Source organism: Peromyscus californicus, unplaced genomic scaffold, assembly GCF_007827085.1.
Source record: "Peromyscus californicus insignis strain IS unplaced genomic scaffold, ASM782708v3 Scaffold_1__1_contigs__length_55948999, whole genome shotgun sequence".
Lineage (NCBI taxonomy): Eukaryota > Metazoa > Chordata > Mammalia > Rodentia > Cricetidae > Peromyscus > Peromyscus californicus.
In genome coordinates this window covers 30766317-30890048 of record NW_026294492.1, presented here as the reverse complement: position 1 = coordinate 30890048, position 123732 = coordinate 30766317, and the positions used below count along the sequence as shown (strand labels likewise).

At 45.0% G+C, this 123732-nt stretch overlaps 1 protein-coding gene and 1 long non-coding RNA gene across 3 annotated transcripts; one reads left to right on the top strand and one right to left on the bottom strand.

The window, feature by feature from the left end:
* Nucleotides 1-22224: 22224 nt before the first annotated feature.
* Tmem178a (transmembrane protein 178A) lies at nt 22225-81634 on the bottom strand. Of its 2 annotated transcripts, none has more exons than XM_052746390.1 (4): nt 81134-81634; nt 38849-38962; nt 35001-35138; nt 22225-23225 (listed from the first exon to the last, which is right to left on the bottom strand). In XM_052746390.1, the coding sequence occupies exons 1-4, from the start codon at nt 81531-81533 to the stop codon at nt 22984-22986; spliced, it is 894 nt and encodes a 297-aa protein (XP_052602350.1). In that variant the 5' UTR covers nt 81534-81634; the 3' UTR covers nt 22225-22983. The 2 variants fall into 2 exon arrangements, with proteins under 2 accessions (XP_052602350.1, XP_052602351.1); XM_052746391.1 differs by lacking the exon at nt 81134-81634 and adding an exon at nt 60835-60973.
* Nucleotides 81635-81776: 142 nt separating this feature from the next.
* LOC128115562 (uncharacterized) lies at nt 81777-106277 on the top strand. Its single transcript, XR_008220202.1, has 3 exons — nt 81777-84236; nt 91738-91844; nt 104781-106277. It is a non-coding gene; the product is annotated as an uncharacterized LOC128115562 (long non-coding RNA).
* Nucleotides 106278-123732: the final 17455 nt, after the last annotated feature.

The following is a 123732-nucleotide window of genomic DNA, read 5'->3' as shown; positions in this document are numbered from 1 at the left end:
AATGGACCTCAAAGAAATGGCAATTTTCCCCAGGAACCTACTGGGAGAAGGAGAAGGTCCCAGCCAGAGGGAGAACTTGTCACATAGATTTCACAGTTGGAACAAACATATCAGACCACTTTACAGGAGAAATCTGAAGCCCAGATAAGGGGTCAGGGTGGGCAGGAGCACACATTGACCTTGACGACTTGGATGTGCGTATCTTCAGCTTTTCTCTTTAATCTCACTGCAGGACACTGAGATGTATGTAGGGGAGTTGCTGTATCTTTGTCCTTCTCACCATTGTGGCTGCATTAAATAAGTTTCTTTCTGATTTCCAACGTTGATGTGACTGTTAATTGACTTATTGAGAACAGGTGGCTTGGGGCACAGGTTGTAACCCCCCAAGTTCAACAACAAAGTCATTGTGGAGTAGGAAACTAGATTTTGCTTCTTTTATCCCCCTTTTTCTTCTTTTTATGCGTAATGTGTATGATGTGAGTGTGTGTGTGTGTGTGTGTGTGTGTGTGTGTGTGTGTGTGTATGCATGCTAGCGTATGTGGGGGCTCATGTATGTCCATGCATGTAGAGGCCCAAGGCTGATGTTCTAAATCACTCTCCATCTTTATTCATTTTGAGGCAAGGTCTTTCAATAAAGCCCAGATCTGAAGTTATGGCTAGTCTAGCCAGCCTGCTTGCTCCAGGGATCCCTGGTCTCTACCTTCCGAGGCTGGATTACTAGCTACCATACCCACACAGAATTTACGTGGGTGGTCGGTATCCAAACAGCAGCCTTCTTACCGTTGGGTCCAAAGTGGGCCCCAAAATGGCAATGTTGGTGACATGGTCCTAAAACAGGACTTTGGCTGGGTGAAGAAGGAGTGTTATCAGGTAAACAACCATAAAGATTTCTGTTTACTGGAAAAGCAGGTCTCTTTAAGGGGTTTCTTTTGTCAAAGACCAGTCTTAACCTTCCCCCAAAGGTCAATCACTTCCAGCAAGGGCACCCACAATGTTCCCTGTCAATCCCAACAACCAGTATCATCTCAAAACCATGTCGACTCATAAACTCTGCTTGCTTTTTGGTCCCCAATAAACCTTCCTTTCTACCCGTGGAGTGGTCTACTTCTGTGGCTTCGCTGCCCCCTCGCTTGCACGTGCTGGCCCTGTAAAGCCCTGAGCCACCTCCCAGCCCCTGTTTTCTGTTTTTAATTAGGACAGGTCTCACTGAGATTGTGAGACTGAAGCAAGTCTTGAAAGGTGATGGAGGAGTAGTCCAGAAAGAAGGAACAGGTCGGCGGTGGAGCCTCTGTAGGAGGCAGGAGAAGTACATCAGAGAAGAGCAAAGGTACCTGGAGCAGAGTGGAGAATGAAAGGCCAGGATGATGCAGGTCAGACAGGGCGCTGTGAGGCAAATTATAAAGGATGGCTTGAACACATGAGGGGGTATCCAACAGCTGACAGAATCATGAGTGGCAAACTGTCGGTAGGAAGGAAATGGTAGAAGAAGAAAATGGGTTGTGTAGTTGTTTGATTGCCCTCCTGCCTCTACCTCAAGAATGGGGAGCTTCCTCATAGGCTGCACACCTGGCTAGCTTGGAGGGTGGTGGTGGTGGTGGTGATGGTGGTGGTGGTGGTGATGGTGGTGGTGATGGTGGTGATGGTCGTGGTGGTGGTGGTGGTGGTGGTGGTGGTGATGGTGGTGATGGTCGTGGTGGTGATGGTGATGGTGGTGATGGTGGTGATGGTGATGGTGGTGGTGGTGATGGTGGTGGTGGTGATGGTGGTGATGGTGGTTGGTGGTGATGGTGGTGATGGTGGTGGTGGTGGTGGTGGTGGTGGTGGTGGTGGTGGTGGTGATGGTGGTGATGGTGGTGGTGGTGGTGGTGGTGGTGATGGTGGTGGTGGTGGTGGTGGTGGTGGTGATGGTGGTGGTGGTGGTGATGGTGGTGGTGGTGGTGGTGGTGGTGGTGGTGGTGGTGGTAGTGGTGTTTTCAGTAATACAGGCAAGAGAGATGGGAACAGTTGAGGCAGGAGGGGATAGCCTGTCTATACTCTAAAAGTAGAATAAACGGGATCTAGGGCATGTTTAATAGCCGTGTGATGGATGACAAGGTGACAGATGACTATAAGACCTTTGGGCATGCGCTTGAAGCAGGGAGTTCCTGTCAAATGAGGGGGTGGGGGCAAGGTTGCAGAGACAGTGGGGGAGGGATAGGTTTGGGGGTATCAGAAGTTCAGTTTTTAGACTTGCTAGTCTAGACAGCCTAATTCCAACTTGTCTAGCCGAGACAGCCTAAACTAACAAATCTAGTTGAGACTCGCTCGCTAGACAGTTTTAGACTTTCTAATTTTGAAACATGCATTAAGCAAAGTGGAGATGTCAAATAGGCAACCAAATATTGGAATCTGAAGTTTAAGAAGAAAGGTCTCCTCTGGAGGTACGCATTAGGATGATGTGGGCATGTGTTCAGAGTGGCGTGAAGTCGGGGGGGAGGGGGGGGTCACCAAAGAACTAAGCATAAGATACAAGGAAGTGAGTGTGAACTCCTGAATGGATACTGTGCCCACAGCGGTCACTGATTGACAGATTAGAACCCGGTACTGTGAAAGACTGGGATGTTACAGGTCCGGACACTTAACTACTTTATCTTGAGCTGGCTTTAGACCTGGAAGAGCCACTTTTTACCCACCTGTGTCAGAGCTCACATCCTGTGATTAATAGAGAAAAACCCTTGGAATCTCTTAACTTAGCAGACCCCACTGGCTTCTACCACCCCAAGGGCTAAGAATGTCATCAGATAGCGTCTTGGGCCTATAGAAAAGCTCCCCCATCTTCTGTTACCGTCTCTCTGGTATGCCCACCAGTGTGTTTTAAACTTGCCTTGACTTCTGACTTTCTTTGTTCTGTAAAACTATGAAACTGCCCCCATGTTACAGCATAGAATTTAGGGTAACTGGGGGGCAAATCTGTGTTCCTGAGCTGTGGTCACCCAAAGTGGCTCCAGAATCAGTTCTCTTATTTCTTTTAGGGTGAGAGCTGAGGGGTTTGCACAAACAGGGGCCAGGGCTGAACCCTGCGTTCCTCCAACACTAACAGAGGAGACAGAGATGGAGCCACCAGGGAGCAAATGCAAGAGCGTGGTTGGCTGGAAGCACATGGACACGGGTTAAGGAGGAGTAGGGAGTCACTCTGCCTATTCAGCTACCCGACCACATGGGGAAAGAAAGGAAATCAATCACTGAGTTTGCCAACAAGGTCATTGATGACTTTGGCACTAGAAGTTTTTATAAGAGGAGAGAAACAGGGGCTGGAGAGATGGCACAGCAGTTAAGGGCATTGACTGTTACTGTAGAGAACCTGAGTTCAGTTCCCAGGACCCACAGAGCGGCTACTAACATCTGTAACTCCAGTCTCAGGGCATCTGACGCCCTCTTCTGGCCTTCAAAGTCATTGCATGTACACAATGCCCATACAAACGTAGAGGCAACACTCTCATACACATAAAATTTTAAAAAACATTTTTAAAAGAAGAGGGGAGGAAAACCAGACTGCAGGGGGGTCAAGAGGAAATAGGAAAGGCAATCTTGTTCTACATTTTGAAAATGGAAGCAAAGAAATGAGGTTGCAATGGACGAGGAATCAGAAAATGGTTGTTTTGATTGGGGAAAACGGAAAGTGTGTATATACATATATGTGTACAAACGTATGTAGAGATATAAAACATAAGTAACATTTTATATTTTATAATTTTATGTGTGTATTAAACTCCTAGGAGAGTTGAGAAATTGATGGGGAAAAAAGGGGGAGGGAGGACATCCTGGGGCAGCATCCCTGAATAAGGGATGAAATGTTGTCTACAAGCAGAGAAATTAGCTTTAGGTAGCTGCATGAATAACTCACCCATGGTTATTGGGGGAAAAGAGTACTATACAGGCATTCCTGATGTAACACGGATGAATATGCTCCTAACATTTTTCTCACCCTCAAATTCATGCTCTAAAAACAACAGAATTTCTTTTTTAAAAAAATTAACAAATTAGGTTGGGCAGACCATCATCTTGACACTCTTACAACCTAGGCGCTAACGGAAACACCAGTCTTAATAAACATGCTAGTATAAAACTGGATGCAGTGGCAGGTGTCCATGGGTTGCTTGAACCCAACAGTTGAAATCCAGCTTGGACAACATAACAAGACATTCCTCCCCTAGCGTCCCTTTCAAAAAACAGTACAATCAAAAAGACATACCGGGCTCGAGAGAGGACTCCGTGGGCAAAGTGTTTGCTGTGCTCCCGTGAGGACCACGCTTCAGATCTCCAGAACCCATATAAAAACTGGGTGGGCGTGGCAGCCACCAGTAATCCCAGTGTGTGAGAGGCAGAGATAGAAACCCCTGAGCGAGCTAGCTAGCCAAACTAGGAAGCTCCAAATGAGACCCTGCCTCAGTATACAGAGAGATCAAGGAAGACACACAACATCAACCCCAGGCCTCCACACAGGCACACAGGTGCACCCACACACATATGAATATACGCATACGCATGCCTGCCCCCACCACACATATTCAAATAAAGATATATCACATTCCCAATAAATAATATATTAGTAAGTAAAGGACTCCAGTTTCCCAGGGAAAAGGACAAAGTCACTGTGACAAGTTGAGCATGAGGTAGTGTGGGAGCCACTGAGCAGCGCGTCATGGCCAAAGTGATAACTTAGTCTCTCCTAGCTTGCTCAGTCAGTCACCTCACTGAGTTCTTGCCTTTTTATATTCTGGTTGCTCATATTTAATGACACAAAATATTAGTATGCCACAGGAGGGGATAATAACTTACTAGTCAGCGTTATAATGACACCGTCCGGTCCTCGGTAGGAAAAGTTGACCCTGTGCCCTTCACAGAGACATGAAACAGAGTGAACTGCACTGTGCAGGAGGTGCTGGGTAGTGGGGGGACACGGCAATAGTTCAGCTCGCAAACTGCAAATTCCCTTCTGACTGCTTTGCTTTTCTCAGTAAAAGAAAAGAAACAAACAAACAAAAAACCTAAATGGCACCTTACCCAGTTCCGCAGCAATCACAAGACCTTCACAATGAAGGCTGTTGATTAATGAAAGGGCCAAGGTCACTTGCCTCATGCTCCATATTCCTGCCGAAATAGCTAACCAGAGGCACCGCCACGTGGTTTCAAAACTGCAGGCATCATCAGTACCACCAGAAAGCAAGGCGAAGCTGCTTGATGGAGCTCTTTGGCATCGGAAGGCAGCTCGGGACACCTCTGGGGTTGCCGATCTCATTTCCTGGAAGCCTCGTAAGAGAGACTCCAGCTGGTCCGGGCCTCACTGTCAGCAGCTCCACATTAATGTCCTTATGACCTGAGAGATCTAACGGTGCCCGGAGCATCTGGGGCGACGGGAGAGAACCCAGCTGCTGCCTCTTAACTTCTGGAGCAGCGCCAAGCTCTAGCCTGCGAGTAATTAGTCTGCTTTTGGAAACAACTACTGGTTTGCTACCGGGTCTTGACTTTTGGACGGTAGGTAACCATGTGACCAGCAATGTATATCTTGATCTGGGAGTGATTTGACCTCCCACACCAGGAGTCCTGAGGAACCAGCAAACAGCACTTCCTCATCAGGCAGGGGTGCGTGGCACAACTCCACGGTGACTGCTTAGGGGCTGCAGGGAAGGAAGTCCGCAGTCTGTCCTGCCAAAAGCCTCCCACCACATGGCCACCCCTTCCCTCACAGTCCCCTGAGGAATTAGCAGCAGGAGGCCTAAAGACATCAGGAAGGGAAATCTGGCTCACAGGTGACTCTGCAGGTTTTTCTGGTACCCGTGGGGGTGTTTCAGTACCACTCCCTGTGAGGAGGTGTGGGAAGAGAAGTCCTCTTCTGGAGGAGCTGAACTGGGTGGGAACTGTGTGCTATACGCACTCCCTCTCAAAGGAGAGATGACCGAAAAGGCACATTCTTGCCGTCTCGAGGGTAGGGACTAAGTGTGTAGATGGATAATCAAAGAAGAATGTGGGTGGGCCTCTTACAACAGGCCCCAGAGCAGAAGACTATGTGTACCCCACTGGGATGATCACAAAAGGCCCCTCTGGGGAGAGGGTTCTGTGTCAAGTAGAGACTCACCTCCCCTGGGCCCTCTAGATGTCAGTCTGTCCCTTCCCCAGCCACCTCGACTTCGTGGACAAATGGCGAGGATGGAGAGAATTCATTAGAACAACGATGCCTTCTCACCAGACCGAAGTGGCCACTGCTCCTACCAATTAAATTGTAGTAGTAGTGCCCAGCTGTGAGACGTGTTAGAACACAGTAAACAGAAAGGGGGTTACATGAGAGACCCTTGGGCAATACTTTGCTGGAACAACTCTTTCTTCCGATTATAGAGTTGGCGCAATCAACACGTTCTGTGTACACAGTGAATGGCCTTACTCACAGTTGTGTCAACTTTCCATACGCTATGATGCTTCTCACCAAACAGCTCATTTTGTAGGGATGTGATAAAGTGACAGACACTCCTGGGATTCCTTGTCTTAACCTTGTACCCTGTCATCTGAAGCAGAAGGTGTTATTTATCCAGTCCTTTCAAAAGCTCTACCAGGCAGAGACTATTCCAGGGATGCTGAGGATCAGAATGGGAACACTGTGTTGTTGTTTTTTTTTTTTTAAAAAAAATGATAAGCAGCACTGGTTACCGTGGGGAAAGGTCATGAGCCACGGGCCATGACAAAATTCAGTATCAGAGCTTTATTAGGGGGGAGGGGAACCAGGCCTGGGGAAGAAGCACGGAGAGAGAGAGAGAGAGAGAGAGAGAGAGAGAGAGAGAGAGAGAGAGAGAGAGAGAGAGAGAGAGAGAGAGAGAGACAGAGACAGAGAGAGAGACAGAGAGAGACAGAGAGAGACAGAGAGACAGATGAGATAGTGGGGACAAGAGAGAACAGAGAGGGGGAAGGAGTCTATGTCCGGCTTTGTAAAGAGTCCTGTGAACATGCGCAGGTGGGCTTACGGAGCTGCACCACGCATGCGCTGATTGCGTGACCACGCCCCACACATGTAATCACCAGCACGCACTGATGATGTAAGACGCAGCCCCCTTGCTTAGCTCCTGAACTGCTCGTGTGCAGTCGTGCAGCTGGAGTGGGGGCAGAATCCTAACACATTGGCTCCATTTTTTTTTCCTCTTGCTAAGCTCCTCCCACTGTGTTTCCTCATCTTCCGGTGGAGGGGTGGGCACTAACATCCAAGTTTTTCCTTTTAGCTCAACACCAGCCCCTATCTCACGCGTCGTGTACGATAAAGTTCTGTAAATAGGGGACGATGCCATATGTAGCGAGAATCCTAATTGGTCTTAATAATAAAAACCTAGAGCCAGATATCTGGGTGAAGGCTGAAAGAGCAGAGAGACAAGGGAGCAAGCCGCAGCCACCTCTTACCTTGCCAACTTCTCAGCCGAAAAGGGGCCAAGCTCCTGTCTCCGCCCACCTAATATTCCTTTCTCTGCCCAGCCGTATCACTTCCTGTTTCCTCCTCCCAAGTACTGGGATCAAAGGCATGATCCCAAGTGCTTGGATTAAAGGTGTGTGCCACCACTGCCTGGCCTCTATGGTTGACTAGTGGCTAGCTCCGCCCTCTGATCTCCAGGCCAGCTTTATTTGTTAGAGCACAAACAAAATATCTCCACAGCGGTATCTTGAATAAAAGGCTATTTCAGAGTTTAATTTCAGCGGTGGCACTTTTCTTTCCTTAAGGATTCGATTCGTCAGCTGAAGATACATCTCGGCTGGTAGAGCGCTTGCCTGGCGTGAGGAATAATACCAGGCAGATGGTGAGGGGATGGGGAGTTAACCATTACAGTGAAACTTACAAAGTAATTTGAAATGACATCTTCTGTCAAAAGAAAGCATGGTAATTGCTACAAAAGACAAATATAGAAACAAAAGAATGGGTTTCGTTATGACACTTCATGCAAACATATCATTGTACTTCGCTCCTATTCGTTCCTTCTGTCCCCCCAATCTCCCCTCCCCTCCTCTGCTGGTCCCCTTCACCCCTCTCCACAAGAAGCCCCCCGCCCCCGCTTCTGCTTTCAAGGCTTGGCCTGTTAAAAGTCAAGTTGTTGTTCCATCTGGAGAGCTGTGTAGTAACTCCTCAGAAGGGTGACATACTACCCGGTGGCACGCTGCACATGCTATGAACTAATGACCAACAGATGGCACTGTTTCCCCCATAGTCAGAATAAGGGGTCCGGAGCCGAACTCCGCCATAGCACTTACATTACCCTACTGACTTGTTTGTATCTCATCCCCGGAGTGTCTGGTCTTCCTGACTTTGTGGTCTGAACACCTCTTGTTCCCGGTGGAAATCTTCAGGGCTGTCACCCATTCCATGAAGAATCGGGGCATATTCCACACAGTCTCTTGATCTCATCATCTCATGGAAAGATCGGTCTCATTGCAGAAAATCACATGCCACCATCATCACTGACTCTGCCACCATCAACCCGGAGCTTTCTTTCTTATCTGACAGCTATGATAAAGGAGTCCTTCCTATGGAAAAATACACAAGCTTCTCAGTGCCGGGCAGTCTGAATGTAGTCTTCTAGCTCTTTCCAGAAACTGTCTTGTAAACCAGTTTTTCTGCATCTAGAATCTAGATCTACTGAGCTTGAGGTCACATGATGTGTTGCAGTCTCCTTCCAGATAGAGGTTAAGAGGCAGAAAGAAAGCCATTGGTTCTGTGGGAATCTGGGTTTAAATGAAGGCAGCCCCTCTTTCTGGAGAAAGCAGTACCCAACCCCCTCAAATTCCTAGCTATTCATAATTCACCGTGAGCAGCCAGGGCCATTCATGGAATAAGCCTGTTCTTTCTGTAACTGCCCCCCCTTTTTTTTCTTTAACTGCTCTTAAAGAGGATTTCACTGCCAAGACACACAGCAATGAAGTCACTGGATAAGGAGGCATTGATTATTTTGGATACATCATTCCATTGGACAGAAAAAAAACACACAGATGTAGGCTGTGAGGGTTGGAATGCTATCTCTGTGTGCTCAGTGACAGGTATGTATGTCAAGAACCCAAGTGTCAGCCTTAGTTCCCAGCAAGATCAGAGCTGAGACAAAGACTGCTTTGCAGGTCATTTATTTTGGGAGCAGAAGCCTAGGGATGGCGTTGGGACAGAGAGAAAGTTAATCCAAGGATGCGCTGTTGAGCAGAAGCATCTGTGAGGGGCCCTTCAGAAGAGCTGTGTAGAATGCACCGCAGAACTGTCTGCCCAACACCCAACAGAAGAGGGTGCCCACCCACCAGCTCCTACCCACCATCACTCAAACAGCACAGCCTCTCCCTCCTCCCACTATTTTAAGATTGAAACGTCATGGTCTAATCCATTCTCCATGGGCTGTCCTGTAGAGGGAAAATTGAAACTGTTCAGAAATCATGTTCTTGAAGTGGGAGTGTCCCTGACCCTTGTCACAGAAGGGAGGCTGGCTCGTGTTCTTTTTTGGAGGAAGAATAGCCATATTACATTACATTTTACATTACATGGGAAGACTGGAGGAATCTTAACTATGGAGTCAGAGTGGATGTTGATATTGGGTACCCAAAGAGCATACCGAATTAGTAAATTATCATGTTTTCAGGCTACCAAGGACTCATTAACACTTTTCCAGTACGGGGGGGGGGGGGGGATTTTCCACCATTTGAGTCCCAGCCCTCAAAGGCAGAAACCAGAATGCTAGCTTTTCCAAGCGCTCTTCTAGTGACACATTGGTCATCCCCTGGTATATGATCATTTGACCCAAATAGGAGCTGTATTGGGGAAGCAGGCATCACGGCAGATGCTGTCTAGGAGACCAGCAGCCACAGAAGAACGTGTTCATGGTGTCAGGGGTAGAAAGATGAGCGGCATGACAGGCTGCAGTGGATCTCTGTGACAACTCTCCTGTCGTGGCTTAGATGGTCCTCCCGCTTGAATAGCTCCCAAGACTGACCTCAGGCATCCGGTGTGGGTTTTTTGTTTGTTTATTTGTTTTTAATAAACTTGCTTGCTGCTAACTTAGAGTAGATTCTGTTGATTGCTTCTGGGAGTCCTGTCCCACCTGCAAAGTCACCGACCACACTGTAGCTCATCCTTAGAGGACTGTGTCTTGTCAGGTTTGTGTTGTCTTTTTTTTTTTTTCTTTCCTTTGGTTTTTTGAGACAGGGTTTCTCTGTGTAGCCCTGGCTGTCCTGGAACTCACTCTGTAGACCAGGCTGGCCTCGAACTCACAGAGATCCGCCTGCCTCTGCCTCCCGAGTGCTGGGATTAAAGACGTGCACCGCCGCCGCCGCCCGGGCATTGTTTTGTTTTCTAATAGCATACTCTCCTGATGTCATTCATGGTTGTTTGATGGCCTTTTCCCCGGTTTCAGGTGTGCAGAAGCCTTACTTGTATCTTTGGGGGGGGGGGGGAGAAACCATGTATGGGGTAGATATCTTCATGTATGTGTCTAAGACCCAGCCAATGACAGATTAAAAAAATGTTTTTCTTCACATTTCTTCACTGACTTGAGTGACAGTGATATTGATCAGGACGGGCAGCAATTTGGATAATCTCTGTGTATGTCACAGGATTAGATCATGGTTTTAGGCTCTGCTGATACAGATTTAATAGCAAATGCACACAACTCTAAAGTTTTCTGAATTCTCTCCCCCAAATGGATGATATCTTCTAGTTGTAGTATTTTATAGAGTTTCCCCCACTCCTCCAGCATATACCCCGCGGTTCGGCCCCCAAACACAAGGACATCTAATGTTTCATACGTTAAATTGAGCTAGCTCTTGTTTGAAGTAAATAAATGAATGCCTGGGGGTGTGGAGAAGGGTGAAGGAGACACGGAAAGCCACGCTGGGAACAGACAGATGTCGGGGGAGACACACGAACGGACTTCCTGTGTAACCGAAGCGCATTAAGGATTCCAAATAAACTGCCCTTCCGGAGCAACTGTTCTCATCAATATTAGATAAATGTGACTGCTCAGGGAGCTATGCACGAACACTTTCTTTGGACTACATGTGTAAGATGCAGTCTTAACAGAGAGACCCTGCTAATTAAGAAATAACAAGTGAGCCGGGCGGTGGTGGCGCATGCCTTTAATCCCAGCACTCGGGAGGCAGAGCCAGGCGGATCTCTGTGAGTTCGAGGCCAGCCTGGACTACCAAGTGAGTTCCAGGAAAGGCACAAAGCTACACAGAGAAACCCTGTCTCGAAAAACCAAAAAAAAAAAAAAAAAAAAAAAAAAAAGAAATCACAAGTGATCAGAGAGAGGCTTCACCCAGCAACTGATGGAAACAGGTGCAGACCCACAGCCACACATTAGGCGGAGCTTGGGGAGTCCTTCGGAAGAGGGGGAGGAAGAATGTAGGAGCCAGTGGGGTGGAGGGCACCACAAGAGAAACCACAGAACCAACTAACCTGGGCTCATGGGGGTTCATAGAGACTGAACCGACAACCAGGGAGCCTGCATGGGACCCACCTAGGCTCTCTGCATCTATGTTACAGTTGGGTGGGTAACTTGGTCTTGAGAGACTCCTTACGGTGAGAGCAGGGGCTGTCTCTGGCTCCATTGCCTGCTTTTTACCGGACTGTCTCATCCAGCCTTAATAGGAGAAGAAGTGCCTAGTCTCACTGCAACTTGATATGCTATGGCTGACTGGTCTATGGAAGGCTCACCCATGTCTGAGGAGAAATAGAGGAAGAGTGGATGGAGGAGGGGGAGGCAGCAGGAGGAAGTGGGAGGAGAGGCAGGAGGGGAAACTTTGGTTGGGATGTAAAAGCAAAAAAAAAAAAAAAAAAAAACCCACCTCAATTAGCTTTTCAAGTGTAACCCCTTAAAAGAAAGAAAGAAGCCGGGCGGTGGTGGCGCACGCCTTTAATCCCAGCACTCGGGAGGCAGAGCCAGGCGGATCTCTGTGAGTTCGAGGCCAGCCTGGACTACCAAGTGAGTCCCAGGAAAGGCGCAAAGCTACACAGAGAAACCCTGTCTCGAAAAACCAAAAAAAAAAAAAAAAAAAAAAAAAAGAAAGAAAGAAAAGAACAAAAGAAATACCAAGTGTTTTCATGCATCCTTATATTTTTGCTTTGTGAATGTGTATAGCCCTTTCAAATCTCCTGTCCATTCAGTCATTCATTTGCTCCTTCATTTATTCAGCTACCAAGCATTTACCATCTTGGCAACGGACCCTGGGGATGTTCCTGGGTAAACTCTCCTTAGTTGCTGCCATGATGGTTCTCTGAAAGACAGCCATGCCGAGGGCTGGTTTAGGATGAAGAGGAATATTCCTAGCCATGGGAAATGAAGGGCTGAAGCCACTCCATAAAATCTTGACACAGAGAGAAGGATGAAGAGTCCGGAAAAAAAACCCTGAAGGGACAGCGATAAAGTGACAGCCGGAAACATGCCAGCATACACGAAGAGCTCAGCTTTATCTTTTGGTTAAATTCTGTACATTTATTATGTTAAACGGCATGAAGGGACTTGAGTCTAGTCTTGCCCTCTGAATGCCACAGTTTTTGAATATTGTCAGTCTTCACCAAATCTCTTCCTTGGCCGCTCCCTTCTGAAGGATCCAGTAAATGAGAACAGTCACCCAGGCCAGTTTCCCCACCCCCCAGCCACTTACACACCCTTCTAGTTGCCTGTGACTCCCTCCCTCCCTCCCTCCCTCCCTCCCTCCCTCCCTCCCTCCCTCCCTCTCTCCCTCCACATGGGTTTCACCTTGAAGGAGTTTGCTTATTTACCATGGATTAAGCCCAGTACCGGTTTAGCAGGGATTGACATGGAAGCAAAAAGAATTTATTTACTGAGCCAAGAGGTTTTTGCCTTTGTTTTCTGTGAGTCGGATTATATTCTTCTTCTGCTCAGCATCTTCCGATGACTGCTTTTCACTAAGAATAAAGCCTTGCCGAGGTCTTGAACTGGGGCTCCTGCTTCACCCCAAACATTGTGCCTCTTCCTGGCCCTGGTCTCTGAACTTGCTTCCTCATCTCCTAGACATTTCTCCTGGACACCTACCTTGCTCGGGCTCTCTCCTTAAGTGTCTCCTTAGAGAGGCCGTCTGTAGCCTCCCTGTCCAAACTAACCGCCATGTTGCCTTTCCTCCGTGATGCTCCTAGGCCCCTTGTGTTCATAGCCCACATCTCCACTAGGTAAGACATGCCTGATTATGGTGTGCCTTTATGTTGTCGCAGACGCTGCTCCTTGGGACAAGAATGGCAGTTCTGGTTTGGTCATTGCTTGCCCCCCCACCAAGTCCATCTCTGGCACACGCTGCGCACTTAATATACATTTGACGTGTGAGTGATCCCACAAATGAATAAACACGTGCCTGGCCGGCACTGGTCTCTCATTCTATGACCGCATGCATCTTGGTCCCATAATGTGGAGAGGATCTTCTTCATACTCGGGCCCAGAGAAGTTACTTAGTTCCCACGCTCAACTGCCAGTAATGTGAATAGGGCCAGAAGGGCCCAAGATACTAAACCAAGTCCCCATTTGCTTTGACCAAATCCATGCGTTCTAATGACACCAAGGGCGGGGGAGGGGAGGGGATCTTTCCCCAAGGGAAGGCCTCTCTTTTCCTTTGTGACACTGAAATACAGGGTCTCATGTGGCAGAGAGGCGGGTGCACCAACACTGCCAGGGGAAAGCCGGGCATCATCTTCTGCGACACCCTTTATGATTATGGAGGTGAATCACACGCTCACGGCTGATTAAACACAGGTTCACCGTGTTTCCTCTTAGCCTATCACATTCTTCTCTGGCTCCCCGTGGTAACCGATTTGTGTTTTATCTGTTTTGCTTTGTTGTTACTTTTTTGGATGGGCTTGTGGAGAAAGAACTGTTCATCCGTCCCCTCTGCACACCCCATATGGTCCTCCCTCACGCCTTCTTCAGCTTCCCTTGAAATCCATTCCCCACTGCTGTGAACACTGCTTCAGCTGTCGCTTTATTTGGAGGATTCCTTATTTAAGAACTGGTTCATCCTCCGAGTCGATAGCGCATTAATCACTTGTGTTATCTCCTCAGATTACCTTTCACAGTTGGTTTAGTTTCAATTCCCAAGTTCATTTTATTTGAGAAACATGTTGGCATGATAGCGATTTACCGTAGCTCCAGCAGAGGCACATAGAGCAGAGGCCGATGCTTCGCCGATGCATCAGCAGGAAGAGAGATGTTTGCTAAAATTATGTCCACCTCACACACAGCCCAGCTCACTCCTCTGTGGGATTTTGGCTTGTGCTCTGGGTCTCGGTTTTTCCAATTGCCAACAAGGATGACAGCCATCACCTCTGTTGACTGCCAAGGCTACTTCGAGTTTTGATTTATCATGTTTGAGGTAGATTCTCCACCACCACCACCACTCAAGCACTGCACAGCACACCAATCTCAGACAGGAAATGTATAAAATGAACTGCCCTCCTTAATACGTAATTTAAAAAATTACTTGGAAGGTATCCTTGTGCCGACAACATCAGAGAGCTTTATTCTATTGCCGAGTAATTTAATATGTGATGCTTTGTAAATGAGTTCACATTCAATGTGGATAAAGAAAATAAAAACTTACACTCTCTTCCCAGTGCTGGGGGAGGGGCTCTCTTTAACGTGTGGCTACTACAGACATTTCTGGAAAGTACATCGGCTTGTGGATGCCTCCTGAGAGGATCAGCACAGATGATTGACTTCCAAGGCCACACAGCAAGACAGCCACGAAGCAAGGGCGGACTGAAATCCCTGAATCTCTGAGTTGCTAGCCTGTCCCTGACCACGAGGCTCTGCAGCCTCCTTTTGCAAATAATTGCTCTCATTAATGATTTTTTAAAAAAAAGCCATCAGGGATGTTTCCACGGGACAAAACAGGGAGGGTTTGCCCACTTAGATATTAATCTTCAGGCAGTCCTGGTGACATGAGAATTTCTCATCATGTGCTGGGGCGCGGGGGGGGGGGGGGGGGGGGGGGGGGGAGTGCCGAGAAGGTAATTAAAATTGCTGTCATACCTTTAGGCTACTACAGACTACAGGGTGCCCTGAAGGTCAGTCATGTAAAGCGAAGCCTGTGCTTATAAAAATAAACCCGGCATTCTTGAGAGTCACAGAGGGCAGTGTGTATTCTGGTTTAGAAACACAGCTGCTTGATGAGAGACTGTGGAACAATTACTTCCAAGGGGAACTGTCAAGATCGTGAGTGGATGAGAATCTATCTAGATGCATAAAATGCTGGCGATGTCTCATATATGGCTAGGGGTGGATTACTAGAGTGTGTGCGGGGTCTGGGGGCGTTAACGTGGATGCTGTGTAGGGAGACAGGGAGTCTGTAGGATGAGCAGACTGGAAAGCAAATCACAACCCAGCTTCCTGGTTTTTTTTTTTTTTTTTTTTTTTGGAGGTTGTGAGGCAGATCTTCAGTCCTTCAGTCGAAGACTTACTCTTATTAATGCCCAGAGCCGACAGTGGGAAGGACCCTGAGAACTAGAGCTTTCTTTTCTGCCTCTTGTGTACATCTCATCAGGATGGAGAAAAATCTAACCGTCAGTACAAAAGTGACTCTGGGATCCGTGTCTTAAAAGAAAAGTACTTTACCAAAGTGAGGTTTAGTGGTGGTTGTTTCTAGTTTGTTTTATTTTCTGAGCACCCCATGGAGAAATGAGAAAACCTCAACTGTGTCTTTGGGTACATTTTAAACACTTAACTTTAACGGACTGAAGCAGGTTGACAAGGTGAGGTGTAATGTGTTCAGCTTGTAGGGAATGCGTTTGAAACGCACTGAAGCTGAGCGAAACTCTGTTCAGGCATGGCCAAGCTTCTAAAGCAACTATTTATGCTCACCACAGTCAGCTTGACAGGTAGGTAAAGCCATAAAGGTCAAAACAGAAGATATTCTGTGATTTAAAAATGAACTGCCCTATGCTTCACATTTGGCTATGATGATGTGGTAGCTACTGTGTTTTAGGGACATGGTCAACAGAGAACCCCGGCTGACCTAGAAGGACCAGAGCCTAGTGGTACCTCTAGGAATCTTGGAAGGCTCTGTGCACTTTCTAGAGTCCCCAGAGGGTGTCACTCCACACGTACACATGAACAGAATGCACAGAGGTCCTATGTAGACCTAAAGATCGCTTTTGGAGAAGCCTGAAGCTACAGTTCATCTAGTCTCACAACACTCAAGGAGGTCAGAGTCTTGGATGTTTATTAAAGTAAAGGCATCATTTTCACAATGACCCATGCAGTTCATAAACGTCAGCCCTACGTCACTCAGGAGCTCAGTCTCACAATTTTAGTAAGCTCTTGGAGAAAGGAAACCCTTGACCAAAAACCCACAGCCTAGTAGGTGTACCTGAGGCTGGCGGTCACCACTGTGGGACATTTACCACTCCCACTCATGATCATTTACCCACAGTCATTAGAAGCGTCTTCCTGAGCCTAAACTGAAATTTTGCGGGTCCCACAAATTGAGCAATGATTTCCAGCGCTGTAGAGCCAGCTTCTAGAGAACGTCTAAGAATGCAAGGGGGTCAGCAGGAAGCTGGGGAAGTTCAAAAAGGAAGTCCTGGGGCCACTCAGCCACATGCTCAGCCACAATGTTCAGTCCCACGATTTATCAAGTTCGGGACATTCCATCCTGTGTGGTATAGACTTTACGACAAAACCTTACATGCTTTATTTATTTATTTATGCCTTTTTCTTCAATTTATTCCCCCACCCCATTTTTTTAAACAAGAACCACAAATTTTTAGGCTAGGAATGTAGCTCAGTTGATAGACTGCTTTCCTACCATAGTCAAAGCCCTGGGTTCAATCCCTTAGTACTTCCAAACCAGACATGATGACACATGCCAATAATCCTATCACTTGCGAGGTTGAGGCAGGAGGATCAGATATAAAACAAAAGAAAAAAAAAAGGCAGTTAATTTTTTTGTTGTGTTTACTTTTTTTTTTTTTCCTTTCTTGAGACAGGGTCTCAGCAACCCCGGCTGACCTTTCCAACGGGCCATGTAGCCGAATATGACCTTGATCTTCCCAATTGTCGGGATGGCAAGTGTGTGCCATCTGTCAATTACCCAGTTCTAAAATCTTCCAAAGGAATCATCCTTGGTCATCCTTCCTATCCCACCCCCCATGTCCAAGTTACCGGGCAGTCTGTCAGTGCCTTCTCCAAAACATATCCGCCCACCCCTCTCTGTTTGCTTTGCCATCTCCCCAGTCCAGGTCATTATCTCATCTCCTGTGACATCAGGGCTGGTCTCAGTCTCTTTGGATTCCCTTTCTACCCAGCTGCAGTACCAATACTCCTAAAATGGAAATGACAGCGAATCATTCTCCTTCACTAAACCCTTTCATTGCTTCCCACGGCCAGAATTAAGTGCTGTGTCCTACTAATGGCAGCCAGCAAGGCTCTGCCAGCCTCAGGACCCCACCTCTACCACCGCCCTTTTGTTTACTCCAGATTGGAGTAAACACATTCGCTTAGAGACCCAAAGGAGACCAATGTAGTCCAGGCCTGCGGGCACTGTTTTAACAATGAGTGCTGAAGGAGAGAAAGAAAACACACACCACACAGGCAATATAGATGGAAGGATCTGGGGGAAGGGCTCAGTGGGTAAGAGACCTTGCTGTACAGGGGGAGGACCTAAGGGTGAATCCTGAGTACCCACATACAACACAGGCATGGCCTCACACAACTGTAACCCAGCCTCAGAGGACTGAGACAAACAGATCCCAGGAGCTTGGATGTGAGGTTCAGGTTCAGGGAGAAACCTCGAGGGAACAGGAAGAGAGCAATAAAGGAAGTGTCCAATGTCGTCTTCTGTCCTTTTCTTGCATGCACATGGGTGCACGTGTCCACACCCAGGCATGTGATGTATGCGTATGCACACACAAACACAGATAGAAAGAATCTTCATTTATAGGTAACCAATTTGTTTTCCTCTTATGGGCGCTCCAGGCAGACACCCTCAGGTGGAACAGTTGAGAACAATTAAAAAGCTTGCTTTGAAGGTTTGTAAAAATATAGGTTGCATACCAAGAGGAGATATCTTGCATAGCCATATTCCCAGGATGCAGTTCGGTGCCCTAAGCATCTTCAAGCATCTGTGGTTGTTTTGCAGAACAGAGAACTTCCACTCCTTCTGGTCGAAGGACAAAGCCCCGGAGAAATACAAATGCAATTTAAAAGAGTTCTTGGTCAGTTTAGCCGTTTGCCTTCAAAAGAAATTATTTCTGAAGCATCCCTTTCAGAATTCCAATTAGAGATGTAAAATGCCCGCACGTAAATGGGAAGGTTTAAATTGAGGTGTAGATTCATATTGAGGTTACTAACTTAATAATGTTTGAGACATCAAATAAATGTTCCATAGTGCTTTGTTCGTAACACATGCAAGTTATATCTAGGTTAGTTTGGGTTAATAGTCCCTTTAATTATCCTAATGAGCCTTCCTTGCTCGCCAAGCTATATTCTCCTTCCATTTGGCCTCATACCACTGTCTATTTTTAACAGCCTCCCTAAAATGGGTGTCAAGGGAGTCAGTGGTGTCTGGGAGAGGAGAGTTTATGTCTGAGACTCTGAATTCATTCATTAATTCTACGGAGATTTAAGAGCACCTACTGTGCACCAGCCTCTGGGCAGTGGAGACAGAGCAGGAACAAGGCAGTTTGTGCCTTGCAAGAAGAGCCTTAAGTCTGGTTCATGCCAGTTAGCATGGGAACAGCGTGTGAAGAAGAACCGATAAGGAAAGGGGTTACGGCAGCCGTAGCCTGTCCAGGGATGGTGTCTAGGAGGGCTGTGATTTGGTGGGTGTAAAATTCAAATAAATCAGGCAGAGAGATGTGGGTGTCCCCAGCAGGGGAACCAGCTCGAGTGGACCTAGAGGCATCATCTAGGCACTGAGCACCCCTGACACTCAGCCCTTGTCAGACACACTGTCCCCTGGAGCACAGGGGCCTTCCCTTACCTGTCTTCAGGACCTCAGGTGCCCCTCCATCCCCCAGGTTAGTTCATCTGTTTCATACCCTGTTATCACTCTCTTATTCCAGTTTCAACTGGGAAATCCTCGAAAGGCACCTTCCCGCCTCCTAAAATTTCTTGTGAGTTATTAGAACAAGGTGAAGGGAAATGCACACGGCCCCACGCTGTGGTTGTCACTCAAAAGTGCCTTGTGGCAGCAACTGTCCGAATGACTTTAATTCCATATTTACGCAATTTGGGGTCAGAAAGGCTACATTTGCCTGTCTGTCTATCCCTTACTTCATTTTCCTGCAGCAAAAGCTTCTCACCAGCAAGAGCCTTTGTTCGGCTGTATTGTTTCCCAAGTGTCCAGCAGAGCTTTTGGCTCATGTTAGGCATTCCAGAAATATTTGTTGAAATATTTTTATTCGTTTTATGGGGGATAGGATGCTTTGACAATCTTGACTCCCAAGAGCTCCTGGGGGTCCAAAGAAACAGGCAGTGTTTCCTCAGAGTGAGTGGTCGAGGTTCTAACAATGCAGTAAACCACAGACAAGGCTGTTCAAAAGAGGGCAATATGAACCCTGGGGCTCTCTCCTCGGGGCTTTGGCTAAAGTCTGCTTTGCTAAATGTTATCTCTTTGTGGCAGCTAGATATGATTTTTTTTAAATTTTTTTTTTTAACCTGCACCCTCAGATGCTCTGTAAATCCACTCATCATTCAGAGCCTGGGGGCAGGGTTGGGGGGGTTGGGGGTGGGGAGACCTTTCTGGGTCACTACTGAAGAGACACAAGCACCGATGGACCAATGTCCCTAGACTTTCCGAGGTTAAGACCAGCCACTCCTGAGAAGTCCCTGACCATGGCTTGGTTCTTCCCAGCCTTTGAATCTGCTCTTGGGATAGGGGAGCTTTTATACCGAGAGCCCCAGTATCCCTGGACACCCTGTTACCGCAGGGTGGGTACAGCTAACCACGGGGCCACCCTCCTCTTCCTTTTGCTGTCTCTGAGCTGCCCTTGGGCCCTTTCCAGTCTCTGAAGTTCCTCCTGTGACTCCCCCACTCCAAGAGTGGTTGTCTCCTCACTTCAATGAGCACAGCTACCTCGACTCAGGGCCCGTCAAAATCCCCCGAGGCAAAGAAACAGTCTCGCCACCCGTGTGCCATGAAAAGCAGGACAGAGAACAAGCAGAGAATATCAAGACATTTCCATCCCACACACAGTCCCGCTCGACCATTTCAACTGGTCTTGTTCAGGTACCAGTTAAAGAAACACCCTTAGGAGGACCCCAAGATGGGGGTCAGATGCCCAATATTGACAACATTGTCTCATTCCCTGGACAGTAAAGAGAAATGGAGGACCCTTGGCCAGGCTCATTCCCCGTGTTCCCAGCATCGGAAGGCTCTTGCCAGCTCCTCTCTAAATTCTGTCAACTCCCCCAGCTTCCCAGGAACCTTTCTGGTACGTGCTCCTTTTCACCTTCTGCCACGGAGAAACTTTCTTCCACTCTCTCCTCAAACCGCTAGGAAGAGCCCCTGAAACTTCAAAAGTAACTCGCTCAGACACTGCTGTGGTGGGTAGAATATAAATGTTCGAGAGTCCTGACATCTTCTATGGGGGATCTTTCAAAAAAGACTTCAAAGAAAGTGCTCTCCTGCTTTGAGAATTTCCCACATAAGTAATAAATGAAAATAATTGCCCCTTTCTAGATGTATCTGATTTCGTCGAGAGAGACCGGGTTGTTAAATAGACTGGAGAGCCTGAGAATGTGCCTGGGGCCTCAGCAGTGCCTGGACCCTCAAGGGAGCATTTGAGGGGCCTCTGGTATCACTGCCTCCTCCCAACAGCCTCCAGGATGGTGTGTGGGCACTGGCATTTGGAAATAAACTCTATTCTCTCTTGGGGTAATTATTATTTTTCTTTTCTAAATACTGAATTCATTGAGTATTGTTGTTTGAGGCAGGATCTCAATGTAGCCCAGGCTGGCCTCAAACTCACTTTGTAGTAGTCAAATACGACCTTGAACTTCTGATCCTTTGGCCTCTCCCCAAGTTCTGGGATTACAGGCATGTGCCAGCAGGGCCAGTTTGTGAAGTGACAGATTGAAGCCAGGGCTTTGACATGCTAAGTAAGCACTCTCTACCAAATGAGGTACACCTTCAGCCACTAAATCGGGGGTTTTAATGAATGAAGTTGTTCCAGTGAAATTAAAACCTGAAACAATGTCTTCTTGAGGGTGTGGCATTTCCCCCTATTTCTAGAACCGTATGGTACCCGTCACGTGACAAAGGGGCTGGTGCTGAGCTAAAGGGAGAAGCTTAGGCGTTCGTGCCCACCCCTCCACTGGAAGAGGAGAAAACACAGTGGGAAGATTTTTAAGTGGAAAAAAAAAAATGAAGTAAATGTTCCCATTCTGGTCCTCAGTGTCCCTAGAATAGTCCCTGCCTCGTGGAGCTTTTGAGAAGACTGGATAAAGTTAACATCTGGAAAAATGCACAGCCCAACTGGGGTGCTCAGGGCCAGTGCTAAGGAAGTTAGCGGGCTTAGTTGGTAGCTTAGGAGATCAGTCACGTTCTGACTCACGGGGTCAGTCCTGGATGCCCATCAGAATTTGCTGGGTGTTTTTTCTTTCTTCCTTCCTCTTTTTTTCTCTTTTATTCAACTTTTCTTAAAATCCAAGCTTATGCTCATCTGTGGACCGTGAGTTACTGTCCTGCTGAAGAACTTTCCAGGTGTTTCTGATGTGCAACTAGGTGAAGCTGAAAAACCCATAAGGCCAAGGACCATGCCTATCACTGAATGAAAGCCGGACAGGTGGTAAAGGGACGGGGACTTCAATATCATATCGAAATTTCGAACTTGAAGTTTGAAAGTTTTGAAAATGCCATCTTATGTTATTAGCAAATATATAATTGCTACAAAAAGATAAATAACAACGACCAGCTTAATCGAAGTAAAGCAATTAGGCTTAGTATAATTTGAGCTCAGCACTCAGAAGGCCCAGGCAGAAAGGTCACTGCAAGTTGAAGGCCAGCCTGGGATACCCAGTGAGCCACCAGAAGCCAGACTACATAGTAAGACTTGGCCTCCAAAAAAACAAAAAACAAAACAAAACAAAAAACCAAAACCAAAACAACAACAACAAAAAAAGTCCAAATCAAATAAACAAAAAAATAATTGAAAACAAAACAGAGTTCCCCGGCTGTCCTCAGCCTAGGGAAGACTTGTTGACCCAGCTAAAAGCCAGAAAACAAAAGCACATCTAAATTAAAACAAGGGGGCAGTCATTTAATGCAGAAACCCAGTTAACATCAAGAGACACAAAGCCAAACAATAGGTCCGACTTCAGACGATACTGCATAGTGTTGCGCGGATCGGCTCTTACACAGTTGGTCTGCTGTTCTTATGCGTTTGAATCCAGTACAAAGACAGAGAGTTGACTTCACTTCATGAAAAGTAACAGTAAGGCAACAGAAGAATAATCCTCTGGTGACAAGGAACAGCCACCAATAACGCGACGAGCAGCAGGTGCTGACACAAGACACCGTTAAGGACCAGTTCTGAAGATGCTGCGTTAAAAAAAAATCGAACAAGCCTGATACACTGACAAGAAAATTATACTCGTTTTGTTATGAATCCTGTCGCAGATAGAAACAACTCTCCGGCGATCGTTATATACAAACTTTCTGAAAGAAATGGAGATCGTACAAATTTTTCCCATCTCTGTTCCTCTTCTCTGATGCCTATAAATGTCCCGTGGCACACTGTTCCTCATTTCGCACAGCCAAAGCATAAATAGTCATTAAAGCACTTGAACCCACAGTAGTCTCGTCCTTAGAAAGGTTGGGAGGTTCTGTGTGATTTTCCCATCAGTCATCCGGAAAGGGCTGCAGGCAACAGGTTGGAATGTAAAAGACCTCTTTGTGCTTGGAACCCTGGGGTGAACTCAGTTCCGCTCCCATTTTGGAGGGACCCCCACCCTGTAGCTGGGCCTTCGACGACGACGACGACGGTGCGGACAGTCATACCGTGGAGTCCCTGCCAGACTTGAGATGTGCAATCTTGGTCCGGCTAATAAACGGGTAGGCGATGCAGAGCCCTCCAGCTGCCACGATAAAACCCAGACTGCACCAGGCACAAAAGATGGACCAGCTGTAGCCGTGTTCCACATCGTGAGGCAGGCTGTAAAGGAGCTTCGGGACCCGGTTCAAATCATAGGAGACGCTGGCGGCGTACGTGCAGAGCGAGATGGTGCAAAATATCCCTGTAAGTGATACACAGAAAACAGAACAATCAGTTGTGCATTTGCTTGTGTCCAGGCAAAAACGCCAGACAAGCCCCAGTGAAAATCAGACCGCTCCAAATGCGGGAACACCTGGAATTCCGTTACTTGAACGGATTCACTCCGTAAAGCGTTGACAAATTGCAGGGACAATTCGCATCATTTGAGTCACTTAGGTTTGTTCTGCCTGGTGTAAATAATGTTGCATGTTTCAGTTCAGTTGTGTTCTTATGTCTTTCACAATTAATTAAAAAATCTGGAGCTGGGCGGTGGTGGCGCACGCCTTTAATCCTAGCACTCGGGAGGCAGAGGCAGGCAGATCTTTGTGAGTTCGAGGCCAGCCTGGTCTACAGAGCGAGATCCAGGAACGGCGCAAAGCTACACAGAGAAACCCTGTCTCAAAAAAAAAAAAAAAAAAATCTGGTCTTTCGCCCGGGTGGTGGTGGCGGCGGCGGCAGCGCACGCCTCTAATCCCAGCACTCAGGAGGCAGAGGCAGGTGGATCTCTGTGAGTTCGAGGCCAGCTTGGTCTACCAAGTTCCAGGATAGCCAGGACTGTTACACAGAGAAATTCTGTCTCAAAAAACCCCAAAACCAACCAACCAAACAAACAAACAAAAACTGGTCTTTGGTTTTGTGTGTGCATGCAGTTGTGTGTGTGTGTGTGTGTGTGTGTGTGTGTGTGTGTACATGTTTGAGTGCCTATGTGCTGGGGCATGTCCATGTGCAGGTATGCGTGGAGGCCACAGGATAATCTCAGGTGTCATTCTTGAGGTGCTCTCCACTAATTTTTTTTTTTTGAAACAGAGTCTCTCGTCTCTCCCAAGCCTGGAGCCCAACCAAGCAGACCAGGTTGGTTGGACTGTGAACCTCAGACATCATCTCTCTCTGTCTCCCTAGTCCTGGAGATCAAACCCCAGTTCTCATGAAAGCCCGCACTTTACCAATGGAACTATCATCTCCCAGGCTGTGTTTTTTGGTGCTGTTGTTGTTTGTTTTTCTGAGACGGGGTTTCATTTAGCCAAGGTTCTTCCTGGAAGTCACTGAGGACGACCCTTGCACGTTGGAGCCTCCCGTGGCCACCTCTGGAGCGCTGGGATCACCGGCATGCGTCACCACACCTGGTTTTTAGGTAATGCTGAAGAATGAGTCCTGTATACAAGGCACGCACTCTACCAACCGAGTGACACTCCCAGCCCTTAAAAATTGTTTTTAGGGAAAAAAACTCTAACAGTCTCTCAGATCTAACACTAAACAGCTGTCATTTCCTTTGCTCTGCCAGATCTACATTTTCATAGAGCTGCCGTCACTGTACAAAATCATCTTTCTTTTCTTTCTTTTTCTTTTCTGAACACATTGGTTTTATTATAGCAAAGCAACTTGGACACTTCAACATTTAAAATGAGCATCTCTTGATTATTATAGTCATCATGTTGCCTGTAAGAGTAAATGAATTATTAGAAGTAGCTATTTTTTTTTTTTTTTGGTGATACAGAATCTAACACACACTAGACCTTCATCAATTTTTTAAAAAAAAAATAACAAATACTTCCAAGTAATATAAATTGTGTCTAGGAATTTGGAATTGATGTAAAAATCTTAGTAAAGGTATTGTGTATTTTAATCGTGCAATTTGTAATTAATTTGAGTGATATATATGTGCCACATATATGTGTATATGTGCATATGATATATATGGCATATTATATATATAAAACAATATTTTACCTTATCATATCAATATGTGTATATATAGTTTTCCTTCAAGAACACTAAAATCAGGGCTGGGCAGGCAAAACGAGGGCTCATTTGGTAAAGTTCTTGCCTTGCAAGCATGAAGGTCTTGATTTGATAGCCACATAAAAAGCCAATCATAGTGGCACATATTTATAATCACAGTATTAAGAAGGAAGAGACAGGCAGATAAATTCTTAGGGGTTGCTAGTGAGCCAGCCTAGCTCATTGGGCCAGCAACACACACACACACACACACACACACACACACACACACACACACACACACACACCACTTATAAACATGTTTCTTAGTGCCCAAGGATATAGATGCTTCCTGCTCCCTAATGGACCCTCAGGAATGTTTTACAGGGGTGGATATAGGATGAGAATGGGGTGCTTGCAGAGTTCATGAAATAAAATGAACAAATGAAAACAGAAACTGGCATTTCAGTCAAGTGTCAGAATGTCCAAACCCCGCACGGTCTCTCGTCATGCCCTGGACTGTCACTGTGGACAGAGGAAGTGTCATCTGTTGGCTGGGAAATGGCTTTCACATCCTTGGGGATACACAAGGCACAGATTTTAAAACTGAAAAGACAGAGGCAAAAAGAAGCAAGAACTCTACCCCTGTCTTAATCTGCAGCTTTGGAGATCAAAGCCACTGGCAGAGAAACAAACTCGGAGCAAGCAGCAATTGGAAGGGAATGAAGATCACCCTACACCCTAATGCCATTTCACAAGCTCTAGACTGCTGCTTCCATTTGGATCATGCAAAAGCACATTACCTAAATCTTTTTCCAAATGTACACCCGGAAAATAAACATTCTAAAACAAAAGTACTCTGTCTGAGATAATTTGGTATTCCCTACTCTTTGTCTGGCTTTGTTTCTAAGCTCAAAAATAAATGACTTTGTTTCTCTGAAAAGGATAAAGTAATATGGCTTGACTTCTTTCTGCACAGGTTTGGTTTTTTTTTTTGTTTGTTTTGTTTTGTTTTGTTTTGTTTTAGAAACAGGCTTTCTCTGTGTAGCCCTGGCTGTCCTGGAACTCACTCTGTATGTAGACTAGGCTGGCCTCAAACTCAGAGATCTGCCTATCTCTGCCTCCACAGTGCTGGGACTAAAGGCGTGCTTCACCACCCAGCTCTGCACTGTTTTTGTTTCGTTTTTTGTTTGTTTGTTTGTTGTTTAGCAACAGACATATCATTCCAGTTGTCCAATAGGGAAGCAAGAATGAAAATCATTCTTTGATCAAGGCATAAACCATTTGAGAGTACCTCCCAGCTTTTCCCAAACCCCATGAAGAACAAATGTCCTTACATCTGTCCACATGACTGCACTGACAATAAGAACCATGTTTGCGAACAATAAGACCCTGAAGGGATGCTGGTACTAGAACAATAGAGCTGTTGGGGGGGAAATTGATCTCTGGCACATCAACAGGTAAACCGTAATGGTGCAACAATGACCTCTTCCCAGGGAAAACAGCTTCATCCTTCACTCAGATGTCTGCACACAGCTGACTGCCTAAAAGCACGCATTTTTACAAGCAGCATGATGTTAATGACCTCTGAAAGCTTGAGTTCAAGCTTGGATTTTCCAAGCATCCTTTGATGTAAAATGCACTGGGCTGGGCTGCAAGAAATATTCATTGTAGCCTCAGCTCTTTGTGACCCTGATATTGCCTCCCTCGCCTTCCCTGGGGCCTTCGTGTAGAACTGGGGCATGCCCACACAAGTCCCTTACAGTGTCAACCCTCCTATTCTTGCTAATCCCCAATAAGACACAGAATAAGTCTACTCCCTAAGACGTCTTCGTGTCTATAGTACTATTAGGAAACTTAGCTTTAAAAAAATGCAACAGCTTACATTGCTTTCTGAACGAACTCCCTTTGATTTTATCTCAAATGTTGATTTTTATGAGCACCCCTCCCTCCAAGAACTCCATGGAACAGCTTTTGCTGTGATGTATTTTATTATTATACCCTCGGTTCATGCTGAATTAGAAAGGACGCTAAGAACCCGTCTAATCTGAAGACATGACCAGGGCAAAGGTTTCTCTCGGCCTCGTGTCCTGAATGAGTCTGTGTTTTCCTGGGCATTTGGTAAGTGTAGATCTCATGGACTCTGTGTGGAGTGCATCTAACTGGATTTTTTTTGTCCAAGAGGCCAGGGCTGAAGCTCCCTAAAGCTAAATCTGTGCCCCGCCCCTCCCATGAGCAAAATAGAGACTATTTTGGCATGCTTTTTAGCTTCTACCCTCAGTCTTGGATCTAACTTGCATTGTGTTATGGTTTGGAGTTTAAATGTCCATCAACAGCCACGTGTTGAACTGTTGTTTATCAGCTTGTGAGTGTTAAATATAATAATAATAATAATAATAATAATAATAATAATAATAATAATAATTGTATGTCAGTGACGGGCCTGAGAAAGGAAGCTGACACATAATTACCCCGTGAGCCAGAAAGTCCGGAGGAAAGAGGAGACAGCAGTAGGGGAGGGGAATTAGTGTTAGCCTCTTTTTCCAGGTCACAGCACCGAATGTTAAATATAATAATAAATGGAGTGGCCAGTTGGGAAAGGCAGGTGATTATGTGTCAATCTCTTTCTGGAGCCGACCACTCTCTTATTATATTTAACAGTGGGCATGACTGGGAGACAGTGGAATCTTTGGCAGATGGGGAATGGCAGAAGAAAATTAGGTCACAGGGTCACAGCCCCCTCGAAGGGGCTATTGGAACTCCATGGGCTTATTCTGTCTATGGGCCCAAAACAACAGCTCTAAGAGACCCTGGACTGAAAAGTCTGAAACCATGGACCTAAAAAAAACAAACAAAACCTTTCTTCCTTTTCAATTGATTTACCCAGGCATTTTGTCACCGCTACGGAATGCTAACACATCTTACAAATTTGACTGTCCCTTTCTCTTACCTTTTTTTTTTCTTCCTTGCCTATATTTATTTTACCATGAAATACCACATGTGTCTCCCGGCCACTCAGGTCCTTTTGGCAAGAGGTACTCATCAAACTGATGAAATGCTATCTCCTTGCCTCACGGGCCATAGCATGAGGGAGAGCCAGGTCTACTGGCCCACTCAGGTGTCCTCTGTCTGCCCTACCCTCTTCTCACAATGTCCCCTCTGCCTCCAGTGGTGTCTTCTCTCCTTCTAGAAGCTCTTGGAGTTGTTCTAGATGAGACAAAACCCAAGGAGAGATGAACAGGAGGAGCTAGTCCATCCAGACCCTCATGTCCTGAGGAAGTCTACAAACACCTAATGGCTACTGCTGTTCTTAGTACAATGGAAAGGCTTATTCATGGTCAATACAAGGAAATGTAGTGAGAGAAGACAAACTTTTACAAGATCTTGTAAAGAGAAGTTTGTCCCATTCAAGATTTAAAAAAAAAAAAATCCAGCTGGGTGTATGGGTGTATCACCCCTTTCATTCCAGTACTTGGGAGGCAGACGTAGGCCGGTCTCTGTGAGTTTGAGGCCAGTCTGGTCTACATAGTGAGTTCCAAGACACCCAGAGCTACATAGTGAGACCTTGTCTCAAAGCAAACAAGTAATCCTAAATCCTAAATTTGATCACATCAGAGGAAAAAAAAAAACCTTGTTTTAAATAACAAAGGCATGCCTACTGACTGCAGCCAGATTTATAGTTTAGGCCAGTTTTGATATGAGCTTGATTTTAAATCCCTCACGCATCTTATAGTGTTCATGTGTATGAGCTTGATAAAGCTACCGTAGCAATGAACTACAGACAGAGAGGATTAAAAAAAGAAAGAAAGAAAGCTCTATTCTCAGCATTCCAGAGACTGTGAATCTAAGCTTGAGGCATCAGTATAATGGTTTGCTTCTGAAACCACCTGATCTTGGACATGGCTGCCTTTTCCTCACCACTTCATCTGTAACCATTCAAATCTCCCCTTCTCCAAGACCAACACCATCTACCCGGCTTATGACCCAACATGTTGCCCTAATTTGATGTGCGTTTCTCTTTAAAGTCCCTGTTTCCAAGTTAAGTCACACTTTGAGATCCTAGGGGCTGGGAATTCAACATATAAATTTTGGGAGATTCAACTTAACCCTTAGCATTGAGTGTGTTTGGGTCTGCTAACTGAATAGAGTATACTTCTATTTCTTTTACAGGTCTTAGCAAGATTGCACTGTCTTAATGTAGTATATTAGCACTTCTTTCTTATCTTCTATGTCCTGGACCTAGTTCTCGTTTGATGAGAGGTGGTTTTATGGGATTCCCTTAGATCTGGGACCCAAAGTGTTCTACCATTTCCCAACATGCATTGCAAGCAAAGACAGTAGGTACCTCTTGGATTACCTGTAATTTCTACACAGTGGCTACCAGGCATGCGCTCATAGAGTCAAGAAAGCCTGCTAAACAAAACTGAACTTTACAATTAACTGATTAAAACCCTCTTAAGAAGTAATTCATGGGGGGCTGGTAAGACGGCTCAGTGGTTAGAAGCGATTGTTGGTCTTAGAGGGTTAGGGTTTGAGTCCCAGCTCTCACATGTTGGCTCACAACATCTGTAACTCCAGTTCCAGGGATCCAACGCCCTCTTCTGGTCTCCTTGGGCACTCCATGCACATACATACTATACAAATACACAAGCAGGCAAAACCACTCAGACACACAATAAAAGTAAATCTTTTTTTAAAACTTAAAAAAAAAAAAGTAGTTCATACCAAATTGCCCCAAGAGGGAATGACCTGCTCATCAAGTTATTTCAGGTCATACTGCATTCTTATCAGTAGCAATCGAGTTCATACAAGGGACAGAGAGGAGTATGCAGGTATGTTTGCTTTTAAAAATTCAAAAAAGCCAAGGTCTATCTTGAGGACCCATAGGAAGAAAGGTTAGTTTTCCATTCTTCAATCCCGCTCTCCCTGCCCTCGCTCTTCTCCTCCAATAAGCTCAAACTTCCAGCCCAGCCAGTGACCCCAGTAGAGAGAGAGGTTTCCCTGTCCTGAGCTTGCTCCTGGCTCTAGCTGAGAGTATCTTCAAAGAGTGAATAATTACTGGTTTCCTGACAACCGTGTATGCGGCTACTTCTCCTATAAAATATTAAAGGGTTTTCTGCCGATATTCTTAATTAGAACACACCATGACATCATAGAAGGGCAGGACTGGAGGGGATATTTTTAGATCGGGACAGCAAATCAATCGGTGCCACCGTCCCAGATCATCAGCCCTATTTCCTGCCCTAAAACCTCGGAGGTGCCCATGGCCAGCTTGGAAGATGTAATTAGGCTAACCGAGGCCCGTTCTTTTTGACCTCCCTCCTTTGAAGTGCTTAAAAGGCTCAAGAGTAGAAGCTGCTTTCCTCGGCTCAGCCTGCTTGATAAACAACTGACTACAGCACCCAGAGGCATAAACATCGATTTTCTTTTCCCTGTGCCTTCAAAAGATAGCCTGCCCATCATTCCGGTCTTTTCACCCTTTCAGCAAAAAAGACTAGTTCCTTTTCACCTAGATGAACTCAAAAAGCCTCACCTCCGTCGTCTTAACTAAATGATGTGGCGGGCCTACTGGAAACAGACCAAACTTAAAAAACATACGTAAACAAACACAATGAAAAGATCCATGATCTGCAATTCCTTTTTTAAAAAAAAATCTAGTCTTTTTCTGCAATATGGCATCCATTTCCTTTAGAGACAAAGGCTGCCCTGCCCTGAGGTCCTCACTGGCCCTGCTTAGTGTGACTATTTCATACATTTTTGTTGCAGAAATGTTCATGTATTTGATTTTGCAACAATGCCCCAGACCTTGCCGACATGTTAGATAACACAGGCCACAGGTGCCCGCCATATGCTCTTACGAATATAAAATATTTAGGTCTTGAATTCCAAAGCACATTGAGTCCCCAGGGTTTCAGATAATGTATCAAGTGTCTGTGGCTTAGGGTTGTAGTTGATGGACAGCCTAGATCATTCTAGGATAAGACCTGTGACAGCAGACCCCTTCTACTTAGATGTACGGAAGCAAAGGAAGGGTCAGGCCAGGGTGGGGGCTGGCTGCTCCTGATGCTTTGGGGGGGCTGCCTGTACTCTGCTGTCAGTATGGGGGGTCACATGACATGCCACGTGTGCTCTTCCAGAAGGTGTCAGCCTTTGGAGGACCATAAGTACAGTTGGGAGTGAGACCGGCCAGCACCCAGGGAGGAAAATGGAATACAAGCTTTCTTCAAATAGGAAGACTTCCGGTGTATTAAAAAAATAGCTAAGGGCCAGGGAGAGGTTTCAGCAGATGAAGCTGCTTGTCCAGCCCTGAGTTCCATCCTGGGAAACCACATGGTGAAGGAGAAAACTGAATCCCGCAAGCTATTCTCTGACCCCCACATACACACGGTGGCACACCACATCACACACACACACACACACACACACACACACACACACACACACACCTTAAAATGCAATAAAAGACAGATTGAAATTCCATAACAGATAAAAATTATACTAAAATTGAAATATTGAACAAATTAACCCTTTAATGGTAACAATTACAGCTAAATTACTACTGTCATCTAACAGAATGCTTCGTTTACTCTTTTTTTTTTTTTTTGCATATGTCTACATGTATATGCTTGTGTGTGTGAGAGTGCACGTGTTTATGGAGGGCTCAGGACAACCCTGAGGAACTTTCTCTACCTTCCTTGAGACAGGGGCTCTCATTGGCTGGGAGCTCACCAAGTAGTTGTGGCTGGCTGGTCAACTATCCCTGGAAACTCTTCACCCTTTGCCTCCCGACCCCTGAGATTACAAGCACACACCACCACATTCAGAATTCTATTTTTATGTGGGTTCTGAGGATTAAATGGAGGCCCTCATGCTTTGCGGTGTGTGTGTGTGTGTGTGTGTGTGTGTGTCTTTGCTGAGTCAGCCATCTCCCCAACCCAGATGCTTCATTCACTCAATGTGGATAGAGTACTCATTCACACCACACTGAAAATAGTACATTCTAGCAACAGGCAGGGGCTTAAAGCCGGAAAAGGAGGGTCTCGCTGACTCAGTCCTCCGAGAATGCCACTGGGTTTGAGTGTGTAACCTCAGAGCATGTGATAATCACAGGTCTAATGTGATGCCCCAGGTCCTTCTCCAGGAACCCTGGCAAGGCGGGAGAGTAGGGGTCAGGCACATGGGGTTGCAGCCCAGCTCTCGGATGCAGACTGATGGTCCAGAAGGAATCATTCCACCTGCAAGTCTTCAAGGCTGGTCGATGGACAACGCAGTTGAAGGAGGAAGGCTGTTCTGTGCCTCTCATCTTAACAGCTCAGCTGTCACATCACTGGGGTTCCCATTGAAGGGCTAGCTAATCAGTTCAGGCAGAGAATGAAGACGCCAGCATATTAGAAGGGGCTAAGTTTAGCATCAAAAATCTGTGGGAGGGCTGCTGTCTAGAGCTGCTGAAGGCAGCCTGCTTAATTAAAATCAATTCTTTTAACCCTTCAGTGTTTCCACGGCCCAATACTGCCAGTGAAGGTGCTCCAGCCAAGCTATCTCATTGTTGGATTAACCACTATCTTGGTGTCCTAGGAGGAATTTGGAGGCATTATTTGTTGCAACAAAATCAAAAGGAACCTTCCTATATCCCACTTCAAGTGACAGAAGAACACAGGACCCTGAAAACTGTCAACTCTTCTGTGTGATGACAAGACACTGGATTTTCACTTTCCTTTCTGTAAATACCATCTCCTTGGCCTCCCCAGAACTGTTAGGCCTGGCTTGTGTGGCCTTGTGATTTATTTCAATACTAACGGCTGTTTCATATTCTGAACATCCTTAGTTACTCATGCATCACCTCTAGTTTAAAAAAAATGACCTTTAAAATAAAATAATCCTTCTGTGACTTTTGGTGTGGGGCCTTTCAAGAGTTTGGGGGAAGTGGTCAGGCATTACAATGTATAGCTGCAATCCCAAGATTCAGGGGACAGAGGCAGGACAGCCACAAGTTCAAAGTCAGCCTGGACTACATAGAAAGTTCCAGACTATCCAGGGCTACATAGCAAGACTCTATCTGAAAAACAAATAAACAACAAAAAAAAATGCTACAGGAAAGCAAACTACAACTCTTCCATGTATTTTGGGCTGGAAACCAAAAACTCATAAAGGGGAGAGAAAAGGAGGAGATTTTTACTGACTACGAAGCCCCAGCCAGGCGTAGAAGAATCTTTGAACAATTTGGCCACTTTGTCTGGGCTGCTCATAGACATGAACCCAGAGTCTGGCTTTAAGGGTTCAAATCCCTCTTCCAAACCTTGGGAACCAGCTTCAAGCCTTCCTGAACTACGTCCCTGGCTCTCCCGCTAAACTTGGAAGAACTGACTTGGCTTTCTGCTCCGAACAATGCAGAGTCTGTGGTCTGTCTGAATGTTTTGTCGGGGGTGCTTACGACAGTCCAGAGACAAGGCCCCAGCCCTGCATGGAGAAGGAGTTGAGTGGAGTAAAGAGGAAGGGGAAGCTGTTTGTCATGTCAAGGCTATGAGGTGAGACCCTAGAAATGAAGCACCACGTATCATTCATTGACTCTGAGAGAAATGTAGAGAAGATGGCGTGGACGTGGACGAGAAGACCACGCTGAAACCCATTCTTTCGTGCACTTAGTATATGCTAATAGAGCACAAAACCAGGTGGGGTCAGCCCTGGAGGCATGTTGCTGCCAAGACACAGGCTTGATAAATCCCCCATAATAGAGGGAAGTATTGGGGAAAAAAAAATCTTGTCACGGTCACTTGAGTACCAAAACCTCAGGGAAGTGGAAATGGCCACCTAGAGTTGTGTTGGTTTTTAAGCTGGGACAACTTTGTGAGACTTGATTTGGCATTCTCTTACTATTCACACCTTTACTTCCTGATAAAGGCTGAAAAGAAAATCATTTCTTCTCTGTGGCTACCTTCAACTAGTCATTGACCCAACTCCCACCTCCCTTTTAGACAGAAATATCCTTGTTAACCAAAAAAACCTAACCATGTCTCCACACCCCTTAGGTTTTAAGTAAAGTCATCCTTCGATGAAACCTCCTAGCAGTTTCCATCACCTTTACTTCAAATCCATGCTCTTCTCTTTATTAAGAGATCTCTAAGGATTTGGTCCCTGACCACGGCTCCCACCTTGTGTGGTTTCTTTCCTATTGCTCTTCCTTCTATTGGTCGGAACACGCTCACCTCACTCTTGCCCAGAAGTCCGGGGCTGGTGGCTTCCTCAGCCCACAGTTCTCTGCCAACTTCTGCCTGCCCACTTCTCATGATTTAACTCAGAAATGGTTGCGTCAGCATCACCCAGCCCGACTGTACACTGCTCACCTTCTTCACAGCTTTTATTGCTATCACAGATCATTTCTTATGTGTCTCCACGATAAAAATGGGCGGCGACATCGCACGCTAGAGAAGCTGTGTGGTGTCTAAGACCGAGAACAGCCGCTAACACAGTAAGTCCTCCAATAGTGATGCCAAGGACAGCACCCCCGGTACATGTACCAGGAGGGGACTTGCCGCTATTCAACTTCCTCTCTTTGAGCAACCCTGAGAAAAAGCGGCCCATCTTTGTCAAGAGTCCAAGCTAGAATTCAAGACACAGAATTAAACAATGAGACAAAAAATATCACCACTGGATGGCTCTTTTGCTGTTGTTGTTTCGAGACAGGGTTTCTCTGTGTAGTGTTGGTGCCTGTCCTGAATCTCGCTCTGTAGACCAGGCTGGCCTCGAACTCACAGAGATCTGCCTGGCTCTGCCTCCCGAGTGCTGGGATTAAAGGCAAGTGCCACCGCCACCCGGCACCAGCACTGGCTCTAATGGACACTTTCCTCTGACCTATTAATGCTACCGTAGGAAAATAGGCAATGCCCTTTAGACACTGTTCCCTTTGAATTCTGTATTTCCTAGGAGAGCTGGGTGAGCTGCTTCTGCTTGCTCTCTTCCCACCCATGGAAACAAAACGAATCATGTTACGACCGTGCTGAATGCTGGGCCACTGAGAGGAAGCCGATGGTGTGCAGTATACCTGTCATGAGGAACAGGAGTCCAGCCACGTGCTGGGTCAGGCTCTCCTCCCAGAAGAAGCTGACAGTGGCCACGATGCAGCCACACAGCAGGACAGCCACCGCCATGCCCAGGAAGCCAGCTGTTATTCTTCTTAGATCTAATCTCAAGACAGAAACAGAGAGTCAAAATCGGAGGGGGGGGGCAGGGAAGCGACTGAATTCCATGTGCCTTGTGAGAAGAAACAGGCAGGGCCTGGGGCCCGCAGGGTGGGGGATTGGGGGAATTCTCACTCTGGGATGAGTAACCGATGTCAGTGTACCCCCTCTGTATCCGTGAAGTCAGTTCAGAGGGGACAACCCAGGGTAAAGGTGAGTAACAAACCAGATACATAGTAAAGGGGGTGAGGAGGATTCAAGAGACACATTCTCAGCCTTCAAAGAGCAACCCAGATCAAGGTCGCCACACCACAGTGGCTGTTATTAACCCGGCTTCTCTCCCTCTTTGGAAGAAAGAGCCTAGAAGGCAAGCTTATACTACAAGAGGGTTTTGTCTGAGCATCCCAGATGCCAGTTAGTTTTGTATTTTTCATTCCTAGCTACTCCTGTCTACTTTCAACGGGTATTTAAGAAAAATGGGAGAAAGTGACGCCACCATGGAGAAGGAAGCAGGAGCCTACAGTGTGTGATTGAGACAGCTAGCTGCTCATAAACACCCTCCCACCACTAAATGTAAGACTCACAAGCTGAGTGCCTATTTACCCAGGCTAAAAAGGGACTATACCCATGGGACAAGTCTTACAAGCAGAGCACCAATTCACCTATTTACCCAGGCTAAAGAGACTATGCCCACGGGACAAGTCTCCACCGTATGCCTAACTGGCAACATCTATACAAGCTATTCTCAACCTGTTAGTCACGACCCATTTGAGGGTTACTTATCAGATATCCTGCATATCAGATATTTACATTACGGCTCATAACAGTAACAAAATTATAGCTATGAAGTAGCAATGGCAATGATTTTATGGTTGGGGGTCACCACACCATGAGGAACTGTATTAAAGGGCCACAGGATCAGGAAGGTTGAGGACCACTGGTCTCTATAGAAATGTGCCTTCCACTGGCAACACTCAGGTGGCCCGCCTTCTGGTTAGTTGACTTTTCCATTGTTTCCTTCTGTCCTTCCTGCTTCTGTTCCTCTCTTTGTTCGGAAGAAAGCCAACTGAAAAGAGCTCTGACCTAGATGCTTGGAGTCTACGATGCTTCTTAAAACAAGAGTTCCCAAACACACACCTGCTGCCCCGAAGGCCAGGCAACAAGTCTGAACAAAAGACACGTGCAGGCAGATCTCAGCAAACAGCTGGGTTTCTCTGCTGCTGTGGGATGAGCTTAAGGGCACTGCGTGGAAGGAAGATTGGCTACAGTAGCTTCCAATCTTGGCCATAGCATCTTAGCCATGTGCGGGTTTTCCTATTTCTTGGTTGGTTTTTTTTTTTTTTTTTTTTTTTTTTTTTTTGGTTTTTCGAGACAGGGTTTCTCTGTGTAGCTTTGCGCCTTTCCTGGGACTCACTTGGTAGCCCAGGCCGGCCTCGAACTCACAGAGATCCGCCTGGCTCTGCCTCCCAAGTGCTGGGATTAAAGGCGTGCGCCACCACCGCCCAGCGGTTTTTTTTTTTTTTTTTTTTTTTGGTTGGTTAATTGGTTTTTCGAGACAGGGTTTCTCTGTGTAGCCTTGGCTGTCCTAGAACTCACTCAGTAGACCAGGCTGGCCTCGAACTCACAGAGATCCACTTGCCTCTGCCTCCTGAGTGCTGAGATTAAAGGTGTGTGCCACCACTGCCCAGCTGGATTTCTTTCTCTATTTCTTCAAAGGGAGTCCTTATTTCCAATCTCAGAGCTTTTAAATCTTTTATTCTGAATTAAAATAGGGCTTTTTTTCCCCTCAGAAGAGAAAATATACATCACAAAATAAGAGGTCATGGAGAGTAATAATTTAAATATGCTGAATTTAGTGTTATGGGTACAAGGGTACAAAGAATTTGGAGATGGCCACATACACGGAGAGGGACTAATAATAAATAGTTCAGTCATTTGCTATAATATCCCAAGGCCCTGAGGTGTGAAAAATCTGTCTTCTGTGACTACTACAAAAACACAAAGATCAAACATAACCTCCACGGGCCTGGCACCAGTTCCAGACATGGTGGTGTCCTTACTGAGAAATGTGGTACAGATCACCAAGCATGGCTGTCTTAGAAACAGCCAGGTACTTGGGCACTGAAAGCATCTTTCTCTTAGAAACTCCCCCAAGGCTAATGCTCAAATCACTGCCTTACTGGGTAAAGAGGCCCAAACTTGGAGAGTTAAAGAGATGAGGTCCTTTGCAGTAATTTTTCTATCTGGCCAAAGTCAGTAATAAGGAGACTGGTCTTCATAGACACTTAAGACAAAGACCATCAAATGTGCTCATAAGGGGTTAAGAAAAAAGAAAGACCACTCAGATAAGACTGAATGGGTCTACTGAGAAGTGCTTGCTCACATTTGCCAGCAAGAAACAACTTTCAAGAAATCTATCCTGCTCTCAGAAAATGAACCACGTTTTATCCAATGACTTTTGTTTGACAGGGTTTCTCTATAGACTTGGCTATCCTAGAACTCACTCTGTAGAGCTGATTGGTCTCATACTTGGAGATCCGCCTGCCTCTGGCTCCTGAGTGCTAGGATCAAGGGCATGCACCACCACTGTGTGGCTTTTATCCAGTGATTTTTCTCAGTCCTAAAGTTGTCATCAATATTTATATTAGACCACTGCGGTGGCGAAATATGAGGCCCCATGTTATAGTGAGAATTGGAGCAGAGCCTTTTGCTCTACAGGACCATTTACTGGAAAAATGAGACCGTTTCTACAGTGGCTTTCTCCACCAAACAACATGACCACAGTACTCTTCACGGCTTGCTCGCTGGAAAAGACGGCAACGCTGACTTCTGACTCTGAGGTGCACAGGAAGGGGGGACTCAGTGTCTTATTTTGCTTTCACATGTCGCCCGCCCCTAAGCAGCTTGAATCAACAATTTTCAGGTAAATATCCACCCTTTTGAGTTTCACATTTCGTGATCTTATCTAGACTTCCACATCTCCTTGACAGTGAAAGAGAGCAGTTCTTTCCACTGAGATGTAGAGGTAAGAGACACCCTCTGAGAAAATTATGACATGCATTCATAAAGGTATTTCAGCAGAAATACAATGATCTGAGCTGAACACAGTAGCTAAAATAAATATTATATAAAGAAAAAATGAGTGCAATGAAGGTATAACATTCAGGGCAAGTCCTTATACCCACTAACTTGGTTAAAAATAAAAAAAAAAAAAAACAAACTGAGATGGGCTAGGAAGATGGGTGGTGACTAAAGAGCACATATTAATCTTGAAGATGATCTGAGCTTGGTTCCCAGCACTCATATGTTGGGTGGCTCACAACCACCCATAACTCCAACTTTCGGGTGATCTAGTGGTGCCTCTGGCCTCTACGGGCACCTGAACTCTCATGCACACACCCCCTCACAATACACATAATTAAAAATAAAACTTTAAAAAAAATGTTCAGCTACCCCAAGTTAGTTAGCAATGCCACTCAGGCCGACAGGCACACAGCCCTGTCTTGTGGAGCTTGACACCTGATTTTTCTCACACTTGAATTTGTGAACACAGTGTGTTCACAACACAGCAAACTGATGCTTGGAGTGTTTGACCAAGTTCAGCGGGGCCCAGAGGGCACATAGGATAAACAACTTTCCATCCAAACTTAAGAGGGAGGTGGGGATTTTTTTTCTTCTTCTTCTTGTCTAATCCTTTCCCAGCAATACTTACGAAGCAGGTGCCATTCATCTTGCTGGATTGTCTTGGTTAAATTGAAAGGAATGTTTCTTAAGCGGATTGGCTGAGAAAAGTGGTACTTGATAGCTGTGCATCGCTGTGCAATACCTTGAAAGAAATAAGAAATGTGATTTGCTAGCTTTTTCATTTGGAATAGAATTCTGGAGCCCAAGGCAAAATAATTTATCCTAAACCGGGGAATGAATGGGAAAGGGGTAAGGAATCCTGATGACTGTCATTAACAGAGGCAACTCATGGCAGCAAAATACAAAACCTTAAAATAGATTTAAAAATCACATTCCATTTTAAATGCATTTTATAACTGTATATACATACATATATTTAAATTTATACATATATATATATGCCTTTCAATACTGGATGAGTTTGTACAACTTAAACACAAAGCTATTCAGGGGGAAAATGTGCTAAAATGTACAAATGGTTGAAGAACACCAGCCTAGAATTTTAAATCAACACTTCAATGCCTTCCCTAAATTTGATCTAGTCTCAAACTCTCAATTAAGTTTCACCCCAAAAATTCATTAATATATGTGTTATTTGGAAACTAGGAGACATTTTTTTCCACAGTCACATGGTGGTTTAGGGCGTAGCTATAATTGCCAAACAAAAGTCTATTTAAGTCCTCCAGCAGCTGGGGTCACTCCTTAATGTTGCTGACTTGAACTGTGAATCTTGAGAAAGACTTTAGTCTTGGTGGAAAAGGAATTCTTTTCTTCCCCTCATCTGGTGGCCTGGCCAGTCCCAAATTTTGATACGGCCTCATCTAGCCATTGGGTTATCTTCAGCCCTCTTCCTCATCCTCCTGCCCAGTGCATTCATTGAATGACTTTATGTGTCTGTTCTTCTAAAGCCTTCTGAATCCTATGATCAGCATTGTTCCTCTCTTAAAACTCAACCACAAACAAAACATACTTCGCTCAGGGTCAGTCATCATGGCCGGTTGTTCAAATAAACGCATCTCATGAACTAACTGTAAAAGCAGCATGAGTGTGTGATAGCCCTTTGACCTCCGGCAGCTGTTAACTAGAGAATCCTCACAGATACAAATTAATCTCTAGTGGGTAGACTTCCAGGAAGTCAAAAAGCAAAGTGAAATAAAAAAAAAAAATCAGACAGTGAAAGGAAGTTAATCTTACAGAAATAAATACGGAGGAAACCTGCCAACACTAATATTAGATTGGACAGAAAACATTCCCAGGAAGACACAAACTCAAAGACTGACTCGAGGCAACAGGTAATCTAATCTGATTCTATCCATAATGAGAAGGGGAGGGAGTTTGTAATTAACTTGGTAAAACCTGTCCTGTAAGGAAAGACCTAAGACTTGGCCGGTGAGTTTTACCAAATGCTTAAAGAAGAATCAGCAATCCTCAGACTCTTCAAAAAACAAACAAACAAACAAAACAACAACAACAACAAAAAACCAAACAGAAGTGGAGAAAATGCCTCCTACCTGGGTCTGAAACCAAGACATCACAAGAAATGAAGCTATGTGTGCCTATGTGTGAGTGCATAGGTGTGCATGTGCGTGTGTGACTAGGAAAAAGCCTTGGGTGTCACTCCTCATTACTATCTACCCTTTTGTCCTTCTGTCCTTCCATCCTTCCTTCCTCCCTCCCCTCCCTCACTCTCTTTCTTTCTTTGAGACAGGACCTCCCACTGGCCTGGAACTCACTGAGTAGACTGGCTAGACTGCCAGGCAGCAAGTCTCCAGGGGTCAACCTGTTTCCTCTTTCCAAGTGCTGGGAACACAACCTTCACCATCACCACAGCCTTCACCATCATCACAACCTTCACCATCATCAACACAACCTTCACCATCACCACAGCCTTCACCATCACCACAACCTTCACCATCATCAACACAACCTTCACCATCATCAACACAACCTTCACCATCAACACAGCCTTCACCATTAACACAACCTTCACCATCACCACAGCCTTCACCATCAACACAGCCTTCACCATCACAACCTTCACCATCAACACAGCCTTCACCATCAACACAACCTTCACCATCATCAACACAACCTTCACCATCAACACAACCTTCACCATCAACACAGCCTTCACCATTAACACAACCTTCACCATCACCACAGCCTTCACCATCAACACAGCCTTCACCATCACAACCTTCACCATCAACACAGCCTTCACCATCAACACAACCTTCATCATCACAACCTTCACCATCAACACAGCCTTCACCATCAACACAACCTTCATCATCACAGCCTTCACCATCATCACAGCCTTCACCATCAACACAACCTTCATCATCACAAACACAACCTTCACCATCATCACAGCCTTCACCATCATCAACACAACCTTCACCATCAACACAACCTTCACCATCACAACCTTCACCATCATCAACACAACCTTCACCATCAACACAACCTTCACCATCACAACCTTCACCACCATACCCAGCTCTTAAAAGAAAAACCGTGGGTTCAGCAGATCAAAACTGGGTCCTCATACACTTACCAATACTTACCAGGTGAGTCACTTCCCCAGTTCCAGGAAAATACGTTACATTCTTTAATATATTTTATGCAAAATTCCTTCACAACACTAGCAGTCTGAGTGCGGCACCATTTTAGAAAGCCATGCATCATGACCCAATGAGATATTTCTCAGGAATACAAATTGATTCACTATACAAAATTCAATTTATGCAGCATACCATATATGGGATAGAAGACAGAAATGATCTGATCGTTCCAGGCACACAGAAAAACCCTCTGTCAAAAACCCACGGGGAGTCGGGCGGTGGTGGCGCACGCCTTTAATCCCAGCACTCGGGAGGCAGAGCCAGGCGGATCTCTGTGAGTTCGAGGCCAGCCTGGACTACCAAGTGAGTTCCAGGAAAGGCGCAAAGCTACACAGAGAAACCCTGTCTCGAAAAACAAAAAACAAAAACAAAAACAAAAACAAAAAAAAAACCCACGGGGAGGGGTCGGGGAGATGGCTCAGCAGGGCAAGGGCTTGCCCCATAAGCCTGATGACTGGGGCAGCTCCCCAACACCTACATAAATACTGGGTGGGTGCAGCGGCCCACCTGCAACCCACTTAGGAAACAGAGAGAGGAGCCCCAGTGCACGATGACTGACTGAACTATTGTGCAAATAGGCAAGTTCTAGGTTCAAGTAAGGTCCTCTGCCTCAGTATCTAAAGTGGAGAGTAATTTAGGAAGATGCCCAACATTAATTAACCTTTGGCTTCTACACACATGCACACACACTTGCACACGCACAACGGGAGACACATACATACCACACACCACACACATGCACATGCAAAAGGAATCCAATCAATACTCATCAATGACCCCAAGTATAATTATTTCCACCCAACAGAAAAAGTCTGAAGTTTGGCGGCTAGATAATTAGCCTGAGGCCACAGTACAAGGAAGTAAGCAAGTCTCAATGTGTATGCTGTTAGACAGACCGAATTCTTTAACTTTTAGAAACTCATGTGAGTCATACAGATTTCTACTTCTTGTTACTGTTCTAAAATATATGGTCAATTCAATATGAAAAATTGATTTTTCCAACTTAGTACGGACATGAGCACTTTTGGAAACAAAGCTGCTTTGTGGTGGAGGATTCCGTCTGTGTATTTTCTGCACCTGTCTATACATGTTATTTGGAGATTACATTGGCTGGCTCCCTGGCTTTCCCCACCTGCGTCTCTTAGAAGCTGCTTCATGCTGGAGATGAGGTGCAGAATTGGACAAAAACAAAAAACAAAACAAAAAAACAGTTTTCTCAGCCTCTCAGAGATTGGCCTTAAAACAACTTCTGCACTTAGGAAACCATGTGCTTTTTTAAGCCCATTGCAAACCTTCCCAGGACCAATCCCCTCCTCTGCCTCTTGGCAGTAGCAGACAGGATCCCTGGGAGGCGGGAGTACAGCAAGAAGGCAAGCAGCTGGGTGCCCTGCTGGTACCAGAAATGAGGTAAGTGGCACATACATTACCAGATACAGTTCCCTCCCCTGGGATGTAAGTCTAAACTTAACTGCCAAGGATGCTGACTCGAGCATCAGAAGGCGGCAAGGGAAGGGACCAGATCTACAAGCCACACTCGAAGATCTCAATGATTAGGGGTCTGATGGTGAAGCCCTGACATCCTAAACTCAGAGCACAAGAAAATATCCTACGTTCCCAGTGCTCCACTCCCCAGGGAAAAAGAGACTCTGGACTTTGGCAGAATTAGAAGAGAAAGTGTGAGTGAAGGATGGATCAGAAGCCACGTCAGAGACCAGCCATAAGACTTCTAACGTCCTGGTCTTAAATGCTTGTTCCACCATCACAGTCAAACTCAAACAGATTTGCAGGAGTAAATAATGATGATGATGATGATGATGGTGATGATGATGATGATGATGATGATGATGATGATGATGTTTGCCTTCCCACAGTCCATGCATTAAGCTAACAAAAATGGTGCAGAAAAAGACCTGCTGGTGTTCAATGCCTTACCAAAACTCTTTAATCTTAAGGCCTTAAGATTTAAAAAAAAAAAAAAAGAAGAAGGCAGAGCTGTGCAACTACTCATGTACAGTCTACGAGGAGGAGGATGAAAGCAGGAGTTCCCTGTGGTAATGTTCAGGAGTGATACTGGCAAAATCCACAAGGAGGCGTTAGATTCCAGTGCTTTTGAAGCCACATACGCAAACTCTGAAACCAACCCCGCTTTCTGGGCTTAGAAAAGATGAATCTGGCGCTCTGCAAAGGGACACAAAAAAGCATGAGCTCATAGCACCAGATGGCATCGCACAATGAGGGGAAGAAGCTCGCAGAGGGCTGAAAAGAACAAGTCGTGGTCTATATTTGGTGATTAATTAGCTTCCTCCAGGGCCAAGGAGAGTCACTTTAACGATGCTAAAAACCACAGAAGAAGATATATAAATAAATATGTTCCACCGGGGTGAGGAGCGGAGCCTTTGGTCTAGCGAATTGTTGCTGTTTCGAATGCTGACAGGGGTGAACTAGTTCCAAGCTGAGTCACAGGGCCCCACGCCGAGTGTTAAACAAGGGAGAAGAACCATGACAAGCACGAGATGCTATAAAAATCAGTTAATCCACAGTGAGACGCGATTCAGGCTTTGAAGATGGGCAGGACATGGGTTTGAATTACAGCTATGTGGATTTAGTGAATCATTTAACCTGGGCCTGAGTTCCCTCTGCTGTAAAAGTGGAGACATGACAGCATGTATTTCATAGGGTTATTGTGGGGAAAGTACCCCATGAGCCTCAGCGCTGGTCCATGAGTCATCTCCTGGCACTTGCTCGTATTCATTAGACAGAACCATTGCCATGCACCAGGAGGCTATACCTTAAGTGGCCGTCACAGATTAACTCACAAGTACAAAGAGACAAGCAGAACCATATAACCATTGCCTGGGCAATGACCCAACCATGGGTTCCCACTTTCCTATCCATTCTTGTCATCTAGGCAAGATTCCCAGCACTGTGGCTCCTGAAGAGATTGAGAACCTCCATGTCACTCTTCTCTCAGACCTCAGGTCACATGTGTGCCACTGCTGGATTAATCTGCTATGTGATCATTTATGGTGTCTGTCTGGCTGCTCTTATAGAGGACCTGAGTTTGATACCCAGCACCCACATGGTGACTCACAACCATCTGTAAATCCAGTTCCAGAAGATCTGGCACCCTCTTCTGGCCTCTGTGGGCACACACATAGTACACAGACATACATACAGGCAAAACACCCATAAAAAATAAAAAATAAATGAGTCAAATGGAACTTAAAGACTTCTGAGATTTTGTTGTTGTTGTTGTTGTTGTTGTTTTCAGATAGAGTTTCTCTGTGTAACAGTTCTGGCTGTCCTGGAACTTGCTCTGCAGACCAGGCTGTCCTCAAACCCACAGATTGCCTGTCTCTGACTCCTGAGTGCTGGGATTAAAGGTGCACACCACCATGCCCAGCTGTCATCTGAGACTTTTCTCTGCATCTTCCTCCCTTTTACAATATGATAATTATATTGCTTTTTAAAAAGATGTATGTGGTTTTATTTATGTGTATGAGTGTTTTGCCTGCACGTATGTATGTGCACCATGTGTGTTTATTGCCCCTGGAGGCCAGAAGAGGGCACCAGATAGCCGGGAACTTGAGTTACTGATGCTTGTGAGCCACCACATGAGTGCTGGGATGAAATCAGATCCTCTGGAAGATCAGTAAGAGGCCATTTCTCCTGCCCCATGCTATATTTTTGCAATTCTCATTTTGAGAGAGGGTCTGTCTGTGTAGACCTGGTTGGCCTGGAGCTTGCAATTAGACCAGGCTAGCCTCAAACTTTTGTGATCTTTTTGCCTCTGCCTCCCAAGTGCGAGGATTACAGGTGTGTGTCACTGCTCTCAATTTATGTTGTTTTAATTGGTGGTGGTGTTTTATTTGCCTTTATATTTGTACTTATTTAGAAATAAAGTGCTTGGCACATTTTTGTTACATAGCTTTAATGTTCTGCCAATATGCCAACTTTCAAATTTTGACAACCAAAAGATGAGAAAAATCTCTCGTGGTCCCTCAGTGCATGAGACTAGGGTTTCAGTGTCCAGTTTACATATCACACTGCAAGAGTGTGTGAGTGGCTTCCCCTTGACCTGGATCTCCCAGTCACTTCTGTCCTTCTTAAAAGTATTCCATGGCATTGCTGTGCCTGTTTTCGTGATCCTCCTATTCCTAAAACTCTCACCTTAAGTCCTTCCCCAAACCTACTCAGCCCTCCCGGCCCCTGCCTGGGAAACCATGAAACATCCCAGCTGTCTTCCCTGGCGCCCTCCTTGGCTCTTGAGGACAGCTCTATGTTCTTTCCTGATAGGTCAAAGAGTCAACGTCCCTGTTCCCAACTCAAGTTCCTCATGCACGGAGACTGTGGCTTCTTCGTGAGAATGTGACATGTCAATGATAAAGTCTGAAAAGGGTACAACAACAGCAATACTTCTGATACTTCAGACTCTCTAGCTGACAGGTCATGACAGTGTGCCCTGTTCCTAAAACATTTAAGGGCGACTTGGAATTCCACAAGAGGTCCATGAATGGAAGCAAAGGACTCTTTTTTTTTCTCCCCACACAGGCTCTGCTGGCACACACCCCAATTTAAAGGGGAGATCAACCCCAAGGTCCCAGGCCAGAGCAGCAGCTGTGTTCTTGTCAGAGAGACTTCATCTCAGAGGGAAGTGGGTGCTAAGAAGAAAGAAACGTTTCCCTCGTTGCTTCCTTTACTGGGCGCGGTATTTATTGAATGAATAAACCAAGTACAGTAAGTTCGGGGGCTTCTCCTGACTTTGAGAGCCTTAGCCAGCCAAAAACACAGTCTAGAAGGGAAACCCATCCAGTCTGTGTACTGGAAGAAGGATGAGCAGAGGTGGTAAGTCTGTGTAGCATCGCCTGGGGAAAATACAATGCAAGCCCCGTGCAATTTCAAATTTCCTAATAGTTGTAGTAAGAAGTAAACTGAAGCAGTTAATTTTAATACTATATATAAACACATAAATATTACACACACACACACACACACACACACACACACACACACACACACACACACATATATACAGGGTCTTGCATAGCCCGAGCTTGGACAGAACTTCTTATGTAGCTGAGGATGATCTTGAACTTCTGACCCTCCTGCTTCCATCTCCCAAGTACTGGGATGCCCAGGATGACAGATCACACCCAGCTTTACGTGGTGCTAGAAATCAAGCCCGGAGCTTTGTGAATGCTAAGCAGACATCTACCACCTGAAGTCTATTCCCAGCCATACTTAATATTTTAAACATATAATCAATACCTTGAAACTTTTTCCTTGAAAATTATCAATGCTATCTTGACATATGTTTTTGGTCAGTAAGTCTTCAGACGCACAGCACATCTCCTTTTAGACAAGTTTCATTTCACGTGCCCAGCATCTCCTGTGGCTGACGGTCACCACGGCAGAGAGAGGAGAGGGGTGCAGAATGGCGACCAGTTCAGAAATTAATTCATCACAAGTGCCCAAGCGAGAATAATATAATCCTGGGCAAAAGTGAAGGGTGTCCTTTAGGTTAGGGTGGCAGGTGGTCACTGCCAGGCCAGGTCATGTCTAAAGCCTTTAGTGTGGCTATGACATTGTGTCTACGGTAAAAGTAACAAAAAGGAGCTGGGCGTGGAGGCTAACCTCTGAGTAGAAGGCCAGTCTGGTCTGCTTAGCAGTTTCTAGACCAGCCAGGACTCCATAGTGCCGACCCTGTCAAAAGCAAACAAATAACAACCCAGCCCCACCAGCGACAGCAAAATACCAGGAATTCCCAGCTTCTCAGAACCATCGCAGCATACAGGGAGGAGCGTGGCAGGCACTGAGGATGTGAAACTGAGGAGTGTGATTCTGTGAGGCTTATGGGAGATGTCAAACCTGGCTCATGTTTTCCCCAGCCCTGGCTTCTCCCTTCCTGCCTTCTCTCACAGGAGACAGGAGAACACAAAACACATGCGTCCCTCTCCTTTCTCCCCAGCTCAGAGAAAGCAAGGAGTGTGAAAGGGGACATCCCTAAAGAGAAGGCAGAGCAGACCAGAACCACACCCCACCCTCTGGCTTCTTCCCCTTCTGAACACAGGCAGCAGCTCAGACGATGCTCCGCCTAAACAGGCTGGGGGTGTTTTTCCTTTCCACAGGGAACACCATCCAGGCTAAAGACAGGCCAGCGGTCACCACTGGTCACTCTTGTTCTGGTCACAGCCGACAGACCTCAGAGAGGTCAGTAAAGTCAAAACAAATGCTGCCTGAGTAGTGCATGGGTTTAGCGGTGTGACTGATGTCTGCCTGAATGGATAAACACCTGGACAGGTGGTTCTCAACCTGTGGGTCTCGACCCCCCAGGGGTCCCATAGCAGATATTTGCATTACAATTCACAACCGTAGCAAAATTACAGTTATGAAGTAGCAACAAAATAATTTGATGGTTGAGGGGTCACAGGGAGGAACCACATTAAAGGGCTGCAGGAAGGTTGAGAGCCACTGTTCTGGACTGAGAAAGACACCATGGTTTGAGCAAATCTAAGCTTTCTTCTTTCCTAGCATGACTTTTCAAGTACTATGAATATCAGTGATTTGTTGTTGTTGTTGTTGTTTTTAAACTACAAGGTTGCAACATTATGCTCAAAATACTGGAAGGAGCTTGGGAGTGCATTCAATACATGTGTGTAAAGCAGTAGCATGTGTGTAAACCAGACATTAGCTTTGAACCAACTGTGACTTTACCACAACAAATTCAAACACTCCAGAATGTATTCCCTCATTTGTATAACAGGTGGTCACCAACATCCCCAGAATTGTCATTAGGACTGAAGAGCCTATAGCCCACACTTAGTAAAGGTCCACCGACTCTCTTTAGAAGGACCAGCAAGTTGTGAGCTAGAGGTTGCAGTATGTTTTAAAATGTCTTTCTCACACCAGTATTAACAGAAAATAAGTGGCCAAGTAGCAATCGCTGGATTTTCCCCAACTACGCTTATTATGGTAAAATACTATTAACGTAAAATTCACTGTCTTCATTGTTTTGGTGAATATATTTAAGACACCTAACTTGATGTCTTGGCATGCATATACAATTGTGGAATAACCATAACCAAGTCATTTAGCATATTCATAGTTACCTGGAGTCAGTGTGGTGTGTGTGTGTGTGTGTGTGTGTGTGTGTGTGTGTGTGTGTGCGTGTGTGTTGAAAACATTCAGGATCTACCCTCTCACAAGCATACAATATAGTACTGTTTCCCCGTGTGTGTGTACACATCTCCACAGAAACCTACTCATTGCTCATGGTAAGTATCTCATTCTTTTTGATGCTTCTGTAAGCGGGAATGCTTCCTGTTCTAGATAGTGTTGTTAGTATAGAGAAATGCAATTGATTTTTACATGTGGATTTTCTACCCTAAAACGTTTTTTGGCAAGTTTTCCTATTTTCCTCCTGATATTGATTTCTAGTTTCATGTCACTGTGGTTACAAAGGATAATAAAGTGTCATTCCCACATTATCTCCCTTTACATGGGTTACCTTATGCTGACTGTTTTCCTTTGTCGATAGGAGTTTAGTTTGCTTAGCCCCATTCTTTTTTTATTTCTGCCCAACCTGTATTGTTGGTGTTCAAAGCTAAATCTTAATTTTGTTAAGATTCATTGCATGGCTGAACATGTCACTTATCTTATTCAAACCTTACCGTTATGCCCCCTCACATCAGTCTCCTTTTGCCTGCTACCAACTCCAAGAGACACAGAAAGTGCTACTTTCTGTTCCTATGAATTTGATTATTTTGGGTTCCACCCAGAAGTGAGATCATACACCACCACGTTTGTCCTGTCTGGCTTCTTTCACTTAGCGTGTCTCACAGATCCATCGCGTTTTTGAAAATGGCTAAGTGATACACCCCACAGCCACTCATCTATTGGTGGACATCCACACTGTCCTTGTATCTCAGCTACCTCAAGCAACACCGCAAAGAACACGATTAAGCAAACATCACTTGGAAATCTCGAGTTCTTCTAGGTAAAATAAAGCTGGGTAGCTTTAAGTTTTGGGGGGATCTCTGTTGTTTCCCTTTGTGGCTGGACCCCAACTTACTTTCCCATAAAGTGTGTACCAACATTCCCTTTCCTCTGCACCATTTCTAACATATGCTGCTTATTTTTAAATGCCATCTTAACAGGCATAGCATGCTGTTATCTCGTGGTTTTTTGACGCCACTTTCCCAATGGCTGATTAGCCACGTTAATGACATTTCATACATATGCTTGCCATTTATATATCTTCATTTGCTACCGAGTTTTCTGATTCCTTATACATTTTGCATATTACCATCTTCAGGCATATGCTTTGAAAACATTTTCTCCCTTTCCATAGGTTGCTCTACGCTGGCGGTTTTTCTTGGTTGATAGAAGGTGTTTGTTTGGCTCCACTCTTTTTATTTTTGCCCACATTGTCTGTGTTTTTGGCTTCCTATCTGAAAAGTGACTGCATGGACCAACTAACTACCAAGAAGTTTTCTTTTCTTCCAGGATTTTGGAGTTTGAGATCTTGTCTGTTTTGTTTAATTGTATGAACGTTTGACTACACGTTTATATGTGCGCCACATACACGCGGTGCCCATGGAAGTCTGGAAAAGGTGACAGATCCCATTGAACTGGAGCTGTGGATGGTTGTTAGTTAGCATGTGGTGCTTGGAATCAAACCCAGGTCCTCTGCAAGAGAAGCAGTGCTCTTAAACACTGAACCAACTTTCAAGCCCCACAGTTTTGAGGTCTTAACTCTTTAACCTATTTTGAGTTGATTTTTTAATACAATAAACGCATTCTATTTTATTCTTTCACATATAGGTATCCAGTTTTCCTTCAATATTTTTTTTAAAAAGCATCTTTTTTCCATTCACATTCTTGTATGTAGATTCATATGTGGGCTATTTATTCTGTGCTACTGATCTATGAGCCTGGTTTTATCCTAGGACCAACCACAGAGTCTGATTACCATAGCTTTATAATATACTTTGAAATCGTGAGGTGTGATGCCTTCCATCTTTGTTCTTCAGAGTCTCTTGTGGCTCCAAATTAATGTTGGAACTTCTTTCTACTTCTGTAGAAAACATTGGAACTTTGACAGGAACTGCATCAAGCCTAAAGGTCACTTTTGGAGAATCTGGCAAAATCAATCTTCTAATCCATGAATGTGGGATAAGCTTTCATTCTATTTCTGTTTTCCAATTATGTTGATGTTTTACAATTTTTAGTGTATGGACATTTTACCCCTTTGGTTAAATTTATTGTTTTATCCTTTTTAATGCAATTGTAAATGGAGTCTTGCCCTTCTTTTCTGTTATAGGTGGTGTAGTTATAGCATAAAGAAATGCAATTGGTTTTTATACATGTGTTTTCTGCCCTACAACATTTTGGGGGCAAAATTTCCTCTTTTGCCCCTATTCTTGCTATTCTTGATTTCTCATTTCTTACTATTGTGGTTACAAAAGATGATATCATGTCAATTTTCTTAAGATTTGTTGCACAGCCCATCATGTTATCTGTCCTGGAAGCATGTCTCCTGGGTGCTCAGGAAGAATGCCTATTCTGCTACCATTGGATGAGAAGCTCCATATCTGTCTGCAGGGTCCATTTGGCCTATAGTGTTGTTCAAATCTGCTGCTTCTTCATTGATTTTCTGTCTGGATGATCTGCTCACTGTTGAAAGTGGTGTATGCAAGTCCCCAACTATTACTGAATGGCTACCTATTTCTCCCCTCAGTGCTATTGATATTCACTTTATAAAGTCAGACACTCAATATCAGATGTGTGTGTGTGTGTGTGTGTGTGTGTGTGTGTGTGTGTGTGTATGTGTGTGTGTGTGTGACAGTATTTTTAACTGTTAGGTCCTCTTGATGAACTGACCCTTCTATCATCAGACAGTGACCTTCTTATTTCTTATGTTTTTTTTCATTACAGATTATTTTATCTGATAGAAGTATAGCATGTACACTTGAATGGGAGTGTAGGTGCCCTCAAAACTTAGAGGCAACAGATCTCCATGGAGCTGGAATTACTGATAGCTGTAAGCCACCTGACTCGGATGCTGGGCACCAAACTTGGGCCTCTGTAAGAGTAGTGTGTGCTCTTAAGCACTGAGCAATCTCTCCAGTCCCAGATTGGGGAATTTCCTGTCATTAATTCTTTTAAAATTTATAATAATAATAGTTATTATTGTATTATTCTATGTGTATGGCTGCAAGTATGCCTGTGCATCACTTGTGTGCCTGGTGCCTGCAGAATGGCCAGTAGAGGTCATTAGATTCCCCTAGAACTTGAGTTACCGTACAGGGGCTGAGAATTGAACCTGGGTCCTAGAGAAGAGCAGCCAGTGTGCTTAGCCCACTTTGAGCCTACTCTCTAGCCTCGTCATTATTTCTTTAGCTAAGATTTCTCTTCCTCTGTTTTTTGTTTGTTTTTGTGTTTTTGTATTTTGTTTTTTGTTGTTTTTTTTTTTTCTGTGATTTTCATGGTGCAGATACCGTTCTGTTTGATGGAACCTCACATGTCACAATGGTGTCCTCTGCTTCTCCCCTTTCCTTTCCCTTGGCTGTAATTTTAAATGATGGGTTTATGAATGTACCTATGCTTCTGCATGATCGGACTACGATGAGGGCTGTCTCTCCAACCCTTCAGTTCTTTCATAACTGTTTTGCTCCAGAGTTTGGTTCTCTTTATGGTTTGTGACTCCATTAAGCCTGTTGTTTGGGTAAGTATTGTTTTCTTTGTTTAACTGAACTTTGTTACCATCCTTATTTGAATTCTTTGTCAGGTAATTCATCAGTCTCCATCTCACTGGGGCTAGGCCCTGAATATTTACTTTGTTCCTTTTACAGTATTACATTTACATTTTATTCATGTATTTCTAGAGCCGTCCCCTCTTCCAGCCTTTATCGATTGACTTCAGAGAACGGCCTTCACCACTGACAGACGTCAAGATCCTTCCGACCTTCCTGCGGAATCCTCTGCTCTCTCTACTGATTTTCCTCTTAAAGGGAAAGTCCTAGGATTGTTGGCCACTTTTAAATCCCATAAAACAGGCCAATTGCTAATAAACTCCAAATTATTTTCCCCAGAGAAATGCCTTTTTTTTTTTTCTCCAAATGGGATGCCGATTTTTCTGGTTTACAACAAAGCTCTTTCTGGCAGTGAATTACCATAAATGATGGGAATCTCTGATTCCACCATCTTGTTAATGTCATTCTGCCTTGGTGACTTTAAGACATCCACTACTCACTAGAGTTAAGAACATTCACACTGCTATGCAACCATCACCGTTCAGTTTACAAGCTGAAATCCTACCTATTAAAGGAAACCTTCCCACCTGCCCCTCCCACATCCCCATGAAAATCACCATCCTGCTTTCCGTCTGTATGTCAATCATTACCATGGCCCTTCAAAAGTCAATCATTACATCACTTATTCGTCACTCATTCATTTACTCATTAATTCAACAAAGATTTATTTTGCAAGCGTCCTTTACCTCCTGACTCTAGGATTTGGTGTCACGAAGACCAAAAGTTAATGAAGTGAAACTAAACCAGAACTGGGAAACGGAGAGAGAGAGAAGGAGGCAGGAAGTGAAAAAGAATTCCGACCTCGGGGTGACCTGTAAACCCCATGGCTTCAGTAATTTCCCAAATATGCAAACAAGAGCAACTGTATAGAAAAAGGCTACATGTTTTAGACCAGGCAGGCAGTGTTCCACAGAAAGGCATCCCGAAGCAGTGTGCTGCTGCTCTTTTCCATGGGTCTTGATAGAGTCTTTCTAATTGAGACATATTTTTTGAAGTTTGCTTCCTTTATGAAATAAACCCCGGATCAAGCCCGATTGACTAATTACTACTATTTATGGAGATTAGGAAACAACATTCAGTATAGCTAATTTATGAAAATGTAGTCGAGGGGCGATCACTCTACGCACATTATAAAAATAATTAATGAATATTTGGTATGTCAAACAATGTTTCTTTTGTCCCGTTCACCCCCTGATGGACTACAAGATTTATGATGCTTGTGTCGCGGGCACATAGTAAGAAACTAGGAGTCTACGTAAAGCCGGCCTTTAAGATCTAAAGAAAGTCTACCAAACAGGGGTAGGAGATAGCTCAGTCTGTAAAGGATGAAGAAAGCATGAAGACCTGGGTTCAATCCCCAGAACCCACAGAAAGAAAAAAAAAACAGGCTTGGCTGTGCACACCCGTCACCCCAAGGCTGGGAGGCAGACACGAGGCTCCCTGTGTCTGATGAGCTAGCCACTCTAGCCAATCAGAAGGTCCAGGTTCAGTGAGAGACCCTGTCTCAAAGAATAAGGTGGAGAACAAGACACCTGGCATTGAAATCTGATCTCCACATATGCATATACTTGCTTACACATGTGCACACACACACACACACACACACACACACACACACACACACACACACACACACGGTTATTAAAGGGGGTACAGGAGAATAAAGTAGAACAAAGGTAGGCAACAGGTTAACAGGTTCAGCGGTGGGGAATAGAAGGAAAACCTTCGAACATTCTAGAACACAGTAGGATAACCATGGTTAGCCACAATTAAGGATTTCAAAATAGCTAATGGAGAGGATGGGGTATGTCCCTAACACAAGAAGGACACGATTACCTGAATTGATCACTCCACACTATACATGCCTGTGTTAAAATGTCACACTGTGCCCTATAAATATGTATTAGCAGTCCATTAAACTATTTTTAAAAGAGAGTGTATTGTATAGCTGGTTTTTATAATCGACAGAAATGCACTCTTGGGCTTTTATGGATTGTTGAGATCAATTTTTAAAAACTACATAGAAATTGATTTTAAGCAATATTTTCAATTTTTATTTTCTCTAAACAATAGTCAAGTAAAGCAGATATCCGAACTTCTTTTTACTTCATCCCACTCTCTGGTAGAGAGATTGCCTGACAGATACCAGAGGAAAAGAAGTGAAGGGACAATAGCATCTTACCAGGGGTCCTTCAGCAAGATGAGGCTGCATTCTTTACCTTCCAGTGGCAAGAGCCTGATGGTGAGGAAGAGGCCAAATCCTGAAGCCATTAGTGGCAGCAGCAGGAAGTGACAACCAGAGACATGGGCCTCTGACTTTGGGTGCCTTTGTCAGTTTCCTATGTGTTGTGTTTCTTCCAAACAGCTCCACACACACACACACACACACACACACACACACACACACACACACACACATCTATCTGTAAGTCACTGCATCAACCCGCAGCACACTTCTGGGCCCATCAGAACAGTGGTCGCCCGGATGTAGGAAAACAGCAACCATGCTTTTATTCATCACATAGCATGCTATGCTCTGCTCAGAGTGCTTTCTCACCAGCCCTGTTACTGGCAGACAGCCTCCCCCTCTCCCAAATTAGGGGACAAGGCAGGGGGCACTAAAGACGGTTGCTCGTGGCCGCACAACCCAACAACGACGACGGTAGGAATTCACTGGGAGCTTCCTCCATGGCAGGCTCCGTGCATGGAGCTTTATTCCCATCTCTTTGTGACTGGCTCTATTACTATCTCTGTTTTATTACTATCAGGAGCGGACTGAGGCTTGGAGAAGTTAAATAACCTGCCCAGTGACTCACTAAAGTTGCCTCTTAGCCTTTTGGTCGAGATAACAAGTGACACCCTTCATCAGCCTCCGAGACGATCTGAGCAGACTCAACCCGATAAGAATCACTGTGACTGTATCTCACCATGCCCAGCTAATTCTTCTAAATGGACAAGGGCAGAGCAGGCAGGACCAACCTGGCATGCCGCTTCGCTTCTATCGCATCTGTCTACACCCCTGGTCCCATTTTTGCTCGCATGCTGCTTCCAGGAGGCTGTCCTCTCTCCCATGCTGAAGCAGGAAGAGAAAGAACTCAATGAAACTGCTGTGCAAAGATATCTCTCCCTGATGGCAGAGCAGGTTTCCAAGGACTTGGGCCCCTGACTGAGGCGGAGGCCAATGCAAACAAGAGATGCAGAAATGACTAGGAGAGGAAGAGATGTGGGAAGTGGATGAGGGGACAGATTACTAGAGAGGTCACTGCAGAGCACCAGACACAAAAACTCACATCAGGGATAGGACTGGAGAGGAGGCAGGTATTCAAACCCCAGTGTGACAACAGCAAAGAGAAACCTCCCAGTCTGACCAAGGGAGGCGGACATTTCCATGTGGGAATCTCTGTTTGCATGAGGCTGGGAAACCTACCACACAGCTGGACACTCGCAAACTGAATTCCCGTCCTTCCCATTCTACAGTCTCTCGCCGCATAATTCAAACAATCCAAATGGCCGAGTGCTTGAGCCTAAATGGACTTTTGGTTCGGTTCCAAGACCAGGATGGAGGGGAACTGTGATTCTCTTTGTGCTCACCACCTGTTCTTACCACGTCTAGTCCTGACAAAGACATACATATCGCCTAATCAAGGACCAAGAGAGGACACAGGACACGATATCTTGGAAAGAGTCCAGATGAGTACCTCACCCTATACATTGCATCTCATAGTCTCACATACACACACACACACACACACACACACACACACACACACACACACACACACACACGCCCCATTGCCTTTCCCCCTACATCTCATCAGAGCGTACCCACACAATGTTCCCAGCATTAATCTTCCATCAAGCAGCATGATGTAGCCAATCAAGCACGGGAGGAAAAATGTGCCAATAAGCAGTTTTGCTTAGCATCCTTACATTAGCTATTTGAAGGAGAGGATGTTAAGAACCAGCCAGTAAGCACAGTTCTCCAGGATCACAAAAGTCAAAAGGTTCACACCCAGTGCCCCCCACCCTCCCTGTCATCAACAACGCTCCCCCCCCCCCTTACGCCCTCACAACCCCAGCCCAGGCTTCAGCCTGTCAGCTCCCTGCCCCCAGGCTTCTTGCTCTGCTGGCTTCCCTCAGCAGCCAGTCTGCTCAGCACATCAGCATTCCTCTCACTCCCCTCAACCCAGGGGGAAACATTTCCAGCTGCCTTGTACTTAAGCATCACCCTCGGCACCATAAGCCTGGGCCTGTGCATAATTGACAAGGAATGTGTTGATAAGGAATGGGAACGCTCCAAGTTTCTGAAGGATAAGTAGGTAATTAAAAGAAAAACCTAATTTAAGAAAATTCTAAGGACTTTTTTTCCCTCCTTCAAATCTCTCTGGCAACATCCTTTATGGATTATTCTGTTACCAGATGATTTCTGATTTGAATCTGTTTGTTTTTCAAAGCCTGGGGCTAGATATCCAATGTTCTAGGGCATCCCACAGGCCTCATAACTCCTAGCAGAGTAGCTCAAGAGCCCAGTGCTGGGAGTGAAGTACTTGCCTCTGTTTCCCCCTCGGGGCTCAGAAATACCTGAGTTCTCTAAAGTCTGAGCATCAGGTGACTTCCTGCTGAGGTTCAACGCGGTGCTCTGAGGCACTCTGGCCAATGGCTGTACATCCCTGCACCTCACCCTGCTGTACACAGAATTGTATTTGATGCAGTAGGTCTCTGAGTGCACAGCCCATTGCCAAGATGAAAGCGTGCAGAGGTGGTATCAGTGTCTGGGTGTGCTCCAAGCTTCCGGCTGCATCACTGGTTAGCTAGCTGGTTTAAGACCCTCCCATAGTGGGACTGGGGATGTAGCTCAGTCAGTAGAGTGCCTATCTAGCATGCACAAGGCCCTGGGTTCAATCCCCGGCACTGCATAAACTGTATAAGAAATACAGGGTGTGGTAGTACAAATATGTAATCCTTGCACTTGGGAGGTAGAGGTAGGAGGATCAGAAGTTCAAGGTCATCCTTGTCTACATAGCAAGTTCAAGGCCAGCCTGAGCCATCAGAGATTCCCTACTCAAAAAAGGGTAGTGGAGCAAAACCCCCCAGTGAACTGGTCATCTGCCAAAGCTGCAAAGCTGCAGACAGACAAACCAACCTGGGCTCTACAAAGTGCATACCAGGAAGTCTATCATTTCTCAAAGCAGAGCTGGGACCTGTGTGCTCCATTCCACATTGCCTCCCTGTCCTGAGTGTCTAGAGCGGTAAACAATGGACTGTTGCCCCCTCACATCCTCGCTTAGAACCTCCATCAAAATAATTCTAAATCCTCATCATAAAAGGGCTGATCATTCAAAGGTCTCCAAGACTCTAGGCACTTCGTATTCGTGACCACCTTTAATGGAAGCTTCTTGTCCTCAACCATTTGGTCTAGTCCAATTTAACTAGTCTTATGTAGCCTCCCCCGGTAGTTGAAGGACTTGTCTAACTTGACTTATGAACCCTGTGATTTCACCCTTCCAGCACCCACAGCCCCATTCCACATATAACCTTAATGTAAACAAACATAAGCTCCCCCTTGAAGATCTTGGGGTCCAATGAAGGGCATTGAGAAATAATAGCACAAAGAGATGTAAATGGTTCTAGATAAAGGAGAAGGATGCAGAGCTATGGGATCAGAGAACGGGGTACCTGACTCAGGAGGGAAAGGGGAAGGCAGTTGGGGAAGGCTCCTGGGATGACAGAATTAATCCTAAACATCAAAAGCATACTCGCTCAAGGGCTCTGAGTGGGAGAGCAGCTCAGGCCTGGAACAGGAAGCCTTGCAGGGGCATTGGAGAAGACGGAGAGGGAGTGAGCTGGAAGAGTCTGATGTCCAGGTTGAAACTTCATGGCCCCAGACTGTGAACTAGAAGACATAATCAGAGTTGATATTTTCAGCAAACGAGCCAAAGCCATTTCACTCTAGCCTAGCACGGAGATGGGACTGGGGAAGGTCAGCAGTGACGGAAGCAATAGAGATACAAACAGGCCACCAGAGAACTGCCGGGAGAGGTTTCCAGTGTGTGTGTGTGTGTGTGTGTGTGTGTGCTGAAGATGTGGGGACCTGGATGCCCGCTGGAGATATGCCAGAAGAGGTTTCCAGTGTGTGTGTGTGTGTGTGTGTGTGTGTGTGTGTGTGCTGAAGATGTGGGGACCTGGATGCCCTCTGGAGACAGGCAGGTGGCAGAAGGAAGGAGCTTCCAGACAAAGGAAAAGCCATGGTCAAGTTCAGAGACGGGGGTGTTTATAGGAACTGACAGTGGGACTCAGTATTTCTGGAGTGTGTGGGGGACAGTGAAGGGAATAATAAGCTAGGAGAGAATGTCAGCGGACACCAGACTGAAGATTTCTCCCCAACATGGCCGGACCTCATCCAGGGTGAGCAGGAGCTACAGAGGATTCTAGATTCAGAGTGATAACATCCAATTCATTTAAGAGAGCTGATTCTGTCAGTTGGTGGAAAAAGATACCAGGAGGAGATAAGGGAGTCAGAAAGATGAGTTAACTGAGTAGCTATGTACCTACACACTAAAATACTACACAGATATAAAAAAATGATTAAAACTGTATAATCCTTGTGACCTACTGCCAGTTGCGAGATGGTATTATTTCATATTATCTCAAATATGTGTTTGTGTGTATATATGTGCATGAAGACTGGGTGAAAACAAATCTCTTAGCAGATTTGTATAACTAAGTTAGGGATTATAGATGATTTTTGTTTCCTTCTTTACAGTTTTTTTTTGCAATTTCTACACTAAGTATATATTTATGAATTCCAATGGGAAAAAAAAAACCAAAGTCCATGAAGTCAGCACAGATGATCCTATCAAACTGATACCAACAATTTATGTTTTGATAGCACCTGATATTTAATTACCCTAAATTGTAAGCTACAAGATAAACACTATCCTCTTTTTGCTCATAGAGAGAAAAATGGAGAGCAGGGGAACCAAATGATTCATTTAGCATGACAGGAAGGGCTGGAGGCAAAGGCAGACAGGAATTAGGTAGATGCCTGCGCTCTTTGGCTGGTTCAATTCTTTCCGCTGAGAAATTTTTTGAACAAAACAGATCATGCACAATCCAATGATTAAGATAGTCCAAATAATTAGCAACAGCCCAATAGACTGCATGATTATCAGCCGAAATCAATAGAGAAGCAGCCAATCCTGAGCCCTAGAATAAACAAGGCAGACTACGCTGCTGTGTGGACTACAGTTCCGGAGTCTTCTGCTTCATTAAGAAGGTATTTACATTGCCTTTTCTTTTTTTGTGTGTATATACGTGCTTTCAATCACATGTGTGTGTGCATATGGGTGCGCGTGTGGAGGCCAAAGGTTGAGGTGAAGTTTTTTTCTCAATTGCTCTCTATTTTACTTTTTTGTTTGTTTGTTTGTTTTGTTGGTTGTTGTTGTTGTTTTGGTTTGGTTTGGTTTTTTCGAGATAGGGTTTCTCCGTGTAGCCCTGACTCTCCTGGAACTCACTCTGTAGACCAGGTTGGCCTCGAACTCAAGAGATCCGTCTGCCTCTGCCTCCATGAGTGCTGGGATTAAAGGCGTGCACCACCATTGCCTGATTCTCTACTTTTTTAGGACAGAGGGTTCTAACTAAGCCCGGAACCAGCAAGCTCTGGGCACTCTCCTGTCTCTGCCGCTCCAGCACTGGGATTGCAGGCATGTGCTACCCGTTCTACTCAAGCGCTTCGCCCACTGAGCCATTTCTCCAGCCCAAAGGCAGTATTCCTCCTTTAGAAGTTGTCTGTACCCTATGTCCGTCATCATCCACATTGCTTGTGTTCAGTGAGAGGACGCACAGCTCTAACCTGCTTAGCTACCGCGCCAGCACAGGCAGCATGGAAGGTTCTAGTTTCCAAATGGCTACTCTCTTCACAGCTCTCCCAAATACTTCTCCATCACCCTCATGAGCTACAGGAAACACACAGTGGCTGAAGCCACAGCCACAGAGGTGACTAGATGCTCCAGGCTCCAACGCTCGACTCCTGATGAGCTCCCTTGTCCTGGGAAAGCGTGTGGTCCTCCCAGCAAGCATCACATCTAAGAGGCAAGGTGTGTTGCCTCTTAGGTATGGGCACCCCAAAAACCAAAGGAGAACTCTGCAGACCAGCCCTATTTTTTTTCCTTTTAAAACTTTCAGTAAAAAGCTTAGAAACCCAACGATCTGTTTAATATGGCTTCCATATCCTAAAATAACACTCTTGGCTTTGTTGTTGGATGGGTGAGATGAGACCATGAGGGAGAGAAGATGGAGGAGGTAGGAGGATTCCAAAAATTGTCAGCTCTGCAGATTCAACAACTGTAAATTAGTCAGCAACCAAAGTCATGTGAAAATGGACATATTGTAGTTTGCAAGCTAATAGCGTGGCTTTTATTAGTAAATATACAAAAAAGTGAATAACCAATTTAAATTTTCTTAATTTACTGCAAGGAGCCCTGAGGAGCTAGCGAACCAGGAGCTGGAAGGGCTGAACCACGGGTTTCTAACTTAATCTTTGCAGCTACGAATTCACCTTTTCCACTTTATCTTACCAAGGCAGTGGTGGTGAGCAAGCCAAGGCTGTACACTGGGTGATTAGGTCGGACGGCTCACAAATGAGATCTGGCCATGCCTGTCAACCATCTGGACACTCTGACAGACCCTCTGGGTTTGCCCTTTGCAAGGCCTCTTCGGATCCCTTAGCCCTCTCACAGTCCCTCAGACTCGGCTTGCTCTCCTCTTGACATGTCTAGAAGGAAAGCCACAAATTTCAAATCATTTGTAAACATAAAGTAACATACGCCCTGATACTGTACTTATTGCAACACAGCAAAAGTGCCCCCAAAGCTTTAGGCGATGCCAAGGAACTCTGGAAGTCTTCACTCGCAGAAGTAGCTCCTGAAATGTCAGCTAGGACCACACGCGCTCACTCCAGACATAATGTCAGTTTGCTTCATCAATGGCCACTGTCTCTTGCCCATTAGAAGCAGCAGAGTGAAGTATAAAGAGGGATGGCCAGAAGCAGACTATAGATATAAGGAAATGATATTGATCAAAGCAGTAAGTATAAAACAAACAATAATCCGAACAAACACAACCATTTTTCAAAGCACAGACTGTACCATTAAGTCTTAAGGCACACCACTCTTACATCGCCCCACAGTCCTTTGGGAGCACTTCGATACTGCATCATCGTATCATACGATGACCTTGAGTCCTTACACAAAAGTTAGATTTGGTACTTTGTGTTTCACAAGGTTGAAACATGAGCAATGTGCCGAGTAAATCCATCCTTCCAGCTAGGTCAAACAAACTTTGATGCACATAAAGACACTATTTGGGAAACTCACCCTTTACTTCCTGATGCCAGGAATAAATCATAGAATGTAAGAATTTGAGAAAGTATGATGCTTGAACCTTCACTGTAAGAATGAAGAACTGGGGTCTAGAACACTTCGGATTACTTGTCCATGTCCCAGGACCAGGGTCGAGTTTCTGGTTCCCAGGGTTCCCTCACTGTACTAGAGACATGCTCTCCACAGTACACCCACAGCAACCGCCAACAGCTCCACCATTATTCTCTCCAAACCCACAGGCTTAGTCACAGATCGTGTCTCCTTCCTCTTTTTGTAGCAACCACTCTGAATTATGTGAAAAGAAGGTGCCTCGTGGATAAGGCACCGTTTCTATTCCACCAGCCAGGCATTCTTCACCCTACGATCATTACAGACTCACAGCTCCCTACTTAATCATCTTTACATGGATTTTATGAGCTTCCACCTCTCAAAGAAACAAATACCCCAGAAGAATGAAAAAAAAACCCTAAGAAACATATTCAGAAACGAAGAAACGAAGTGAAGACCAACATGTTTTCATCATGCATTCATCATGCATTCAACATGCATTCATCATGCATTCAACGTGCATGGCTCTCGCCTTCATCCTTCTGTACCCCTCTATCTTGTCTTCTCCATCACCTTTTCATGCAGTTTGGTTAGCTTGTTTTGGACAGACTCATCTGTCTTGGCTTACATAATCCTGCAGTGAGACTTTCAAAAGAACCCAACACTTGTAACAGGACCAAGACGGGGAGCATTATGCTCACCACACACAGAGTATGGCTACTGGGAATAGAACTCACACAGTATGTCTATTGGAAGTCTCCCAGCGCCTCTCCCAATGACAACCATCCAGACCCTGATGCAGCCACTTCAGGACATCGGTTTGTCCATCTTGTGTCCGCTTGGTATGGAAGGATTTAAGAACAAGGCAACGAAATAGTCCTGTCAAGTATCAGAGCGTGAATTGTAGATCAGCAGTTGCCTATGTTTACTAAAGAAGGTTACTGATGCTGGGTGTGCCTTCCATCTGCACAAAGAAACTAGGGTTTGAGAAAAAGGAATAGCATGTTCAATTTCTCTAAGTAGAACTCTCAGTGAAATTAACTATTATGCTGATTACAATATTCGGTAAACTACCTAGAAATATCATTCAAAGGAGAATGGAAGAAATTGAAATGAATAATCAAGATCCATAATGTGAATTAAAGTTGATCAAATATAACTTCCAGGTATTTAACACATTAACTATGGGACTCAGAAAGCATGCCACTAAAACTTCTGAGCAAAATGAGGCATAATTGTGGACTTCTCTTTGATTTCACGTAGATTATGCAAATGAAATACCCTCAGGCAGCAAGGAAGAAAATCAACCTAGAATTTTCCCTATAGTAATAAAAGACAGTAGATTTCTTTCTTTCATCAAAATCTTTTCAAAAGTTCTTCAAAGACATTTGAAACGAACTGGTAAGGCAAAATTTAAATTGTACATACTATGAAATTTTCTAAAGTATATTCTCCATTAAATAGACACTCAAATTCCATTGCCTAAAAGCACACGTATCTTATTGATACTATCCCCTATGAAATGCATGTAGGCAGAAGAAAATTAGAGGATTGAATACTTCCAAGCCAGTGGCAAACACTGTGCCCGCAAAATGCAAATGCTGAAGCAGGACAGGAAAAAAAAAATCCTGATTTCTCCCTTAATTCCATTGTGAAACGAAAAAGAAAATTAGAGAAAAGAAAGCGTGTCACATTCAAAAGAGCGAAGCAAAGCATTGTGGAGGGAACAACTGGAAAGGAGGGGAAGGCCTTTAAACTGGCTTGTCCTAACACCTGCTTCTCGAGAAAACTGACCTTTTCACGGCCTGGCACTTGGCGAAGTTAATTAAGCTATGTTGTCTAGGCATGCTCTCATCACAGCAGTAGACGCTGAAAGAGACGCAAACAGGCCCTACTAACACCCAAGCTCTCCGTCTACAAATGAACTAACCCGGATCTGGAGAGGCTCGATGACTTGCCCAAGGTCACACAGTCGGCTAACGCAGTGAAGTAAGGCCCCCCAACTCCCCTGACTCCCCGTCACTTCAAAAAACTGCAAAATAAACTGGCTGAAAAATCATTTCAGAATCCCACAAAGCCCCTCATCTCTTGAAGAGGCAGAAGAGAAGTGCCCCCATCTCATGGGATTCTCCCCAGAAGCCTCCCTAGGAACAAGTCAGGCAGCAGCAGATAGTTCATGTAAGGACCAGTGAAGGACACCAACCATGAGGCCTCAGCAACTCCCTCCCACCCACCGTTCGGCTTTCTGCCTATGGGAAGCGCATAATTGGGTTTGCAATAATTTTATTGAAAAAGGAACATTTAATAAGCCCAATGTATGAGGACATTGTGCATGAACTTGGCAAAATAATAGCAGCATACCGTGTTCTTGTGATGTGAAAACCACCTGAGGATCCTTGTAAAAGGATAAAGGACCAGTTCCTGGAGGGAGGAACTTCCTGTGGGGACACACAGCAAGACAGGAAAACCTGAATAGTCTCACAATCCTTCACTTAAGGATTGGGGGCATTTTGTAAGAAAAAACCATAAAGGAGCTCTCTGTTAATGTTACACTGATATTTTTAATGGCTTGGAAAGAAAAATGTACCATGAATGCTAGCTTTTGTGGTCTCTATGATTTCTATGACCATTATTACTTTTTAAATGCCAAGTACTTTCTCTTCTATTTTTTAGTGTCTTATTCTTATTAATCCTTGGTGTTTAGTCTCTGAAAACACGATTTTCCCCTCTAGTGCTTGAAATAAAGCCTCAGGGAGTGGATGAGAAGAAATGGATCGGGTATGACTATGATTTGAATCCGCCCAACACGATTGTTTGGAACAGTCATTATCTGGAAAGATCTGTATGGTCCAAATAATAAGTTGGCTGGTATCTGTTCCTCGTTTCAAGATACAGAGAAAGAATGGACAAGGAAAGGCTACAGTTGTTCCTCTTCATTCAAGAACAATATGTCCCCAAACCTCTAGTGAATACCAGAAATTATGGCTAGAACCAAACTTTCTATCGGCATAATGTTTTTCCAGACATACCTAACTATCATAAAGTTTGATTTATGTATTAAATACAGTTAAAGTTTAATGATAACAATTAAAATAATCATAGTATACTATAATAAAAGTGGCAGCACCACCATTTTTGGACTTTGAGGTATTATTACATGAAATAAGGATCACCTGAACACGGGTACAGAGATATTAGGACCAGCTCGATAACACAGAGGTTGCTAGTTGACCGGAAGGCCAGTAGCATATACTGTGTGGTTACATTGATCAAGGGGAAGATTCTCAATTCACGGGCATTATAGAGCAAGGGGTACAAGATTTCATCATGTCACTCAGAATGCTGCTCAATTAAACTTATGAAATATTTATTTCTAGAACTTTCATTTTAATAATTTTGGACCACAATTGAACTTTGGAGAGCAAAATTGTGGGTAAAAGTAGAATACTGTAGAACAATTCATTCTGGTGTACTAGTTCAAACAAGGAGAGGGATGCAGGGACAGGGATGAGAAAAGGAGGAATAGTGATTAAAACGAAGTGAGTATATAATAAATCCCTCTACTGTATGATAACCTGTAGATACGCTACAAGGATAGACACTGTTAGTCCTAGAAGTAATGGATCACCAAACAACCCCCACACACACACCAGGGCCTGGTATCATATACCTCTGTAGAAATTGTTTGTCAACAAGAACTCAGAGGCCCCCAAAACAATACAGGTACATACCATTCCTCTTGGTTACCCACCAGAACGTGTTGGTAAGACCCTATTGCTGAAGACACTGCTAGACAGGTTAGATTCAAGGTACGGAAAAACTAAGCTGGAAGTAAGCTGGAAGCTTCCTCTCTAATGGTGAGGGCCCAGTGATGCTCTGCAGGATGCTGGCAGATAAAGGGGTCAACTGTCTTACCTGGCTGTGAATTCTATGAACGACAATTCCAGCCTTTTAGGTAAAATGTGCCCACTGATGCAATAGTGTCACAACCATCATGGAGGTAACCAAGTGTTCCTTGACCGGATTTGATGCCTGCTTCCCAAAGGGGAACCATTATCTAGTATTGCGAGCCTGGATGAAAATCCAGAAGGCCTCCGGGAAGGGGAACTGGGTTTACATAGCATTGATCTGCTTTCTACAGACAAAGGCTATTCTAAACTTTAATCAGAGAGGCCTCTCACTGTAGTGAGCAGAAGTGAATGCAGAGACCCCTGGCTTCAGAAGATGCCGAGAATGAAGGATGGCTGAGGACTCTCCCTAAACAGGACCTTTAAGCACCCTCCCAAGGCTCCTAAGAACCAACCAGAATATAGGGAGATGTCTTGGAGAATGTCCACCACAGCCACAGTAATCATAAACTCACAGCCGCTGTGTTGATGTCACTGGCCTCACACGAACCCTCCTAACAGCCAGCTACAGACTGGGCAGGGGATCATGGGGCCTATCAGTTATTACTGATCTCCTGGCAACTAGCAGATTCTGGGAGAGCAGGGAGCACAGCATCCAGTGTGAGCCCACCAGGCTCTAATAGATAGTTTCAAACCTATGGTCACACAGATGGCCCCAGTTAGACTCTGTGGGACACCAGGCAAAAGGAAGAGTACTGAACAAGGAAAGAAATTTGGAAGGAAGGAGAGGGACCGGGAGGGATGGGAGAGAAAGTTTGGAGGGCAGTAACTAGCATCATACGCAGATATGAAGCTGCCAAAGAATAAAATTTATTAATAAAAGCTCAAGTTTACTCTGCAAAGAATGAAAGCAGAGCTGAGCATAGAGTCGAGGAAATATAAGGGCACTTGAATTTCAAGGAAAAGGCAGCCATGTCCTATATGGAAAGGATAGAATGGAATTTCAGGCAGAATGGGCTATAAAAAAGTGAAAGAGTGTATCACCTGGTCAAGGTTTCTATTGATGTGAAGATACACCATGACCATGCAACTCTTCTAAAGGAAAACATTTAATTGAAGTGGTGGCTTGCAGTTTCAGAAGTTTAGTCCCTTATCATCATGGCAGGGAACATGGCAGCTGGGGGTATGATGGTGCGCAGACAGAATGATGCCAGAGAAGGAGCTGAGAATTCTATATCTTGATCCAAAGGCAACAGGAAGTGAACTGAGATACTGGATGTGGCTTGAGCATATATATATATAGCCTCAAAGCCCACCTCCACAGTGACACACTTCCTCCAACAAGCCCACACCTACACCAACCAAGCCACATCTCCCAATAGAACCATTCCCAATGAGCTTATGGGGGCCAATTACATTGAAACTACCACAGCATGTGAGAGGGGACAGCAAATTCTAGGGAAGCCTGACCCTGGTTTTTTATGACGAAGTGCTGCTCCCGGAGAAAGGTAGCTGGAACCTCATGGTTAAAAGCTTGTGTATGGCCTCATAAGAAGTTCAAACTTGTAGCTGTGGGCAGGCATCAATTTTGGAGGACCTTGATGCTGTCATTCACCATTTTAAATTGTGCAATTTACAGACAGTACATTGTGCAACCTCCCACTATTCCTAGAACATTTTCATAAGCCCCAAAGAAAATTCCACACCCACTGAGCAATCACTTCTCCTCCCTGTTTTCTGTCTCTCTAGGCTAGGCTCTTCTGGTTATTAGGATCCCTATAGTGCATGGCCTCATATCCTTGGCTTTGTTCACGGAGCATAAAGTTTACAAAGTCCGTAATGTTGCAACATGTCCCAGTATTTCATTCCCCACCTCCCTTTAACCTCCGAATAATGGTCCATTATATGGGCACATCACATTTCTGAATCTGGTGACGGGCATTTGGGTTGTTCCTACCCTTGGCTGTTAGGAAGAACACTGCTGTGGACAGATACAAGTTATTGTTTATGAGTCTATGAGTGGAGTGTCTGGCTTCTTGGGAAATAATCTGTTTAAACTTAGGGAGAACTCATCAGGGTCTTTTAGTGGAAGGATTGACATGACGAGGTTACATTTTAAAATGCTGACTGATTTTAATGTTCAGGAAGCAAAGTCCTTTAGAGATGGCTTCCCGGAGACTCAGCAAACACTTGTTCCTCCTGTCTGCTTCCCTGGTCTTCCTACAGCCTTTCTCTTCTTTTCCCCTGTACACATATCCATATTCTCTCTCTGTTTCTCTCTGTCTCTCTGTCTCTCTCTCTGTCTCTCTCTCTGTCTCTCTCTCTGTCTCTCTCTCTGTCTCTCTCTCTGTCTCTCTCTCTGTCTCTCTCTCTGTCTCTCTCTCTGTCTCTCTCTCTCTCTCTCTCTCTCTCTCTCTCTCTCTCTCTCTGTGTGTGTGTGTGTGTGTGTGTGTGTGTGTGTGTGTGTGTGTGTGTGTGTGTGTGTGTTTTGAACCTACAAGTTGGCATGCCATCCGGTGGTCCAAATATGTGTCCACCCACACACCTCGCGGCTTTCCAGCATCTTCTCAGGCTTCGGCGCTAAAAAGCCCTGCTAGCTCAGCCCATCTGTGACAGTTCACTTTTGCTTTGTCACTCCTGCTCTGAGCAGATAGCAGACACAAGCGAACAGGCCTCCTGGCGCCCCAGGAGAGGTGCAGAGGAGCATGGCAATTCCAACAGGAGACACAGAGTTCAGGGCAGCGGTGTGACTTGAACATTCCAGCTGAGATGACAGGGGCTCACCTTTTCCCCATCCCCTCCCCTCCAAACAGAGCAGCAGACACTGCTGAGAAGTGGTTTCCTCAGCTGCCCTTCTCCATGTGTCATTCCAAAAGCAGCTGGCATCTCTGTGTTGGAGTGGGTTAGTTCTTCGGATTTGGGGTCTGTGCCTCCATCAACGTGCAAGACACAGGCAGCAGCAGTCACAGAGGGAACCTTGTTGATTTCCTCTGCAAACTCACTAGAGGACTGTTTGAAGGTTGGCGCGATGGTCACTTGGAACTAGTCAGGAGCTGGGAGTGAAATATATCATCATTACACTGTTTTCCTCGGAATCGAGCAATTAAAATAAGCCACGGTGTGGCTTGAACAGGTTTATCAGAGGAACTGGCCTGTGAGGAGGTGTGCATGTTCTGAATAGCAATCTCCACAAGGCTCCTCTGGCTGCCGGACTTCCACCTACTGGGAAAGGTGGAGAGGAGACGAAGGCTACATATTTAGGGAATGTCTTAATATGGACCACACCAATCTAATGTATATCAGATTTTAACAACTGCACCGACGAATCTTAGAGGACACTTTCAACTCCGAAATCGCACGACTTTGACCATTTTGTATCGTATTTTAAAAGTACAATTTTAAGTAAGCCTGTTAGAAACAACTATACAACCTGTGGGTCATTCTAGATTAAGGGAGGAAAAAAAAAAAAGACACGTCATTTTCAGAAAAGAAAATGCAGGGTCTTCACAGGGGCAGAGTGTGGAGGAAGTGGTAAACCAGAAGAGCTGGTTAAAATAATCTGAGTTCTTCCACTTGGATGTCCCCACTGTGGCATGCTCCACGTTCATGTATACGTGTCCTTGGCTAACTTTGAACAAACCAGGTAACCACGGGCTTCCAGAGAAGATTCACACCTCTCAACCCAGGAGGTAGAGCTTGATTAGTCTATGAGAATTAGTCATCTAATTGTCAGGGGTTGGCTTAGAAATGGTCACGTGACATAATTCTGCGCAGTGAGACTTGTGGGAAGTCTACTGAACGTTTTAGAAGAAGTGGGGCAAGAAGCGGGTAGGGCCTCTCCTAGTGCCTACCTTTCAAACTGTCGACAAGTGAGGAAGTGACTCAGAACTGCTGTGTCCAGGAAGAAACCAGACTGGAGGCTAAACCAGGCTGGAGGCGAAGCTGCCATTGTTGGAGCCGCTAAAGCCTTCCAGCCCCTAACCTCTGTAATTAACTATCTGGGATGCAGAATTCCTCCAGACTATATGCAAGGTAATGCTTTTCCCTTTCAGGTTAAGCTATTTTTATTTGGATATTCTGCTATTTGACACGAAAAGATTCCTAACCAATAAACCTACCCGGAGGAGTGCATAAATGTTTATCAAGTACTGTATTAACTTCCTTTTTTTTAAAAAAAAAAAAAATTACACCCACAACCCAAATTATAATGTGTCATACCTCATCAGAAATGCTGCTGTAGCTGACCCTTTTGGATATAAAAACACCACCAGAAAAAACTACATATATAATGTGATTTAATTGCTACCAATCCACGGAATCAGCTTAATGATCAAAGAAATGTATTTGGGGGTTAACTCACAAGACAGGAATAAGGGATTGTAGCAGGATCCTGGAAGGGTGAGGCAAGGTTCAAGCTGTTCTCTAGCGAGCTCTGCCCTGGTAAGTCTCAGCATCCAAAATCCACAAGGTAGAGAGATTGCACACAGGCATCCCAGGTCTGAAGGGTCCCTGGCGGCCACGCCCAAGGAGCAGATCCCTAGCAGCTAGCTGCTGCCTCACTAGGGGTGGTCCTTCAGGGCATGACCCAGACAACCACCTACTACATATATATGGAAGAATATTGGGAGGGGGGGGGGGATCGGTCTGCCGATTTAACTTGCAAATGAGACTAGAAGGATGCTCACAGCAGAGTCACATGGTAGTTTACACAGAAACACATCCTTTTAAAACACACCCCTGCCACAAACTTCCATAATGAAACTCTGGGGTCTATTCATACAAAGTACCCATTTTCCTCCACAGCATAACCAAAAGACTGTGCGCATGCCTAGGAGAGCAGGGACTACTCCGCTTGATGCCCATCAGACAAATTCACTCCAGTAACCGTCACATTTGGAGGACGTGCACCGTTGTGCCCTTCTGTGGTTCCTGCTGTCATTTCCTTTTGAATGTCTCCACATCAGGTGTTTGGGGACCCGTTCAGAGGACCAACATGTGATGAGTTATTTATACAGCTGCCACTTCTCCAAATCAGCGCTGGCACCCACCGAGGGACGACTTTCAAGGACTGAAACACCCACGCCACTGTAGCCCTCAACTCTCCCCCCCACACACACACACAGCCTCCACCCCCAGAAAAGAGAATGGGTTAAGCTCCTTGGCCACCTCTTCTACATAAAAATCAAAGGGCCTTCTCCTTCCAAATGATGCTGTCTGCTTCTAACTTAAAACCAATTCAGAATTATGTTGATGACATATGCCTAATGCACAGACAACACTCAGCTAACAATCTGTGGGAGAGGAAGGGGCGGGGAGTCAGAGGTACTGCAATTGACTGACAGAGGCTTGCAGTACAACATCGGGTGGTCAGGGCTTGACGTTCCTTTCAACTCTACGGATCTTTGAGTCCACCTGTATTTCATATCTACCTCCTCCCAATTTGAGTTTCTTTCGGAAAGGGGAGGGGGAGGGAAGAGAGGGGCCGGGAGTGAGGAAAACAGAGTAGGCAGGAAGAGAGATACAGAGAAAGAGAGAGAGACACACAGACAGAGACAGAGAGATCCCTAGCCCCTGAGAAGGCAATACAACCCAACTTCGATATTTCTGCAGCAGACATCTAGCTAGATTCCACCTGTCAACTGCTCAGGGGTGAGTGGGAACCTTGTGTCTTTTGCTTCCAGCACCTGGAAGAACGCAGTGTTCTCTAGAACCCTTCATGTTAACAATGGCTGCCGCTTTTCCTCCCTTTCATTCCCCCATCTTCTTTATTTTTCCAGCACTCGAGAGTTGGAGCTCTCTTCATCCACTACTTCCACTGTCCCAACGCCAAGCAAACCTTCCCTACAATGCCAGATGCTCCGTACCAAATGAGCTCCAATAGGCAGTTCCTAGTTAACCAGTTGCCCAGCTCAAATACTATGTTCCATGTAGCACAGACTACGCCAATAGGCCATCAGGATTTCTGGTCCCCATACCCTGGAAATTTATCGTGGGTCAAACTGTTGCTCTGATGACCCGTTCCATAACTTCTCAATCATACGATAAGTGATCAGTTTTGTTTTTTCTCAAGAATAACTTCATGAATAGTATTTGCCACAATGCTCAGACTCTATAATCTAAAGTACTACTGTAAGCAAGTTTTTTGGGGTTTTTTTGTTTGTTTGTTTGTTGTTGTTGTTGTTTTTGTTTTGTTTTGTTTTTTAGTTTTTCGAGACAGGGTTTCTCTGTGTAGTTTTGGTGCCTGTCCTGGATCTTACTCTGTAGACCAGGCTGGCCTCGAACTCAGAGATTCTCCTGGCTCTGCTTCCTGAGTGCTGGGATTAAAGGTGTGCACCACTGCCACCCAGCAAGCAGTTTTATACTACAAATTAACCACAATTCACAGGCCCTTCTCCACTGCTATGGACATGATAAAGACGGCAACTCTGTTAGCATGGGACCTACAGAACTTGGCATTCATTTTTCTTTTTAACTAAGAAACCACTTATTTTTTAAAATAGGTTTTTTTCTAACAGTAATACATATTGACTCTTGAATGAGGCAAATACATCTCCCACACTAGATTAAAATTTCTTTAAAATGCAGTGAAATTAGGTTCCAGCCAAGTAGAGCCCCCAACCACCCACCCCCGCCCCCCGATTTCCTTCCCAACTTGTCCTGAGATGGCTACAGAGATATCCTAAGTACGCCAGGCAAGTGCAAGCATCATGGCTGATTTGCAGGTGAGCGTCCTGTTACAGAGACAATCAAGCCTTCTAGAATCATCTCACAATTTCCCACTTCAAGAATTTCTGGAATCTCTTTTCCAGATGAATTATGTCAAAAATCTTGGAGGAATCAAGGGGCACAGAGAAATCCTTCAGATTCTGAAGGGGAAAGAGAGTTGATTAATATTATTTTTAACCTATGAACAAAATATTTTTAAGAAATTCAAACTCTGGGGAACACCCAGTAAGTAATTCACTGTGTCCTTGGTAATTCAAGAAAGGAGAAGGTAAAAAAACAGACCCTATGCTTCTCCCTTCCCACTGCTGGTGCATTCCCTGATGGGTGTCCCCCCCCCCATGACGTGATTGCTAGGTCTTTGTCAACTCATCTGCCTCAGTTGAAGGAAAGACCAAGGCATCATGTTGCTTTCTGGTACCCCGCTGCGAACAAACTCTGTCTGCTTCCCCACCTCTAAAGCCGAGGCTCACACTCCAAGAAGTTCAGTTACATCCTTTTAGTTAAAACTTGCAATAAAGCAGATTAATTACCGCAATCACTTTTAACCACAGGGAAACCTATGTGAGCAAGTCAACAAACAAACGATATAAATTTTACCAGGTTTGGAAGATAAAATCTGTTCTCTAGTCACAGTGCCTTTATTTTGATTTTTTAAGACTCTTCACCAAAAGCTATGCACAGCCATAGATAGTATCAATACTTGGTGTTTTTGGTTTTTTTAAAGGTAGTAACTGGGGCTCTAGGGATGATGGCTCAGTGGTTAAGGGCATTGAGTGCTCTTGCAGAGGACCCAGGCTCAGTTCCCAGCACACCACATTAAGTGGTTCACAAACTCCTGTAACTCCAGTTTCAGGGGCTCCAACACCCTCTGGCCTCCAAAGGCACCTGTACTAATGCATATGGTGCACATAAACTCTTACACACACACACACACACACACACACACACACACACACACTCAAACACACACACACGCATAAGACCAACTATCTTAAAGCCTAAGGCAGATCTACATGGTTAAAATGGACTTTATCTTTGTCATCAAAATAATGAGCTAATGTTTTGCTTCAAAGGAGACATATTTGCTGTGTGTATTATCTGCCAATCTTTCAGTTGGTTTTTTGTTTTGTTTTGTTTTGTTTTTTCAGTTTTCCCCTCCCATCCCACAGGTTGCTATTGGAAGCGGGTGAGATACAGAGAAGATAATCCGAGGATATCTGATGACTTTTACTCTTTTAAATCAGCAAACCATCCAAGAAAACAGACCAAAGATGTTTGCGCACGTTAGACGAATAGAAAGACAGTGGACTTTCTCTGGAAGATGAGACAGACAAAAGACAGGTGAGCTCAAGGAACAAGGGCACAGATGATCCGAGGAGACAGCTTGCTTGGCAGAGGTCCCAGTATTAACAATCTGCAATGAGAATCTGACATTCAGTCATTACAGGCTGATAAGCGGGAGTCCAGGGCATCATGTTCACCACGATGGAATGGGGTCTGTTCTCGGTCCTGTTGGGAAAACCCTGAGGCCTGCCTCCATCCCATCAACATTCCCACTCCTCGGGACCTCATGATTAAAAGTGACACAGGGAGTCTTTGTGACTCCAGATGCTCCTCCAACCAAAGCTTATGTTGTACAGCAATCAAGAACACTGGCAATTACGAGCCGTCTGCCTGATGGAGTTGGAGGGCTCTTTTCAAGCACTGAAGAAGAAAAATCAGTAGCTAAGGGGGAAAAGGAAAGTCACAACAAGTCGGGTATAATTGGATGTGAACTTTCTATGACACAGCAAAAAAAAAAAAAGCTTCCATTTTTTCACCCTCAAGGCCATTGCTAAATTTTATCCATGGGACATCGTGAATGAAAATATGTCAATGGTTCTGGAAATTTTGATCACAAACCACTTAAAGCACCCCCGACTCTTATGTATGGGAATGACTTTTCAAAGACATTTCCTGTGTATGAACAAGCAAGAATGAAAGCAAGTCACTTCTTTTGCTGACAGGGTAGCAAGAATTTAATTCTTGTTCCAGATAACCTTCCTCAGTGTTGGTGACAGATGTGTGTTGAAACAGAGTATCATAGTCGGGCATGCTCAGCCTCCACACATCGTGGGACAAGAGGAAACTACAAATCTAGTCATTAAGAGTTGTGCAGGATGAAGTAGCAGTTGTTTAATCAAAAGGGCTCATTTAATACTGTGCCTAACGTCAGAGCTGATGTGGAAATAAAATGCATCTTCCATCCTCGGCGCAAGATAAATGTGTGTGGTGTAACAGAATCCTGGGAGAGCACGCATAAATTTCAGCCATGATAAGCAAACCTCTCCTCCCTCTGGCCAGAAGAGAGGAGTAGCTGTTACTAATGAGCGCCAAGAGGAGCCATTTTTGAAGTGTGTTTGTGGGGAGGCATTGGGGTGCCCATGCAAAATTTCTATTTAAACCATTTTAATATGATTTCCCCCCTCAGAATTTGCTTTTGTCTTTGCTTTATGATGCATGTACTAATGCAGCCCCTGCACACGATTTTAAATGAATAAGAAAAATTATGTTTAGATAAGCATCAGAGTGCATGCTCAAAAACATCGCAGGCACCACTTGTCAAGAGATACAAAGGAAGTCTTTTTAAGATGTGTGTGTAAGAGTTTATGTGAAGCATATGCATTGAGTACAGGTACCTTCAGAGGCCAGAGAGTGTTGGATTCCCTGAAACTGGAGTTTTACACACACACACACACACACACACACACACACACACACACACACATGTGTCACATGTGTGTTGGTGCTTGCTGAAGCCAAAAGAGGACATTGGCTCCCCTGGAGCTGGAGATACACACAGTTTTAAGCAGCCCTGTGCATGGGTAGTGGGAAAGGATCTTGGGTCCTCTGGAAGAGCAGCGGGTGTTCTTGAACACTCTTCATCACAACCAGAGATTCCCTAAAACTGAGCAATACCCTCACCAGCATGGTCTAAGGCGAGGTCTGCAAGCAATCTGTGCCCTCCTGCGCCAAGAAGAGGAAAGAATGTTGGCCACTCGGCTTCCCTTGGTAGCTCTGCCCTTGGCAGATAATTATTCCCACACGAACGATACGTTGGTCTACAAATGAGCTGAAGAAAATCATCCATCTATTTCTACGTCAGGTATAACTTGGTGGGTCCTGTGCAGACTATTAATTTTGTGGAGCATAAGCAACAGGGGGAGCAGATAAATCATTAGCAGGGACGGCCTAGTAAATTCTTTCCAGAACCTTCTCTCCCTCTCCTTTTCATACAGAGAGCAAAATGACAACGTATTTATGTACCACTTTGATATCTCTGTTTATCTCATTAGATGACTTCAAAGACCATTAGGACATATTTCTACTTCAAGTCTCAATTCAATCCCCACCGATTTTTCACGAGTTAACGTGACAAACACAGAATTGTAATCTCCCCATCTCTGAAATCCTGTCATTTTAAATTTTGTAACAGCAAAATACTACTTTAAATTTCCTTTTGTTTATCATGGGCAGAGCGTGACGTTGAAATCTGATTTACATGTACAAAGTGCATCTATTCGAAAAGTAACGTTAATCGTTCTTAGTGAAAATTCTTAATGAAAAGAAAAATATTTAAGTTAAAGCTAATACGACAGCTAGAACTTCCCATAGAGTCCAGTGACCATTTCCAATTCAAAACTGATTTCTCCAAAGTTCCACACAACATATTCACAGGTCTCCTCACTATGTATTTATTGAAGTAAATGCTCCCAGGCACAGAAAGAAAGCACATGTCAGATTTCCAAAGGACCCTCCTCCTGTCTGCCTTTCTAGCTCACTATGGCTCTTGGACAGGATGTCAGGGAGTTCCCCATAGGGCTCCACGCTCCAGGCTGTGACACAGCCCTGTATTTTCTGTCATTTCCTCACTGGCGCTATCAGCTCTTCCAAAGTGCTCTCCACTCCCGTCAGGCAATCTTCCACAACCTACTAAGAGTAGCTACTGTGTAATCCACTAGAAAATACAAACTCTGCTCCTTGAAATGCCCCCTTAAGAAGGCAGGGATTTGTCCATTTTGTTCGGCCCTCAGTGCGTCTTCGATGTCCACACAATCGATGCCTGACACTTCACCATCTATTGAGTAAATAAACGGATGATAACCAAATGAGTGAAGAATCTGTCTTTAGGTCGCTTTCTGTTTTCCGAGACCTTGCATAAACCATGCCAAGTCCACTGGCCTAACCTTGCTTTGATTTTTTTTTTTTTTATACAGAAAATCTTCTTTCAACCCTCCTATGTTCCCAGTGTCACAGAGGGGCCCGAAGCCCAGAGCATTAAGTCCGTTCTGTTCAAGTGCCTACTTGGTTTGCTCAACCGTTCCACACTTCTCATCTGATTAGGCTGAAGTGACTCATTTGCATATTCTCAGAGCTAGTCCTTTGACCAGGAAAGCTTTCTTGGAGCCAAAAAAAAGCAATGACCAGCTGGAGAGGTGGCTCAGTGTTTAAGAGCACTGGTGGCTCTTCCAGAGGATCAGGGTTCAGTTCCAACACCCATATGATGGCTCACGTTCATCAGTAACTCCAGTTCCAAGGAGTCTAAATGCCTCTACTGGCTCCCACTGGCATGCACATGGTACACAGACAAATGCGTGTACCATGTGTGCAGACAAAGCACCCAGATACATAAAATGATCTTTGAAAACCAAAAAGCCAGAAACCACAAAAACACGCAGGCAAAAATAGCTTAGCGTGAGACACAAAAGAACCCTCAGTGGGTTGCCAAATCTTCTAGTATTACCTTCCAAAAAATAAGCTTTGGATATGTTTTTAATTGAATTGGGAAGTAAATTAAAGGAATACAGTGTAAACTACTTTTAAGACATTTGATAAGATTTCGTGTTATCCCGGCCTTACAATCTGAACATGAATCCCATTCCCCTTAAAATAAATCCACGGACTTAATGCAATGTTCAGAGATGCACATCTGGGGAGTTGATGGGGTCACTGATGAATTCATGACTTGATGGTGTTATTTTGAGGAAGTGGAAAGCAGGAGGTTAGAGGAATTAGGTCAACGAGGGTATACTCTTGTGTGCTTTGAAAAGCTGTACCCTTACCCCAGATAAACTCTCTGCTTCTTGGCCACCATGAGGGGAATAGCTTTACACCCTGGTGTTTCGGCTTCCCCACGTCACTAAACACAGTAGAACTAGCCAACCATGGGCAGAAATTAGACGTTGAAATAAATTCCCCATTCAGTAAGTTGTTTTGACCGGGAATTTTGTCACAGCAGTAAAAGACTGACCAGCCTACCAACTGAGCAAGACAGTTGTGCTGGAGACACTGGTTCAGACTGGGAGAACTTGAGGTATGAGAAACAGTGTTTAAACTGCTGGGGAATAGCTCACAGTTGGCCTGGAAATCAGTACAGGGATACAGCCTTGGTCCTTAAAAGGCTTATCAATAACTTGACCTCAGGCTGGGGATGGAGTTTCCTTAGTAGAGTATTTGCCTAGCATGCCCTGGACTTGATCCCAGGTATTCCATAAAGCAGGTGCACATCTGTAATGCCAGCACCTGGGAGGTGAAGGCAGAAAGATTCAAGGCAGAAGTTCAAGGTCATCGTCTGCAACTTAGTGAGTTGGTGGCCAGCCTGGGATACAGGTGACCTCATATCCAAAAGAAAAGAAAGAAGGAAGGAAGGAGAAAAAAAAACCAAGCATTCTTATTGAAGGTTCTGCTCGGAGGTCCAACCTAAACCTTCTAAAGAAAAGGCTAGGTAAATGTGAACTAGAATCATAAAAGGGGACAAAACAACAGAATTTGATTATTCTCCCAAATCTCTGCATCATTGAGATGGATGCTTTTCTGTTTGCATAATTCCTCTTGAGTAGATTAATACTATAGAGTCTGCACATACTGACTCTAAACTAATCTCTCATTGTATGTTTCTAACTCTTATACCTCAGAAACACTTATAGGGTCTCCAGGAACGGGGCTTACTAATATTTCTGGAAAGAAAATGTTTTCTATGTTGCCCTCTCTGGACCCTTCACCTACATTCTACCTCTGCCCTCTGTGTCCACAGGTTAAAAGCTTAACTTATTTTTGTTTCAGAAGTTCACTGAGCACACCAGAAAGTTCGTAGCCCCCCCCCATTCTGACCTCTGCCTATCTCCTATCTGAGTCAACTCATTTAATAATCAAAACTTAACAAACAATTCTAAGGCTCATCAGGTCATTCAGAGAGAAAAGTCAGGAGCAAACCCTGAGCCTCTGGTTAGAGAAATGTTTTAGCTACATGTGACGACAGTTTCCAGTGTCTTGTGCTCATTTAGGAAACTCACACCACAGCCACTTGATGTCGGGTGCCAAAACACAGTAACAGTGTTTACCTAATACGGATGCTTGAACCATCTGCTCGAGACAGGTAAATATGTATGGTTTCCCTTCCTCAGATTATTCATAGAATCCGAATTTTAATGAAACTTGTGTGTCCCTTCATTTCCCAGAGGTGAAACTGAGACACCCGCCTCCCCCAAAGAGTTACTCAGCCAGCCTAATGCGGATTAGTAGCAAAATATTGTTGATAGTGCCAGAGGCACTTCCGGCCACCCCCCAACAGCAAATTATGATCCGGCAATGGTAGTGTCACCCTTTGCTCCAAGCTCCTCATTCCCTAACACTACCAGCTCACTAGCTTCCCAGGAATCTAAATTTACATTGTTATTATAAAAACAATGATGCGACTCAGATCCAGCAAATTCTCCAAAGAAGAGTCAGCTCATAGACAGAGACAACAAAACCAAAGGCCAAATAAGTCTGGACAACTGTGAGAGAAAATACCCCGGGGATTTAGTGACAGACCCAGTGGGGACTCCATATTTTCTGACTGGCCGGAAAGCCCCAGTGTTCACCACAAAGGTTTAGCTAACAAACGATCAATAGCATAAATGTGAGGTCATTTTTTTTCTCTCTCATCTAGAAGATGCATTCATGGCCAGAACAATCTAATTCATTTAATCAGTACGTGAGTTCTACTGTGGTGGTACTGTACTGGGCAACCATCTGTCAGAAAACTGTAGAAGGGTTAGAACAGTGGGTTGGAAGATTGGACCCGCTGACCTCTAACAACATTCTTCCACTTCTAAGATCATTTGATTTCGCACACTCTAGGAGCTGGATACCTCAGCTAGCCAGCATATTTCCACAAGTATCCCGGAGCGTCCCCACGGGAGTTCTCCTGCTGTGGGCTAGACTCGGCCCTGCTGTTTCAGACACGACACTCTATCCAAACTGCATGCAATGCAATACTCCAGGCACAGAGAGTACGTGGAAAATGCAATTCTGCCGTTTCCAAAGACAGACTACCGCAGCTTCACTTTCAAAATTGCCTTTGCCTAAATGAGCATCCCATAACCGAGCCTTCACAAGCAGCTTTGGCAGCTTGTTCGGGTACGACGCTCCTATCAGGATCAATTATGCAGTGTCTTCATGAGGAGAAATCAGATTCGGATGCAAGTTGGAACAGAAAAGAGAAAGGTTGACTTCTCAAAGGAAGATTACTGTATCAAATCACCCCCCCAAAATTGCTGGAGTCCTTCCATGTACAGACAGATTTGGATGGCAGTCCCCAGCTGGGCTAGCCATGGGAAGGAGGAAATTGACATGTTTGAGAAATGAAGCCTATGTCAACCAACAAGATGGGGAAGGCCAGCACATTATTAACCCCCTCCTTTCTACGTAGTTCCATGGCAAGCTGTGATTCAATGTACATCTGTTCACTTGATTCTAAATTTTTAAAGATGGACTGACTTCTGACTTCCTTTTGGGAGCAGTGAGTCCAAGGAAAAGAAGTTTTATTAATTTTTCTTTCGGGAGATAAAAATTCTGTTGAGGTTGGAGCTAGAAATTAAAGGGAGCTCCACAAAAGAGGATTCTCGTATTGATTTTTATTTTACATGCATGGGATTACAAAAAAAAAGACTTAAACTATCTAATTATATAGACAAGCTAGGTGTTTGCAAAGATTCCAGAGGAGCAAAGTGATGCTATACAACCCAATGTCTAACAACGAAACAATACAGACAGCCCTACAAAGTGTCACAGTCTTAAGAGTGTGACATGCAGTCTCTGTACCCAAGACTACTTTCAAGGACTTGGCCCTTGGCACTTCTCAGCTGCTGCCCAGACCCTGAGGAGGGTAGGGTCATGAGGGAGGTTGAATAATGAAAAAAGCAGGTGTCTTAGCTGCCTTCACCAGTGAATTATGGTATGTAAAGTCCAATCCAAACAGCCCCCGGAACTTGGGGTGTTCGGAGGGCAGACCGTCTTCGTTCCCCAGGATGAGGTGCCCACCTCAATTTATTGCAGTACCAACTAGCACCAGCACGGCCCATGACTAAGCCCTCCCCGCCCCTCAACCCCCCATTCTGGGTTTGCACCTCGTCTCTTCCAGAGGGCATGTCTCAAAGGAAAACGCAACTTGAGGAAAGGAACCTAGTTGAGAAAAATCAGTCTTTGTGGCTGTCACCCTCCCTGGGAACAGCGGCAAGAAAATCCACACATACATCCCAAGTCAGCCAGGTGCCCAGGCGGAGAAGGACCGGAGGGGAGAGAAAGAGACAGCGGTAAGGGGTAAAGCGGAGTCCAGGGAATGGAAAAAGAAGGGCAGGATGAAGGAGCGAAGGACAGCGAGAGAGAAGAGGAGAGAGAGAGAGAAGCTGGGGAAGGACGGCAGGGGAGGCAGCCAGGAAGGGCGAAAAATGCGCGGGGCAGCGGAGCGCGGCGACTGGAGAGGCGACCGCGGGGACCCGCGCGCCCCTGGGAAGCCCGGGCTGCGCTCCTGGCGCGGACGCCGGGGACGCGGGGTGCGCCCCGCCGCTCACCTTTCAGGATGAGGGTGTCGATGTCCCGGTCGATGCCCAGGAAGTAGCACTTCCTCCAGAGGCCCGAGTAGGTGGCGAACAGCGGCCGGCCACACTCGGCGTCCAACCCTCCGAGCCCCAGCAGCGAGCGCCAGGACTCCGGGTCTGCGCGCCCGGGGCCGCCGGGGAGCAATCGTCGTCCCAGGGGAGGCGAGTCCCGCAGCGGCAGGTGCGACAGGGGCATCAGGCGGTTCTTCTGATCCGGGGGGTCGGCGCCCGCGCGGCTGCGCTCGCAGCTCTCCTTGTGGCGCCGGGGGTCGGTCTCGTACCAGTGATCGGTGAAGATGGCCGTGACGAGCAGCCCCAGGGAGCAAAGGCTGAGGCCGAGGCTGAGCGCCGTGACGAGCGCCCGCGGCTCCATGGCTTCCCGGCTCGCCGCAGCCGCCGGTGGGCTCGCCGCCGCCGCCAGACACAATGCACTTGGCCTCGGCGCTCCGCCGCTCGCCCTCCCTCCCCGCCACCTGCCCCGCGCTCCCCTCCCACGGCCGCCCGCCCGCCCGCCCGCCCGCCTCACTCCCCCGCGGGAGCCTCCTCCCGCCCGGCCCCGCGCCCTCCCCCTTAGCCGGCTCCCCGCACTCCACCGACCCCCCCACCCCCCGCCGCTTCCGCCCCTCGTCCCTCTCCCTGCTTCCAGCTCCCGCGGTCTGTCCCCCCCACCTCTCTCCAGACCCCTCTCCCTTCCTTCACCTCTGCTCTCGGTCCTTCCTTAGCTCTCTCCGGTCCTTTTTCCTCTTATTCCCCGGTCCCTACTTTCCCCCTTACTTTTCTTCAACTCTTCCAGACGCTCTTTCCTCACTCCCGCTGCCCCTTTGCGTCCCTGGCTCCTTCTGCCTTTATATACCTGCCTTGGATTCCAAGGCTCCCAGCGCCTACCCCCGCGCAGACCGCCTCCGGTCCTCTGTCCCTCCCACGACCTTAGGAGACATCCACCAACATCAGGCTCGATCTTGCCTCTGGTCCAAGTTGATTTGGATCACTGTCTCCATTTTGCTCCCGGGAGCAAATCCCATCCAATTCCTTGAGCGTGGGCGTTTTTGACTCTTTAGAATCTTGATCTAGAGCCACGAACCTCGTTTCTTGATCCTTGAAGGGATCCAGCCTCAGAGACCTTGGCTGCTAGCTCTCTCTGTAGATGGGCTTTCCCCCTCTCACCAGCTCATGGCAGCCTGGAAGCATCCTCTCTGCTCCAGTTCTTTCGGGAGGAGACACCCAGTGTCTCTGGAGCCACAGAACCACGGCCAGAGATAATACCTGCCCACTTCATTTCTGCCTGCTCTGAGATGGACTTCTTTTTCGTGGGCTATCTCCACGCCTGAGCGACTGAAGGCCTCCTGGATCAATAAGGCCTTTGCTGTGGCACCTGCTCTGCCAAGTGATTATTGCCTTTGAATAAAGCAAGCCCCCAGTGATAAATCAAAGTAATGATTTTCTACTGTGCAAGTTTCTCTGGTGGCCATCGAGGGTCAACAACGAACCAGGGCTCCACACCAGTCAGCATCTGAGGCTTTGTGTTTTCCAGGGCTCTCTGGAGTCACAGATGTTCACTCCAAGAACGACAGGCAGGCTCTCATTTTTCTAAAAGAGGAATCCTCAGGACTAATGTACTAAGAGTGAAAGATGCACATGTATCGTCTGCATGGCAAGGTGCAATACCCCTGTCCCACCGACGCCCTTGGGGCTATGTCAGAGACAGAAAACCGTGCCGCACCAGCCCAGGATAGCTATCCTTATGTCCTGATGCTATGAAATATTAATGATTCAAGAGATTATGAGGCATTCATTAGATGCTAAATGTCATCACTCTGTGATTTAATGGGACTTATTAATTAGTGCCCCCACATCAATTGATATTAAGGTGATTTATCTGCCTCCTATGGAATGGCATCTGTAAAGGTAGAATGAGAAGCCACTGAGATTCATTTTCATTGCTGCGTATGCTCAACATCTTCAGGGGATATTTTTCCTGTGGAAGAGCTTGTACCTCTTCTGAGCTATTTCATTCACAGATCCCTTAAGCAAATCTTGGTCATATCAGACCCCCGTGTCTGTTTCTGCTGACCTGCCAGTGTGAATTATTGCTTGGATTTTCTCACAGCCTCAGCAAGAACTGTGGTGAGCTCTGGGTCTAATTAAGGAAGACAAAGAATTACAATTTTAGTGTTCTTCTCACAATCAGCTTTCCTTTAACAGGAAGCAGGAAACCCGGCAGAGGCATCTTACCAGGATTTACACAGAAATGATGGGACTTAGAAGGTTTCTTTTATTTATATTCTATAATATGTGGAAGATCATAGATCTTTCCGGATATTCAGAGTCCCTTTCACTGTGAGCCCAATTGGTATCTGAAATTAACAGGGTGCCCCGTGTCTTTTTGTATTGAAAAGAAGTCTCTTAAGATAGTTACGACAAATCTGGAGACTCTCAAACGTTGTCAGCCCTTTAGTGTGTCTTCATCATGTCCTCACCTCCTGATGTACTACAAGACACAAATACTCCGCCACATTTCATAGCCCTGTGACCATCATCACACTAACCCTGTCCCCGAGTGGAGAAGGACAGCAGAAACCCTTTTCAGTCACGGCAATGCGACTTAAAAGAACATAGTGTTCTGTCTTGTTTCCCTGGATGGAACTCTTTGATCAGACCCTTCTTGGGAACTAGCGTCATCCTTGGGGTTCATTTACGTCTCTGTTTAAAATCAAGCCCAGCATATAATCTAAAGGTTGCTCCATGATGGATTGCCTTTGACAGTATTTCATAAAAAAATGTCACACATTACAAATACGGGCCAGCAGTGTGTAATGAGAGTGCTGCCTCTGCTGGTGCTGCATTAGCGGCGTCGGAGAAAAGTGACATGTGATGTGTATACTGGCTTCGCTACAGCAGCTGTACATTGCTTCATCCACGTTTTCGACATCCCTCCATTGGATATTTCCAGTGATGAGTTATCATCCACCAACCACTGCTGTTAGAAAGGGAGGGATACAGAGACGAGAAAAGGGTTCCCATCTCCACGCTGTTTCCAGTCTGGTGGCAAGAAAAAGACCCGTGCCCAGAACTAGAGGTAAATACTGGAGCAGAAATATAAACAAAGTGTTGCAGGAATGTGGACCTGTAAAAAGGCTAACTGCCCGTGGAAGGGGTTGTCAGGCGGGCCGCAGAGAGACATTGGAGTCAGTTCTCAGAGGATGGATTGAATTTTGCCAAGAAAATAGTATCCGAGATATCAGCATTGCATTCAGGTTATAACTCTTCGATTTTATGTCCATCTTGTACATCTGGAAATTTCAGTGTTTATGGACATTGTAAAACAAGTATTTTTCCATATCTTTAAGTCATCTAGTTAGACTACTCTAATGGCTGCTTACACTCTGGGTGCTTACAGAGGGCTGGAACTAGGAGTCTGAGCCAGAATATGGTTAAGGTATGAAAACGTTGAGCTTGGCCCAGGGTCAAGATCATGAGAGGTTGCACATCCAGCACACAGGAATGGCTCAGCACTAGCTGAGCTAGAAGCTCGACATTTTCAAACTTTGCTTCATTCACGCATCTAAATTTTGTTTCTGCTATCTCCAGATCAAATACCCCAGTGCACCCCTCACAAGAAAGCCAGGTCTTGAAGTGACAGAGAGGAATCTAGAAAGCATTCCACCTGGGAATTTCACTGTCTTGAACTCATGAACTCAGCATGTCCAAACCTTAAGCTTGTATTTCCCCATGTTGCAGCTGCCTCTCCCAAGCTCTCTTTCTCCCCTGCTGACAATTCATGGAAGCCACTTAAATGCGGTATTTCAGAATTTTCCAAGTGGCGAAGCTTTTTCCTTTGCAGTGTCATTTATATCCATCCTTCTGTGTCTGTCCCACTAGCAATGCCCATGCCTCTAGCACTACCTCTGGATTGGCATGACAGTGCCCTCCTTGTCCCCAAGATTTCAGGAGCCACCTTTCCTGTGGTTACCACAGACACTGTTGCCAGATGTTTCTTCCTCAAGGTCTCTTTCTCTCACCTTGCATTTCCCACTCCTTAGGGTAGAGAGAATAATCCCCTCTATGCCTCTAGAGTCCTTCTTTGCTACTGTGAAGTATTCCCAAAGCAGTTAAATGCTCCAACTGATATGTTGGCCGTGTTTAAGTATTTAGAAAACAAAAACACATTTGTCATAATATCTGGGTGCCATATGACAATGATCATATTTATTGTTAGAGTAAGAAGTTCTTTACACAGACATTTCCTTATAAAAAGGTACACACACACACACACACACACACACACACACACACACACACACACACACTGCCTCCACGTATCCCAGAGCTACAACAATGATTTATTGACATATCAATGCACAGCTAACATTGTTGGCCATAAATATTCTAAGAGACTTTCACCTTTTTGTGACAGTGCCAAGATTTCCAAGTACCATCCTTTCTTATTTTGAACACTTGGATTAAGCCCACCTCACTCAAGCAACTCTCATAAAAGGAAGCTTTCTTTTTCCTGGTAATATCACACATTTTTTTTTCAGTACTTAATGTAAGGATGTAGTCAATTATGTTGTTGATCTACAATATGTCGTTTCTAAAAATACTTGAGGTATCTTCTCTAAGTTTTTCTCTGGAAGCAATTTTATTTTAACTCAAGATATACTAAGCACTTCCAAAGTAAGTCTTGGTGCTAGGTCTCACTGGATTCTGCCAGGATGAAGGAAACACGGCCTATGCATGCCCTCAGGAAGCTTTAGGTTGGTGGAGAAGGAGAACAGAAATGTAAGAACTGATGAAGAGGGACAGCTTGGACAAGTGATGTCACAGAGATACAAAGGACAAGAGGACAATCTAGTCCAGAGACAGAAGGTTCCACTCTGAAGTGGGTAAGCCATGTGGCATCAACACCATCTCAGGCCCTTGGAAGAGAAGACGTGTTTTCTTCTGTGTCAACTAAGTCCAGGGCAAACCCAAAGGTCTATTTTAGAAGCAGCACCCACACTACAGTGCTCTTCTGTATCCCACACGTGTGGTAAGCATCCATCCTAACAGTGCCATTTTGTCACGGACTAGATGCCTGAAACCACAAAATACCACAAAAACCCTGAAATAGATGGTGGCTGATAGTTTCTCATCTTGCTGACACACCACAGAATGTCACCATTCTTCTTCACATTCCTGGATTAAGCTGTTTCCTTTTTGGATCCTTTAAGCACATATGGTAGGAGGGGGGAGATGTTCAAAGAAACCCATAACCATGTTAAGTCCCACTCAAAGTGTGATGTGCTAGCAGATGGTGGCTCATTAATTGCCATACCTAAGTACATTCACCACCTTATCTGTGTGTGCAGATACGAGAGTTCGAGTCTGTTCTCTTGGGCCATATTTGACAACCAAAGCAGAATTGGATATAGCTAAAATGTCCACTGCCTCCAATTCACAGCCATCTGTGATGCTGCCTGGATGGACAAAAGAGCCAGGCTTTCCAAATGTCTACCCATTCTCTCGGACACACAAACCTTCTCTCGAGGTTGTATCTATGCAAAGACACCAGGACCTGGAAAATGCACGTAGGGCAGCTACCTAAGAGAAACTCGCTATTCTCTACCTGTGTGCCCCAAAGCAGGCAGTTACCCAGCCTCCTAGATACATAATTCTGAACAACTGGACTATACATGTCTACCTCACATGATCATCCTATCCTTCCCACTCCTTTCTCTCCCCTGTAGCTTGAGTTTTCCTGCCTTGCCCACAGTCAGGACAAATCTCTCTCACCTGCCAGTCCCACAGCCACTCAGACCCAACCAAGTAAACACAGAGACTTATATTGGTTACAAACTGTATGGCCATGGCAGGCTTCTTGCTAACTGTTCTTACAGCTTAAATTAATCCATTTCCATTAATCTATACCTTGCCACATGGCTTGTGGCTTACCGGCATCTTCACATGCTGTTTGTCATTGTGGCGGCTGGCAGTGTCTCTCTGACTCAGCCTTCTACTTCCCAGCTTTATTCTCCTCCTTGTCCCGCCTACACTTCCTGCCTAGCCAATGGCCAATCAGTGTTTTATTTATTGACTAATCAGCAACACATTTGCCATACAGAACATCCCACAGCACTCCCCTGTGTCTACTGTAGCAAGAGCATCTAATCTAGATGTCATAGATACAAATGGCTAGGCAACTTATTAGTGACACACTTTCCATGTTGTTACTTACATTAAAATAAAAAAGGCAACCTACTGTCTTCATTTGCTGAATACTATGTACAGAGTTCCTAGAGGCCAGGGAGAGAGTCTTGTAAACAGAGGGAGTCCAGGGCACCGAGGAACTGAAAGCAGGGAGCTGTGGCTAGAGAACAGTTAACAAGGGATGAATGAATGAAGAATGGGTAAAGTATGAGATGACATTGCAGTATAAGGCAAGTTCAACCATACATGGAGCCTGGACTTGAATCCAAAGAAAATCTTTAAGGAGTTTTAGGCAGGGAAAGGGCATGAATTGATTCATGTTTTTAAATGTCACTCAAGCTGCTGTGTGAAGTTGGTTGGGGGCTAGGGATGACAAGTATCAGGCAGGGAAACCAGTTGGGGGGCAACTGTCTAGCCAAGGTAGGTACCATTAGCATGTGGACCAAGGAAGCATCAGCTAAAACGGAGAGGAAAGGATGGAGGTCAAACTCACAGAATCTCTGTGAGTGCAGGTGATGAAGGCCAGAAATCAAGAGCCATGCAACTTTTCCAGTGTGAGTTCCCAAACAGTTTGCTGTGAGCTCAGAGGGGAACGCTAGAGGAGAGAAGTACTTGGAAGAAGGAGAAACACGTTTTGGACATGATGACTTTGAGATGGCACTTAGCAAGCCCTGTGGAAAAGGCAGTTGGATGTGTGAATTTGAGACTAAGAGAAGCAGCCTGGTTGGGGGTGTTGCTTGATGGGAGAATGTTTTCTCGGGGTGTGCAAGGCCCTGGGTTTGTTCCCAAGCAGAGGGAGTGGAGAGGGTTCAGACTAGAGATTTAGATCTAGTGACGTCAACATAGAGATACTCATTTCATATTGACAGTCAAGTTCATGGGACTAGACGGGATTGTTCAAGAGAAGGATAGCTTTAAAAAGCTGAGAGGTTGAGCTCTAGGCTCTGAGACCCTGAAAAATACAAAGCTTTATTAGAAGGGAAGATTTCAAACCTCTGGTTCCTGCTCTGTGAAGCGGGGATAAGAGTTGGATCCTTCTTAGGGTGCTAGAAGAATGTAAAAACAATGCATACGCAGCACCCAGGGACACAGTGGATGCGAAGGTTGATGCACACACAGCAGGTGTCTAACATGATTGACGGCTGTTGTCATTGTTGTTATTTATCATCTCCACCAATAATATTTGAAGACTCTCTTTTGCAGGCCATGATCCTGTGGTCAGACCATTACTGTTCCAAGGACTGGACCCTAATGAAAAGCATGAGGGCTTGGTATGAAACCTCTAAACACATACATGGCCTGTAGTAGCTGTGAGATGATATGCATTCAAGACTGTGAGGAACCATTATGCTCTTTCAATAGGCTATTTTGTTATGGGCCCATAAAGGGGGTTTAACGCTGTTTTGTGAACAGCAGAAATAAGCTGCCAGGGCGTGATAAGGTGTCTCCACCTTCCAAGGTCTTTAGTGGGTGAGTTAGAAAGGCCTCTGTATGAAACGATTGCCCACAGCTACTGCATCTTACAAGCACAAATCATATTATGTGAGTAAGAGTATCTGGACTTTTCCTTTCTTGACTAAGGAATAGAGGAGCTCGCAGAGGACAAGGGGCCATTAAGTCAGCCTTGAACAGCACCTGTATAGGAAGAGAAAAAGAAACATCCTCCCTTTTAAGGGGGGGGGGGGTGAGAGAAGGTCAAGGATTCAGGCACCATCCCAACTCAAAGATACAGGTCCTGGAAGGCAGAAGGGCTTGCTGTGTAAGGGATGGGTACTATGAGCTCCAGCTGTGAGAACTGGGTTGACATTCCTGATTCTCATGGCCAGGATCTGGAGACAAAGACTTAATCAAATTCGAATCAACGTGAGTGCATAGGTGTCCATCCCCACCTCTGAGAGCAAGGTTGAAGCCTGGACAACTCTTTTGTTGCCTTCAATTCTTGATTTGGATAAATCTCTTGAAAACCTGGGTGAGCCCAGGTATTCATTAGCTTGGATGTGAATCCCTGTGAACAACTGGATACTCAGAATACCTCAGGTTGTGCTCTGTTCTTTACAGCTCTCAGTGTGCCAGGATTTGCTCAGGCACCGCGGAGCACGAGCATCTGATGCTCACTGTGCTTGGAGAACCATGCTGTCCTTCTGGAAGGAGTCACCAGTTTGGCAGCCCTTGGCATACGATCCTCATGGTCACACCTGAGCCCCTGTAATGAATGGCCTCCACATGGCATTGATGGTCACTCAAGGAGAGACTCAAACGAAAGCTTGGGAACAAATTACCATCTCACCTCCCACTGTGGGCTGGAGATGAGCAGGACCTTGTCAGGGTCAGATTTATGAGGCTCACTAAAAGAGAGAGAGGGAAGGCATCGGTGCCCAAAAAGGAATCCAAGTAGGTGGCGTTGATGTATGAGCTTCATCTGCCTAATTTATTTGGTATCGGCAACCTGCATGTGATGGAGAGCCTTAGATTATGTGAGTGGCAAGTCGGAGAGAGAGCTGGCAGTTGGGGAGATGTCTCTTAGTGCTTTCCAGCCAAGTCACCAGGTGCCTTAGGAAACCCCGTGAAAATCCCGACATGACAGAGAGTGGTTTTCTCTAGCAATCCTCACATTTAGCCAAAAGAAATTCCTAAAGTTTCGAAGACTGAAGTTTAGTCACAAATAGAGAAGGTTAATTTCGGGTGGTCAGGGAAATTATTTAATTACTCAATTTCTTTTTTTTCCCCCAAAGATGCCTGGCTGGCCTCATCCTAAAAATTTGTGGGTAATTATTAGTTTTTCTAGTTTCATTTGCTGGCTTACAGTTTTCTGTATCAACTATTTTTCCCAAGAAGCCTAGGCCTTTTTATATTCTTCTGTCAATAAAGTGAGAATTTAAAATGGTCTTCATGGCACTATTAATTGGATTTATAGGACTCATTTTTACTGTACTTTTAATTATATTTTTATTATTTAAAACAATTTTAAAATTTAGATATATTGTGATCATATTTTTCCCCTAAGTCCTTCCAGATCCTCTCCTCCTCCTTGCCCACCCGACTTCAAGTTCTCTCTCAAAAAACAAAAACTCAATACAAATAATAAAACCCCCCAAAACCAAGAAAACAAAGCAAAACTATACCCAAAAGAAAAAAAACAACCAACCAAACTGTAGCCAAATAAACACACACACACACACACACACACACACACACACACACACACACACACACCTCACATACACACACAAAACAAAAACTATAGGAGTCCAATTATATGTTGGCCAGTTACTTCTGAACATAAAGCTTGTCCTGGAGTGGTTGATATACCCAGTGTCACTCTCTTGGGGAAAACTAATTTTCCCTCTCCCAGCAGGTATCAATGGCAGTTCGGTTGTTAACCTTTACCCTAGTGGATAGATTTTCATTCATTCATTCATTTATTTTTTAGTATAACAAAATAAAATATAGTAAGATGAAACAAAAACTATCACATAGAAGTTGGATGAAACAGACCAACGGAAGGAAAAGAGCCCAAGAGAAGGCACAGGAATCAGAGACCCTCTCATTTGCACACTGAGGAACCCCATAAAAACACTAAACTGGAAGCCATAACCTGTAGGCAGAGGACCTGGTGCAGACCCGTGCAGGCTGGACTTACAGGCTTCATTTTTAAATGTTATCATTGATAGCGATGACAGTACACCAGATATGGAATCCTTAAAAGGTGTTGCGGTGGGAGGTCGGCCTGGAACACAACCAGTGTTGGGATTAGGGCCATCCGTGGTTCCTGGGTCTGGGAGGAGATTTGGTGACAAAATTGTTCTCAAAGCAGAGGAAAACAGCAGGATAATAGTAAATGATACATGATCAAGGCACGTGAGCAATGGATTCTCTGTCTGTTCATCTATGAGCTGGATACAAGCTGCCCCAAGATGCCATGGACCAAGCAACAGGCACAAGTCAGAGGAGTTGACGCAACCGTTCTCCAGCCTGATTTGGCGTGGGTTTCGGTATTTATTTATTTATTTATTTATTTATTTATTTATTTATTTATTTATTTTGTATTTTTGAGACAGCATCTCATGTTTCAGGCTGGCCCTGCACTCACTGTGTATCTGAGGATGGCCTTGAAATCTTGATCCTCTTGCCTCTGCCTCCAAAGGACCGCGATGACTGATACCCCCCACCCACTACACCTGGCTTAGGTTTGGCTATCTAAAGAGCTGCTTGGTTTATGCTTAGGAGGATAGCAATTTCTATAACTTCTCTGATATGGCTGACTACCTTTCACCATTGCAGTGGAGTGTTTGCAGGTTTATAGGTAATACTTAGCATGTATTGATCGTGCGCTATTTGACAGGAGCTGGTAATATTTTATATGTGTTTTTTTTTCTTTAATCTTTTCACAGCTACTAGCATCAGTATCAGCATCAGCATCTCAGCATCAGCATCAGCATCAGCAGCATTGTTCTTATTATCCAAGTCTTCCCAGTAAGGAACCTGGAGAAGCACAGAGGTGAGCAACTTGCTCAGGACAGAGCCACGATGCCAGCGTGCAAGGTGTGACCTCAGGGCCTGCACTTACACCTATTATTTGTTGACTTCCTAGGCAGGTGACAGCTTTTAGCCCATGGTGAAGGTATCATGATGAGAAGTGTGTGGTTTCTGAGGAGATACTGAAAGTAAAATCAAAAGGATTTACATCGTAATAACAAAAGAGAAAGAGAATGGGTGACAATCTCATCAATGAACCAAGGGGAGGCTGTGGGAAGTGGAGTTGAAGTGTGGGCAACATTAGGAGCTCAGATGGAGCGCACTAAGATTTCTACTAGCTATGTTAAGTTAAGCAAGCCATGGGCTGTGCAAGTATAGAGTTAAAGGAAGTAGTTCAGGCTAAATATAGAAACTTGGAAGCAGGAGAATCCAAATATAGATGAGGCTTCAACCATGAGACTGGATGATGTCAGCCAGAGAGTAAGCCTTGACAGAAAAGGTCAAGGGCTGTGACATGGAAAAGCATTATCTATTGGTGTCTAGGAGAGAAGTAGAAGCCAAACGAAGTGGCCAAAGAGATAAAGAGAGTGCAGAGTCCTGGGAACCAAGAGAAGAAAGTATTTCAGACAGTAGGGAATCGTCAGCACTCCCAAGTCAGTGACTAGTTCAACAAGACAAGGAGCTGGGACATCAGTGTGGGGCTTAGCAATGCAGAGGTCACCGGTGGCCTTAACTACAAGAGTTTCAACAGTGTGGGGGTGTGAGCTTGACTGGAGTAGATCCAGGGAAGATTAGGACAAGAAACAAGAGTGTATCTAGACCGTCCTTTCAAAGAGTGCTCTTATACATAGGGGTAATAAGTGGGGGCCGGGGGTGAGGTGGGAATAAGGTAGAGTGTATTTTGTTGAAGCTTGGCGTGTATGTGTGCACTAATGGAAATGTTTAATGAGAAAAATAATACAGAAAAGAAAGGGAGCTTTTGGGGTTTTGTTTTTCTGGGCAAAAGTAGGTATGTTGGTATTGGTCAGGGTCTGGACCAGGCGTTTCCAGGTTCCTGACCTGAAAGAAAAGCCCACAGAGATTACATAGCATTGAGGAGACTTTATTTAAAAAAAAAAAAAAAGCAACGGACCAGAATACACTGCAAGACAACAGTGGACCACATAAATGAAGACACACCACGCTCCCATTATTGTTTGGGGCTTTGTTTTATAGGGTACACAAGAAAGGAGGAGTTTAGGTACTAGGGGTATAATCAAGTGGTTCTCTATTTTGACTGTCAGCTTATATTACACAAACATTTGCTCACTGTCACTGTCTCTTTCCTTAAGACACCTAGTTTTAATATGTACACCCTATTATTCACACTCATAGCTCACAGAGGACTTTCCTTGAGAGTTTACTTAAAGACAAGTTTCCCTTGTACCCCAAACCAGATCTGCCCCCATACCATCCATATTCGGAGGTATGTATGTATAGTCCATGCAAGTAGTGGTGCTTAAGGCATTATTAGAATATGGGTGTGTGCATAGCCCCAACCAAACGGATCCCAGGTTGCTAAGCCGCTCCCTATACTCTTACCTCACAGGTGCAGACAAGAAGGGAAGGCATCTGGTAGATGAATGGAGAGGTTGTTGTGGGTGTGGTGTGGACATCACTGTCACCTATGGAAACCGTCAAAATTGCTGAGGACCCAGCAGAAGGAGCAGGGAGATGAGTAACTGTGATAATTTGCCATGGTGGAAGTTCTTTGCTGAGCAGAGTTTCTCAGGGGATGGTAATGTGGTTAGAGGATGGGAAGTCATAAATAGAGGTGCCCATCAGAGTGCTGATGGGCTGTAGATGCATGGGAGCACTTTGGTGGTGAAAAAGAAGCATTTCAGCAAGGGGAAAAACCCATACACACCCAGAGACGGTGATGAGCAAGGTACGCGCTCATGGGTCAGTGAGCACCTGGTCCAGACAGGATGCAGGACTTCTGACGAAGAATCTTGGATGAAACTGCAAATGTTGATTCAGACTGCAGGGGATTTAAACACCGTCAAGATATTGATCAATGGAGAAAAGAGCTGTGACATCACGGAAGAAGGAAGCTGGCAATTAATCTAGCCGTGATGGTGAAGAAAATGGTAACAGAGCACCCCAGGAGCATCTAGGCATGAGTGATAAGGCACAGGCATTGTGAATAAGAAAACAACATTGGGCCGGGCGGTGGTGGCGCACGCCTTTAATCCCAGCACTCGGGAGGCAGAGGCAGGCGGATCTCTGTGAGTTCGAGGCCAGCCTGGACTACCAAGTGAGTTCCAGGAAAGGCGCAAAGCTACACAGAGAAACCCTGTCTCGAAAAACCAAAAAAAAAAAAAAAAAAAAAAAAAAAGAAAACAACATTGGGTAAGTCAATCAAAGCGGGAAAGGAGTCAAGGAAAGTTGTGCAATTCCAAGGTGAAGTGAATGAGTTACAGGGGTGTGCAGAAGCCAGTAGAGAAGAAACTGAGACAGAAATTAAGCCTTTGAAGCCGGGCAGCCATGGCACACACCGTTAATCCCAGCACTCGGGAGGCAGAGCCAGGCGAATCTCTGTGAGTTCGAGGCCAGCCCGGGCTACAGAGTGAGATCCAGGAAAGGCTCCAAAGCTACATGGAGAAACCCTGTCTCGAAAAAAAGAAAGAAAAAAAAAAAGAAAGAAATTAAGCCTTTGGCTTCTAAGGGGTAAAGAGAACACGAAGAAAAACTTTAGGTAGCAGAGATTGATAGATTCCTTTTCTTTATTGAGAACTCCAGCCATGAAGGGAGATGAATCCTTGTGTAGCTACAAAAGGCTAGGAAGAGTAAAAGCTATTTTGTAGATTTTTCTGTCATTGTGGTTGTTTTCTTGTTTGTTTGTTTTGTCTTGCTTTGTTTTCTTCCATATTTGGGACTAAACCCGGGCTCTCGCACTTTGTATATAAGCATTCTACCACTGAGCTAAATCCCAAGCTCCTAAAGTTCTTTTAAGGTAGAGGAAACTCAGGTTTGTTTGAAGGAGAGGCACAGAGGAAAATGACGCCAGACTTACGGTATGACAAATTAAGTTTGTAATTTGAATAAATAAAAATCAGGCCGTTCCTACTATTATAATACTACATATTATACTATATTATTCTAAGTATTGCTTGCTTATAAAACTTTGTTACAAACTGATTTGATATCCAATCAAACAAACAGTTTAAAGAAATATCTATGGAGAGTCATTAGCGCCTAAGGAGATAATCTCCTTAGGTTAGGCCTAATCTTGGCATCTCATTGAGAATATCAGCTTTGTGACTGTGGTGGGATCCAGTGATTGTCAGCCTCCTCCACAACCCAAGAGCGTGTTCCCTTACATGGCAGAATGGATTTTTGCAGGTGTGACAGTTTGATCAGTAAAATGCTTGCTGCACAAGCAGGAGGATCAGAGTTCGATCCCAGAACCACATATAAATCCTAGCTGTGGTAGCACATGTTTGTAATCCCAGTTTGGGGACGGTAGAGACAGAAGGATCCCCAGGGCTGGCCAGCTAGCCAGCCTAGCTGCATCAATGAGGCCTAGACTGTGAGAGATCCTGTCTCAAAACACAAGGTGAGTACTGACTGAGAAACAGCTAAGGTTGACCTCTGGGTGTACACCCCTTTTCCTCACCACCACCATGCAATACACAAATGTGCACATGTGCGCGTGCGCGCGCGCGCGCGCACACACACACACACACACACACACACACACACACACACACACATATACATGCACATAATTTAAATAATAAAATTAAAAGTTGAGGATTTTGTTGAAATGAGAGATTATCCTGAATTATATACACGGGTTTGATCTAATCATATGCAATCTCAGAGCCATAGATATTTCCCTGCCATAGTCTAGGAAAGGGAGAAGTGTGGTAATAGAGAAAAGGACAGAGGGGTCACAGTGTCACTGGATTTGAAGGAAGAAGCTGGCATGCGCTACAGACCACAGGCTAACCTCCAGAACGCAGAGAAACATAGGAACCATTTTCCCCAGGTCTCCAGAAGGCACACACCTGAAAAACCCCTTGCCTTCACCCCAAGGGAACTACTTTTGGACTTCTTACCTCAGAACTATAATATGATAACTTGTGTTAAGTGGTTAAGTTTCTAGTAATTTGTTGGAGCAGCTGAAACAGACCTGGTTGTTAAGCTGTACCCCAGTACCTGGCTCCAGGTTTGTTTTTATTAATAAGACCTTTTAAGATTCATGCTGCAAAGCTGCTTCCATTTTCAGACAGGACCCTCCTCCAACTCACCACAACCCCTCCCCCGCCCTGCTCCCTGACCCCTCTGTGTCCTGAATGTCAAGAGATACAGAAATTAAAATCCTTAACAGAAAGGATATCCACTATATTTCACAGCAGGAAAGTGAGTAGGAGAGATGGTCTGGGCTGCAGGAAATCCCTTTGTTCGGGCATTACTTTCCTAGAGGACTCTCACTCTGTCACCCAAGGCGCTGCTCTGTCTGCCATCCGGGACAGGAAAGGTTTGAGAATTGTTGTAGCAGATTCTCCAGGAAGCCACGAAGAAGCCCACGTACGAATCATTACGTCTCTAATCATCCTAGGCGTGATCTGTCCAGGGAATTCTTAGGGGTCGTCCAGAACCCTGAGCTATTTCCTGTATCAAACAACAGTGAAGATGTCGTTCCCTTCCAACTCACTGGATACTGTCAGAATGGATGTTTACCTGACATTTACAGAATAAAGCATGTGTAGCCACTGCCTTGGTTACCTGAACCCAAGTTGCCAAGACCACAGAGGTTGCCTTTGGCTTTCGCTTATGAGACATTACAAAAGGACTCAAGTATTTTGAGAGTTCCACGCAGGTAGATCTACACTGAACGGAGCAGCTGGATTGTAGTGGGGAAGGAAAGACATGGGAATTAAAAGTAGAAATAAAAGGAAGTAAGTAAATAAATCCAGAGGAAGGTGGAGGACTAGGCAGAAAGACTTCATGGGAAAAAATAACAACAGCAAAGAAAGACAAAAGAAAGGAGAAATTAAAGATGTCCTCATTCTTAGCACAGGAATGAATATGGACGGTGTTAAGAATACAGTGACCACAGCCAAGACTCCTAGCAATAGTGGAGAGGGTGCCTGAACTGGTCGTCTCCTGTAATCAGACAGGTGACTACCCTAATTGTCATTAGAGAGCCTTTATCCAGTAACTGATGCAAAGAAATGCAGAGATCCACAGCCAAGCACTGGGCTGACCTCCAGGAATCCTGTTGAAGAGGGAGGGGGAAGATTGTACCAGCTAGGGAGGTCAAGGTCGTGACAAGTGAACCCACAGAAATAACTAACCTGAGCTCATAAGAGTTCTTAGACTCTGGACTGGCAGCTAGGGAGCCTGCATGGGACCAACCGATGTCTACATATGTATGACAGTTGTGTAGCATGGTCTATTTGTGGGACTTCTAGCAGTGGGAGCAGGGCCTGTCCCTAATGCTTGAACTGGCTTTTGGGAACCTATTCCTCATACTGGGTTGCTTTGCCCAGACTTAGTGCAAGGGAGGTGTGGTGATATTTTATTTGTGCTCTAACAAATAAAGCTTGCCTGAAAATCAGAAGGAGGAACTAGCCACTAGTTAACCATAGAGGTCTGGAGGTCTGTACAGACAGACAGGAAGTGATAGAGCTGGGCGGAGAGAGGAAGTGATAAGGTGGGGTGGAGAGAGAAGTTTGTTCTCTTTTGTATTGGCAAGAACTAGTGGTCTGCTGCTCTGCCTCTCTGATCTTTCTGCTTTTACCCCATTATCTGGCTCTGAGTTTTTTTATTAATAAGACCGTTTAGTAATTTGTGTTATAGGGAGGAGCTTAGTCCTACCTCAACTTGATATGCCATGCTTTGTTGAGACCCATGGGCGGCCTGCCCCTTTCTGAACAGAAACAGAGGAGGAGTAGATGGAGGGGAGGAGCAGAGAGGAGGCAGGAAGGTAGGGAACGGGAGGAGAAGAGGGAGGGGAAACTGCAGTTGGGATTTAAATAAATGAAAAAATTAATTAACAGTAATATAAAAGAATGCAGTGGGAGGCAGAAGCTTCCTGTGAACTGTGTGTGCCACAGCAGTCTCTGTGCTGTGGAACTGGGCTTCTGTGATTCATGACGTCATGACAAAGGTCCATTCATCACTGCGGGAGGCTGTGCTGCTGACCAGACACCACCACACGAAGAGACCTGGCGGGAGAGTGACTCTGTAGTGACGGATGAGCTGTGAAGAGAGGAGTTAGTTCTGGCTAAACAATTCCCATGGGAGCCCATGAGAGGGCTCAGCAGATGATGGTGAAGGTGCTCACTGCCAACCATGATGCCCGAGGTCAATCCCCAGGAGCCACATGGTTGAAGAAAAGATTGACTCTTGAAAGTTGTTCTCTGCCCTCCACACACACGTGCTGCCTGCCACACCACAGAACACACACAGACACACAATTAATTCATTAATGGTGAATTGACTTGGACCCTTCTAAAAGAGAGAGTATGTCCCCCTGAGATGGACTGCATCTATGAACTGGTAACATTCTCAAAGTAGAACCTTCTGGAAGGTTCAGATTAGCTCCCCTGAGCCTACTTACCTCCCTTGTCCACTCCTTTGAAGAAGAGTTGTAAGAAAGGCTCCCCCTATGGTTTCCATCGCCTCCTTCTTCAGCTTCCCAACTGGAATGTACTTCATGGGACTCCCATGAGCTGTTCCCTCTTCCTCCTCCTCCTCTGCCTCTCAGGATTTGTGAGGTACAAGTTTCCTTTACAGTGGAAGTCGTCTTCTGGTTTATCATCCAGAGTATCAGAATACTAGTAAAAACTCTACCTTCAAGCACAGCCCTGTGGCCACAGGCTTTCGAAGCCTTGTTGATTGGCCCGTGATTCAGGTTCCGTTGCCTAGAAGATGGCGTTAATAAAATGACGGTCATCTGGGAAGATGACCAGGCAGATAAAATGCTTGCTGCACAAGCATGAGGACACAATAGTGTCTGTTGATCATCCCAGCACTTCTTCAGTGAGTCGAGCAGAGACAGGAGAATTCCCAGAAGCTCGCAGGCCAGCTACCTTAGCTCACATGGCAGCAAATAGTAAGAGATCCGTCTCCAACACGGTGGAAGGCAAGGACTGATACTCAAAGCTACCCTCTGACATTACATGCAGTCTGGGGCATACTATTGCCTACACACATGTGCACACACACATCACCTACACATATGAAGAGAAGTAAAACAATAAAAATAAGGTGGCCACTGGGCCACGAGGCAGGATGACTTGTTTTACTCTGACCCATTGCCGGTGACACAGCAAATCTGATCGTTCAAGCGTGTTTATTTAGAGATAACCATAACCAACTAGAACGGCACAGAACCATCTTTCTACTCTAAGTTCAAGTCGAGCCCTTATATAAGAGGGGCTAAATGATTGAGGTCAGAAGAGAGCAGTTCTCCCCTGTCATCTCAGACTTCAGGATTTCCCACCCAAGGAGGAGTACCACATCAGGGATGACAGGGTTGACGAGGATGACAGGGATGCTGTGATGCGTTCTCTCTGGCTCTTCCCAGCTGTTCTGCAAGAACAGAATCAGTCCTTTAAGTCACTTCACGACACAGAGCCTTTTCCCTTTCACGTGACCATGAATGTGCGCATACTGGGGGTCTGGCTGGGGGGCTGTTTCAAAGTTGGGAATGGGGTGCGTAAGGAAGGGGGTCCTTGTTTTCTTTTAATGGTTCTAAACTCTCATGCTCAGGAAATTGCTGCGAGTTTGTCTTATAGCTGAAGAACCTAAGACCTAGAAGAACGAATACCTGGGATTAATGGCATCACAGGGAATAGATTCCCTGTCTGAGTCCTTGCTCATGTCTACCCTAGCTGTGTGTGCCATTGGAGCATATCAACTAGCTCCCCTGAACCTCAACTACTTTCCTGAAAATGGGAACAATAGGGTCCCTCACAGGTTTCTTGTCTTGTTCAAGACTTGGAAAGTGCTTTGTAAACTCTTAGAAGGAGGGACAATATATTGACATCATATAGATAATATATATGGTATCATATCATTAAGCTGATAGAGACAGGGGTGGTGGTAGTGAGCACTTAGACCAGAAGTCCTCGACCTATGGTTCACGACCCCTTGGGTGGCCGAACATACAACATTAGGAAGGTTGAGAACTACTGACTTAGATTCATCTTCCCACCCCATCTCAGAAGCAGGCACACACACTAGAAAATATACTCTTGTGAAATATTCTCCTGATAGCTTCAAGGTACCAGAGAACCACCTTGGCAGTTAAAGATTTGTTCTTTTTGGCTACTGGGTAGTCCCAGGTTTACTCTGAGAAACTTGGCTGAAACTCTTCTAAATTATTTTAACTTCTTTTTCAAATATATATATGAATAGTACATGTTAATTACAACCTTGGCATCAATACAGAAATGGCCTTCTCACCTTCCCCAGTCCTGTCTCCCACAGGTAACATTGGTCCACACCCACAGTTTCAAAATACGTAAATAGTATGCATGTGTACATATTAGAACATACCTGATGCTGGGTATCTTCCCTCTTACAAAGCTGGTAGTTTTTTTCCCCCAGTTCTGTAATACTCCACTGTAGTAACAGATCATAATTTGTGCTTGCCCTCTTAGGTCATTTCTGACCTGTAATTCTTTTGGAGACAGAGTCTCATGTCTCTAGGTCTCATGTCTCTAGCTTCAAACTGGATATCCCTGAGGATGTCATTGAACATCTGGTTGGTTCCCCCTCCCATCCCCCACATCCCAGTCTTCGCCTCTGAGTGCTGGAATCACAGGCTTGTGCCACAACTTCAGGTTAACGTGCTGGGGATCAGATCTAGGGTGTTCCGCACATTAGGCAAGCACTCTACCAAATGAACTATGTTCCAGTCTTCCAATTTGTGATTCTTTTTTTTTTTTTAAGATTTATTTATTGTGTATACAATGTTCTGCCTGCATGTATCCCTGCAGGCCAGAAGAGGGCACCAGATCTCATTACAGATGGTTGTGAGCCACCATGTGGTTGCTGGGAATTGAACTCAGGACCTCTAGAAGAGCAGTCAATGTTCTTAACCTCTGAGCCATCTCTCCAGCCCCCCAATTTGTGATTCTTACATGTGATGTTGTAATTAACCTCATTGCACATATACTTATGTGGACATGGTTTTATTTATGCAAAATTGATGCCTAGTATTCACGCAGTAGATATTTCCTTCACTTTGAGTAACTTTGTTGACTTCCGCTATTCTATTGGTCATCAACCATGTCTCAACACGGTGGAGCAGTCCAAGGCCGCTACTGGGGCAGAGCCAAGAGTGGTACTGGAATAGGCTGTTGCACAAATTGGAAAGTGTTATCTCGTAAGCGTTCATATCCTTCCCCTCTCACCTCATCAAACCACACATTCTTGCTGATAAGCAGCATCTGCATGTACAAAAAAAAAAAAAAACCTTCCAAGAGCACCAGCCTGAGGTTGCTTTAAATATACCAAGAAGGTCATGTCACAGCTAGTGAGTTTCATAAATAACCTCCTAATGAATAAAACCAAGAGGACGCCCAAACTTTCACTCTGCCAAAAGTGATCAGACTAGTCTCCATTGGAGACAGAGAGCATTGAGCCCTCACCAGCCAAGCGAGGCTCTTACATGCCCAAGGCGAGGTTCTACTCTGATGGGTTGCACACAGTTCCAACCTCTCTCAGCTCCCACAGTCCCAGGCCATGCAGCTCAACTCCAACTCCTGGGAAAATGCTGGAACAAATTCCAACTTCTGGAGTTGTCTGTCGTTTTAAGAACATACTTGCAGGGGGTCCATTTGTACTTACTGAGCATTCATGGACCGACACTTAATGCATCCAAATTTCTGGATCGACCATAATTCACCTGCTGCATTTGCACTTTTGGCTGAGGTATAGTTTTCCTAAATTGAAACATTTCTTAGGCTCAAAGATCTCCCTGGTGTTCAGAAGCAAAATTGGTTTCCTATGAAAGCTTGGCACTGCTATCATTAATTAACAGAGAGCAGAATGCCTCCGCGTGTTTACCTTCACAAAGCGTATCCATGCAATACACATCTTTCCCAGAGGCATAGTTTATTCCTATAGACCAGAAATTATGAATGTATTTAAAAATAAATGCATGTCTTTTACCAGCAGGGAAGTTTGGAAGAGCAGACTACACACTTCATCAAAGGATACCAGACATGGGGATGTGGAAATTCAATAAAGCCTCTTAGTAGGAGAAAGTAAATGATGTTAAACCTTTCAGTTTAGTCTGAGGTCATTTTTCTATGGTTTGGTTCAACATTCCCAACAATATATGGGTTCATCATCCAGCCAGTCACTAGCTATTTCCTAGCTGTATATATTTAATCTGATTTGGTGTAACAGAATGGGTGGTGTGTGTGGGTGTGTGGGTGTGTGTGTGTGTGTGTGTGTGTGTGTGTGTGTGTGTGTGTGTAAGAGAAAAAGAGAGAGTTTTTATTACTAGTTAGAATTTTAAGGATTCATGGAAAATTAGAACATGAGTTTGTATTGCTGTGAAGAGACACTATGACCACAACAACTCTTATTTTTTAAAAAAAAACATTTAATTGGGACTGCCATTTAATGGGTTCAGCCCATTATCATCATGGCCTGGAGCATGGCAACATGCAGGCAGATGCGGTGCTGGAGGAGTAGCTGAGAGTCCTACATCTTGCAGATAACAGCAAGTCAACTGAAACACTGGGCAGTATCCTGAGCATAAGAAACATCAAAGCCCACCTCCACAGTGACACACTTCCTCCAACAAGTCCACACCCACTCCAACGAGGCCACACCTCCTAATAGTGCCACTCCCTATGAGATTATGGGGGCCAATTACATTCAAACTACCACAGAACTCGTTCTTTATTTGTTTTTTGTTTTCTTGAAACGGAGTCTTAGCACATAGCCCTGGCTGACCTTGAACTCCTCCTTAACTTTGTGAATGCTCACATTACAGATGTGTGCTGCCATGCCCAACTTCAAGATAGATTGTTTTTAAAATGTGGTGTAGGGGTGGGGTTACAGTACAATGGTAAAGTGCCTGTCTAGCATGCACAGTACTTTAGATGATCCTTAAGAATTCAGAGAGAGAGAGACAGAAATAGAGAGAGAGAGAGAGAGAGAGAGAGAGAGAGAGAGAGAGAGAGAGAACACTGGAATGTTGCCCAGCTAAAAAGAAAGAAACCTTGTTATTTATGACAACACAGTATTTCAGAAAGATGCAGTCCTGGCATATAAGAAGTGGCCACTAAAGGTCGAAGGTGCCATGAAACCAAACAAAGAGGCAGAAATGATCCATGGACCCAGGGTGGCACAAAGAGCAATTTATTGGGGATTTACAGACAAAAATGTGTCTTAAGAGGCAGCAATATGGGTGGATCTCCACACTGCAACACAAGAGGAAATGGTTCATTCAGATGCTAAGCTAGACAAAGGTGGAACAATTGAATGTGCCTGAACTTCCCCAAAACTACTAACATCAATCAGTCTGGGTGTCAAGGTTGGCATGTCACACTAAGCTATTTTAACAATCTACATATCTTGAAATGTATGTTAACATCCAAAACAATGCACTGGGATCACAGCTAAGATGCCTATGGTCATGTCAAGCTAGATGTCTCCATGCAGATGATCCTGGGAGCATTGTGTTGCTGAGCCAGACTCAGAAAGATAAAGATGACTTGATCTCATCTCTATGGGGAATCTAAGATCCAGTCTTGTGGTGGTTTGAATGAGAATGTCCTCCACAGGCTTAGCTGTTTGAACACTTGGTCCCCAGTTGGTGGCGCTATTTGGAGGAGATATAGGATGTGTGGCCTTGTGGTAGGAAGTATGTCACTGGAGGCGGGCTTTAAGGGTTTAAAAACTCTATGCCACTTCTTGTTTGTTCTCTCTGCTTCATGCTTGGGGGTTCAAGAGGTGAGCTATCAGGTTTCTATTCCTTCTGCCGTGCCTGCCAATTGTTGCTATGCCTCTGACATGGTGACTACAGTTGACAATATTATGTCACAGCCTTGAAATTTTCTTTTTTTTTTTTTTTTTTTTTTTTTTTTTTTTTTTTTTTTTTTTTTTTTTGGTTTTTCGAGACAGGGTTTCTCTGTGTAGCTTTGCGCCTTTCCTGGAACTCACTTGGTAGCCCAGGCTGGCCTCGAACTCACAGAGATCCGCCTGGCTCTGCCTCCCGAGTGCTGGGATTAAAGGCGTGCGCCACCACCGAAGAAATTTTCTTAAATGCTCTCACTACAAGTAGAAAGAATAGAAAATGGAAAGTCTGTGAGGTGACGGATGTGTTAAGAGTTTGACCGAGGTGATCACGTCATAATGCGTCTACATATACCAAAACATCAAGTTGTACACCTGAAATGTCTTAAATGTGCACAGTTCCAATGGGTCAGACTTCAGCAAAGCTGAAAAATTAGAATCTCTTCAGATCCTGGTGCTGGAGAGTGAGACTGAAATAAATGTTCTTTGTGGGGGTTTGTTTTCAGTTGGTGGCGTCTGAGTCACGATATAGCGAAAGCTCTGCAATGTTTTGTAAGGTTAGCTACATTACCATATGCATTAAATGATTTCAAGCCATAATGTAACTGGGATTGTATTCGGTGGTGGAGTGATTGCCTAGCACGCACCAAGCCTCGGGTTCAGTCTACAGAACTGAGGGGGCGGGGGAGGGGCAGGGAAGATGGTATGTCCTTGAAGTCTGGAGCCTCACTGTATTTTTTATTTATTTAATTATTTATCTTTTGCTTCTATGACTTTTATAACAAGGTTAGGGAGGTGAGTGTTGCTGGTAAACACAGCGTTCAATAAACACTTGCTGACTTTAATTAGAGATGATCTCCTATGTTCCGCGATAGAAAACATCAAACATTTTAATTTAAAAATCCTACTCGGAATCCTTCAGGCTTGTCGCTCACAAGAAGCAGGAGGCACAGTGGGACCACAGCTGAAGGAAATAGCTTCTTGGCAGGCCTCTCTTCTCTCCCCCTTCTGGTGTGAGCACTGCCCGAGCCAAACAGAGCAATGCCATGTGTCCTGGGAGCGCCCGAGCAACATCAATTCTATTAGACTGAAAATGGAACCGAGTGCAGAGTCCAGCCGGCGAGAGGCTTGCTGGGGTCTTGGCAGCAAAGGACGGGCAGAAACAGGCATAAGGAGCCAGAGCACAAGCCAGGCCAGCTGCAAACCCGAAGGTCTTGTGTCCAGGCTGACAGGTGCCAGTCGTGCTGGTAAATGGATCACAGGACCTGCAGGATTCGTTCCCCAACCTGCCCTGTGATGTCCTTCATGCTCGGCTCTGTCCCACCTGCCCTCTGAACTCCCTGCTCCTTCATTTCAGCCCGCTTCAGCCTCTCACCTCTGTCTGCTTTTTCTTCGAAACAACAACCTACCCCTTCATATCCGGGTTGCGGCATTTCTTATTTGGTAACGCTTAAATGGCTTCTCTTAAAATAATGAGTGTCAAGGTCCCTCTGGCCTGTCTTGGGGACCCACTTCTGTGGCAGTTTCCATTGGGGAGCCCAGGCACTCTCCTTTGGTCCTTGAATATAGGGGAGTCAGAATCGCTCTCAGGTCACAATCCTCAAATGATGTAGTGGAATCAGACATAGCTCAATTTGTGAATACACAGAACCTCAGCCCAAAGGGAGGAACACAGGAGCAGAAGACGCACAGAGAAGGGACAGTTACAGTGTCAGGCAGCCGGCTACTGGTTGGCAGTGGGCACTGAAGGCCTGGCAATCAGGACGTGCTCAGGAACCATACCCGGCCATGTCACTGGGCATTGATACAGACTAACTCCAAATGAGAGGCTCCTATGCTTCCTACCAGGGTTGATCTCAGAACTGTGGTGGGCATGGAGTTGGAACCTAGCTTTACCAAGAGACAGAGGGTGCAGTCAAAAGAAAGGTGGACGGAAGACATGGTGATGTGGATACTTCCTGGAGAAGGTGTAGCCTTTGAAATTATTCTGTGTGATGGAAAAAAAAATTGCTCTTTCTTTCCACTCACATAATGTTTTAGAGAACTTGGGGGAAGGAAAAAAATGTTGGCATAGTTAGCAATTTTAGGTTTTTCCAAACTAAGCAGAAAATATTTTTGATAGCAACCATTCCCCTCCTCACAAAGATCATGTATCTACCACAGGAGTATACCTGGTTTAAAGATAAAGAATAAGTACCCCTTTGGGAAGGTCCAAATAGGGTCTCAAACCTTTCAATAGAAAAGCCCAGGCCAAAGAGGCCGGCTGAGTACAGGGGTAACATTTGAACTCATTCACCAAGATCAAAAGGTCTCCTCCCAAATGTGTGTCTATAATTTAATCCTCCCCGACACGTAATCTGGTTTGCTATTGTAAATCAATGCAAAATCACGACAGCAAATACTTAAATATATGCTTCAAGCCTGGACAATTGCCCAGAAGTAAAATGCATCCAAAGATCCAATATCCTGACATTTAATAAAAGTTTGAATTATATTTACAGCCTGCTATGATTTAATTTTCCCGAGTTCAATATTTAATAAAACTATAAAAATCTATTACATGTATCCTGTGCCATTGAGCAACTACAGCTGACCTGTCTTGTTCTAGTACCACACTGCAACAGATTAAATCCCAATTTCGCCAGGAACTAGTTGGGTAACAAATCATTCAATCTATCTGTCCCTCAGTTTTCTCCCCAGTTAAATAGGGAAGTAAAAGAGAATCTACCTAAAGTTGGTTGATGAGATGATTCCCTGACTGAGCATAAAGAGCTTGGGCCACTGCTGGGCCTGCTGGGCTCAGTCTCAATTAGTTAGGTTTAAGATATTTAAGGTGGAACTAGTTTTTTCAGTTTACACTCATTCTTTGTTGTTGTTTTTTTGTTTTGTTTCATTTTGTTTTTTTTGTTTTTGTTTGTTTGTTTGCTTGCTTGCTCACTGGTGTCAGATAACTGCACCCAAACTCTTTTTAGAGAGAGAAGAACTTTCCCAATTTGTGAATTCAACAAGGGCAATATGAGGTTGAGTGAGCCCATATTAGCAGTGATTTGTCTTGAATCAAGCCTGAACCCTGTAAAAACTGATGTAAGGGCAAACTCAAACTGTCCTAGGCTTCCGGGCTCTGAAGTTGATAAAAATTCCCACAAAACACCAGGAAAAAAAAAGGAGAGCTGGTAAATAACATACTGCTTATGTCTAATTCTGCCATTTCTACTGGACGCCCTATAACACTACGCAACATCCCTAGAGGCCGTGGACCATCAAGAGGCTAGAAGGCAGGCAGGGATGCTGGCTCGCTGTTTAAATGAATGGAATAGACTATGAGACTTGACTTGACAAGTGCCTTGATAATGCCTTTCTTCATGAATGCTCAAACTACATCCGCACAAAGTACTCAGGAGAGTGAGACAGATGAATGCAAATAGTTTACTTAATTTTTTTTTCCTCTGTCACACTGTTGGGAACTTTGATTTTCTTCTTGGATTTCTGATGATTCTGGAAGAATGTGGCACAGACTGAGTAACCATAACAGCTTCTACTTATCAACAGCTTATGTGTGTTTAACCTGTAGAGCAGTCCAGGCTCCAGTTATTACCCTTGTATCAGTTTTAAGGGTGATGAAATAATGGAAAATGGAAAGATTGAATTTCTTCTAAAATCACATAGCTATTGACCTGAGGATGTCAGCCTGAGGCCAAGTCTTATCTAACTCAGAAAACACCACTTTTAACAACCGCTCTGCAGTAAACGCTGTTTTCTGTAGAGGCCAGGGAGGTGGCTCCATGAGCAAACTGTTTGCTGTGCAAGCACAAGTTCCTGACATATCCCCATTACCTATGTAAAAAGCCAGGTGTGGTGGTGTGGGCCCCAGGGCCGGGAGTTGGAAACAATGGCAAGCCAAACTGGCAATCCCCGGCTCAGCAGAAGATCTTGTCTCCAAAACTAAGGTGGAGAGCTGTAGCTAGAGTTTTCCTGCCTGGCCCACAGTCAGGACAAATCTCTCTCACCTGCCAGTCCCACAGCTGCTCAGACCCGACCAAGTAAACACAGAGACTTATATTGGTTACAAACTGTATGGCCGTGGCAGGCTTCTTGCTAACTGTTCTTACAACTTAAATTAATCTATTTCCATTAATCTATACCTTGCCACATGGCTTGTGGCTTACCAGCATCTTCATGTGCTGTTTGTCATCATGGCGGCTGGCAGTGTCTCTCTGACTCAGCCTTCCACTTCCCAGCTTTATTCTCCTCCTTGTCCCGCCTATACTTCCTGCCTAGCCAATGGCCAATCAGTGTTTTATTTATTGACTAATCAGCAACACATTTGCCATACAGAACATCCCACAGCAGAGAGCAGTAGAGGACACCTGACACTGATCTCCCGGTGCCACGTGCACACTCACACACTGGTGCACACTCATGCACACAGCACACAATTGCAAACACATACAAGGATTCACAAAATAACCAATAAGAGAACCTTGCCTACTACGTGGTTAAGAAAACCAAAATGTAAGTCAGGCATGGTGGTGCACGCCTTTAATTCCAGCACTGGGGCGGCAGAGGCAGCTGAATTTCTGAGTTTGAGGCCAACTTGGTCTACAAAGTCAGTTCCAGGACAGCTAGGGCTACACAGAAGAAACCCTGTCTCAGACAAAACCACCCCCACCAAAACCTGAAATGCAGAGGTATGAAGTGCTTGTCCAAATGCTTCATCAAAGAAAATCCTGGGACTTGAACTCAGGACTCATGTCTAACAACCCAAGACCCTTTCTCCTGAACCTGATTGCCTCCTTTTACCAAAAAAGCAATAGTTTTCTAACTTTGGTAAATCAGATCCTCCTGAGAGAATGCTAAGAATGACTTCCTTTGTAAGATATAACTTATTCTTAGTTCACAAACTCAATCAATTTTTTTTGTAATCCAAAAAATGTTAACGCAAACTAAATTCTGCAAGCTAGTAGTCAAAATATCCATGGTTGTGCTTCTTTTCTTTTCTTTTAATTTTCCTGCATTTGAAACTTCCAGTTAGATCATGCTTCCTGACCCCTTTCCAGGGAATGGAACTGATGAAGGAAAGAGAGAAAAAGAAAGAAAGAAAAAAAGAAAGAAAGGAAGGAAGGAAGGAAGGAAGGAAGGAAGGAAGAAAGGAAGAAAGGAAGAAAGGAGGGAGGGAGGGAGGGGAGGGAGGGGAGGACAGGAGAGGTGAGGGAACAGTTAAAATCAACCATGCCTGCTATTTATTCACCAGATAGTTGCAAGTGACACCTGTGGGTGACAAAGTTCCTTGGCGAGGTCCAGCATCTTACCTACAATGCCTATTATGCCGGTCCATTTGTTGAAGATGCCCACAGTACACCAGCCATGTGATGATCGCTCACCAAAAGACATACACAGAGTGCAAACCTGATTGTTATGACAACGAAGTTTGTTTGTAGTTTAAAAGGAAGGCTGGTTTTTTTTTTTTCCTACACATTTTACTGCAGCCATGAGAGGGGCTGGAATGTGAGTCCTCCAACCCAACCCCGTAAATGGAGCATATTTAAAGTTGCAGGCAAGGAGGGCTTGGTTGTTAAAGATGTTACACACAAGAGAAAGAACCCGTGTGCTTTGGTCTGGAACAGTCAGAATGATGCCTTGAGGATGTCTCCAGAATTAACTTGACTCCACTCATGACAGGATCAAGGATGTAAAGGTTATCACTCATTTGAAGTATTTTGTTTTGAGATGAGACTTCCTGGGTACCATGTACACACAGAACTGACTAGAGAAGTGTTTTCCCGGCTCAGCCACTCAGAGGTTACCACTGCCATGGTCCAAGGAGCCCATTTACTGCTCAGGCCGATGGCAGACCTTGTTATCGTCCACGTGACCTTGCTTTTGTAGTCATGCAGGATGCAAAGACTGCAGCGTCATATAGGCTGCCAGACAGATTTAAAAAAAATAGCCCAGGTGGCTAATCAGTGTGTGGTGGGTTTGGAGTCCCTGTAGGGCTTGCCAGAGTGGGCAATGCATGAAGACTGAATTCAAGTCTAAGTTGCCAGAGAAGACTCCGGGATACTGGAGATGTCAGAATTGTAGGGCATATGCCAAGGAAAACCACAGGTAATGACAGAGCCAGCTCAAGAGAAGAGACCATATGGTCTACAAAAGGCAAGACCATGGGGGTGGGGCCACCCAAACCCTTTGGAGCTGAGATGATGCTACCATGGCCCTGGGTCCAAGACACAGAGCCACAGCGTTTATTGTTGGCCCTGTTGGGCTGTGTTCTTGCTCTGGTTCCATCCCTCTCTCTATGCCCCATTTCTCCCTTTGGAAAAAGAATGTGTACTCTCTGACACTGTATATTTGAAGTAGGTGACTCTCTTTTTAATTTTACAGGGGTTCACAGCCAGAAGATCCCATTGAGTCTTGGTAGAGATGCTAGAGTTGCATTTCTAATGTTAAGATTATGTGGACTCAAAAATAGACTAAATATATTTTGCATTAAAATATAACCAGGAGCCTTTGGGGGACAAGGGTAGAATATTATGGCTTAATGTGAAATGTCCCTCCATGGACTCAAATGTTGAGCATGGTAGTAGTCAGCTGGGAGCAGTATTAGGAGAGACTGCAGAAATTTTAGACGCTGGAGCCTCATTAGATGAAATAGACCACTGGAGGGCATGTCTTGAAAGGTTATACATGGCCCCATGTGCCTGTCTGGCTCTCTGCTTTTTACCCAGCATGAGATGAATGGCTTTGTCCTTCACATGTTCCTGCCACCATGATGTCCTCCATAGCCCAGGATCAATGAAACCTATGAATGGAACGGAACCTATGAAACAGCAAACCCAAGTAAATCCTCCCTCCCATGGGTTACTCCCATTGAGTCTTTTGTCATAGCAAGGAGAAAAATTGGTAGGGGGATTGGTAAAGCACGCTTCTGGAAATGTCTGTGAGGATAGTCCTGGAAAAGACTCACCAGTGGGAGAGCAGCTGAAAGGGAAGGGCCTACCATGGATGTGAGTAGTACCACCAGGTAGTCCTGGGTGAAGCAAGAGTGGAAGGGAGAGAAAAGCCAGCCAGCCCACACAAGCTCCATTCTCCCTGAACATGTAATTTTCCTGCCATCACTGCTTGTGGTCACCGGACTCCAGCTTCTTCAGTCTTTCAACACACACACACACACACACACACACACACACACACACACACACACACCAGTGACTCTCCACGGAGCTTCTGGGACTTCAACCTTAGACTGGGTGTGCATCCTTGTTACCAGGATGCCAGGTCTCTGGAATGAGCAGCTACCAGGTCCTCTGCCACTACATCTTACAGACAGCCCTTGTCTGTAATCAGCTTCCAATCATGTAAGCCAATCTAAGCAAAATCATGTTTATGATAATTACTTATTCCTTTATTCCAGACATCTTCATCTCAATGTAATCCCCGAGCAGACAGAAAGAAATAAGGAATGGACACTGTTGCTTGTATGGTTGAAATAAGTGTAGGTCTTTCTGAATCTGTAGTTCTCTCTATGTGTGTGTATATGTGTGTGCATGTATGTATGTATATGTATTCATTCTGTTTTTTCAGAAAATGCTACCTGATACCTAATAGTAATTACCTAATGGTAACATGATCACTATCACTCCCCACCTATAATATACTGTTCAATCATCATCTGAGAAAGATATTTGAAGCATTCCCAGTCACAGCATGACTAAGTAGTGTAAACAGAGGTGGACATTTTCTGTCCCACCTGCCCAGTCCCAAACACACAGAGGCTTATATATAAATATAAATGCTTGGCCAATAGCTCAGGCTTATTACTAACTAGCTCTTACATTTAAATTAACCCATTTCTATTTATCTATGTATTGCTTCATGGCTCATGACTTCCCCTGTCCTCTGGCATCTTGCTTCATGTCTCTCCCAACTCTGTCCTTCTTCATCCCAGTCCTCAGTTTGATTGTCCCACCTAACTTTATCCTGCCTTGCTATGGGCCAAACAGCTTTATTATTAACCAATGAAAGTAATACATATTCACAGTGTACAGAAAGATCATCCCACAGCAAAGTGGATGAATTTGAACCTAAGATCCTTCATTTCCAAAGTTCATGCCTGTAACACTATACCACACTGCTTTTTTCTAACATCACAGGCATCTTAGACATAAGTCAGTCTGTAGAAGGGTCTATACAGAGCCAAATGATTTGAACCCAGGTCACCTAGCACCTGGCTTCGAGGAGGCAGTATGCTACTATCCCAGGCTTCTTGGTCTCAGTTTAATACCTGGGTGGACAAGAAGAAACAAAGAACTACCTTGGTTGCTCATGTGGTTGAAGTGAGTATAGGTTTTCCCCAAGTTTCCAGTTTCCCCCCCAAATGTACATGAGCGTCAGCATGCTATCTTTGTATTATACTTCCTTTGTAGTGAGTTTAATCATGATTATATTAAATCAAATGGGTGTTGCCAACCCAATGGCATGGGTTTGGATTACATGTTCCTTTTCTTTCATTTACACCTCCTTTCCCCCCACTACGTCATGGACAGCAGCTGTCTTGAAGGACTGTGCGCAGTAGGTGGACTGGGCAGGGAGTATCAGGGACAATCAGTCTATTTTATTTCTCTTACTTCATGATCTCAGGCAAGCCATGTTCATACACTTCTCTTGTTTGTGTGTGGGAATACATGTGTGTGCATGTATATAAGCAAACATATATCCACATGATGGCAGGTGGTCACATGCATGTGTGGAGGTCATGAGTCGACATCTGACGTCTTCTGCTGTCTATGTCTACCTTATTTTTTGAGGCAGGATCCCTCACTGACCCAGGAGATTGCTAATGCCTCCACACTATCTGGCCAGTGGAAGATCCTCCAGTCTCTTTCTCTACCCCACTAGGATTATAGATACATAGTGTCACACCCAGTTTTTTTTTTTTCACGGTTGCTGGTGAACTCAGGTCTCATGCTTGTGCGATCAGTACCTTGCCAACAGAAGTGTATCCCCGGACCTCCATATACTTATGAGCAGCCATAAATAAATTATGCACAGACTTAGCAAGAAATGAGAGTTCACTCTTTGAAAAAAAAACCCTGAAAATCTTCTTAAAAAATAAGAAAAAGGAATGTTTCAACACGCAAACAACTCCATGGCATTATACTCAATGTTAAGAAAGCACAGACTTGAGCTGGAGAGATGACTCAATGGTAAGGAGTACTTATTGCTCTTGCAGAGGACCTGGGGTCAATTCGCAGCACCCACATGGTGGTTTACAACCGTCTTTAAGTCAGTTCCAGGGGATCCAACACCCTCTTCTGACCTCCATGGACACGAGGCATGCACATGACCCACATACATGAACGCAGTCAAAACGTTCATACACATAAAATAAATAAATCTAAAGTCAAAGAATGTGAAGACTCCATAAATGCTATTATCACAAGCCCTCTCAGCCCACAGCTAAGAAAGCTGCACCAAGAGTCTATGGAGGCTTCACTATCAGGTCAAATGGAGCTTTGGGGTCCATTTGACTCAAAAGCTCAGATATAGTCTTATAGTATTTCCTCCTATGAATTCTGTCAGTTTCTAGGATTGGACTTTCAAAACCAGTCCTCAGTCACTCCTTTTCAAAATGTATCATCAAGATAAAAAGTTAATTATATCCAATAGGCCACACTAATCCCATACCTTCGGCTTTACATGAACCTTACAGTGAAATCTGAAGTTAATTCCCCGGTAGTAAAGGATCAAAGGTTGGTGGGCAGAGGATCCTAAAAAGCTTGTCTATCTCTTCAAATTTCTCTGGTTTCACCTCCTTCTCAGGGGTGGGCTTCCTTTAAAGAGGAGCCTTAAAGAGGCCGGAGACAGTCCTTTCTTCAAGGCTTCCTAGGGCATGAAAGTCTCCCCACACCCAACACACCCCTCTACTCAACACGTGTTGTAACGAACAGTAAGTAGGAAAGGCTGGAAATGGTGGAATAAAGGAGAACTGCGAAGCTGGTGTGCTTCTCATTTTGTGCTCAGAAAGCAAAAGACGTTTCATGTACTTTCCGATGCGTTTTCAAGAATTCATAAGAATCTAGAAACGGTGGTCATAGTAAAGCTCCGAGATACGCCGAAAGCCCTTGAAATGCAAACAAAAGGAAATAACCTCTCACGGTACCCAAAACAAATAGATCAAGATATGCACGCCAATAGCTCAAGATACCCAGAGCAAACACACGCTCAGCCGGAAGAGTTAGGCAACCATCATCAGACCTCTGCTGAGAAAGCACCTGGCTCCCCCTTGCATGAGGAGCAAAGACTAAGCATAGGTAGTAGCGCAACAGATTTCCTAGCTGAGCAAATACTAACCCAACTGGCTGAACACATTGAATTATATTGAAACAACCCATTTGTGTCTTTAAGCCTTATTCTACAACCCCAATCAGATATTGTTTTACATGCAAAAATACCATCTGACATCCATGCTACATCTCAGATGATGAACAGATTGAGAAAATACTTAAACACTTCCTACTACAAGGGGAATTTATGTGCTTAGCACAACCCATCTTTGGGGTGCCATGTAGCATCTGACAGTAACTACTGTGACTCTGCATCTAGCCTTTCCTTCCCTATGCCACCTTGGTCACCCACCTCTAACTTTTCCCCTACAAGTGCCACTCTGCTCCCCCAGTTAAAGTAATGTATACTAAATTTCGAATGTTTGGTAACCTTTCCAGAAGAATTTGTATATTAAAATAGAGGACTTGTTGACCTCAATTCAACTTCAACTTGAAGATGGGATAAGTGACTTTTGAAAAGTATCCCGATCTTAGGTGACAAGTTACTGAAATCAGATGAGATCAGGCACATGCAGGATGGGATGGCCGCAAAGCAGGTATTGAAATCGAATCAAACGACTTCAAGATATAAGGGAACTTGTGCTTCATTCTATTTCCCCCAGAGATCACTCGTGCTGTTTCTTTATCCGCGTAGCAGAATAAGACTGGCCCGTGTTGCTGGGTGTAGAGGCAAAATGGCTATCACTGAATTCGGTTTTTAATTGTTCTACAAAGAGACTCTGCCTCACACAGCACGGCTTTCCTTGTGGCCAGGGACATAGAGGTGGCATAACTTAAATATCAATGTTAGAGTCCTGCCTGTGAGTCGGAAGTGTGACCGGAGAGTATTTATCTGGGCCAGATGGACATCCCGAGAGCGATCTCCTACAAGAGGCCGATCACCCCTCAGTAACCCTGACAGTAGATTGACTCATCAAACCCTCATCTGAAGGGTGAGCTGGCTATGGAAATGTCTATTTTCAGTAAGAGCACCTGTAGCTTGAGTTTTCCTGACTGGCCCACAGTCAGGACAAATCTCTGTCAACCGCCAGTCCCACAGCCACTCAGACCCGACCAAGTAAACACAGAGACTTATATTGGTTACAAACTGTATGGCCGTGGCAGGCTTCTTGCTAACTGTTCTTACAGCTTAAATTAATCCATTTCCATTAATCTATACCTTGCCACATGGCTCGTGGCTTACTGGCATCTTCACATGCTGTTTGTCATCATGGCGGCTGGCAGTGTCTCTCTCACTCAGCCTTCCACTTCCCAGCTCTATTCTCCTCCTTGTCCCGCCTATACTTCCTGCCTGGCCACTGACCAATCAGTGATTTATTCATTGACCAATCAGCAACACATTTGACATACAGACCCTCCCACAGCAAGCACCAGGTGGTTCTTATCATGAAGGTCTTGGGTCACTGGCTACACAGGACATTTCTGAGGAAACACAACCAAAATCCACCATGCTGCATCTTTGCTTCTCAACGTCTTTGCCTTCAATCTCCCATGAGCTGCCTCTCTCTCTCTGACTAATACCCTGGGAATTTTCTCCCCTGAGTCATTTCGAGGTCTTGGGAAGCAAGTTTGAGGAAGTTCAAAACTGCCCACTCTTCAGCAGGAACGGTGCTCTGCCCTTTCAGTGCAGGATGTAAAGCAAGGGTTTCAAAGAAGCAGTCAGCGTCCCACGCGCATTTCTCTCTTCTTTCTTGGGGATCAAGATGGTATGAGCGACTCTATTCTTCTAAATCAACCACCACGAGAGCAGACGAATTCATGATCTCTCACTCACGTGGCCCCTTCATCCCCACTTCATCATTCTAAATCACCTGGGTACTCAAGTCTCACACATCTGATCCTATCAGCTTGGAGATCAGCTCACATCTCCTAGAATATCCCCAGAAAGGTTCAGTGGGACAGTGATGTAAAATACATCAAAGGCTTGGTTTTATAGACTGTCTTACGACTCCAATACTCCCCTGGGGAAGGCATGTGATACAGGTTTATTTTTACGTGGAGACTTAATTGAAGGAAGTCACAGATGCAATTAGGGCTGAGATCAAATCCATGACTAACGACAGCTTCTGAAGCCTTTCTTCCCTCCTTGTGGAAAGTGGAGGTGAGTTTTAAAAATAAGTGTGCTGCAAAATAAATACCAAAGGCCAGCGCACTTATAAGAGATTGTTCCACTCCAGTAAGAATATAAAAAAAAATCTGATTGTTCTTTGGTATCAAATTGGCAAAATGAGCCTTAAAAATACTTTTGTGTGTGTGTGCATGTGTGTGTGTGTGTATGTGTGTGTGTGTACATGCATGTACGTGTGGTGTATGAATGTGTCCATGTTTGTGTAGGTGTGAACCTCTGTGTTTGATTGCACACACCTGTACATAAGAGTGAGCACATGCACGTGTATGCTGTGTTCCTTGTTTATTTGAAGGCCAGATGTCAGCATCAGGGTATCTTCCTCCACAGCGTCCACCTTCTTTTTTGACACAAAGTCTCTCACTGAACCTGGAGCTCACCGATTTGCAAAACTAAGTGGCCCGCAAGGCTCTGAGGTCTTCCGGAATCTACTCCCCCAGCTCTGGGATTTATAAGTATGTGACATAATACACAGCTTTTCCCATGAGTGCTGGGTCCTGAGCTCAGGTCCTCATGCTCATGTGGCGACCACTTAACTGATTCAGACATTTTTTGACAGCTTGTTTTTGTTCATAAAACAAAGCAATTTTGTTACCGGTAACTTACCCTAAAAAAAAAAAAATAAAATAAAATAAAATATTGAAGACTTGGCATGAAAATTTTAGGACGGTTGTTCACAGCAACACTGAATATATTGACGACTACATGGAAGGAAGGATATTCAGCATCAGCAACTGGTTGAGCACAGTAAGGTAGGTGCTAGGATACAGACTATGCTGTTATTAAAAATGATGAGGGAGGGGCTGGTGAGCTGGCTCAGCAGGTAAAGGAGCTTGCTACCTGACATCAGCCTCCTGGGGATCACACGGTGATAGGAGGGAATAAGTCCTTCAAGTTGACCTCCGACCTCCATACACACACACACACACACACACACACACACACACACACTACATACACACATATATAAACTAATACATAAATAAATAAAAATAAATGAAATAAAAAATTTAAATGATAAGTATGATAGCAAAGTATTCTGTAAAAATAGCTACCAAAGGCATGATATTTTTGTATTGAATAGATTACAGTAACCACGTGTCAGGTGCCAGCCTTGCCCCCAACCCCACACAAACGACCCTTTGGAACTGTGGCTTCTGTATCCATGCACTTAACCAGCCAGCCAGGAGCTTTAGGGTTTAGTTTGGTTTGTTTGTTTGGTTTGGTTTTCTTTAGAGACAGGGCTTCTCTGTGTAGCTTTGGAGCCTGTCCTAGGACTCGCTCTGTAGACCAGACTGGTCTCAAACTCATAGAGATCCGCCTGTCTCTGCCTCCTCAGTGCTGGGATTAAAGGCGTGCACTTTTCTTCTTCCTCTTCCTCTTCTTCTGCTGCTCCTCTTCCTCCTATCCTTTTCTAACTCACAGCTCTTAAAAAAGGTAGTTTCGCTGGGCAGTGATGGTGCACGCCTTTAACCCCAGCACTCGAGAGGGAGAACCAGGCAGATCTATGAATTCGAGGCCAGCCTGGTCTACAGAGCGAGATCCAGGAAAGGCACAAAGCTATGCAGAGAAACCCTGTTTCAAAAAAAGGAAGCTTCATGGCTCTTTTTCTCCTAAAACCTTGACTTTGGTGAGTTGTTGTAAGGGAACTGACTGGCAAAAGTCTGGTGTTCTCTTTCTGTGGAAATAGACAGAGACCAGGGTCATGAAGTGATGGACACGTGCGCTGAAAGACATTGTCACACATCAGAGCTGGAGTGGCCGTTTTCATTTACCTGCAGGCACAGGAGTAAGCAGAGGACACTTGTCAGCTGAAGGGACAGGGGCACAGCAAGGACGAAGTGGAGTAAGTGCCTCAGGAGTCTCCGACATCTCTCTACAGTCAAGCACGTCTCCTTGGCTCAGGCTACCTTGAGTCCCAGAGAGCAAAGCTCCAGGTATTAATCTGACTATTGAATGTACAGCACGGTTACCATAATTAAGAAGTACATATGTGGTATAGCAGGGACTTGCTGAGAGTAGTTATTAAGTATTCAGAACACACACACACACACACACACACACACACACACACACACACACACACGTAAAAAGGTAACTCATGTGATGATGCATGTATTAGTTAGTTCAATAGTGGTAATCATTTTACCATATGCATGTGTATCAAATATATGCATGTTCCATACCTTAAATAGACTGCTTTTATTTATCAATTATAGCTTAGTGTCCTGGGTGTGTATTTGGTTGTTTCTGTCAGCTTGACACATGCTTGAGTTATCTAAGAGGGAACCACCATTGAGAAAATGCCTCCATAAATTGTCCTGATGGCGCATGTCTCTAATCTCAGCACTCCACTCGGGAGGCAGAGGCAGGTGGATCTCTATGAGTTTGAGTCCGGCCTGGTCTACAAGAGATAGTTCCAGGACAGCCAGGGCTGTTACACAAAGAAACCATGTCTTGAAAAACAAAACAAAAGGATTGGCCCGTGGGAAACTGGGATTGATGTGGGAAGGTCTAGCCTATGGTAGGTGGTCTTATCTCCAGACTGGTGCTTCTGGACTGTATAAGAAAGCAGGGTGAGCAAGCCAGCAAGCAGCATTCCTCCATGGCTTCTGCTTCAGTTCCTGCCCCGACGGCCCTCAGTGATTGACTGAGTGTGACCTGAGAGTTGTAAGCCGAACTAAACCCTTTCCTCCCGAGCTGCTTTTGGTTAGGATGTTCTATCATAGCAATCTAGCTAAGACATAAGGGAAGGTGAGAGCCAACCCCTGCACATCGTTCTCTAATTTCTCTTCCCATGAATACAGTACAGATACACATGCTACACACATGCACATGTATGCGTGGGGTTGGGAGGGGGCCCAGGGGGACAGAGAGAGAGAGAAAATCAGTAAACAAATGTAAATATCAAAGAAATACAGTAGATCAGGAAGACACTCAACATCAACCCCCACAAAGGCACTTGCACCCCCAACATAAACATTCATATATAGCATACACATACAAAAAAAATAATAATCCCTAACACACATCTATTACCAATATACAAAAGAGAATTAACCAACGCTTTTAATTATGGGAACTGCTGGTGACTTATGTGTTTTGGTCAGGCTGGGGTTAAACCCTGTCACGATTTTAGCTTTAGCTCCTGGAGCAACGGTTTCTAAAATATATTATTAGTCCACTTTTTGGCTTCGGTAAGTATAAGACATAATTTAATCTTTCTTTGATGATTTGTGAGGTACTTCACACCCTTGCAGCGCCTCGGGTCATTATTTAGGACATTCATTTTCATTGCCCTGTCCCAAAGACGCAGGAGTTATAGCATAAGAAATTGCACTGAATTTGTTCAGACCCAAACCAGAGGCTGAACTCTGTTGAAGGGATTTTATGTTTCTCCTAAGTCTTCAGAATGAGTATCTTGTCTCGCCTCGATGTGAAATAAAGAACACCACCACTCTGATGAATTGAAGGGTCCCGATTGTGCTCTGGAGAGTTACTTGTGACATCAGGCAGTGATACCCTGCCGGGGACAGCACCGCAAACCCCTGTGACCGGCCACTCCCGCCTCCCATCCTCCCCCACCATCCATAGAGAAGCCCAAAGGAGGCATCCATAGGAATACTTCAGATTTGATGACCCCAAGGGTCTTTTTTACTTTGTCGCTTTTACAAATGCTCTCCCCTGGTCCCACATCGCGCCCACCCCCACCCCCAATCCGCTACTCTCCCATCCCCACCCCCACCCCCACCCCTACACACGCACACCCCCTCTGTCTGGACAAAGAACTAGGGTTGCTTCAAGGCCACTTCCCAAATAAATAAGCTCACGACTGCGGCCACTGAGCAGCCACACTGTCTGTTTGGCTCCAGCTTGCAAGGGCTTTACAGGAGATTTCTGCTTTATGGGGTAGTCATTCTCAAGCTGTTCTGAGCCTCTACGAACTATTAGAAATCATCTGAACCAAGTCTCATCTGTTCGCTCTGGTTCTCTCTCCTTGTCCTCCACCCTTTCCTCCACCCTTTTCTCCTTTACTTCTGTCTCTTTCTTCTTGGGCATCCTTCTGAGGTCAGACCTGTGACGGGCACAGAGCCCTAGTTTTCTCCCCGACTCTCACTCAGGCACTCTCTCTGTTTCCCACACTTGCCCCATTTGTTTCTCAGTTAAGGTCTGTTCCTATAAGGCTCAACCTGTGGGTCACAACCCCTTTGACAAACCTCTGTCTCCAAAAATATTTACATTACGATTCTAACAATTGCAAAGTTACCGTTACGAAGTAGCAGCAAAAATAATTCTATGGTTGGAGGTTCACCGCAACATGAGGAACTGCATTAAAGGGTCACAGCATTAGGAAGGTTGAGGACCACTGTTATAAGGGAACTTGGTCTTGGTCCATATTTAAGGGTGACATGGGTAGTGTTTCTTTGTACACAGGTAGTTACCAAAGGAAACTTGGATCTGAATTTCTGATGCTTTAAGAATACTCATACTGGCCTAGAGAGCTGACTCAGCAGTTTAAGGTACATACTATTCTTGCAGAGGATCCGAGTTCTGTTCCCAGCACTTAACTGGGCAGCTTGCAGCTGCCTGTAACTACAGTTTCAGAGGACCTGACCCTCTCTTCTGGCTTCCTGGGGTACCTGACATCATCTGCATGTCCACAGAGAGGCACATACATATACAGGTAATTGGAAAATAAATCTTAAGAAATATCACTATTTCTTAACTCAGCAGTTTTCTTTTAAGACTAGGCACAAAGGTTTATGGTAGTTGTTCATTACAACAGTGAAGCAATTGGTAAATACACAGAAGGAAACAGCCAGCCAAGCTTGATTGCACACACTGAGGCGGACACGTACCGTGGAGGCTAGTCTAGCACCTCATTTGGAGACTGAGATATATCAAGTCTGACCCACTTCCTCTGGGGCCACCAGAAAAGTAAAGATGTGAGTGTTTGCCTGGATGACGCTGTAGTAGCGACAATCCCAACACAGGATAAAAAATAAGCCGAATTCATGAAACTTCTAAGAATGATGGAGATCGGCACTGTCCAGGAGAAAAACAATGCAAGTAATACACACAGCCTCAAATAGTACGGTTGGGATACGTTTTCAAATGTAGAAACAAAAGGTCAAATTAATGTCAATAATATGCTTCCTTTAACCTCACACACTAAAATACTACGGTTTCGATGGATCATCAATGTAAAAGACACCAGTGACTTAGACTTTTGTTGTTGTTTTTGCATTTTTTTTCATACTAAGTCTTCAAAATCCAGTATGGATGTGACACACTTTACCACACACATCCAGTCACAACATAAGGGCTCAACAATGCCACATAGGTGCTGGTTCCCACTACTGACCAGAGTAGAATGCAACTCTTATTTCTTCAAGCAGGGTGAGAGATTTTGAAAACCAACATACCATAAAAGCTATTTCCCCAACATTCTGTTTTAGATATTTCTCCCCAAGTTTTCTACCTAAAGCAACTGGTCGGAATCTCTCACCCTCTTCCTGGCTTCAGTGGTTTCACTCTGTCCTGCTCTGTCCCCTACCTTCTCAACTTGTCATTGGGCCCCAGTCCCTGATGTCCAAACTCTTTTATATCTACTTCCCTCCCAAGAATGGGCCTTTCTATAATTGTAATGAATAAAATGGTCTTACTCGTTTCTTAGTAAATGTTCATAGTTCAGCTGGCTTGAGCTCACTTGGGGTTTCTTATGGGGGCCACGCCAGCATGATCACAAGTGGTCCCCAGCCAGGAACAGGTGAACTTCAGATGCACAGGGACTTCACCAAGGCAACCAGAACTGCCTGTAGTGAAAATGTCCCTGTTAAGCAGCTCTCTTATGGGGGGGGGGGGGGGGCCCTTCTCAGGATGTGTGCCAGCACGCAGCACCGTGAGGAGGGTTAACGGGAAGAGGAAGGATTTCTGCCTATGGTAAACACTTGTATCTCACTGAAATTCCTGAGAGCCTGGGGAATGGGAGGGTGCGAGGCCCAAATGCCAAGCAACCCTCTGTCGACCCCAGTTTTATTATACTTAGCTGAGGGGGCTGTGGAATTCATTGTGGTCTGTTTGCACAGCTTTTCTCTCAACACCCATTATAACTACTTTTTGCTCGTCTGAGACCCACGTGTGCTGCCCCCCAAAGACCATGCTAGTGGAGCCACATCTTCATGTGAAGGGAGTAGATTTATTCGTGTTTGGCTCTGTCCTTTCTAAGAGTCCTTATGAAACTCACAGTTTCAAATCACTTGGTCAGGGTGAAGATCACAAGCCTCAGTTGTAATACCCATCCTTTATCTTTGGGAAGCAGATGCAGTACTTTCTAGCCATGTCTTGACACGGTTGGATCTAACCGGATGAACCCTCATGATTACTGTATCTACATAAAAGACATGATTGGATTGCTCAGCATCTACCCCCAAATGAACCACATTTTAATGAGAATCAGAGGCAACCCAGATGCTCCACAGTCATCCAGACCCACAGAGGCAGCAAGACAATCTGTTGGCCCCCTGAAGTTCTGTAAATGAAAGAAACAGGTCATCCAGGGAGAATATGGACTTGATCAGCATTTAGTTCAACATCTTTAACCTTGTATTAACCACTCATGGAAACTCTGGCTGAAGACCTGATTCATAAGCTCCAGAGATGTCTCCTTGTACATAAACATTAAATATTGTCCAAGAAATATCAATTGTTCTTCTCATCTTTCTCCAGCTGAGTTGAGTCATCCTAACCCTGAATGACTTTTTAATGTGGTTCACACACTCCTTCTCCTGGCTGCCAATATTATAATGTATTATTTGGCTGGTGATTTTTCTCATTTGTTTTCTCAACCCAGCAGCCAGAACTGCGTCTCCCAACTTGGCAGAAGTTGAGAATGTCCATTCTTGCTAACTTTTGTGCCTGTCCACTGCCAAAACTCCATGCTATGTAAGGTTTCAACATGTGCATCTGCTTTTTGTTTTCTCAGGAAGAGTGGGTTATCTGCAGCCCAAACTGAATATTTTCCAAGTTGACTCTGTGGGTTAAAAAGTAGCAAACACACAGCCGGGTGTGTCAGCTGACACACATAATCCTAACACTTGGGAAGCCGAGGATGGGGAATTGTCACTAGTTTGAAGGTGGGCTCCACAGTGAGGCCTTCTCTCAAAACAAAACAAAGGTGAAAAAGTACCAAACAATTCTCAAGAACTATTTGCCAAGCGGGACAAATGGTGTAAGGAGTCTACCGAGAACCTAATCCTTTGGAAGGGCATTGCTAGATAAGAGTAGACCTCCTTGTGTTTGGTGGTGTATCCATCGTAGTTTCCTCGGAGCCGGTGTGTTTGATACTCGTCTCTGCTAGCATTACTTCAGAAGAAAACTGAAGACTTCTGTGATACAGCAGAAAA

Excerpts from the sequence above, each read along its gene's own strand:
- Tmem178a (XM_052746390.1), bottom strand. The coding sequence starts at position 81,533 with ATGGAGCCGCGGGCGCTCGTCACGGCGCTCAGCCTCGGCCTCAGCCTT. Across the intron at positions 38,963-81,133 it reads CGACACCCTCATCCTGAAAG|GTATTGCACAGCGATGCACA; the intron begins GTGAGCGGCGGG and ends ATTTCTTTCAAG. Across the intron at positions 35,139-38,848 it reads AGATGAATGGCACCTGCTTC|ATCTAAGAAGAATAACAGCT; the intron begins GTAAGTATTGCT and ends TCTTGAGATTAG.